General features: G+C 25.6%; 20 protein-coding genes across 20 annotated transcripts; 12 read left to right on the top strand and 8 right to left on the bottom strand.

Annotated features, from left to right (window-relative positions):
- Nucleotides 1–2,479: 2,479 nt before the first annotated feature.
- On the bottom strand, nt 2,480–9,878 carry OCT59_008311 (uncharacterized protein; the record flags this gene model as incomplete). The annotated part of the gene is made up of 24 exons (XM_066142360.1): nt 2,480–2,859; nt 3,205–3,355; nt 3,459–3,839; nt 3,906–4,295; nt 4,364–4,491; nt 4,711–4,738; nt 4,805–4,865; nt 5,160–5,200; nt 5,272–5,661; nt 5,726–5,798; nt 6,084–6,124; nt 6,196–6,312; nt 6,556–6,591; nt 6,663–7,037; nt 7,100–7,492; nt 7,562–7,936; nt 8,006–8,031; nt 8,335–8,407; nt 8,479–8,588; nt 8,772–8,868; nt 8,939–9,331; nt 9,407–9,467; nt 9,767–9,802; nt 9,874–9,878. The coding sequence occupies 24 exons, from the start codon at nt 9,876–9,878 to the stop codon at nt 2,480–2,482; spliced, it is 4,161 nt and encodes a 1,386-aa protein (XP_065999249.1).
- A 6,267-nt stretch (nt 9,879–16,145) lies between these two features.
- OCT59_008310 (uncharacterized protein) lies at nt 16,146–19,364 on the top strand (the record flags this gene model as incomplete). The annotated part of the gene is made up of 17 exons (XM_066142359.1): nt 16,146–16,329; nt 16,705–16,742; nt 16,825–16,846; nt 17,624–17,644; nt 17,729–17,740; nt 17,811–17,852; nt 17,931–17,969; nt 18,040–18,096; nt 18,165–18,266; nt 18,370–18,378; nt 18,449–18,508; nt 18,591–18,653; nt 18,736–18,798; nt 18,878–18,940; nt 19,025–19,084; nt 19,196–19,255; nt 19,336–19,364. The coding sequence occupies 17 exons, from the start codon at nt 16,146–16,148 to the stop codon at nt 19,362–19,364; spliced, it is 924 nt and encodes a 307-aa protein (XP_065999248.1).
- Nucleotides 19,365–31,626: 12,262 nt separating this feature from the next.
- OCT59_008309 (uncharacterized protein) lies at nt 31,627–32,769 on the top strand (the record flags this gene model as incomplete). Its single annotated transcript, XM_025327116.2, has 1 exon — nt 31,627–32,769. One exon carries the CDS (start codon nt 31,627–31,629, stop codon nt 32,002–32,004), a length of 378 nt encoding a protein of 125 aa, XP_025172876.1. The 3' UTR covers nt 32,005–32,769.
- A 1,381-nt stretch (nt 32,770–34,150) lies between these two features.
- OCT59_008308 (uncharacterized protein) lies at nt 34,151–35,518 on the bottom strand (the record flags this gene model as incomplete). The annotated part of the gene is made up of 1 exon (XM_066142358.1): nt 34,151–35,518. The coding sequence occupies one exon, from the start codon at nt 35,516–35,518 to the stop codon at nt 34,151–34,153; it is 1,368 nt and encodes a 455-aa protein (XP_065999247.1).
- Nucleotides 35,519–41,190: 5,672 nt separating this feature from the next.
- OCT59_008307 (uncharacterized protein) lies at nt 41,191–42,744 on the top strand (the record flags this gene model as incomplete). The annotated part of the gene is made up of 1 exon (XM_025332369.1): nt 41,191–42,744. The coding sequence occupies one exon, from the start codon at nt 41,191–41,193 to the stop codon at nt 42,742–42,744; it is 1,554 nt and encodes a 517-aa protein (XP_025172877.1).
- A 4,354-nt stretch (nt 42,745–47,098) lies between these two features.
- OCT59_008306 (uncharacterized protein) lies at nt 47,099–53,051 on the bottom strand (the record flags this gene model as incomplete). Its single annotated transcript, XM_066142357.1, has 14 exons — nt 47,099–47,403; nt 47,800–47,992; nt 48,079–48,453; nt 48,535–48,921; nt 48,993–49,370; nt 49,443–49,832; nt 49,904–50,287; nt 50,360–50,752; nt 50,826–51,212; nt 51,285–51,683; nt 51,755–51,856; nt 52,055–52,153; nt 52,226–52,627; nt 52,695–53,051. The coding sequence occupies 14 exons, from the start codon at nt 53,049–53,051 to the stop codon at nt 47,099–47,101; spliced, it is 4,551 nt and encodes a 1,516-aa protein (XP_065999246.1).
- Nucleotides 53,052–58,220: 5,169 nt separating this feature from the next.
- OCT59_008305 (uncharacterized protein) lies at nt 58,221–59,991 on the bottom strand. Its single transcript, XM_066142356.1, has one exon. The coding sequence runs from the start codon at nt 59,901–59,903 to the stop codon at nt 58,398–58,400; it is 1,506 nt and encodes a 501-aa protein (XP_065999245.1). The 5' UTR covers nt 59,904–59,991; the 3' UTR covers nt 58,221–58,397.
- Nucleotides 59,992–60,817: 826 nt separating this feature from the next.
- OCT59_008304 (uncharacterized protein) lies at nt 60,818–61,849 on the bottom strand (the record flags this gene model as incomplete). Its single annotated transcript, XM_066142355.1, has 3 exons — nt 60,818–61,136; nt 61,231–61,258; nt 61,636–61,849. 3 exons carry the CDS (start codon nt 61,847–61,849, stop codon nt 60,818–60,820), a joined length of 561 nt encoding a protein of 186 aa, XP_065999244.1.
- A 1,500-nt stretch (nt 61,850–63,349) lies between these two features.
- OCT59_008303 (uncharacterized protein) lies at nt 63,350–65,860 on the top strand (the record flags this gene model as incomplete). The annotated part of the gene is made up of 5 exons (XM_025311331.1): nt 63,350–63,743; nt 63,956–63,994; nt 64,079–64,324; nt 64,413–64,445; nt 64,542–65,860. The coding sequence occupies 5 exons, from the start codon at nt 63,350–63,352 to the stop codon at nt 65,858–65,860; spliced, it is 2,031 nt and encodes a 676-aa protein (XP_025172881.1).
- A 76-nt stretch (nt 65,861–65,936) lies between these two features.
- OCT59_008302 (uncharacterized protein) lies at nt 65,937–66,536 on the top strand (the record flags this gene model as incomplete). Its single annotated transcript, XM_025311332.1, has 1 exon — nt 65,937–66,536. The coding sequence occupies one exon, from the start codon at nt 65,937–65,939 to the stop codon at nt 66,534–66,536; it is 600 nt and encodes a 199-aa protein (XP_025172882.1).
- Nucleotides 66,537–71,622: 5,086 nt separating this feature from the next.
- On the top strand, nt 71,623–75,110 carry OCT59_008301 (uncharacterized protein; the record flags this gene model as incomplete). Its single annotated transcript, XM_066142354.1, has 9 exons — nt 71,623–71,844; nt 71,910–72,311; nt 72,383–72,772; nt 72,841–73,224; nt 73,300–73,653; nt 73,736–73,907; nt 73,974–74,134; nt 74,226–74,403; nt 74,728–75,110. The coding sequence occupies 9 exons, from the start codon at nt 71,623–71,625 to the stop codon at nt 75,108–75,110; spliced, it is 2,646 nt and encodes an 881-aa protein (XP_065999243.1).
- A 1,274-nt stretch (nt 75,111–76,384) lies between these two features.
- OCT59_008300 (uncharacterized protein) lies at nt 76,385–76,696 on the top strand (the record flags this gene model as incomplete). Its single annotated transcript, XM_025327118.1, has 1 exon — nt 76,385–76,696. One exon carries the CDS (start codon nt 76,385–76,387, stop codon nt 76,694–76,696), a length of 312 nt encoding a protein of 103 aa, XP_025172884.1.
- A 5,395-nt stretch (nt 76,697–82,091) lies between these two features.
- Nucleotides 82,092–86,962, top strand: OCT59_008299 (uncharacterized protein; the record flags this gene model as incomplete). The annotated part of the gene is made up of 13 exons (XM_066142353.1): nt 82,092–82,316; nt 82,386–82,566; nt 82,645–82,775; nt 82,852–83,247; nt 83,313–83,684; nt 83,747–84,136; nt 84,208–84,594; nt 84,665–85,042; nt 85,119–85,502; nt 85,585–85,983; nt 86,084–86,261; nt 86,385–86,510; nt 86,586–86,962. 13 exons carry the CDS (start codon nt 82,092–82,094, stop codon nt 86,960–86,962), a joined length of 3,924 nt encoding a protein of 1,307 aa, XP_065999242.1.
- A 5,673-nt stretch (nt 86,963–92,635) lies between these two features.
- Nucleotides 92,636–93,627, top strand: OCT59_008298 (uncharacterized protein; the record flags this gene model as incomplete). Its single annotated transcript, XM_066142352.1, has 2 exons — nt 92,636–93,037; nt 93,238–93,627. The coding sequence occupies 2 exons, from the start codon at nt 92,636–92,638 to the stop codon at nt 93,625–93,627; spliced, it is 792 nt and encodes a 263-aa protein (XP_065999241.1).
- A 7,941-nt stretch (nt 93,628–101,568) lies between these two features.
- Nucleotides 101,569–102,261, bottom strand: OCT59_008297 (uncharacterized protein; the record flags this gene model as incomplete). Its single annotated transcript, XM_066142351.1, has 1 exon — nt 101,569–102,261. The coding sequence occupies one exon, from the start codon at nt 102,259–102,261 to the stop codon at nt 101,569–101,571; it is 693 nt and encodes a 230-aa protein (XP_065999240.1).
- A 5,376-nt stretch (nt 102,262–107,637) lies between these two features.
- Nucleotides 107,638–109,155, bottom strand: OCT59_008296 (uncharacterized protein; the record flags this gene model as incomplete). Its single annotated transcript, XM_025332449.2, has 1 exon — nt 107,638–109,155. One exon carries the CDS (start codon nt 109,153–109,155, stop codon nt 107,638–107,640), a length of 1,518 nt encoding a protein of 505 aa, XP_025171751.1.
- Nucleotides 109,156–118,182: 9,027 nt separating this feature from the next.
- Nucleotides 118,183–122,983, top strand: OCT59_008295 (uncharacterized protein; the record flags this gene model as incomplete). Its single annotated transcript, XM_066142349.1, has 13 exons — nt 118,183–118,275; nt 118,356–118,751; nt 118,828–118,845; nt 119,035–119,229; nt 119,299–119,670; nt 119,737–120,141; nt 120,209–120,601; nt 120,674–121,051; nt 121,125–121,508; nt 121,595–121,993; nt 122,099–122,276; nt 122,400–122,525; nt 122,601–122,983. 13 exons carry the CDS (start codon nt 118,183–118,185, stop codon nt 122,981–122,983), a joined length of 3,720 nt encoding a protein of 1,239 aa, XP_065999239.1.
- A 6,385-nt stretch (nt 122,984–129,368) lies between these two features.
- On the top strand, nt 129,369–133,151 carry OCT59_008294 (uncharacterized protein; the record flags this gene model as incomplete). The annotated part of the gene is made up of 12 exons (XM_066142348.1): nt 129,369–129,396; nt 129,514–129,719; nt 129,794–130,177; nt 130,252–130,635; nt 130,706–131,071; nt 131,155–131,538; nt 131,613–131,886; nt 131,974–131,999; nt 132,074–132,457; nt 132,521–132,561; nt 132,844–132,919; nt 132,999–133,151. The coding sequence occupies 12 exons, from the start codon at nt 129,369–129,371 to the stop codon at nt 133,149–133,151; spliced, it is 2,706 nt and encodes a 901-aa protein (XP_065999238.1).
- A 415-nt stretch (nt 133,152–133,566) lies between these two features.
- OCT59_008293 (uncharacterized protein) lies at nt 133,567–133,884 on the top strand (the record flags this gene model as incomplete). Its single annotated transcript, XM_066142347.1, has 1 exon — nt 133,567–133,884. One exon carries the CDS (start codon nt 133,567–133,569, stop codon nt 133,882–133,884), a length of 318 nt encoding a protein of 105 aa, XP_065999237.1.
- A 6,042-nt stretch (nt 133,885–139,926) lies between these two features.
- Nucleotides 139,927–141,489, bottom strand: OCT59_008292 (uncharacterized protein; the record flags this gene model as incomplete). The annotated part of the gene is made up of 1 exon (XM_025327349.1): nt 139,927–141,489. One exon carries the CDS (start codon nt 141,487–141,489, stop codon nt 139,927–139,929), a length of 1,563 nt encoding a protein of 520 aa, XP_025171757.1.
- Nucleotides 141,490–143,185: the final 1,696 nt, after the last annotated feature.

Genomic DNA, 143,185 nt, shown 5'->3' with positions numbered 1-143,185 from the left:
AATGATTTGATGTTTGAGTGTAGAATGAAATTTGGATTAATCAATGAATTGTGAAAAAATAATTATCAATAAAAATTGATTAATTATTTTCGAAAAAACTTTAATATTATGAAAATATTACAAATATTTTTATTAATTATTATAAATTTTATAATCATTTCTTATGATTTTATATTAAGTCAATCTTAAACTTATAACCAACTTAGGAAAAATATTTGAACAATTAAATGTATTAGAATCTGTTCATTTCATTTATTATTCTTCTTTTGATACTCATTTTACTTGATAAATTATTAATTTAACTAAATCATTTGAATTAAAATCTTTATTCAAAAATCTGGTGATTATTTTAGAGAATTTCGGATATGGATTTGGTTATAATAATCTATTATTAAATTAAAAATTTCTTCAATTAATTAATTATAAATATTGGAAAATATGATTTTTATGAATTTATTAATTGAAAAATTCTTAATCATCTTAGTATCAACGTCGGTCAATTTTGATTTTTTTTTTAAAAAAATAATTTTGTAAATATATTTAATTATAACATTTTATTTCTTTATTTAATAATAAAAAAATTTGAAAAAAATTTGGGGAAAAGAAAAAGGATAAAGAAAGAAATCAGTTTAAGAAAAGGGAAATTTCCAAAAAAAAAGGAATCCGAAAAAAAAAAAATAAGTACCGAAAAAAATTCTGAAAAAAAGGACAATAATTCGGTCCAAAAAGAGTGAAAAATAAAAATTTCTTTAAAAAATAACAATATGGTCTTAAAAAAAAGATCGAAAAAAAATAATATAAAAAAAATCGGTTTTAAAAGACCGAAACAATAGGATTATTATAATTTTTCAGTTTGGGGGAAAAAAATTAAACCTAAACGGATAAAAAAAAGCTAAAAATATTTGAAAAAAAAAATTGGACAAAAAAATTAATAATCAAAAAAAAAAAATTCCCGATTACCCGATTAAGATAAAATTTCATTAATCGAAATTGGATTAGTTGATTGGGAAGGCGGACACGCTCGCCTAATAACTTTGAATATTGCAACCCATTTATGGATTTTCGAAATTACAAAACTCCACTGATCTTCTTTTTATACTTTTTTCTTCTTCTAATTTTTTCCATACTAGCGGTACTTTTTATCACCACATAGATTTCAGCTTGTCGTTAGACACTCACACTTTCTTCTATAGAGTATAGACATATTCCGTTTTATGCATAGTAACCTACTACTAGATATATTCTTTATTTTCTTGCCTACCTAGGCTCGGTCGGAGTCCTAGATAGTTCTTTTTATTTTTTCTTTCTTTTTCTAGTAAGGGTCCGCTCCAAGGTTCTTATGTTCGTTGGTTTGGGCTAAGTTCTATAATGTTTTCCGATATTTTTATTCGTTAGAATAGTGATGTCATTCTCATTGTAGTTCTCCTTACTATCCATAAAATAAATAAATAAGAAATTATTTTAAAAAAAATTCTGCATTGTCAAAGAACTGTATTAATATTTAAGTAATTATTGGTTTCAAGTTAATAATGGCTGTAAAAAAAATATATTATTACTGTAATAAAAAAAAATTGCTTACTTTTAAACTTTTATAATAAAATTGTTGACTACCATTTAATTTATGTAACAGTTATTCGTTAATTGAATATATTATTTAATAACATAATTTCAAACACAAACTTATCGCTAATAAACTTCTTACAAATAATAAAAAAATGATTTTTGAAAATTGTAAATATTGAATATGATTTTTGCAAATTGAGCAACTGGAAATGATGATATTGATAACTTAATACAGAAATGTCAAATGATTCAATATAGTCAAATGGATTCCGCATAGATATCATTATAAATATTTGACAACTGGAGGATATCATGTGGACTAGAACTTGGACTCGCACTTGTGTAACTTAAGTTAGTTCGAGTCAAACTCTTTTTAAAAGTATAAAAATGAAATACGAGCATTTTTTTTTTTAAAAAAAATATTTTTAATCTTTTTTTTTTCTTAAAAAAAAAATTAAGTCAGACATGTGGTTAATTTAATGATCATTGGATTATCCATTAGTTTCGTTAACATCATTTCCACTAGTTTATTTTATTTCTTAAAAATTTAAATAATAAGTGATAATATTATAATTCGAAATTAAATAATAACGAAATTAATATTTAAAAATATGATTAGTATGAAAAATAAAAAAATATAAAATCAATTTAAAAATCGTGATGCTTTATGCTAGTAATTATGTGGCGCAGGTCTAGATTCAGATTTCAGATACCATAAATACTGTACAGTCACGTCAGAAAGTAATATACAATAATTTGTATGATTAAAAATATCAGTTATGTGTACTAAGGCAATTTTAAAATAAGAAAAAGATATTAATAGTCAAGCCTGATTATTATGGCCTTTTATCGTTATATATCCCCTAAAAAAATATCAAGTGAATAATTTTAAGTTTTGTTTGGTTTTCATCTGGAACTAGATTGCTTGTTCTAAACATTGAGAATTATCATCATCCTCTGCTGGAAGATCTTCTGTAAAAGGATTAAGTAATCGAGATGTGTAAATAGCTTGTGGATGAGTAGTTATTTTGTAATTTTTAATGGTTGGAAGATTTGCCTTTCTATATTCTTCAGCTTTTTTGAATTGCATTTCAATTATTTCAATTTCTTCATTTACTATGGAAAAATCACCTCCATATGACTTGTGAAATGATGTGATTGATTCATTTACCTCAAAAATATCTGGTCTATCATTTGGTTTTAAGTCCCAACACTTTTTCATTAAATCAATATAACACCTTGGTGCTTCTGGTTCAGTTATTTCAGGTCTAACTCCTTTTTTACAAATATCTAATGCTAAATTATAATCATGTGCATGATTATCAAAAGGTTGTCTTCCAGTTGCCACAAAATACATTATCATACCAAAACTATAGATATCTGCTGATTGTGTATAAGGCTTCCTTCTTAATATTTCAGGAGCTACATAAGGCATGACTCCATAAATTTTAGTTTCATCTATATTACCAACTTCTCCACATAATCCCATATCTGAAATTGATATATAGTTACCAAAATTATCTCTACTTCTTAAAAATAAAATATTTCCTGTATGAAAATCACGATGAACTAAATTTTTTTGATGAATTTCTTTAAGACCACTAATAATATTAAGCAATGCAGATAATTTATCTTTCCAACCAAAATATTTATAATTTTCATTCATCCAATGATTAAAATTTCCATCTTTTGCATAATTAAGAACTATAATATGTTCTTTTGTATCTGGATCTTGAGATATTCCATATATATTAAGAATATTACTACTTTTATTTATTGAGTATTCTTTAACCTATTAAAATTAATTCATTCATAATAAATAATAATTACTACATTATGCTTAACATATTTAAAAAATTCTCTATTACAAAAAATTTTTTGAAGAAATTTCATACCTCATTTAAAAATTTCTTAGTAATATTTTGTGAATTATGTAAACGTTTTAAGGCAATTACTCTATTTGGATCTCTAATATATATTTTTTTATCTGCATCATATTCTAATGGACCATCCTTCCATCTTGCCGAATATACTGTAGAAAAGCCACCTTTACCTTTTTCCTTAATGTTACTAAACTGACTGTATTGTATCCATTCAAATACTATATCATCATAATCATTTATTTTTAATTGAATATCTTGAATAAAACAATCGACTTTTTTATCTCCACTTGCCCATGAGAGAACTAGAATATAATTATTTGTATTTGGATTTTGAGATATTCCATATATATCACAAATCGCTCTTTCAAATATTTTTGTTGAATATTTTTTGGTCTAGTATACAAATAAAGAATTAATATATTTTATTAAAAGATTAGTAAAATATTTGAAAATTTATACCTCATTTATTAGGAAATCAATAGAATTTTCTGGATTATGCAAATATTCTAAAACAACTTTTTTATTTGAATCTCTTGTATAATTACTATACTTTTTATTATAATGTAATGGGCCATCCTTCCATATTGCTGAATGTATTGAATTAGAACCATTTTTACTTAATTCACCAATTTCATTGAGTCGATTGTAAGGTATCCATTCAAATACAGTATCTTCATATGTATTCATTTTTAATTGTTTTTCTTGAATAAAATCATCAATTTCTTTATTCTCACTTACTAATATAAAATTTCTTAAAACCAATATATAACTATCTGTATTTGGATTCTGAGATATTCCATATATATCAAAGATTTCTTTACCAAATGTGTCTGTTAAATATTTTTTGGCCTAAAAATAGATGAGAAATTAATAAATTACAATAAAAAAAATATTAAGAGATTATGTAAATTTTATACCTCATTTATTACAAGTTCAATGATATTTTGTGAATCATGCAAACATCTTAAAACAACTTCTTTATTTGCATCTCTTGCATAATTATCATACTTTTTATTATAATGTAATGGACCATCTGTCCATATTGCTGAATATATTGAAATAGAACCATTTTTGTATATCTCATTAACTTTATTAAACTGATTGTATGGTACCCATTCAAATATTACATCAGACTGATTCAATAATTGCATTTCTTGAATGAAATCATCAATTTTTTCATTTCCACTTGTCCATGCAAGAACCAAAATATAATCATTTGTATCTGGATTTTGGGATATTCCATATATAACAAAATTATCTTTACTAAATGTATTTATCAAATATTTTTCAACCTAAAATAGATGTAAAATTAATATGATTATAATAAAATTATTAAAAAGGTTATATAAATTATATACCGCATTTATTACAAATTCAACAATATTTTTTGAGCCATGCAAACATCTTAAAGCAACTTTCCTATTTGAATCCCTTGTATAATTACTATACTTTTTATTATAATGTAATGGACCATCATTCCATAATGCTGAATACACAGTTATAGAACCATTTTTGCCTGTCATTCTAATTTCATTAAACTGATTGTATGGTATCCATTCAAATATTACATCTGAGTAATAATTAATTTTTAATTGTATATCTTGAATGAAATTATCAATTTTTTCATTTCTACTCATCCAATTTATTAAGTTTATAGAATAATTTTGGACTAAAATGTATTCATTTGTATTTGGATTCTGAGATATTCCATACAATATGTGAAATGACTCATTTTTTGTTGAATATTTATTAGCCTGAAAAATAAATAAATGAATAGTAAATACTATATTAAGTAAAATATTTAAATATTAAAGAAATATTATACCTCATTTATTAGAAAATCAATGGAATATTTTAAGCTATGTAAACATTTTAAAGAAACTTCTTTATTTGGATCTCTTGTATAATTACTATATTTTTCATTATAATGTAATGGACCATTATTCCATATTGCTGAATATACTGTTATAAAACAATTTTTGCCTGTTTCTTTAATTTCATCAAACTGATTATATGGTATCCATTCAAGCACTATATTAACATAGTTATAGTTATTTATTTCTAATTGCCTTTTTTGAATGAAATCATCAATTTTTTTATTTCCACTTGTCCACATATAATTATTTTGGACGAAAATATAATTTCCTGTATCTGGATTTTGAGATATTCCATATAATACTTGAAATGCTTTATATTTTATTGGATATTTTTTAGTCTAGATAAAGGAAATTGTAAATAATTAAAAAAAAAGCTTTTAAGTTCTTAAAGAAATTTCATACCTTATTTAATAAAGAATCAATAGATGCTTGTGAATTATGCAAACATTTTAAAGCAACTTTTATACATCGTTTTCTTACATAATGATTTTGTAAATACTTCATGTGAAATAATGGGCCATCCTCCCAAATTGCTGAATATACTGTTAAAGAATCATTTTTACCTGTCTCTTTAATTTCATTAAACTGATTATATGGTATCCATTCAAATACTGTTTCTTCATATTTATTAATTTTTAATTGCATTTCTTGAATGAAATTATCAATTTTTTCATTTCCACTGATCCAATTTGATAAGTTTATAGAATTATTTTGAACTAAAATATAATCTCCTGTATCAGGATTTTGGGATATTCCATACAATACTTGAAATGCTTTATAATTTGTTGGATATTTATTAGCCTAGTTATTATCAATAAAAAAGTTGTAAATACACTTAAAAAAGTAATTAAATATTTAAAGAAATGTCATACCTCATTTATTAAAGAATCAATGGATTTTTGTGAATTATGTAAACATTTTAAAGCAACTTTTTCATTTGAATCTCTTGTATAACTACTATAACTATACTCCTTGTATAATGGACCATCCTGCAATATTGCTGAATATACTGTTAAAGAATTATTTTTACCTGTCTCTTTAATTTCATTAAACTGATTATATGGTATCCATTCAAATACTGTTTCTTCATATTTATTAATTTTTAATTGCATTTCTTGAATGAAATTATCAATTTTTTCATTTCCACTGGTCCAATTTGATAAGTTTATAAAATTATTTTGAACTAAAATATAATCTCCAGTATCTGGATTTTGAGATATTCCATACAATACTTGAAATGCATCTTTATCCGTTGAATATCTTTTAGCCTAAATATAATAAAATAGAAGTAAATATATTAATTAAAAAAAGTATTTAAATATTTAAAGAAATTTCATACCTCATTTATTAAAGAGTTAATGGATTCTTGTGAATTATATAAACATTTTAAAGCAACTTTTTCATTTGAATCTCTTGTAAAACTACTATAACTATACTTCTTGTATAATGGACCATCCTTCCATATTGCTGAATATACTGTTATAAGGCCATTTTTACCTGTCTCTTTAATTTCATTAAACTTATTGTATGGTATCCATTCAGGTACTACATCATCATAGTTACTAATTTTTAATTGCCTTCCTTGAATAAAATCATCAATTTTTTCATTTCCACTTGTCCAGATAAGAACTAAAATATAATCTCCTGTATTAGGATTTTGAGATATTCCATACAATACTTGAAATGCTTTATATTTTGTTGGATATTTTTTAGCCTAGATAAAGGGAATTGTAAATAATTAAGAAAAAGTTTTTAAGTACTTAAAGAAATTTCTACCTCATTTAATAAAGAATCAATAGATGTTTGTGAATTATGCAAACATTTTAAAGCAACTTCTTTATTTGTATTTCTTGTATAATCATTCCATTTATTTTCCTTGTATAATGGACCATCCTTCCATATTGCTGAATATACTGTTATAAGACCATTTTTGTCTGTCTCTTTAATTTCATTAAACTGATTATATGGTATCCATTCAAATATTACATCTTCATATTTAATTTTTAATTGCATTTCTTGAATGAAATTATCAATTTTTTCATTTCCACTGATCGAATTTGCTAAGTTTATAGAATTATTTTGAACAAAAATATAATCTCCAGTATCTGGATTTTGAGATATTCCATACAATACTTGAAATGCATTTTTATCTGTTGAATATCTTTTAGCCTAAATGAAATAAGTAGATGTAAATATATTAATTAAAAAAGTATTTAAATATTTAAAGAATTTTCATACCTCATATATTAAAGAATCAATAGATTTTTGTGAATTATGTAAACATTTTAAATCAACTTCTCTGTTAGAATTTCTTATGTATTCACCATAATGATAATATATTGGACCATCTAACCAAATTGCTGAATATAATGTTATAAGGCCATTTTTTCCTAGCTCTTTAATTTCATTAAGCTTATTGTATGGTATCCATTCAAATACTATATCATTATAGCCATAATTATTTATTTTAAATTGCCTTTCTTGAATGAAATCATCAATTTTTTCATTTCCACTTGTCCAGTTAAGAGCCAATATATAATCTCCTGTATTAGGATTTTGAGACAATCCATATAATACTTGAAATGCTTTACGTTTTGTTGGATATTTTTTAGCCTAATTATCAATAAAAGAAATTGAAATACACTAATTAAAAAAAAAATTTTTTAAGAAACAATTTAATACCTTATTTATTAAAAAATCAATGGATTCTTGTGAATTATGTGAATTATGTAAATATTTTAAAGTAACATTTTTATTTGAATCTCTAGTATAATTTCCATACATATAATATATTGGACCATATACCCAAATTGCTGAGTATACTGTTATAAAGCCATTTTTTCCTATTTCTTTAATTTCATTAAACTTATTGTATGGTATCCATTCAAGCACTATATCATCATAATAGTTACTAATTTTTAATTGTCTTTCTTGAATGAAATTATCAATTTTTTCATTTCCACTGATCTGATTTGTCAAGTTTATACAACTATTTTGAACCAAAATATAACCTCCTGTATTAGGATTTTGAGATATTCCATATAATACTTGAAATGCTTTATGATCTGTTGGGTGTTTATTAGCCTAGTTATCAATAAAATAAAGTTGTAAATATACTTAAAAAAAGTTTTTAAATATTTAAAAAAATTTCATACCTCATTTATCAAAAAATCAATGGATTCTTGTACATTATGCAAATATTTTAAAGTAACATTTTTATTTAAATCTCTAGCATAATTTCCATACTTATAATATATTGGACCATCTATCCAAATTGCTGAATATACTGTTATAGAGTCATTTTTTGCTGTTTCTTTAATTTCATTAAACTTATTGTATGGTATCCATTCAAACACTATATCATTATAGTTGCTAATTATTAATTGTCTTTCTTGAATGAAATCATCAATTTTTTCATTTCCACTGATCTGGTTTGCCAAGTTTATACAACTATTTTGAACCAAAATATAATCTCCTGTATTAGGATTTTGAGATATTCCATACAATACTTGAAATGCTTTACATTTTATTGGATATTTTTTAGCCTAATTATCAATAAAAAAGTTGTAAATACAATTAAAAAAAAGTATTTAAATATTTAAAGAAATTTCATACCTTATTTATCAAAAAATCAACGCATTCTTGTGAATTATGTAGATATTTTAAAGTAACATTTTTATTTGAATCTTTAGTATAGTAGTTTTCATACTTATAATACATTGGACCATCTACCCAAATTGCTGAATATACTGTTATAATGCTATTTTTTCCTATCTCTTTAATTTCGTTAAATTTATTGTATGGTATCCATCCAAATACTGTATCTTCGTATTTATTAATTTTTAATTGCATTGCTTGAATGAAATCGTCAATTTTTCCATTTCCACTGATCTGATTTTCGAAGTTTATATAACTATTTTGAACCAAAATATAATCTCCTGTGTTAGGATTTTGAGATATTCCATATAATACTTGAAATGCTTTATTATTTGTTGGGTATTTATTAGCCTAGTTATCAATGAAAAAAGTTGTAAATACACTAATTAAAAAAAAAGTATTTAAATATTTAAAGAAATTTTATACCTCATTTATTAAAAAATCAATGGATTCTTGTGAATTATATAAACATTTTAAATCAACTTCTCTGTTAGAATTTCTTATGTATTTACCATAATGATAATATATTGGACCATTTAACCAAATTGCTGAATATACTGTTATAAAGCCATTTTTTCCTGTCTCTTTTATTTCATTAAACTGGCTGTATGGTATCCATTCAATTACTATATCATTGTAGCCATAATTATTTATTTTTAATTGCCTTTCTTGTATGAAATCATCAATATTTTCATTTCCACTGATCCAATTTGTTAAGTTTATAGAACTATTTTGAACAAGAATATAATCTCCTGTTTCAGGATTTTGGGATATTCCATACAATACTTGAAATGCATTATAATTTGTTGGGTATTTATTAACCTAGTTATCAATAAAAAAGTTGTAAATATATTAATTAGAAAAGAGGATTTAAATATAAATAAATTTCATACCTCATTTATTAAAGAATCAATGGATTCTTGTGAATTATATAAACATTTTAAAGCAACATTTTTATTTGATGAATCTCTTGTATAACTACTATAACTATACTCCCTGTATAATGGACCATCCTTCCATATTGCTGAATATACTGTTATAAGACCATTTTTACCTGTCTCTTTAATTTCATTAAAGTGATTGTATGGTATCCATTCAAGCATTATATCATTATAGTCATCATCATTTATCTTTAATTGCCTTTCTTGAATGAAATCATCAATTTTTTTATTTCCACTTGTCCAATTTGCAAAATTGTTTTTAAAATATTCAGAAAGTATATTTTGAGAAAACATTGTTTTCAAAAGCCAAAAATTTTTTCAAATAAGCATCTTTATTTATGTAACGTGCTGTGTAGCACTAAATTTTGCATAAATTACTTATATAAGCAATTACATAATGAATTATCGTGGATGTCGATCATGTCACAAAAATTTGTTCGAAGCAAATATTTTTTAAGCTAAATTTTTTATGGTTTTATGCAATTTTTTTTTTAATATTTAGGCAATAACTTTACAGAAACTTCAAGATCGTAGCGATGGCTTAATGCGCAGTAACTGCATATATGTAATTTCTTTACGATTACATAATGTGGTCACTATGTATTTATAACGCAGTTACTGCGCATTAAGCCATCGCTACGATCTTGAAGTTTCTGTAAAAGAAATAAACATATTGTTATTCAATATTTCAATTTTCAAAACTGTATAGATTTTTATTTAAGGAAATTCTTTAATCATGTACATGACTTATTATTAAAATTTTTATAAAATGGGAAAACGAGCGTGAATTACTGAATTTGATATTTAAACATAAAAAAAAGGATTGGTCTAATGTCTTGTGATTAGGGCTGCAGACATTTCTTATGAGTTACCTTAGGGCATACGTCACATCAAGATACAACATATGCTGAAAAAAAAGTTTTTCCATTGGTTATGATCAATCACCACAGTTATTTTCACACTTAATTTTGGCCAAAATTACAATTTGGTCAGAGTTAAGGATGAATATTAAATTTTTTTTTTCAAAAAAAAATAAACGTTTTTTATTTTTTGAGAAATTAAAAAAATTAAAAAATTTTAAGTTTCGCTAAACGTAAAACAATATAATATCCACTAGTTCATTTCGTTTTTTCAAAAAAAGCAATATTAAAATTCATAATTAAATGTTAACATTATTAATATTTACTCTAAAAATTTAATTATGAAAAATAAAAAATTAATAAACAGCTCCACTTATATAATCATACTGTTATAGTAAACTCGTGTAGTTTACTAATAAATCATGCAGATTCCAGATTACCATAAAATACTGTACAGAAAGTAATGCTTATTTTTATGGAACTTGTTCACTTATTTTATTCTTTTGTCATACAATAATTTGTATGATAAAAAACTGAAGCCAAAAATCGGTTAAATTAAATTAAACCAAGTAGAAAACATGTAGAAGCTATTTAATTGATTACCCAGATGTGTAATGCTTTCTCGAGAGCTGTAGGCTAATTTAAAGTTGTACGAATGGAAAAATAAAAATTTGAATAGTTCTGTTTTTAAGAAGTTTTTAAGAAGGCTGCTGCTTCAGCGTTATGAATATTTGATGCAATATGAGATCGAAACTAGTTAGATACAAATTTTTATTAATGTATAAACTGGTGAAAAAATATAAATACTTCTATTTTGACTTTAATTTCGAATCGGGCACTACTTTCCGATGTGACTGTAAGTCTTGCAAGAGAATGTCAATATGAAAAATTCGTCTTACAATATGCTAAAATTTTATTATTTATTATTGTTATGGTTAAACTAATTTGAGTATTTCAAAACTTCAAATTAATTAGAAATCATAAGAATTAGAAAATTTGAAGTTTTATAATTTGTAATTTTTTTATTAAATATTAATTTATTGTACAAAATTTACTCTTGACATTTTTTTTAAATTTTTAGTCGATTTACAATCACATTGAGTCCACTAGTGTTTACCTAAATACCTTAAAGCCTTTACAAAATTTTCTAAAATTGTAACATGTATTATCTTATGATTTCGATAGTACTATAACCCAGTAACCCTGGGTATATCTTGTTTTTTCCTCGGATAGCCGTTGATATTGAATAAAAAAAAAAAATTCATAGCTCTTTATTGAATAACTCTTTTAACCAAATTTATCCACAATTTTCATTTTTATTAAAGTGACAACTTAAAGACCAGCCATAATCATTAAAATTTTCTTATTAGATATTTATAGATATTGAATTAGAATGAAAATGGAAAAATATTATTTGTCAGTCTGAAAATGAGAACCAATTAGATAAATGAAAAAGTTAATAAAAAAAAAGTAAATAGAATAAATGAAATACTAATGCCTTTTAAAATTTTAGATAATTATAAAGGAAGAAAAATCTGAAAGAGATTTAATTAATTATAAAAATATTATAAAGGAAAAATAACTTAAGAGAAAAGTCTAAGGCAAAAATTAAAAAATGAAATGTACTGTATCTTACTGCCAATATATTTTCATGTCTTTGTTAGCTTTTCTTTTTTGTTATTAAAGGACCCAGAATATACTGTACATGTAGGGGTAATGCACCGCCATAATAGAGAAATTTTACAGGGTTAGTCGGTTAGGTATTGCGATCCAAGGATTTTTTAATCATGGTCATATTATTAAAATGTGGATTTTTAACAGGTTTTTTTTAATAAGGGTTTATTTAGCTGATCACATGCACATATATTTCATGAGATAAATAATTAAAAATAGAATATATATAACTATTCAACAAATCTTCTAACATACCCCTTGCTTCTAATGTTGTCTATCATATTGAGCCAATTAATATGTTAATTGAAGAAATATATTGAAATTATTAAATGAAAAGTAATATTATTGTATTTACTTTAGTCGGAATGGTGTTCATGTAAAAATATTTTACTATATCCTTTTTTTAAATTTGCATCAAATTTTGATCATGGCAAATCACATGATGATCAGAAATTAGAAAATTAATATGCGTTTTTTCCTGATTTCTGGAGGCAATTTTGTTTACTAAACTTATAGAATACCTCCGTGCACGGGACGCATTTATTTCACCGAAAATCGTCTCACCGACAATCAACTTACCGACAGTCATTTCACCGACAGGGTCGTTTCACCTACAGTTGTTTTACCGACGATCATTTCACCGAAAAGATCATTTCACCGACAGGATCATTTCACCGACAACTAAAAATATCAGTAAAAATTACAAAAAAAAATAGCATTATAAAACAATTTATTTATTTATTTTATTTTATTTTATGGATAGTAAGAAGAATTACAATGAAAATCACATCACTATTCTAACGAATAACTTCAGTTTGTCTAAACCATTATGGAGCGGACCCTTACTAGAAAAAAGAAAAAAGAAAAAAACTATTCAGGGCTCCGACCAAGCCTGAATAGACAAGGTTCAGGATAATCTAGTAGTAGGTTGTGACAACGATTTGTAAAAAACTACTATTCATAAAACAATCACGTAAATGATCCGCATTTTTCTTTCAACCCTAATGGTTGCCACCTGTAAATACTGTCAGAGGTGGAGTGGTTCACTATTCTAAATTGTTAAAAGGTTTAATGTAATCTAATATAAAAGGTATAAAATGACTTCTATGGATGGAATATAAAAAATATTACGTTAATAACGAAATATCTAAAAAAAAACAAACAAACATGATTAACCATTGTTAATCCTTATTGCTAGAACCAGACTCCCCATTTTTTACAATAAAAAACTATTGAATATTAAATTAATAATTGTGGCTATGTTATCGGTTATCGAATTACGGTAAAAGATTAAAATTCGGTAAAATGATTTTCGGTGATATGATTTTCGGTGAAATAACCCTGTCGGTGAAATGATCCTGTCGGTGAAATGATTTTCGGTGAAATGACTGTCGGTAAGTTGATTGTCGGTGAAATAATTTTCGGTGAAATATACCGAACCCCTGTGCACAGCTATTAATAAGTCTTTATATATTTTTTGGGACTTTGTTATTAAAAAGAATATTATTACTAATTTACTATTTAAATTTGAATTTTCAGAAAACTAATTTATAAATTAAATCTCTTATGTTGACCACAGATTTATCATCCAAGAAATTTCTTTTGACAATTATGTTTTGCCATGATGATACTGTTCAGAAGTGGTTTTATACTATGTATCAGTATCCAGGGAATTATTATTATCAAATATAATATATTTTGAGTGAAGTTTTTGATGTACTTTAGGTTACATCAACAATAATATATTGAATAATAAATTTATAATATATTTTTTAAAATATATAAGGTTTCGGAAATGAAGAATTCATAATACTGTTCAAACTTTTGATTAAAAAAATTTGAATTTGCATTATTAAATTTGACACTATTCTCTGGCTGAAGCGTCTGGTAAAAAAAAAACATTAATTTGTTCCTATAATTGTATCATAACATTATATGAATAGTGAGTACCAAAAAATATCAGAAAATCCAAGCAGCAATATTGCCATGAACAGAAAATGGCTAGTGGAAGAAATAATATATATGGCACCAGCTATTATTATAGTGATGGCAAACCAGGTCATTTGGCCATTTGCAATGACGCCTGAATTGGAGGTCTGCATTGACCCTATTTTATAACCTGGCTCAGCCTGCACTTGGAAATTAACCTAAAGTCCAGCGGACTTAATATATTAAAAATCCGACTAATTTCGGCCAGAATTAAGACGATTTTGGCTAGAATTACGAAAATCCGGGTTAACGAAAAATCAATAATATTTTTTTTTCTTTATTGATAAAAACTTATTGATTATTAGATATTTAAAGATACCATTACAAAATAAAACTGATTTTTGTTTCACGAATTATTAGCGTAATAAATTAATCGACCACTAATTCTTAACCAAGTAAATAAAAATTGAGTCACAGAATCCTGATTATTTTCTTCCGAGATTTAAAACTTCCATAAGCATCTTGATCTCAGGCCTGGATTATGCCGAAAATTATAATAACTTTGGCCAGAATTATGTAAAAATGTGATATTTTTAATAAAATTTGGGTATATACTTTTTTTAATAAAATTCGGATATTTTTTTTTTATCAGTAAACGCATTTCATTATTAGTAACTGTAAGTGAACATATTGCATGATAAAGAAGAAATACATAAATACATTAAATTTGGTATAACACTCCCTCTCTGCTTCCCAGGACTACACCTGAATGGGTACTAACGGCTTTTCCGTGCAATGGTACGCCCATACCTACCGCGACCCTTCATCGCTCCTAGAGACGTCATGATCACCAAATCTCTCAATACCAACATCTTCGTACAATAAAACGAAGTGGCAACACTAACAGATCTATCTAATGCAAATATGTTCTGGCTTAATTAAACTAATCTAAAAAATCTACACTGTTCTATTCTATATACCTTATCAAGCTGCCCAAAATTTTAATAACTACACCCTACCAGATTCACCCTGTGTCATCATCCTCGAAAAACACTTGTACCTCAAGTTTCCTCATGTCTAACAGTCCCAAACTACCTGCAGACAAGCCTAAGTGGATGTATGAATAATCCCGTCGTCAAAAACGCGAACCTGATCAACCGTTCCGAATTTTGGGGATGAGTCTTCAATATTTGTGAAGAAGCCTGCAATCGTTTTGTAAATTCGAAGTTGGGAACACGAGATCCAGACCTTCTCAAAAGAAACTATTTTCTTGTCTGCGGAACAATCAACTCAGCGGACAAATCCAATAACACCTTGATTAAAATAAATTAACGTATCACGTGGTATCCAGTTCTATTTATAACCTACGGTTTTCCCCATACGCAGATAATTTAATCACATGATTTTCTGCGCTTTTCCAAGATCGCAATTTTGTGTCACAAAAAATCACCTCATCTTCCACTGATCCAATTAATTCCCCACTCAGGTGATCATCAAAGTGACATAAATAGTAAGGTTATAACCTTTGATGATCACCTGAGTGAGGTGGATTTTTACCAGCAAATTCATAATCCCTTGATGTTAATATGGTTAGCTCTTGGATTTTTGATCAGATCATGAGCAATTTTTTTTTTTTAATATATAAAAGAATATTGTTCGTAATATTGATATCAATATCGAATTAGAGAATCCGTTTCAGAATTTTGTGAAACGATTTGATTTCACCCAAATTATTTAAAAGTTTTTTTTTTTGCACCTTTCATGTTTGCTATTCGTAAAAACTTAGTTTATGCAGCAATTCAAGAAGCTTTTAGTGAAGCGGATAAGAATCCTAATCTTAATTACGACTTAACCAATCAACAGAAATTATTAAATGGAATAATTTTTGCTGATAATTCTCTTACAAAAGATGAAAAAGCAGAAACAGCAAGAATAATAGACGAGAGTTATGACTCTTTTAAAATTATTAAGAACGAAGGCGAAAGAAGAATTTGTGAAAATTGTTTATGTGAATGTTTAGCCACATTTTATTGTGAAATATGTATTCGAAATTATTTAAAAGCATATTTTTCAAATTGGACATCTGAACATGATGATGTAGATAATTTAATACGTAATTGTCAAATGGAATCAGTTGCTCCAACTAGGATAATTGAATGGATACCATATAATAATTTTCAAAATATTAAGTACTTAACTAAAGGAGGAGTCTCTAAAATTTATACAGCAGAATGGACTGATGGGCCTTATGACAAATGGGATTCTAGAAATCAACAATTAAAAAGGTTTGGTAAGCTTAAAGTAATACTTAAAACGTTAGAAAATGTTGAAGGCGCAAACGTGAGTTGGTTTGATGAGGTAAAGTATATTATTTTTTAAGATATTATCGATCATTTAATTTTTATGTAAATTAAACTTTTTTTAATAAAATTCTTTACAGGCTAAATCACATTTAATAACAAGTAATAAATCTTTAGGCGTTGTTAAATGTTTCGGTTTAACTATCAATCCAAATAGAAAATATATGCTTGTATTACAGAAAATGGATGTTGACTTAAGAAGTTATTTACGCCATAACCATAATAAACTTACATGGAAAATGAGAATTAACATAATTTGTGATATAATAAAAGCATTTTACGAAATTCACAAAGGGAATACAATTCATAGGGATTTACATTCTGGGAATATATTATATTTACAAAGTGCAAATTTATGGTGCATTTCTGATTTTGGATTTTCAGGACCAGCTGATAAACCATTAACGAACGTATATGGAAATCTTCCTTATATAGCACCTGAGATTTTATTTCGAAAGGATTATTCTTTTGCATCTGATATTTATAGTATTGCAATGCTCATGTGGGAAATTTCATCCGGAAAACCACCATTTAATAATCATAAACATGGTTACGAACTTGCAATGAATATTATTAATGGAATGAGACCAAACATTGTACCAGATACTCCTTTAGAATATAAGCAGTTAATGGAACAATGTTGGGATGCTGATCCATCAGAAAGACCTGACATAGATCGTCTTTATAATAAAATATTTGAAATTAGAAATTTATATTATCAAGACGGTTCAAATGAACTATACAATGAGCCATTTCATAAGCACAATATTAATTTGTATCAATTTTTTCAGTCAAACAAAAGTAAAAGTTCCAAAACAAACTATGGAAGCCGATTGATTACAAGTAAATTTTATAACTTTGAACATTTACCATCATTAGAACCTAAAAATGCGACAGAAGGTACTAAATCATATTTTTTGTATGAATTATTATATTTAAAAGTTGTGAACTAATTTATAAATTTTTTTGATTCGACCAAAATAGAGGAACAAAGAGGTATATAATTTATTATAATATAATAAGTAGTGTTTATTATAATTACTGATACATGCATTTATATTGATAGCATTTCATAGTAAACCTTATGCTTTTAATCTTTCTGATAGTAGTAAGTATTAAAACAGTATTAAAACATTGTTTTTTTTTTATAATGTGATTTTTTTTATTAATTTTGATTGAATTTTAGATAAATCAAGTACATTGAAAATAAAGAAGTATTTTAAAGGTAATTAAAATTACTATTATATTATAATTTATATTATTCAAAAAGTAACCATTTTTAAAAACTCAATTAGATCTTAGTAAAAATTTGACGGATAAATTTAAAAGTCTAAGGATAAATTCCGAAAATGGTAAGACATCAATTGTAATTTTATCGAAAAAAATGAAAAATTGTTTATTTGCTTAAATTTAATTCTAGACGATAATCGAAATGAAAATGAATTATTACAACAAGCAAATAATAATATAAATACTAATCATTATAACATGAAATCTAATTCAATTGATTTATCTACAAGAAGTAAGATTTTATTCTAATACATATATTAAAGAATTAACTGTTAATTAATTTTATAATTATCATGCTTATTAATAATCATACTTTTTCAAACAAATGATAATAGTGGAAAAAGGTAGGCATTTATTAAAATATATGATATATTATGTTTTTTATAACTTATTAATTTATATCTTATTTTATAGACATTTTTGCGTATAATAGCAGTGAAACTATCATATTAAATAGTAGCAGAGAATATTCCAGTAAGTTTTCGTTTGAATGTTTATTAAAATATATTATATTTTATGTTATTTTATAACTTATTAATTATATCTTATTTTATAGACACTTGTGCGTATGATAGCAGTGTACTTATCGACATGTCAAATAGTATCAGAGAATTTTCCAGTAAGTTTTCGTTTTAATGTTTATTAAAATATATGATATATTATGTTATTTTATAACTTATTAATTATATCTTATTTTATAGACACTTGTGCGCATGATAGCAGTGTACTTATTGACATGTCAAATAGTAGCAGGGAATATTCCAGTAAGTTTTCGTTTGAATGTTTATTAAAATATATGATATAATATGTTATTTTCATAACTTATTAATATCTTATTTATAGACACTTGTGCGCATGATAGCAGTGTACTTATTGGCATAATAAATAGTAGCAGAGAATATTCCAGTAAGTTTTCGTTTGAATGTTTTTTATAAATACTGTATTACTACTGTACATGTAGTTTATGATTTATCCATTTAATTACTTTAGTTGGTAATATCTCGAGTAAAGATTTGGCAGAATCATCAAGAACGAACAGAATAACTACAGGTAAATTATTTTAACTAATATAAACTAATAATATCATCTCATTGGATAGTAAAAAAATAATCAAAAAGTATAGTATAATTTGATGATAGAATATTTTTCTTAATTTAAAAGAAAAAGACTATGTAGGTATAACTAATTCAGAAGATCAAGATGAGTTGGAAATTCCTGATGGTAAATATATCGAGAACTTATATTAAAAATTGATTTTTACTAATAGATTATTTATAATAATTTTTTTTTTTTTTCAATAGAAAAAAATTTAAACCGACGACTAGGATAGTAAATAGAGTCACATTCTTGTTCAAACACTTAGTAAAATACTAGAAACTCTAACAAATTAAGTTTGTCTTAATTTGAAATATTAACGTTGGAGTTCACATGATCGAAATTCCTACTTATATGAATAATTAACATATAAAATATTAATGATATAAATGTAAAAATATTAAGTAATAAATAAAAAATAAACTGAATAGTTAAGATAATAAATATAATTAAAATATAAATATAAGAAATAAAATATTTTTTCAATATCTCTAATATCTCTCATGGAATTTTTGATGAACGACTGAAAAGTTTTGTTCCGTGTATTAGTAATATATTTGTAACGCATGATAAATATCATAATAGCGCTTAATAGAATCCACGAAAATACAATCTATAGAAATTTGCATCCAGCAGGGAATATATTATATTTAAAATCTGAACCTAGGATTCTGTGATCATCACTAAAAAAAAATAGAATTTTGCGTCAAATATTTTAGGATTAGTATACTTATGAGAAATTTCTTCTCAGCCACCATTTATCAATTATGAAAATAATTAATATGATTTGCGACAAAAGTAGTTACTTTATCTCCTCTGTCATTATTCATGTCCTGCCTTATGTCAAACAAAACGACGCGACCACGCTATTAATATAATACATCGTACCACGAATCTAAAATTTTATCGTATACAAACAGAAAATAACAAGAACATTCCAATTCCAATGCATAAGCAAACGGGAAATAAATTGGGATTCTTTACTTTGCGATTCACGAAGATCTCTAGAGATGCTTGGACATTGAACAACTAATAAGATGACTGCACCCATATTCTCGTTAAACCAAAAAGTTCAATAAAACGGAAAAAGAGAATAAATCCTCCTCCGATCAACCCAAAGAAGAGAAAACCAATAGGACGAAGTCCCAAAAATCTCCGAGCAAATCTCGCTCACATGACAAATCCAATAAGAAACAGCTCGGATATTACACGTTCTTTGATTAAAACCTTCTGAAGCTCCTCGAGTAACTGGACGAGGATCAGATCCTAAATTAGCAGAATATATGAACATGTAACTCCTTTACTTACGTTGCTAGGGACTCATTAGTTTGGGTGAACGGATGTGATTTAAGGGATCGTTTAGTTTGTTTTGTAGAAAATGTCATTTGTTTTTGAATTTCTTTTTTGCAGTCTGCTTAGCCTATTGTACCACGCCTTTTATATTTCCCTCTTCCCTTTTCTTCGTTTTTTGGCGAATCAATTGCAATTTGTAATTTAGTTAGTGTGTCTAGAAGTTAGTTCCACTTAATTGGAATAATTGCGAATCTCTCCTGACACCCTAGTTTACGATAAGGGTACCTTACGACCTTACGTTAAGGATGCTCGTGATATAGTGATCTGCTCCTTTTTGAAATCAGCGAATAATATTAAAATATTTATTTTTAATTTAATTGTCACTCAACGATACAAAATTGATTAGTAGATCCGTCGCAAGTTCTTATATGAATGACGTTGATCGGCACATTTCAACTCCGATTTTGTCCTACATAAGTCATGCTTAATGAACAGGGCGGACATCTCATATTATCACGATATCGCCGATCATTTTGCCGATCATTTGTCCAATATTGTCACAAAAAAATACCGTTGAGTTTATTTTTTTTACAAATTCTACATAATAATGTATAAAATTTTGATTTTATTTACTTTATTTATATACTATTAATAAATTAATTCATAAAATAGTTCATGAAGATTTTACCAAATATTAGCCTTATATTAGTTAATCTTACAATAATTGCAACCATGTATTTAATGATAACTTCTTGTTTATCAAAAATTATTCATGTTTATTTTAGCCATGGATTCTTAAATACCTAAATAATATACTATAAAAGTTTCAAGTTTCGCCCTAACATCTGTGGCTTCGCCCGAAGCTTCAAAGTCAAATTAGCAGATGATCGGCATATGATTGGCTAATACTATAATTATTAAAAATTTCGGCTCAAAAGCTAACTTTATCTTTTTTTGCCACAATAATTTTATAGTATATTTTGGGTATCTCAAACTACCAAATAAAATAATTAGTACAATTTTTCTAGCAAGTATGATTTTGCTTGGAGCTTCAAAATAAACGTGATAATCAATATATATATGATCGGCAAATGATCGGCAAAATGATAATAAGCATGTCCGCCCTGTTTGCTTAATGTAACCATACTTTACCAATCAATAATGCAAAACGTGAATATGTCACACAAAAAAAAATTTTTTTTCGTTTGCTATAAAATTTAAAGAGTTTACTTTGGAGGAAGTCACATTCCAGCTCATATTTTAGGTAACTTTACACCAACTATTCGCGAATTTTGCAAATTTTACAAGGTTTTTTTGTATTATTATATAATATATGATATATTCTTGCTTAGATTAACAAAATAATGTTTTAAAAAAAAAATAAATAAATAAATTTTTTTTTTTTTTTGGCAATGTTTTAATTTTACCAGTTTTATAAAACTATACCTAAGTAATGTAACACCTTTTTTAGTGTATTTTTATGGCATTTATATTACAACAAAACGTTTTCAAACTTGTGCAAACACCATTCAGAAGCAATAGTATTTAATATAAAAATGTCCGACGAGATTAATTATAGATTGCCGATCATTTTGTATCTCTGAGTGGCGAATCGGCAATTAAGATAAGTAAAATATTCTTTTCCATTTTTTTTTTGTAAAAATTTTTATGCAATTTTTTTTTTTAATAAAAATATTGGTTTATGATATCATTAAATAACAAATTTACATTTTAGCGTAGTTGCAAATATAGTTAGTTACTGTATGTACATTATTTTTTATTATTTCGATAAAAATGGGATCCCACAGTATGAACAACTTATTGATCATATGGGTAAAATTTATGACCTTATAAACAAACATGAAAACGAAGAGTTATTAAGAAAGTCAGTGGATATAGTAGAATATACGAAAGAAACATTACCAGTTTTCAAGTTACAAAGAAAATTATTAGTAAATTATTATATTAGATGAACCATTTGACCACCCCAATCGGAAAAATAGGATCCTACCTTCACTACGCTTATTTTGACGAAATTTTTTTTTGAATGTAGAATATGATCATTTAAATTAGATATATTAAATTGTTTATTATTTTTAGTAGAGTTAATTTTCTTTTTTACTTTTTATATACAGCTGATTTTTAAGAAATTTATCATTCATTTCTTTTTTTTCTCTTTAATTAAAACTGTAACTTACCGAAGGAAGATCCGTAGTTCTTACCATCTTAACAATAATACTTCTATTTTTGGACATTCGTCACATGGCTTAAAAAAAAATGTATGACAAAATCTACAGTAACTGTTTCTAGAAATTCATGGTACACAAAATACGCAATCGACATAAAATTATTTAAATAAAGTTATGGCTTTCAAACTTAAAATTTATTGTTTTTTTTTATTATTTTTACATTAAAAAATCATGTCTTCAAATTTTTTGGCAGAATTATCTAATGACTATGAAAAACTTTTTGAAACAGAAATTGGATATGACGTTATTGTTTATGCCGGAGAAGGGCAAAATATGAAGGAAATTCATGCTCATTCAAATATTTTGTGTATTAGGTCTCAATATTTCCGTTCTGCATTTTCTAATGAATGGGCTGAGAAAAGAGATGGAAAATTTATTTTTAAAAAGCCAAATATTTCACCTCAATTATTTAATATTATTCTTAGGTAATAATTTTAATAATTTAGAAAAATTTAAATTGTGTGAATAAAAAAATTTATCATAACTTTTAAATATATTAGGTTCATTTATTGTGGAAATATTGAATTGAAAAATTTACAAGGTCCTGATGTATTAGAGTTGTTGATAGCTGTGGATGAACTAAATATCAATTCTTTAGTTTCCCACATTCAAGAATTTTTGATTGAACATAAAACTGAATTTTTACAACAAAATCCAACTGGAATTCTTGAAACAGTTTATCAACATGAAACATTTACGGACTTATGGAATTTTTGTCTTGAAAAAATTTGTGAAGAACATAAATTTATTAATTTAAAAGCTCCTTTATTAGAATTATTATTAAAAAGAGACGATTTAAATATGGATGAAATTGAAATTTGGGAGAATTTATTAAAATGGTGTTTTGCTCAACAAAATATAAAGAATGATCCAACAAAATGGAGTAAAGAAGATATTATAAGAGTTGAAAGAGAATTATACAGATTTATTCCTTTAATTCGATTTTATGATATTGAACCTACAGATTTCTTTTACAAAGTTTATTGTTATAAAGACATCTTACCACATGATTTAATTCATGATCTTTTAGAATTTCATATAGTTCCTAACATGAAATCTAAAGCTAATTTACCACCCTCAAGAAAACCAAATTTAAAGTATCATCTTGATTCAACCTTGATTGAATCAAAATATATTCCTATTCTTGCTTCATGGATTGATAGAGCACATTATAATATGGAAAATATTTCATGATTTTAAATTATTATACCGTTCAAATCGGGATGGAACTGACACTAATACTTTTCATAAAAATTGTGACAATAAGGGAGCTACTATTTGGGTAGCAAAAATTAAAAATTCTGCACAAATAATTGGAGGGTATAATCCACTTGATTGGAATGGTAATAATGCTGTTTGGAAAACTACAGGAGATAGCTTTATTTTTAATTTTACAGATGGAAAAAAGATTTCTACCGCAAAAGTAGGTTATGTTAGTAAACAAGATTATGCTGTTTATTGTTATAGTACTTATGGACCAACCATGGGAAATTTACACTGCAACCAGAATGTATGGACTAATTATGATGGGGACCGTTATCCTAATATAGGAATTCCAAGAAATTATTTTAAAATAGAAGATTATGAAGTGTTTCAAATAATTGAAAATAAAAATTTATTTTTATTGAATTTATTTGAAAAAAATTTATGATGACCACTAATAATAAAGATATTGCAATACATTCTATTTGTACATATTTAATTTACCAATGATTTGATCCCAAATCATTTCATAATAAATGTGATAAAATAAAATAGTGAATGCTAAAATTAGATGATTTAACCGTCCAAAGTCTAAATCGGGCTGATATGCAAAAATTAAAGGTTCATCACAATTAATTGAATAATTATATACTGTAAATACTGTACATTTATAGAAAAATATTTATTATTGAGAATTTGTATAATATAAAACTAGGGTGACGTCAGGAATCAAGTTGGCACGCCCTTTAATATTTTTTCAGTTATGTTATTTATTGTGAGTTGTGTATTTATGTTTTTGTTTGTAATAATGTAGAATATATTAAGAAAAAGAATCTGTTTATGGATTTTTTTCGCTTTATTATCAATTCTCTCATCCGCTTTTAAGTATCTACATTTTATATTAAATTTTTCAGCAACATTTCCCTTTCTAACAAATTCATTAACATTAAGTTTGATACTTTTAAATAAATCATCATTATCTTGTACTTGTCTTATAACGTAACCAATGAGAAAAACAGAGATTGAAATGATCACCTGCATTAGCTGTCATCTAATTTTATTTTTTTTATTTTTTAATTTTTAAAAAAAGAATTAATAATTATTTTCTTTTGTATTATTTTTTTTTTTTACATAAATAATAAATTAAAATTATCTCCAAACTATCATCATGAGGAGGTTCCTCATTGAGAGAAAATTTTCCTGTAAACTTAACTACATCACCAAATCAAATCAGGAATCCATTTTGGAACTGATGGATTTTTTGGAAAAAATTCATTGTTGTATTGTATTCTTTTCTCATGATACCAATAGTTTCTTTTATAATAAAATTATTACTTTCTTGTTCAACAATTGAATGAATTACACAAATTTTAAAGTGAGTTTTGCTGGTATAGTATTTATTTATTTCTTATTTATTTAATTTAATATGAAATAATTTATTTTATTTATTTTTTGATGTAAGGAATAGTTATTTTATTAATATATTTTTCTTAATCGATTTTTTTTTCCTTTTTTTCCTTTTTTTTTCGAAAAAAAGAGATATTTATTAAATATTTTCTTTTATATGAGCGTCATTAAATTAAAAATGAAATCAATATTTCTTCATAAATAGTTTCTTTATAATCAAATATTTTTTGATGTAATTATATTTATATCTTGTAAAAAAAATATATTTTTTTATAGATGTGCCAATTCTATATTATTTGTCCGAATTTTTTTAACTTTAAATGGGAAAATTTGATTACATAATGATTGACATTTGAAATCTTCCATGTTTTTTTTTAACTGATAATGGTAAAAGAATAGAACCTTTTTTTTTAAATTTTTTTAAAAAAAAGAAAAAAATAATTTATTTTATTTATTTGTGATGATATTTTCTTATGGTAATAAATTTTTTTTCGATAGCTTTCATAGTACTTTTTTTTTATCATAGTAAATAAACTAATATAAATAATTACGCTTATCATTGTTACGTACATGATTACGTACATGATGGTCATTTTTTTTGAAAAGAATCACTTTTTTTTTTATTTTTTTTTTAAAAAAAATATATATATATTAACCAGAGAAGCTAACTGCGGATCCAATACTTGAAGCTTGAAGCTTGAAAGTTTATGCTTAAGCCTACACTTAAGTATATGCTTCAAACTTCAAGCTTAATATAAAAATGCTGGAAAAGTTTATTAAGCTATATTTGGGCATCAAACTAACCATCATGGTTAGTACGATCAACAAATTTATTAAGACACATTACACAGGCTTTTCGGTCCAAGCTAACAATCACGTGATCACGTTTTATGAAGATAAAAATTATCATATATATATATTTTTAATATTAAATATACGGAATTGTTATACGGAATCTATAAAAACGTATACAAAAGAGCTACCTCACGCACTATATTTAGTAAATTTTACTATTATTACACTATTGAAATTTCCTCATGGCTATAGCGCAAATAGCCGCAAAATACAGTCACAAATTAATTTGAAATCGTTAAATATAATTGAAAATAGAGCCATAAATGTATTAATAAAACCTGGGTCATTGAGATCAATTATTTTTATTTAACTATATTAATTAAAATTCAATTGGATGTTTGTAAACCGCAAAATATTATTGGTCGCAAAATATGTCCGCAGCAGTAATAAATGTTTACCTGCACCCCTGCAGAACTTTGCTAGCCATAATTTTCCATTCATTACGGCAGTATTGTGAAAAACTTCGTATGATGTATTGCCGCACAATAGAGATAATTATACATTAACCATTGTAGTCTGTATTGATTCACTTTTAATCACTTTAGTAAAGCAACATGATTATCACCAAACTATTTTAGGTGAGATTCTCTCAATTTTAATAATGGTTCACATTCAATAATCAAAAATTAGGAAAAAACTTAAATTGTCTTCGGCAGTAATATTGACGTCAAGAAATAAATAAAGAAATATGATAGGGCGACTTTTAACTTGTACTTATTCTTTTTTTTAATTTTTACGTAATCGATCTGCATTTAATTAAATATTTAAGATGTATAGTGATCATGTGTAGCACGTGCATATATTTAACTAATCATTTAACTATGTAGATTACTATATTAATTCGTATTACGTGGATTACTACATCATCGTAATTCGCCGATTATTTTGATTTTTGGGTTAATTCTTCATGAATCTCCAAGTATCCAAGTATCCGTAGTGATTTTATAAATTAAAACTTCACTTAAATAGTTACATATATACAATATTTAAAACTTTTAATAAGAGTAAAAATTTATATATAGTGTCAACCGCTGGAATTCCACAGGTGATCCCCAGGTGAAACATAAAAAACGAACATGTGAAAAAGGGGGAAAATTTATTTATTTATTTATTTATTTATTTATTTTTTTGGCGAAAAATTGAATATACATTTCCAAGAACTAACATTGATGATTTTTTAGTGTAATTAAATTATTCTAGTAAAATTTGTACTTTACTTTAAATGTTCTAAATTTTTGTATTTCTTAAAAAATTTTCACTTTTTTTGTTTTTATTGTGATTATTTTAAAATATTATTGTGGCCTCACGTCATGAAAATACGGGAAAACCCGGTTAAACAAGATATATATAAATATCCAAGAATTTTCCTTGATCAATTTTCAAGAAATATTTTAGTTATAAATAAGCATTTTTTAAAAATGCGACAAAAAATTTCAACTATAATTACTATTGGTGCAGGTCTAGGAGGGCTTCCCCTTTATCATACTTTAATAAAAAACAAAGATAAAAAAGAATTTAACATAAAAATTTTTAAACGAGAATCTGATGAACAAGGTACGGTATAATATTTGATTTTGGAAACCTAAAATACAGTACATCATGTTAACTAACTGTTTTTGTTTCAAATAAGATCGGTGGCTGTTACTATCGAATTGCTTTGAAGTCACGTGATAGTAACAGGAATACTTTCACGAATAGTGTAGAATATACTCGCAATTTAAGGTGTTTGGGTACAGATTAAAAATGTATATTTTATTTATATTAATAAATATAATAAATACGAAAAATAAAGACTGATTAAAACACATCTTAACAAAAAATAAAAAATATTTCTCACCATCGGCGATCTGCAATATTACAATTACAAGAAAACTAACTAAAACTATTTAATAAATCAAACCAAAAATTCCGTCCCTTTTCAGCGAGTCTTTATATATTAATCCTTTGATGGGTATAATTTATACTTGGTGTAAGCATACTAAGTATAAGTTATATTGCCGATCATTGTGATTAGGTCAGCTGTATGCCGAAATTCAGCCGAATTTCGTATATATACAAGAATCCAGGTCCCACATTTCTAAAAAAATATCAGTCAATTCACATTTTGGTCTTAATTTTCTAATCATCCTTTTAGAATGTTCAATTAATGATACATTGATACAGGACAACTATATGTGGTTCAACGTTATCTAATTTAGTGGAGTAACGATGCTCTATAACGTGGTTCATAATTTTGTTCTTGTTCTTGTTCGATCTGAATTAAACGATAAATAATCCATATAGCATCTTTAAAATATTGCGTTTCCACAAAGTTTAATCAACCTAGTCATAAGATTTTTAGGCGCTGCTACATCTGCATCAAATTGAGTTACTCCATAATCAAAGATTTGTAATTCAGGTATTTTTTGTTTTCAAACTAAAAATGAAGAAAATAAATTATTTTAAATCAGAATAAAACATATACATTAAATTTACCTGGAGAATTAATTCCACATGAACCAACTAAAATGTCACAAAATTCTCTCGTTCCATCCTCAAAAAAATACCCAAGCACCTTCCATAGTTACTTCGTATCCAATACATTCTTTTCCCCACTGAACTGGAACATTTCCTGATAGAAAATCCCTAAGTTTATCGCGATAAGCTATAAAAACTTTAGGATTACTTGTTACTTTATAAACATTCTCTACTTGTTTATATGAAGGTTTTAACAGAAGAAGGTCCGTATATGTGTTAAAGGTAGATATGCGCTTCTCCAGTTTTGGTTATTTCGGATTTATGTTTAAGAATAATTCTATGAAGATTTTAAGTGCTTTAACGAACTTTTTTGATCGCGATCATTTATTTCGATAAGTATGTTCTTTTTACACGACTTGATATGTTAATTGAATTACTACTATTATCTTTTCTTGTTCCATTGTTGCTATGGGTGGGACTTTCTGTAGAAGCCTCAATAAATGGAGTGAAAATTCTTTTTTTTTTTTTTGTATTAATTTACGTACTATTTATTATTGGATTATTAATTTAGTGATTTTTAATTATTGCAACGTTAAATAAAAATTATCAATTAAGTTTTTGATCATCACCATGTTACCGTGTTACTTTGTACAGTATGTGCCGATCTGCAGAATGCATATAATATATAAAGAACTCACCAAAGTTATCGTATTAGATTTTGCTGCAGAATGATCTCATGCATATATTGTGTCATTGTTTCTTATACTAAAAAGGACTTTCGTTGTAATACTTTTTTGTTATTCATAATAATTTAATTGAGAAATAAAAATAATAAATACAAGAAAAACAATAAGAAAAAATAGTAAGAAAAAAACATGATTAAGTACTAAGAAAATAACAAAATATAATTACAAATTATTTGAAAATTTCAGTTTCCGCAACCATATTTGCAATCAAGAAATTGATAATATTTGTATCCAAAGACACCACATAAATTCGCACAACAGTGGGTTTATCAAAGTTTTTCGATTGACTTCTGAAGGAAAAATAGAGGTAGATTCAGTAGCATCGAAACAATGTTTCAAGGTGAATCATGACAGTGATAGATTGAGTAATTCAAGATCATAGTAGTCTAGTCGAATTAAGATTTTTAAATTTTATTTATTAATATTCCGTTAAATTTTGTGCGGAAAGGAATACATACATTATTTATATAAAGTAAAAATTCGTCATTTAATGACAAATATAATTACCTTTAAAAGAATTCCTAGACGTAGAATCATATGTTCTTAATGACAAGAAATTAACCAATTTTTACCAATAAAACAAGACTCTGATATCATATGATATGACATTTTCGTCAAAATACGTAGAAAATAATAATAAATAACGTTCTACTTTTAACTGATTGAGATCTATTCGTCACATAAATGTAATATTCAAAATGATTATTAATATAGAGTTGTTGATTAATATAATAATCGCAAAACAATACCCGACAACCATTATTTAATGACGAAATTGGAAAATATGGTATAGTGATTTTTCAAAGTAAGTTTCGCCCAAGTGATACACTTTATATAGAGATACAACATACCTTGTTTCTATCGTTATAAATGTTAAATAATCATATTATAAAAATTGGTTTTGAAAGAGAAAAACCTAAAAACAATTATGTAGATAAATCTATAAAGCGTATGAATTTTTTGGTTGTATATTATTTATACGTAACGCATGGTCTTTATAATAAAATCACTTCATCTTCATTTACAAGGATTTTATCAAAGTCTTCTAATTCATTTGCACCAAATTTAACATCTTTATTTAGTAATTAAAAAGGTGACGAAATAAAATGAATAAAATTCGAAAATTGATTGTAAAAAAGAAAATAAGTAAAGTAGTCGTTAAAACATATAAGTTTAAATTAAGAAACTTTAAAAAAAAAACTAACAACTTTATTTTTAAAAATATGTTCAGCAAATTATAAATAACAACATTTTAATTTTAAAATATGTTCAGTAAAATTATAAATAACAACATGTTGATGACTAACTATATTCGGAACAGTTACAAAATGAATATATATATATATTTATTATTCATGATACCAAACGCGTAATAAATTCATTAAAAGGGACATTAAAGGAAATTCATATAAACTTGTATCTAAAATTATAGCCGATACAAGATCTAATCGGTAATATTCAATCGTATTTACTAAAAAAGCATATCTCATCTGACAAAATGATTGATTATGATTATCATTCTTGGCTTTCAGCTTTCATAAATCAATAAAATAATAACCGAAACAGATCAATTGAAGCTGATTACGCGTAATTCACAATCATTTGTTGAGTCAATAAATTCTTATTCTAATTGCTTGATTCCGTATCAGTTAGAAACAAATAGGAGGTGTGGCGTTCTTTCGGATTTAATCGCGTATCGTGTTTCAACTTTCTGCCTCATGACTTGAAATCAGCCTTCATCTGTAACTATTATAAACAAAGAAAATATTTTTGTTTTGCCACCTAAGTTTGTATTGGAAAATGAAACAAAAAGAAAAATCTTTTTTTTAAGGCTTAAACTATATATTAATTTATATTACGATTTTTTATAAGTAAGAATAATATTATACTGTATTACAATCACATCTAACGTTCATCAATGCAGGAGAATTCACGGAAACAATGATTTTTGTTCAATACAAAGGTCAACCCTCAAAAAAGAATTGTTTGTATAATTTGATATAAACTAAACTATTTTTGTCACATAACCACATAACAGTTTCAATTAACTTCAAACATATTTTTGGACAAATTATTACAATTGCCATTTTGGTTAATAAGGCCGATCAATACGGCCACGTGACTTAAATCAAATCCGCTTTCATTTCTTCAAGATACGATGTAGTTGTCTTTGTTTTTCCAATGCCCCAAGAAAATATTTAAAGAGATGACATCCTTTTCATTTGGACAAAAAAAAAAAATCAAATAAAAATAAAAAATCTTCATTCGTTTCTTTAAAATTTCAAAAATGTCATCAAAAAACTCAAGAACAGGCGGAGCTCCTTATATTCAAAAAATTAAACTATGCAACAACAATAACAAAAAAACTAGGAGAAAGCCTTTGAAATTATGCTCTGATTGTAAAGAGACAAAAGCTTGTGTTAGCTTAATTTCAAGTAAAGTAAATCGAATTGAAGAAATCATTAATAATTATCATAAAAATCCAAAAAAAAAGATCGAACAAATTTCTAAATTTAATACTAAATTTACTTTAAATAACGTACCCTGTGAGTTGGAATATGATTTATCAAATTTCACGTTAGAAAATTTGCAAAAATTGGCAATTTTCACGACTCAAAATTACGGTAATAATAATAGTTATAATGTTTCCAAACATTCCTATTAAAAAATCACCTTTTATTTATAAAAATCGATTTTAGAATTGTTTGTAACACAACGCCGACAAACACTCCTTATAGAGTTGATTAGTTGTATATTCCTAAATAAGTTTTTAAACCACCCAATAATATTCCTCATCCCTTTTTAATCAATTATTCTAAATAAGTTACAATTTTCAAAAAATTCTTATGATTTATAGTATTTGAGGAAGTTTATAAGAAATTTGTACTATGTTATAACAAACAATAATTTAAATTTTATTATATATTGTTAACCAAAAATTAATTATGACAACTATGGTAAAATTCAATCTTAATTTTGGCATCGTACCAATTAAACTTTTTTTTTTTGTGTACTTTACTTTTTTCAGATTAAGATTTTGCATAAGTTTCGGATGTCGGATGATAAATTTCTTAATCTTAGTTCGTGTGATTTTTGTTAGGACAAGTAGGTACCTTGGTCCTTGGGTCACAAATTTTGTGTAACGTTCATTTTAGATATTCTTTCACGTTTCACGCAAAAATGTTATTAAAAAGTATTCTTCCTTACAAAAAATACACACCAAAAATATACTTAACACTGTATTTCAAACTAAATATTCAGTAAAGTTTAAATTTTGCAAAATAAGAAAAGCATCGAAAGGTTTATTATAATGATTTTTATTTCTTTTTTATATAAATCATAATTTATTAAATTTTTCAATGTAGACAAAAAGCTAAAGTTCTACCATTACAAGAACAATTAATAAACGTTCTAAAATCAAGTTTTCTTTAAAAATAAAAGGTAAAAAAGAAATGTTAAAAAAGAAAAATATTTGATAATAAGTCAAAAAACAAATAACAACTAATACTAAATAAAAAGTTAAAGTGTCAAAACCAAAAAAATTCCCCAAACAAAATACTCCAAAAGGAACGTACAAAATAAAAATAAATTAAAAGATTAATACTTGATAAGTAAAAATATACAACACTATGAAAAAACTTACAAAAGACATTTTAAAATAAAAGGCCAGAAAAAAAAGTAACTTACCTTATTCTTAAAGAGAAAATATTAAATAAAAGTGTCTAAACGTTACTAAAAAGGTAAAATAATTCTAAAGGAAAAGAGAAAAAGAGAGAAGTTTTTTTTTACCAAAAAAGAAATGCTTTTGTGTACAATAAACATTGCGCCAAAGGATAAGTACCCGGAACACACATTATGCACGTGCACATTGTGCACATTGTAAATAAATATATTGGGTTAACAAATAAATAAGTAAGGAGATGATCAACCGTCGATCATTACATTTGTTAAACATGATGATCAACAAACGTTAGAATAAAAATTTATTATTTAACTCCTAATTAAACAGGAATTTTTTCAATGGCTAATGAGAAAATAACATTATACTCGTTTTGACAACGTAAAATCATTCAAATTGAATTACAGAAAACTAAAAAATTACAAAAATTATACATAAATAATATAATTCATTTAAAAATTAATATCTAAGCTTCCTATGATCCAATTTAAATGATTTTTAATTTTCAAGAGAGAACAAACAAAGCTCTTTCTAATAACACTAAAATTGCCTCAATCCAATGTGCTTATCTATAGTTATAACCATTTAAAGATACGTAATCTCATCATTATATACATACGAAATAGATTTTTAATAATTTTCTATATTGTATAAAGCATATTACTTTCACTTTCTAGCAGTGTACCTTGAAATGACCTTTATTTTTATTTATTTTATTACTAAAAGAGTAGTACTCCCAAAACTATTACAAAATAAGAGTAAAACATCATTTACATGATGGTACAAATAGGCTAGTATAGAATTTTGGAAATTAATCCCCTACGGGACCCCACCCTTCGAACAATACTATTCAAACTACTAGAACTACGCTAATACTTCGAATGGGGAAAAGAAAAAAATAAAACCTAAAGACCCATCCGTAACGAGAGAACCTAAAAACAATTCAAACTAAAAAATAAGAATCCGTATTTTTCTTTCGACCAAGGTCGCCACTTGTAAATACTGTAAGAAGTGGAATGTTTCACACTATTTTAAGTTGTTTTTTGTTAAAATATATATAAAAAAAAATTAAGTGAAATAAAATGTAGATTAAACTACTTGATAAGGGTATTTAACTCCTAATGTATAAAAATTACATATGAATAAAAAATTTTTCTGAATTAGTTGACAGTCCAGCTACTGTGGAGTTGTCTAATGTATCAGTAGAAGGACGAGAACGTTTGTTAGGATGTAATAAATTGTTGGAAATTGTATTAGTAAATCGAGTTGAGTCGTGTTTGTTGGGTCGATGTTCTAAAATTTTAGTATCATCTGATAAGTCGTCTTGACGAGTAAGACAATTAAATGTAAATTGTTTCAAAAATTTAGATAAATTTCTGTTAAGATTACGCTGTTTTCTTTCATTATTGATATGATCGGGGTGATTCTTGTCTTCAATATGACGGCGTATATATTCATCATAGCAATTCTGTACGGTTGTAAGTAAAAGTGGATCTCGTAAACGTGATCCTAAATGTTTACGACTTGTACCATAATAAGCGGCCCTTGCATTATTATTTTGTTCTCGTAAATTCCATTCGGCTAGAGCTTCAGCCTGGAGTTTGCGATCTTGTTCATCAAAACGTTGTTGTCTTCTGATTCTCTTTTCTAAATTGTACATATAAGTGAACCACTGTCTAGAGCCAGGTGGAATATAAGTATCACCTTCTTCAGTCAAAATGTAAATAGGTTCTTTTGGGATAATATCTCGGTATTTTAACGGGATAAACATGTTAGGAATAGGATTATATTCTTCAACCCAAGGAATCAAATCATCGAATGATAATGAAGTAGAAGGAATGTGAATACGAGCTCCAAGATGATTCACATTCGCCTTGATTGTATTAGCGTGTTGGGAATTGTTTATATAAAAAGGTATAAAAAATTGGTAGTTGTCAGCATTCGGAGCAATGTTGTCCTTTTTGTATAATAAATGTTTGATTGGTTTGTTGATATACTGTGATTTAACGAATAGGAATCGGTATTTTCTTCCCATAGCCAAATAATCTGAGTGTTGAGCGGTACGTCCAGAAGGTAATTTCATCTTACTGAATATGCGACGACAAGCGCGATTAAAACGAATTTCTTGTTTTTTCTGTGTACGAAGATTAGGACTTGGAATCTTTTCAAAGTTGGATAGTCTTTTTCTGTACATGTGTTTGTTGTGAAATTTTAGGACCGATAAATTGTCCCGAGCATGGTAAGAAGAAATAAAGGATATGCCCATTCTTTTAGAGAAAATATGTTTTGGTCGTCCAGCTAACCATCTAAAATACAACAGGTTAGCATGTGAAGTTTTACTATTAGTAAAATCAGGCGTGATATCTTTATCATTGTGTTCAGATTTGGGTTTAATATTATGAAAAATCTTTTCTTTAAAAAATTGTGGTTGGTGATTGATGCAAGCACGTCTATCACGTGACATAATAAAAGGAGCGGGAATTCTACATTTGCCTAACATAGGAAAGGTATCGGGAGTTGATTGATTATGAAAACAGGGTATAAAAATTCCAAAATAAAATCTATATTTTTTGTAACTAAAATTAAAAAAAGTTCGAGTGTGAATATTTCTGGACGTTATGAACGAACCACGTGATTCTATAATATTGATTCGGTCCAATAATCTATTACGAATCATATTGAAATATTTTTGTACGTCGGGGTATAACTCTTTGTGAAGAAAAAAAGTGTGTGAGCATAACACTAATTTGGTATTTGTTATTTGGAAATGAACTCGTGTTTTTATAATTAATAGGTTTTGTGTTCATCTGATAATCATTTGTGTGTATTGTTAATTGAATATTATTGGTGTTCGAATTATGATCAGCAAGCTCAAAAAAGAAACTTCTTGATCGACGTATTTCATATATCTTGTTGTAACCTGATCGATTTGGTTTGGTCACATGGAATTTTTTCAGGGATACCTGCAAAGGAGTTTTCGAAAAATTTTTTTCCAAAGAAAAATTTTTGGAAGACATTTTAAGGGATATATAATAATAAAAGATAGTAAAAATTTTATATTTTGAATATTAAAATATAAAGGTTCAAGTATATAATGTAGCAACAGTAAAAAATAAAAAAAACTCTTATATAACTACTGGGGTGTATATTACGTAAAGGGGGTATATATGACGTTGTCTCTTGACTGTATAATTCTATTAAAAGTAAAACTTTTACCATATGTATATACTAAAAGATATGGAGTGACTTGTGTATATTCGCGAGTTGTTGTAAGTTAAAAGAAAATGTAATAGCTAGCGAAAATAAAATAATAAAAAAAACGTCTAGTTCGTAATAATAAAAGTAATTCTACTGCGCCATTTTAACAAAAATTGGGTAGAGCGGAAAGAGTTTTTTTTCTTGAAATGACCTTTAAATGACCTGATTACGTCATGATTTCACTATGAAATATATCACGTGATCATATATGAAAAAAGTGAAATGACCTCGAAATTTGCCAACACTGCTTTCTAGTGCATTAGGAATAATTGTTCTGCTATTTTTTGTGTTCTATAACAAAATACTTTCGCTAATTAAGTGTTATAGTATTACTTACTGTTTCCGAAAAAACCAATTAAAGTTGCAAAAACTAGTTTCAAGGCGTGCTAATCCACTAGCAATTGATTTAAATACGAAATTTTCATGTGCGTCATTATTAGTGCTCCTAACGGAACGGGTCGACCCGAGTCATGTGACCCGACCTGACTTAAAAGCTCGGGTCGGTTTTATGACCCGGTTGACCCGAGTTATTGAACAAATACTAATTAATTATAATAAATGAATGATAACAAAGCTTCATAATATTACAAATGTATTAAATCTATTATAATTTCATTAAGATTTCATTATAATGCCGAAAAAATGGTGGTCGCTCATTTTTTTTCCTTTGAAAATTCGGGTTTAGACCCGGGATATCCTGTCGAACTATACTCGGGTCGGGTTTAGAGTCAAGACTTTTTCACTTTGATCGGGTCGGGTATATCTTCAAAACCCGACCCGACTTGACCCGTTAGGAGCACTATATGATACTCTAGATATTCATCACTAATTTATGGAAGTAGCGGAATGAAATCTGTTATATTCATTATAATGGTGGCTATGTTCTAATTATCCGATTAGAAATAATTTTAAATATGCTGGCATTAATCTTCTACCTACAAGAAGTGGTCATTGCAATGTGGTAATTACAATTCACAATTTACCGAAGTTGATCATTAGTACATAATATGTTTAATAATAGCAGCTATTTATTGCTAATTTAACAAAAATATAGGATTTGATTTGCAATAATTAGATTAATTCGTGATCCACAAGTCAGTAACTGCAAACGATCTGCAGAAAACGGGAATCTGGCGTGGCGTCAAATATAAGTAAAAAATTATGTGAAGAAATTTATTTTAATATTATGTATTAAAATATATTAGAGTCGAATGGGTTTACATGAAGAGCATTACTTAGGGAATAAAACCGGGTATCAGAAAAAGATTATTAATGATCGACATGCATCATTCACGGATCACGAATTAATAAATCCTTCGACAGAAAGTCAGGAAAGTTTATCATTTTTTTCATTAAACTTGTTAGTCATTTCTTATTTTATCCATGGACGCAAAAAAATTTTTGTTGCTTATCATAAAAAATTTGGGGTTTCCTACAAAAAGTCGTTTATAAAGTATATTACTTTTCGAGTTAAAAATGAACCGAAAAAAAGCTAGCGTGGACTACGGTATAGATTTTGGAGGTAACTTATAGCAAATGACGAGCAAGTAAAGGCACTTATTTAGATGGAAAATAGTCTTTGGATGTTTTGTTTTAGACGGTCTCTTTCCCTTTTTTCTGGAATTTTTCATTCGTTCTGGTATGACGCAGCAAAAATTTTTTAGCACGTTCTTCTGGAGAATTTTGGGAAGGAGAAACACCAATAGAATGTGGAGTTGATGAATTCCTAGAACCCAGAAATATATATAAAAGGGTCAGGTTTGAGTTTGCGTATTTTGAACTGAAAATCTTTCCTTTTTTAGATAATTTTTGATAATACCAGTCAGAATTTTATTTCCTATTATAGTAACCGACTGACATTATCATAATTCTGGCCCTGAAAAAATGCGTACAGCTCATAGTAAAAAATTTCTTTCATCACCTGACCCTATATATATTTTTCTGGGTCCTGAATTCCTTGTGGAACATAAAAAAAGTTTTTCCTCGGATTTTATTTTGTGCAACTTGAAAATGGATTGACGATATAAAGGAGCATTCAGGTCAAGTTTATTGGATTTATGGATTCAGGAATCAGAATGCGCAGTTTTTTTTGATTTTGAAATCAGTTTGGGCTAAGGAAAATTTTGGGCTACTTACTTATCACTGCAAAACAAAAAAAGAAATAAAATAAAATCTAAGATATTGTATGGTGGGTAGTGGGTTTGGTTCTTTGTCGATCTCGAGAGGTTTGAGGCCCGGACTTTGTCGGGGAACGAGAGGAGACTCTTAGAATCGTGCTATGATTGTACTCTTGTTAATGGAAGATCAAGAAAAGCATTGTGAGATACTGTACGTTATTTGTTAGTGCTCTTTATTTAGTTACTGCAAATTTATCGGGGTAAGTTTAGATAATATAGATAGTTTTAGTTTAGCTCAGGGTGATTGATTTCAGCTTAGAATTAGCATTTCAGCCAAAAAAATCAAAAAATTTTAAGCAAAAAATATTACTTCTATGGTATCCGATCTATTTAATTATCTAAATTTAAAAGTAGATAAACCGAAAATAATTTCTCAATAAAAAATGATCAAATTGAAATGTCCCAGCAAAAAATTTGACTTGGGATTTCTCACTATAAATTGATAAAAATTCGTTATGTAATTAATTATCAAATAAAGAAATTATGTACGTGACGTTTAGCAAATTTTCGTTAAAAAAAGACTAAAATAATTTATAATTCAAAAGAAATTAATAATATGTGAAACAAAGAAATTATCAATAATTTTTTCGAAATTTTTTTTTTTTTAATCCTGTAGGCGACTAGAAAAAAAAGCTGATTTTATTCAAAAAAATCATTTTTCAATAAAAAATAAATTATAAATATGGTGCAAGTAAACTATACTCGACAATCACGTGATGATGTTTCAATTTTCTGGCACAAGTTTAATATCACGTGATCAGACATTATCCAATAAAAAACGAGAATTTTTATATGTTACACTGTTTCGTACATAATATTTTATGTCAAAACGAAAAATTTATTCATTAAAACTCTTCATATTTGAATTACATGGTATTGTAATATATAATGACATTTTTTCCTAGGTATCTTACTAACTTGTTGTCATTTTGTTTTACGTGGCATCAGTAAAGCCAGATCGAAATTTTCTCATTCACATGTGATGATTTTCTCATGAATCAGAAGGTTTTCTCATTGTTAAAGGAATTTTCTCATGATCAAATGAATGTGATAATTCGGGCCAGCATTGAAAATATCATAATTTCGGCCTGAATTATAAAAATTTTTGACCAATAAGATAGGGCACATGTGATTCAATTTGTTTCAAATTTAGGCTGATCATATAAAAATCGGTTAGTTTTAAATGCCTATAACTTTTTATACAGATCTTTTTTCAAAAATCTGACCAGTAATTTGATAGTACTTGTCTTGAAGAATAAAACTACCAGTTTATTTTCTTTAAAATTTATTTTTTAAAATTTTATAAGATTTTTTAGTACTACAATTTTATTGTTGAGTATAGTTTACTTGCACTTATTTCTTTTGTTTAATCAGCAGTGATATCTTTTATTCTAAAAGTTAATTCTGTACCTAAATGGATTCCTATATTTGAAGCTGAAGCCTGAAGATTTACAAAAAAATGAACAACCTTCTCATGAAAACAAAAAGAAAGTCATAATGATTTTTAAAGATAATATATAAATATAGCATATTTTTTATTACAATCTCATTTTATTATTAATTAGAAAATTATTTAAAAGTATTATTATTAAAATTAATTATTATTTAAATAAATATTGTCAATTAAAAATTAGGAACGCCCACGTATAGTGTATAATCTAAGTAAGTTAACTATAAAATTTTCTCATGAAATTAAATATGACCAGCTGTTAAATCGAGGTGACATATATTATTATATATTTATCAATGGTTTAAAATATATTATGACCTTAATACAATAATGCATCTAGAATAAGGAACAATAAATTATTTTGTAATATAACGAGTGTTTCTTAGGATTACTAATGTTTTTTTTAAAAAAAGATATATCTTTTTTGGTTTAGTCAAATTGAAATAATAAAAGTAATATACCAATAACAAAATTTAACATTACTTAGTAAAATCTATGCGAACTGAAGTAAAATTGCATTTTGATAATTCCCGGACGATCTGTGTGCAAGAATAAAATGTATAAGATTTAGGAAACAATGTATTATGTTATATGTAACATATATATGCGAAAAATGTATGCTTTATCGATTAATGATAAGATTTATACAATAGAAATGAAATAAACGATAGAATAAATATAAAATAAGAATATATGTCGATAATAAAACGCAAATCAATATTGCTGCCCCAACCGGCGATTTGCAATATGTCTAAAGGAACTATCGAATTATCAAACTAATTCTAAATCCATTCGCTCTTCTTCTTGACCGATCGCTGGCGATATTTATAACTATCTAAATTTGATATAAGTTATATATTATATAAGTTGGATAAGATATAAGTTATATTTACAGAAAAATATAACTTAATCGGTATATCGGACAATTAGAATGGCCGACCAATGTATAATTTCCACGTGACCGACGATCTTTGTAATAATATTTCATACTATTAAATTCTTTCGGTTTCAATAAATAAATTTTCGAGTATGAATTTATTAAAACTCCAAATAAGTATATATAGAATTAAAGGGATGCTTTAAAAATATGGAAAGTATCAGTACTTGGATGTTGCTGGTAATTATAATTTCCGTGATCATCATCGTGATTCGAATTGTAACACCTTTTTTTACGCCTCATTATTGAGCATGTTACACCACATGGATTGTGCGACAATACCGGAAATTACCATTTATAAAGTGATACACTAACAATATCTCTTTATTTCTCTTCGCTTACAACTGAATATGTCATATTCAAAAATATTTTCAGATTTACCTGAATTAACATATGATGTTATAAAATATTTTAAGAATGATTTTTCAACTTTATATTCGTGTATATTAGTTAATAGATTATGGTGTCGTTTAGCGATTCCATTATTATGGGAAAATCCATTTTTAATTTCTAACGAAAATTATAACTTTATTGGAATTTATTTACGTAATTTAAATGGTGATTTAAAAGCACAATTAAATGAATATAAAATTGATGATAAATTATTTCCTTCAAATACACTTTTTAATTATCCCATATTTTTAAAATACTTGTATACAGGGAAAATTATTTCTTCTATTGAAGAATGGTCTAAAGATATTGAACTCGAAAATAGATCAATACCTGAATTTAAGAGATTAATTTACATCTCATTATTTAAAATTTTTATTGAAAATGAAGTAAATATATATACTTTTGATATTAAGGCCAATTTTCCCTATATTGATGACATGCTTGAATTAATTTTACAAAACCCAGATTTCCTTCATAATATTAGAAATTTAAAACTCTGTTGTATTAATTTCTATACTGATAATCGTATGTCTCAAATGATCAATTTATGTCAAAATCTTAAAAAAATTTCATTAGCTTATAATAATAGTTTTCCTTTATACCAAACATCATTGTTGTCAAATGATTATAATCATTCGTCAAATACTTTAAATACAATCATCTTATTTCGCCTCAATTTTAAAGTTATAACCAATTTAGATAACATATTTGAACAATTAAATGTTTTAGAATCCGTTCATATCATTTATTGTATTTTAGGTACTGATTTTATTCAACAAATAATTAACTTAACTAAACCATTTAAGTTAAAATCTTTATTCTTATATAGTAGTGAATTACAAATTGTTGAATCATTACAATTATTATTACAAAAATATGGTGATTATTTAGAAAATTTTGCATGTAGATTTGGTTCTAATTCGTTATCTGAGGAGCAACAATTACTTGAATTTATTATAAAATATTGTAAAAATATTAAATTTCTTGATTTAACTGTAATTAATAATATTCAGATTATTTATTCGTTATTCAATTTAATTGAGAATGTGAAACAAAATCTTAATCATCTTTCTATCAATATCTTTGACAATTTTGGTTTTTCAAATACTACTGAACTTAGTTCAATTACATTACAAAATTTAGGTCAATTACTTCCTCTTAAATTAGAATATTTAAGTTTAACTCTTACTATTAAATATAAAAATGATTTTGAAATGTTCTTAAAAAATTCTCAGGATACTTTTATTAAAAAATTGTTAATCAAAGATAGGAGAATTAAAGATGATGAGGAATGTCGTGATACTCATGATTTTTTTTTATCCTATATAAAAGAATATATTATGAAAAAGAAAAGAATCAAATATTTGGCTATTATCAATTTTACTACTGATTTGTTTTCATTTAAAGATGAAGTGAAGGAATTTGAGTTATACAATATTAAAATTCAAAAATATCGTGATTTGGTTGTTAAATATAAATTAAAATTTGTAGAAGAATTTGAAGATTTTTAATAATAAGGGTTTAACATAAATTTTTTGGGAAAATTTTATAAATTTTATAAATAAACTTAAATTTTACTTATACTTAATCTTTAACAGTTGTTTGATAATGTATATAATTATCAAAAATTTAAAGAATGTTAATATGAAATTGTTGTTTTTAATTTTACTTATACCTATGTGACGCTATGAATTTTTTGAAATGTTTTATATAACAATTTTATATATATATTTTTTATAAATACTTCAGCGCCCATTGATAATAGAGTGTTGTGTAATAAGGTATTTGACGACTCCACTTCACCAGTTAAAAGGAGCTGGAAATATTCGACTTCTAGGATAAAGTGGGGCAGAGTATTACGGAGACACTGAGGAAGATTACTTTGACTGCCATGGAGATAGAGGATCTCGATAAAAAACATCTTTCATCATATTGGAATTCTTATATCTGGGATCTTTTGGCAGGTCATATAATTATTAACGTCATACTAGAAGTTTAAAAGAAGAAAATTTGTATGAACTTTCTTAAAGTTTAATTTAAAGTACGATTATTACAATAAAAGAAGAAATTCATGCAAATTTTTAATTAATTTATTAAATTTTCATTAATTATTTCTAAAAAAAGTTTAAATCAAATTAGTATTATTTAATCACTCAATTATTTCAAAGAAAATAACCCTTATTTTGCAACACCTTTGAATCAAAGAATTTCGTATTATCTCCATAACTTATAATAATAGTATTCAATGTCCCCCATACCTTTTAATAATAAGGAATGAACGAAAATTTCTCACCACATGTCACCCACATATTGTTTTAGTATATATTGCTTAAGATTTTTCAGATATTATAACAAGTTTATATAATATAGGTTAGCTCCTTCATTAATTTTTCAAAGCAAATAAATATAGTAAATCCATTCTAACTATTTCTCCATGATTGAATAATAATCAAAACAAGTTTAAATATTATTATAAGTTTTTTTTATATAGAATTTAAAAAAAAATATTCTCATCATATATCAATAGTTTTTATTCTAAGTTAGATCTTAGGCGGCTGTTATTTGTACCCCTCCTTACAAAAACCATATGTTTGATAATTCACCTCAAGCTAAATATTTCTAATTGCTCTTTAATTGACAAGTGTGAGAATTATGTCCAGACTGATGGAATAGAGTGCATTTTCTCTTTGATCCACCAATTCAAATCCAGAAAGATCTCTTCTGGTTGAGCTAGTTTGTCACTTAAATCTTTTTTTTAATGAATAGCGCGACCGTTTAACGTGATTGTAGATCGTCCAATCACATGGTTCACTACAGAGTACGTCAGTACGAATAACAGCCGTATATTATTATATTATGAAATTTATCAATATTTGAAAACAAATTTTGTCACAAAAAAAAAGCTAATATCCATATAATAATTATTTAATTTAAAAAGACTTGTTTAAAATGTTTGTGATATAGATAATAGATTTTCCCATTTTAATCTCATTGATCTTTCATTGAATCAATGAATAATCAATATATATTAATAAGCATGTTAATTTTATTTAAACAAACATGAAACTCCTTTCTTACAAATTTGACATACTCAGTCTTTATTTAAAAAATTAAAAGTCAAAGTCATTAATAATAAAAATTGTTGTAAAACAGATTCAAAATATATTAGACAAGATGATGGAAGTTGGTAAATGGGATTCTGAATCTATAAAAGTAGCTTTAAAAATTAAATAAATCACAATATTTCAACTGATTATTTAATTGAGATATATTTACTCTTATTTGTTGTTAATTAATGTTTAAAATAAAAAGATTTATTACTACAACTTGATGACTTTTAAATTTTTATAGATTAAAATGGTTTGAAATATTTATTTTAATGATAGTAGTGCTTGTTAAAATCTCACTAAATAAATTAAAAAATTTATGTTGATTAATTATTTGGAATGTGTCCTTTTAATGATTTTTTTTTTGTTGCAAATATTATATAATATGGCACATGATCTTGGAAATTCGCATAAATTGGATATTTTCATATAAGGTTTTCATAGTAAAAATATATTAAAGTATAATAAGATTTCTTATATTTCGGATTTGGATTATCATTTATCAGGGCAGGCCATCAAATGAACGCCTCAGCATCATCTTCACATTTATCACAAACTAGTACTCAAAACTTACATTCTCTCCTTTCAACACTTGCGTAGCCTTCACACCATTTTCAAAATTCAATTTTTTGCCAATATATATGCTACCTTATACATTCTGTGGAAAATTGTTATATCCTGCAAAAGCAAAATGGATTCCATATGATGAAAATTATACATACTATCCACTTTTTATTTCATAAACAAACCTAAATTATCATGTTATTAGTTATTATATAAGTATAACAAAGCAATTAGGGGTTCTTTAAAAAAGTGTTAATTTGACTATGCATTTACGTTTATGTTACAACTAATTACTATATTTTGAAGGCCGCCGCTAGGCAGCCATAGCTGTACAGTTCTTTATTTCATAATGAAAATCACAATAAAGATTTATATGAATATCATTAAGCTTGACAATAATCTATACGACATTATATATAATTTTTGGTTCTAATTACCGTATTTATAACTACTTTGTTAACATCTTTTTAAATTGCCTTTGTTCGTATAATCCATAATTCTGGGTATCTGGATTTTTTTGTTAAATCCATACAACTAAATAATTGGGTTCGAACTACTACCACTACATTTATAATAATAATTCCACTATAAATATTAAGTACAAATTATAATTAAAATTAAAAAAAAATAAATTAAAACTTATTAATATCATTGAACATATTTCATTTAAAACTTTTGTATAAATTTTCCATTCAAGACATTCAGTTAATTATAATTTAAGAACAGCTTCTTTTTATTTATAAATAGTTTTGTATAATAATATTGAATTCCCTTCTATCAAGATATTAAGAATTTAAGAATTTTAAAAAATCCATTATAAAGATGGAATTTCTTTAAACATGAAAAAGTAGCCTAAAATATCATTTCCATCCATTCAGTAGTACACTTTCGTTTCTTTAATAAATTTAAATAGTAAGTGTTAATATTAATTTCAAAATTAAATATTATTAATACTTTAATATGCTAAAATTTAATTATGGAAAATAAAAAATTAATAAAAAATTTAATCAGATCGTCCTGCTGTAATAACTCGTAATTGTAGTTTGCTAGTATATTATATGGCGCAGATTTGAATTCATATTTCAGATACTATATTGTACGTCTTGCAAGAGAAATATCAATAATACTGACGGAAAATCCGTCTTAAAATATGTGAAAATGTTATTATTATCCATACTTTTTTTTTTTTAAAAAAAAAATAGTATTGCTAAAAATCACCGCTAGTGATTGTTGTCTTACCAGAATTAGGGTAGGATTTTGGGCTGAATTAAAAATGGCACGAAGCTCCGCCCACTAATATTTGCTAGTGCTGGTACGGTGATGATCACCACACAGTGATTTTTTAGCATTTTCTTGGGAAAATATGAAATTTGTAATTTGAAATTTATGTAAATAATAATTAAATATCAAATTAACTTATTATAAAGATTATTGGGTCTGTTCCTAAAATTTAACTTGTATCCAAATTTTTATCTAAAACCTTTTTACAAAATTATTCTAAAATTGAGCATGTATTATTTTGATACTATCCCACCTATATCCGTGTTCTTTTTATTATATCTAAATCCTTATTATACTAAATATAAACTAGAAATAACACAGTTTGTTGATTATACTTACAATAAAAGCTCAGTTTTTTCCTAAATTCAGTTTACATGAAACATTTTAATATTGTGAAATATAGTGTTAATATTTTTATGATTGTAAGGAATGAAAAGTTTTATTTTGCTGAATATATCAACAATTTCACACATCCTATAAAAAAAGAATGTCTGGAAATTGTCATCAGAAATGTCCAGAAAATGTCCAGAAGTCTGGAAAATTGCAATATTCCGGATGCTAAGATATTGTGAATTTCCGGAAAACGTCTAAGCCTAGTACCCAGAAAGTGTCCGAAATATTGACATTTTTCACTTCCAGACATTTCAATGCTAATTTCTGAACATTATTTTTTTATAGGAACATTGAAGAATTATTTCATTAAAGTGTTAATGTTACAAGCATATGTATATTACATCAGAAAAAACAATAGAATTAATATGTCCAATTACAAACTAATTTATTCATGTAAAAAAAATTACATATCCATACACAGTGTTGGACTAAACTATATAATTGTAAATTCTTATAAAATAGCAGTTATACATACAGTATATATCAAATGTTAAACAAAATTTTATTATCCTACTATGCTTCATTGTATATCATTTCTAATTGGGAGTGCACAATAATCCAAAGATTGAGAATTATAATCATCCTCATTTTTTGGAAGTTCTTTTGTAATATGATTAAGTAATCGAGATGTATAAATAGCTTGTGGATGGGTAACTGTTTGGTAGTTTTCAGTGGGTGAAAAATTTGTTTTTCTATATTCTTCTGTTTCCTCAAATTGTATTTTAATTTCTTCATTCCCAAAAATAACTAAATCCTCCACATATAACCCATAAAATGATTTGATTAATTTATCTAACTCAAAAACATCTGGTCTATTATTTTTGTCTAAATCCCAACACTTTTTCATTAAATCAAAATAACATCTTGGTACTTCTGATTTATTTATTTCAGGTCTAACTCCTTTGCAAATATCTAATGCCAAATCATAATCATGTGCACGATTGCCAAAAGGTTGTTTTCCAGTTGCTACAAAATACATTATCATTCCAAAACTATAGATATCTGCTGCTTGAGTATAAGGTTTTCCTCTTAATACTTCAGGAGCCACATAAGACATAACTCCATAAATTTTTGTTTCATCTATATTATCAACTTCTCCAGATAATCCCATATCTGAAATTAATACACAATTACTAAAATGATTTATGAAATTCAAAAATAATATATTTCCTGTATGAAAATCACGATGAACTAAATTTCTTTGATGAATTTCTTTAAGACCATTAATAATATCGATTAATGCAGATAGTTTATCCTTCCAATTAAAATATTCATAGTTTTTATTTATCCAATGATTAAAATTGCCTTCTTTTGCATATTGGAGAACCATAATATATTCTTTTGTATCTGGATTTTGAGATATTCCATATACATTAAGAATATTACTACTTTTATTTATTGAGTACTCTTTAACCTATTAAAATACATTGATATCAAAAAATAATTATTACATTGTGCTTAAAATAATATTATAGTGATTCTTTTAAAAAAGTTTCATACCTCATTTAAAAATTTGTCTGTAATACTTTGGGAATTATGCAAACATTTCAAAGCAATTACTTTATTTGGATTTCTATTATAGATTTTTTTATCTACATCATACTCTAATGGACCATCCCTCCATTCTGCTGAATATACTGTAGAAAAACCACCTTTACCTATTTCCTTAATATCATTAAACTGACTGTATAGTATCCATTCAAATACTACATCATTATAGTCATTTATTTGTAATTGCCTTTCTTGGATGAAATCATCAATTTTTTCATTTCCACTTGTCCAGATAAGAACAAAAATATAATTTCCTGTATCTGGATTTTGAGATATTCCATACAATATTTGAAATGCTTCATGTTTTGTTGGATATTTTTTAGCCTAAACATAAATAAAAGAAATTGTAAATACAGTATATTAATTAGAAAATAAAAGTATTAAATATTTGAAGAAACTTCATACCTCATTTATTAAAGAATCGATGGATTCTTGTGAATTATGTAAACATTTTAAAGCAACTTCTTTATTTGAATCTCTTGTATAATTGTTCAACTGGTCCTTTTTGTATAATGGACCATCCTTCCAGATTGCTGTATATACTGTTATAAGAGCATTTTTGCCTGTCTCTTTAATTTCATTAAACTGGTTGTATGGTATCCATTCAAGCACTACATCATTATAGTCATTTATTTTTAATTGCCTTTCTTGAATGAAATCATCAATTTTTTCATTTCCACTAATCCAATTTGTCAAGTGTCTTTGAACAAAAATATAATCTCCTGTATCTGGATTTTGAGATATTCCATACAGTACTTGAAATGCTTTATACTTTGTTGGATATTTTCTAGCCTAATTATAAATTAAAGAGATTGTAAATATATTAATTAAAAAGTATTTAAATATTTGAAGAAATTTTATACCTCATTTATTAAAGAATCAATTGATTCTTGTGAATTATGTAAAAATATTAAAGCAACTTCTTTATTTGAATCTCTTGTATAATTATTGTTCAACTGGCCCTTCTTGTATAATGGACCATCCTTCCAGATTGCTGAATATACTGTTATAAGAGCATTTTTGCCTGTCTCTTTAATTTCATTAAACTGGTTGTATGGTATCCATTCAAGCACTATATTATTATAATCATTTATTTTTAATTGCCTTTCTTGAATGAAATTATCAATTTTTTCATTTCCACTTATCCGGGTAAGAACAAAAATATAATCTCCTGTATCTGGATTTTGAGATATTCCATATAATACTTGAAATGCATTATTATTTGTTAGATATTTTTTAGCCTAAATATAAATAAAAGAGATTGTAAATATATTAACTAAAAAGTATTTAAAATATTTGAAGAAATTTCATACCTCATTTATTAAAAAATCAATGGATTCTTGTGAATTATGTAAACATTTTAAAGCAACTTCTTTATTTGAATTTCTTGTATAATTTTCATCCTGCCAATGCTTCTTATATAATGGACCATCCTTCCATATTGCTAAATACACTGTTATAAGACCATCTTTGCCTGTTTCTTTAATTTCATTAAACTGATTGTATGGTATCCATTCAAGCACCATATCATCATAGTTATCAATTTTTAATTGCATTTCTTGAATGAAATCATCAATTTTTTCATATCCACTAATCCAATTTGTCAAGTTTCTTTGAACAAGAATATAATCTCCTGTATTTGGATTTTGAGATATTCCATATAATGCTTGAAATGCATTATGATTTATTGAATATTTTTTAGCCTAAATATAAATAAAAGAGATTGTAAATATATTAATTAAAAAGTACTTAAATATTTGAAAAATTTTCATACCTCATTTATTAAAGAATCAATGGATTCTTGTGTATTATATAAACATTTTAAAGCAACTTCTTTATTTGAATCTCTTGTATAATTGTTCAACTGGCCCTTCTTGTATAATGGACCATCCTTCCATATTGCTGAATATACTGTTATAAGAGCATTTTTGCCTGTCTCTTTAATTTCATTAAACTGATTGTATGGTATCCATTCAAGCACTACATCATCATAATTACTAATTTTTAATTTCCTTTTTTGAATGAAATTATCAATTTTTTCATTTTCACATTTCCATATATAATTATTTTGAACCAAAATATAATCTCCAGTATCTGGATTTTGAGATATTCCATACAATACTTGAAATGAATTATGATTTGTTAGATATTTTTTAGCCTAGATATAAATAAAAGAGATTGTAAATATATTAATTAAAAAAGTATTTAAGTATTTGAAGAAATTTTATACCTCATATATTAAAGAATCAATGGATTCTTGTAAATTATATAAATATTTTAAAGCAACTTTTGTATTTGAATCTCTTGTATATTCATTATTATACTGACAATACAATGGACCATCCCCCCATATTGCTGAATATACCATTAAAATATCATTTTTGCCTGTCTCTTTAATTTCATTAAATTGGTTGTATGGTATCCATTCAAGTACTATATCATTATAGTCATTTATTTTTAATTGCCTTCCTTGAATAAAGTCATCAATTTTTTTATTTCCGCTGATCCATTTTACTAAATTTATAGAATTATTTTGAACTAAAATGTAACCTCCTGTATCTGGATTTTGGGATATTCCATACAATACTTGAAATGCTCTAATTTTTGTTGGATATTTTCTAGCCTAATTATAAATTAAAGAGATTGTAAATATATTAATTAATAAAAATAGTTGAATATTTAAAGAAATTTCATACCTCATTTATTAGAGAATCAATAGATTCTTGTGAATTATATAAACATTTTAAAGCAATTTCTTTATTTGAATCTCTTGTATAATTATTACTCTGGTTATATTTTTTATATAATGGGCCATCCTTCCATATTGCTGAGTATACTGTTATAAAACCATTTTTGCTTGTCTCTTTAATTTCATTAAACTGGTTGTATGGTATCCATTCAAACACTATATCATCATAGTTATTTATTTTTAATTGCCTTCCTTGAATGAAGTCATCAATTTTTTCATTTTCACTTGTCCATATATAATTATTTTGAACCAAAACATAATCTCCTGTATTTGGATTTCGGGATATTCCATACAATACTTGAAATGCATTATGATTTATTGAATATTTTTTAGCCTAGATATAAATAAAAGAGATTGTAAATATATTAATTAAAAAAGTATTTAAATATTTGAAGAAATTTCATACCTCATTTATTAAAGAATCAATGGATTCTTGTGAATTATGTAAACATTTTAAAACAACTTCTTTAGTTGAATCTCTTGTATAATTTTCATCTTGCCAATACTTCTTATATAATGGACCATCCTTCCATATTGCTGAATATATTGTTATAAGACCATTTTTGCCTAACTCTTTAATTTCATTAAACTGGTTGTATGGTATCCATTCAAGCATTATATCATTATAGCCATTTATTTTTAATTGTCTTCCTTGAATGAAGACATCAATTTTTTCATTTCCACTAATCCAATTTACTAAATTTATAGAATTATTTTGAACTAAAATATAATTTCCTGTATCTGGATTTTGTGATATTCCATACAATAATTGAAATGCTCTAATTCTTGTTGGATATTTTTTAGCCTAAATATAAATAAAAGAGATTGTAAATATATAATTAAAAAAGTATTTAAATATTTGAAGAAATTTCATACCTCATTTATTAAAGAATCAATGGATTCTTGTGTATTATGTAAACATTTTAAAGCAACTTCTTTATTTGAATTTCTTGTATAATTTTCATTCCGCCAATGCTTCTTATATAATGGACCATCCTTCCATATTGCTGAATATACTGTTATAAGTTCATTTTTGCTGAACTCTTTAATTTCATTAAACTGGTTATATGGTATCCATTCAAGTACTATATCATTATAGTCATTTATTTTTAATTGCCTTTTTTGGATGAAATCATCAATTTTTTCATTCCCACTAATCCAATTTGTCAATTTTACTATATAATTTTGAACAAAAATATAATCTCCCGTATCTGGATTTTGAGATATTCCATACAACACTTGAAATGCTCTATAGTTTGTTGAATATTTTTTAGCCTAAATATAAATAAAAGAGATTGTAAATATATTAATCAAAAAAAATATTTAAATATTTAAAGATTTTCATACCTCATTTATTAAAGAATCAATGGATTCTTGTGAATTATGTAAACATTTTAAAGCAACTTCTTTAGTTGAATCTCTTGTATAATTTTCATCCCGCCAATGCTTCTTATATAATGGACCATCCTTCCATATTGCTGAATATACTGTTATAAGACCATTTTTGCTTGTCTCTTTAATTTCATTAAACTGATTGTATGATATCCATTCAAGCACTATAGTATCATCATAGCCATTTATTTTTAATTGCCTTTCTTGAATGAAATCATCAATTTTTTCATTTCCACTAATCCAATTTGTCAAGTTTATGGTATAGCTTTGAACAAAAATAAAATTTCCTGTATCTGGATTTTGAGATATTCCATACAATACTTGAATTGCTCTATGGTTTGTTGAATATTTTTTAGCCTAAATATAAATAAAAGAGATGTAAATATATTAGAATAAACATTTAAATAATTAAAGATTTTCATACCTCATTTATTAAAGAATCAATGGATTCTTGTGAATTATGAAAACATTTTAAAGCAACTTTTTTATTTGAATCTCTAGTATAATTTTCATCCTGTTCAATATAGCGTAATGGACCATCCTTCCATATTGCTGAATATACTGTTATAAGACCATTTTTGCCTGTCTCTTTAACTTCATTAAACTGATTGTATGGTATCCATTCAAGCACTATATCATTATAATCATAGACATTTATTTTTAATTGCCTTTCTTTAATGAAACTATTGATTTTTTCATTTCCGCTAGTCCAATTTGTAAAATTGGTTTCTAAATATTCCAGAATATTATCTTCTGTTAAAGGTATATTTTGAGGAAACATTGTTTTCAAAAGCTCAAAAATTTTTTCAAAAAAAATCTTTATTTATAATAAACTATGTAAGAATGTAACGTACAAGTAATAGGTAACACAACAGTTGGCACAAATTACTTATGTGAGCATTGCGTAATGAAGCTTCTTGATTGAGTTGGTTCGATGTCGATCATAGTCGATCATAGTCACAATTATTTGAAAAAAAAATTTTTCTTATTAAATTTTTTTCATAACTTTATGCAAATTCTTTTTAATATTAATAACAAAAGTACGCTTTTGCATCATTTATTGTATAATATGTGTTTGTGATTTAAAAAAAAAACCTCTTTTAACCTTGAAATCACACTGAATCATATTTGAAATATAAAATAGCAAAGCCACTGCATTAAAAACCACACTAACTGGAGTATTCTCCGACTTCTTTTACTCCAGTTGAGTCAATACATTATATTTATATGAGAATATTCACTCTATATAATTAAAAAATGGTGTTTGTGTGACTAACGTTTAGATTAGCCTGTATAAATTAATTTTGAATTGTTGATCCGTATGCTTTATAGTTAAGACCTGCCTTGACTAATCCAATATTCCGGTTAATGAAATTTAATCTGAATTTTTTATTTTTTTACCAGTTTTTTCAATCTAAATTTTTCCGGTTCCCCCTTTTCTTAAACCGATCTTTTACAAATGGTTCTTACTTTTTTTCAAATTTCCTCGTTTCTCTTTCGAAGCATCCTTTTCTTTTCCTTTTTTTTCTTTTTTTAAAAATGTTTCGTTTTTTTCCTCCTTTTTTTTTGTTTTTTTTTTCATTCTTTTCCCGGATTCAGTTTTTTTTTTCAAAACCGAAAAATTATTATTATTTTTTTTATTTTTTTTTTAAATAATCTTTTAAGACTTTTATTGGTCTTTTTTTTTAAACCATATTAATAATTTTTTTTCGGTCTTATTGGATCGAATTATTGTCCTTTTTTTTCAGAATTTTTTCGGTACTTATTTTTTTTTTAAAACCAATTTTTTTCTTTATCCTTTTTCTTTTCCCCAAATTTTTTTTTTCTTTTTTTTCGAATTTTTTTTTTCGGTTTCTTTTTTCAATCCGATTATTCTCTTTGTTCCTCCCCCACAATTTTTTTTTTCGTTTCTGGTTGGCTTTTTTTCCAATCCGAAAAATTTTTTCCCCTTTTCCTTTTTCGGTTTGGCTTTTTTTCCCTCTGTATCATGATAATAATTACAAGCAAATCTTCTGCAAATTAGTCAATATCGGCTTTAAATGTAATTTCAATGATCTATGTGCTATATCTCATTTTATTAGTTCTATTTTACAATCCATCTATCCTTTTTGTTATTTAATTATATTTAATACCCTTTATAACTTATCTGTTATAAGAACAAGTTGCACAATTTTATCATCCGAGTTGATATTTTTTCTTAGGTTAAAAGATGTCCTTGAAGTCTTGAACTTCTATCCATTTATGCATCAATTAACTGTTAATACCTTTTTTAGCTCTAAAACTTTTTATATTTATATTATAAATAATTTTTATTTATAGCTTTATCTTATTTAACATTTATCGTTTTAGTTTCAGCCAGTTATTACGATTGTTAAAAGTCACAATAAGTTTAAATGATAAAACCTACGTTTTAAAATTAAAATTAACTTTTGTATACAATATGTAATACAAAATTGTCTTCATTACAGAATAATAATAAAATAGAGAATTTTAAATAAAAATTTCTCTATATTGTAAAGTTAAATTTTTATATCATTAAAAAAAGCAATATATAAATCAATATATAAATAAGGTAACAAAGATCGTTTATTATTGGCTTTACTTGCCAGAATTACATAATTCCACCTGGAATTATTCAGAAAAGGAAGGATCTACACGTTATTTTGGCTTTTATTGTTTTACAATGTAAGACCTAAGCCCGTGATAAATCACGTTTGTCACCTTAAGCTTAACAAAATAATACTTTATTAATAATATAAATAAATACAATAATATGCTTGGTTTAAACAATACTAAATAATAATTAAATTAAATATTTATCTAAATAAATTCCTATATTCATAACCTGAACTTCCACAATGTCATTATTTGCGTCTATTTATATGAATTCAAAAATAGTATCTTAACGAAACTTCTGCGCCTTTTATCTCTATGTTTTGTTGCAAAACCAAAAATTCCTATTTCATATAATACCTTACTCAATCGAACTGCAACTATCGGTACTTGCTATTTTTCATATTTTTTGAACATTTTGAATTTTCTTTCATTTTTGACCTTCAAAGCCATTTCCTTAAATGTAAATACCCTATTCATAGACTCTTTCGTCATGATCTCACCTGTTTCCTAATCACCTGATAATCATCTAGTTTTACGTCATCTCGGACGTTACATTTATACAATTTTAAAATACTAAAAATTTATACACTAATTCTAAATGTAATATTACGCCTCATAATTAATAAATTTACTAGGTATATTACGGCATTACAACAACTTACAACCAATTTAAAGCTATAAAAGTTAATTTTTCTTAATCTGCCTCATGAGTTTATAAATATTAAAATAATTATGATTAACTCAATTTTGTTACATTAATTTACCAAGTATTTTAACTTATAATGATAAAATAAATAAAAAAATCGACATAAGAAAAGAACAATAATTACAATAATTTCAAGATTTCGAGATAATCATATTTAGGACTTTACTATTTTACTATTACATATCTTTTGTTAATTGATAATTAAGAAAACTATAAAATCTGTTACAATTAACTTCATAGAAGATCATTGATCAAATTTTTTTTTATTAACAGACAGATGAATTGTACTACTTACCTGTAAAAAAATAATATGATACAATGTACCTTTGATTTCAAATCAATAAAAATTTTTTTCAATGTTTTTATTAAATAATTAAGAAATATGACTTATTTTACGTTGGAAATCGTGAAGTTAATCAAATTTACAGTGAAAAAAATATATATATTAAATAGAGAGAAGTTTCTTTTTCTTTCGTTTCTACCATTAAATTCTTTTTATATATTACATGTATAATTGTCATTCAAAAGTCAATACTTGACCAAAAATGTAGTGTTTTTATTATAAATAAAATATCCTATACACATTTTTTATTGGATGGGAACGAAACTTCTACACAAAACGTACCTTTCAGTATAAAAAACGTATCTACTTTTTTTATAGGGATTGCTATTTTCGAATTAGTATCAATTATAAAAAAATAGTGCGATATATAAGAAATAATGCGATATAAAATTAAAAGTGTTTTAACTTTTATTAAGTTGCATATCCCAGAGTACTTAAATATTTTTTTTCAGTATTTTCGCTCAAATGATTTCTAAGCGATCAGCGATTTTCTTTTTTTTGGCTTGGTAAAAAAAAATACAAAAAGTTTTGTAATAGAGCACAAACCTGTATTATTACAGTACAAAGCACGCCATTCACGAAATATAAAGTTAGCTTCAGAAACTGGTAATGTCAGGTTTGCTTCTTTGAACTGTAATAAAATAATAAATATTATTTATTTTTATATTTATTTTTATACCTTCACTAAAAATATGAATTTATATACTCACCACGAGTAAGTTAGAGGCTGCACGATTTCAAAGATCATTCTGTAATAATAATTACATAAAATTATTAATTCTTAAGTAAATAGTTGTTTGCGCTTTTCATAACTAAGTTCACAAATATCAATAGTGTGATTAGTACTTTGTGACATCTTTTCTTTTCTTTGATAATAAATATTTTAAAAATTTCTTTTAAAAGTTGAGTGTTTAATTAGATAAAGTTTGAGTTGTGTTGTATTTATAATAAATAAACAAAGTTTATATATTTATAAACTTTTGAAAAGTACATGATAATTGAAAGTATAAATAGTTTAATATTTATAATATAAAAGTATATGAAAGTTTAATAATTGATATGCGAAACTTAATATTTATAATAAAAAGTCAATATTTAATACTACTATTGTATTGTATAGGCATTAATTTTTTTAATAATATATTTTTTTAAATAAAACTTTAGTTATGAATTATAGTTCGTTACGGCGTTGCATTACATAAAAAAAACTGGGATCCCAGACCCCCAGCAGGCGTCACTGACTGTTATCCCTAGTGAATTTTTTATTTGCTTTTTTATTTTATTATATTATTTTTTTGATCTATTCATATTTTTTCCGTTTTTCTTCCGTTTTTTATCATGGTTAATTATCAGCAAATTATCAGTTAATTTTAGAAATTCTGATAGTCCATTTTAATTCCGTATTTATATTGCTGAAATTACTGAAAGAATCCGGATTGCTATTCAACCGGTTACTATTCCGAAAAAATTCACTGAACCCAAACAAAATCACAGAGTTATAACGGAAATATTCTTGGAGTGTCATTTACCAGACACAGAAAGGTTGATCAAAACTTTTCAAGCACATAATGGTAAAACCATAATATTCTTTGATAATTTAAATGGCTTAATAGAAAAGAGGAGCGAAAGGAAATTCAAAGATACTAATAATTTTAATAGAGGATAATACAAATGTCAACAACAGGATAATGTAATTACTGTTTCAACGTACAACTTAATATTTTTACTCCGCACAGGATTATTATGTTTGATAAAAAATATGAATATAATGAATTTAATTATATCTGTACCATGATCCATTAGACCCTGTAAGTCCTGCAAACTTTCAAAAATTACCGAATCCTCCTGGGTATTAGCACTAATTTATGAAAAATCTTTGAATACAAGGATTGTTACAAAATTAAATTTAAGCACTTATATTAATTTATCATGTGATATATTGTGAAGCATTTTTATTGGTTATGGATTTTCCACTCAGGTGACCCGTCCGAGATATGATCATATGAGAACTAATTTTTTTTTTGTGTCGCCTTATTATTCCTATTTTCTAATTTTAGGAACTATTTAGAAGTTAGAACTTCCTTCATGACTAAGACAACTTGTTTTTATAAAAAATAAATCTGAGATTCGAAGTTCAATTATGAAAAAATGGAATTAACCAAATAAGAAAAAATCAGTGATTTCCCGCGATATCTTTGCCGTAATTTTAAAGAAATAGTTTATTTTAATAAATTTTATTTAAAATTTTTTTTACAAAGAAACACCTTTAATAATTGTTAATATAAAATGTATTTTTCTGATATTGTAATATTTATACTTTAATATATATAACAATAATAATAAATTAATACAAATATAAAATCATGTTATGGTCATATGTAACAATTGTAACATTATGACTTATAACACATACTACTACAGTACTAATATTTATACTACAATGCAGCTACAATCATTGTACATTAAAAGCAAATTTCCGTAATATATTCAGTTAAATCTACATAAGGTAAATATTTAAAATCTTTGATTACTCCATCTCTTTTATATTTATTGGTAAGTTCCTTATAAATATAATTCTCTCCTAAATTTTCAGTAGTAAATAGTGTAATTGCATGTCTACCATTCCATTTTTCCAAGAATTCCTTCAAGATTTCTGAAGAAAATTTAAATTTATAACAGAACCTAATTTCTTTAAAATTATTTGGTGATGATCTAATTAACATTTTTAATAATTCTTTCCCATTTTTCAAATAATCTTCATAAGTATCTTCTTCATTATCAAAAATTATAATTAATAATAATGATTTCAAATTTTTACAAATTTTTAATAATTTTTCAAGTTCAACGAAATGCTCCTCTGATGGTGAGAATGCAATTGACAAGTATTCAATTAAAGGACAATTTTCATAAATTTTACGAATAAAATTGATGAGAGAACCCTCATTAAAGTTAAAAGGTTCATATTTAATATTATTAGGATCGAACAAAACTTTCTTGAGACGCCTTCCACTATTTTCAATTATACTGGAAATTACATTTATCTTATTCCGCTCTATATTAAGAACTTCAAGTTCATGTAATTTCAATTTTTCTAATTGTTTTTCATCAAAAGAAATATAATCATCAATTATTAATACTTTTAATTTATCAAACTTTGGAAGCATATCTTGAAATAATGTATGCTCATAATTACACAGATAAAAAAAAACTATTTTTAAATAATTGAGGCTTTCTGCTTTTTTTTCTAGTGCAAGAAGAAGTTCTTCGTATGGATCATAATCATAATCCGTATAATCATCATCAAAATTATCAACCCATTCAAAATGCTTTAATTTCTTCTGAACTTCAATCAACTTAATAATACCATGATTAGGTTTTGGGTTCATACTAACAATTAAAAGCCTTTGTATATATTTACAGAATTGTGATAATCCATAAAAATATGAAGAATCAATTATTGTATCACATCGTAATTCACAAAGTGACTCAAGACGAACCATGGCTTCTGGAATATAAAATATTTGGTGTTTAATTGACATCATATCAAAATATTTCAATTCTGGACATTTTTTCATAAAGAGATAATAAAATTTTTGTTGCATAAAAAATTGATTATAAGCCAAAGGTGATCCAATAGAAATTATATCATTTATAATATCTACATTGATACTTCTACAGAAGGATAAATAATCAAATAAGAGTGATTGGTTTGAACATGAAGGTAATTGAATTCTTTGATTTGTAATGAATTCTTTTATATCATCGATTAAATAGTGAGAAATAATGATAAATAAAGAGCTTTTAATTCTATAATTAATACTATTGTAACACCAAGGATTCCTCCATAAAATCGGTATCACAGTTTCACACCAAAGTCTATTGACCAGTAGACATGAAAAGAGGGACTTTGAATTTTTTTGTAATTCTTCAAATATTAAGAAAAGGATATCTTTATTGAGTTTGGACATTCTTTATTCAAAAAAAATAATAATAATAAAATGACTTAAAATAATTTTTTATAAATGAAACTTAAAAATATTTTTAAAATTTTTTCCAACAAAAAAAAAGAAATAAAAGAAATAAAACTACTTAAAAGGATACCGAAATCCGAAATCCGATCAATTTGCCAATTTAGATATTCATACAGCCACAAACTTGACCAAATGACACAAGTAATGTTACACAATAACGTGAATAAATAAACAAAAATTGCGCCATTGCCTATAACAGAAAGTATTTTTCTTTTTTTAAAAAAAAAAAAGTTGTTGTTTAACAAAAATAGTCAAAAGTCGGAATTAATACCAAATCCTCCATTTGGTAAGTTTTATATCCGTATCGTGATAAACACAGAAATTTACTACGCCAGTAAGACACGTGCTGCCGGCGAACAGCGAATAAATATGATTCTTTGAAAAAGAAAATTAGCAATGTGATAATATTTTTCACAACTCAGTACAATATTACTGCTTTGCAGTATATATTTATTTGACTAATTAATTGATGAAATTTATTGTGAAGGTAGGTTAAATTTTTTAATGTTCTTTGGATTCTTGTTTTAACTATAACCGGGGGTGATGATCACCGGTGACTGAAATTATTATAATCGACCAGCATTAAAAAATATAGTGCCGGTAAAAATTGATAATTCTGGCCAACGGTGATGATCACCCCCGGTGATTTGAAGTAAAAACCTCTTATTAATAATTTAATATCGAAAATTTTTTTATTCAATTACTAATATATTAGGCGTAAATATAATAATATATTTATTTTATTATTATATAATTATATACCATAATTAAAGAAATTTTATGATTGATTACAATAATTTTCTATTACTAGTGAATCAAGTTGTTTATAAATAATACTTACTATTTTTTTTTTATATCATTGTTTTGTTTAACAATATCTCTCGTATCTCTTTTAATAATTTCTGATCATTCTCATGTTTTTCTTGTAATTCTTTTAGTAATTTTTGATCAGTTTCATTTTTTTCTTGCATCTCTTTCAATAATTTCTGATCGGCCTCTTGTTTTTCTTGTATTTCTTTTAATAATTTTTGATCGGTTTTATAATTTTGAATATTAAGTTTTTTTAATAGATCTTCTCTCATTTCTGAAAATACATCAGCATCCCATTGACCATCACTAATTAATTTTTTGATTTCTTCACGTGTCTTATCAACATTTGCATAATAATATCTATAAAATTTTATAAGCATTAGTACTTTATATATGGATATTTTCTTTCAAAAAAAAAAAAGAAAAAAAAGTAAAAAGTTAAAAATTAACATACATTACTTCTGGAATTCTTTCCAACGTCTCTGATGTGGTAATAAATAAAATAATTAAATTTCAGCTAAAATCTATAAAAAAAAAATAATAATTTATTAATAATAATTAAAAGAAAATATACTAATATAATGATTATATATTATACCTCTGCTTTTTGTATTAAATATGAGACTCTATCATTATCCTTATCAATCGCAATATTAAGTAATCCAATAAATAAATTCATAAGATATACAACAATTAAAAGTGAGAATAAAACACTCAATATTACAATTGATGGATTATTCATATATGACCAATTGGATAATGAACTTGAATCACCTAAATAATTAATTAAATATTTATAGTGATAAATAAATTTAAATAAATTATTATAAAAAATAAAATATAAATAAAAAAAATATACCTGTTAAAAATTTATACATTGCAAAAAGTGCAGATTGATAACTTATAAACATGTTTGTATTTTCATTTGGTAATTGAATAATATATGGATTAGAATCTATAGTTCCATCATCAAGTACTTTACCATAAGTAGGAACTATGTTCCATGGATTATTAGGATCATTATTGATCACACGATTATCAAATGAAAAATTAGTATCTATTGGTGATAACATAATATAAAATGCATGTGCAAAACTAATTATAATAATAAACAATACTACTATAAATGAAATAATTTGTTTTGCAACACTAATTATAATTGCAAAATATACACCAAAAGATTCAAACACTCTAAAAAATAAAAGAAATTTTATATCCAAAAATAGACATGAAAAAGAAAGTAATTTAACATGTTTGTCATCCGTTTGAAGCCAGTGAGCAGCACTAAAAATTGGAAGCACACATGCAAGTATATCTATAATATAATTAATCATATGTTAAACTGTTGTAAAGTATAAATCAAATAACTAAAAGAAACATTAATACATACTAAATATATTCCAAAAATTACGGATCCACTTAATAGGATTATAAATAATTTGTCGAATTTCAAAACTGAGATGAATTAATCCAAGTATAATAGAAGCAATCAAAAGTTGGACCTGAACATCTTTGTCAATATATTGTTGAGGAATTGTTACAGCAGTAGTAAAACATCCAAGTAAAGCCATAAATGTGGCCCAAATTATCAAGTAATAATATTTTCCAAAGGTATTCCATTTAAAATTAATTATTGCTTCTCCATTCCATGTTTTATATATATCACCACTAATTGTTTTAACAAATGGACTAGATTGAGGCATAATTATTTCTAAAAGCCAATCATAATCTTTTGGATAATTAACAAATTTAATATAAGGAATCATAAAAGTAATTGTTGGTGTTGGTGTAATTTTAACTCCTGAACTTGCTATATTAAATAATTTAAAATCATTAATACAATATATATATTCAACTTACTACTTATTAATCGAGTCTAAAATTTGTTCTCGATCATTATGTGTTCCCAAACAATTAAAACATCATCAATGGAAGCTTTTATTACATAAATTAAATATATAAATCATTCAACGTAAAAAAACACTTTGTGGATCACATATTGGATCACATACTACAATATATTATCCACAATACCGTTTTACAATAAATATTGCGGAAAAGTTATTCTCTTTTTAGTTAACTCCTAAGTTATGAATAACAATAATCCTTCTTTCCGCTTCCTCCAAAAAAGTAGACTACCTCTATTATTCAAATTCTTTTTACAACTTAACTTCGTTTTTTTAACATTTATCTGGTAAAGTTAAATCAGATCCAGTTTCGTCCACATACCAATTTTTTTCTATGTATAAAGACACTAGTTACAAGCTTTACGCATAATCATGAGATCGTGACCAGGGGTCACAGTTGCCTTATTTCGAACTCGTATAACATGTAGTACATATAACGGTCAGAATTACGCAAGGTTTAGCCAACATTGCACTCTAAATCAAGTCATCACTTTATAATCACTGATGAAATCAGTAATCAGATTTTTTCATGCAAACCATATTAGCTTAGAAACTACTGATAAATTGATACTTTCAGAGTATATTTACCTTCAAATACGCTATCAAACTTCTTTCTTCAAACTTTTTTTCTTATTTTAAACTTACTCCTTTTATCTATATCTCCTAATGGATCGGTCGTTTAATTGCTTACTTGTAAACAATAGAAATGTAAAAACAATTTCTATTTTCAAAGACTCTGATGAAAGAAAGTACATATTGTATGATGAACAAAATGATCTAAAAATCTACTTAAACCAACTCAACGTTGCACTTTTAAGAAACCATATCAGGGGAATGTACAAAATTCAAGAATACATGAAACTTTGGAAAGTTAATGTCCATAATGTTGATATCGAAAAAATTTCTACTGAAGATGACATTGTCGAACTTGGCGGAATAGAAATGGATCCTCTTAAACTGGTTGAAAAATATTTTGAAAATGAACTTAATGATCAAAATTTTATAAAGGAAAACATAAGAAATATCCAAATCATCGCCATCTATGATATCGCTGGTAACGGTAAGTGCCTCTCAATGTTTTACCTCTCGAACAAGAAATTAACTGTTGAAAAAAATACATTTATTCAATTTTTTCATTGTTATAAAATAATGTGCTTCCTGCCAATTCTGCGCTGTATTATATTCTTTTTCATATCTTCGTAGTCCCCATCTTTCCGTTACTTCTTATTTAAATTGTCTATTGACTTTTTTTGGCACTTTCTCCTTTTTTAGACTTTCCAAACCCAAACAAAAAGGTGAATTTCGAAGAAGGTAATCAATTGTTTTGGCCCATATACGAATTTTATTACGAAATGTCTTAATACTCTTTAATCACATTCTATCTAACTAAAAAAGATAAGAGAATGTTGGTTCGTTATGATCATTATGGTACAGTCTTATTTGAGCGAGAAGAACTGGAAGAAAATGGAATTCATTATCTAGATGATCTAAAAGAATTAATCAAAGATAGGTTTAATACCCTCAGAAAATATTCCCATGGGATGTTCTCCCTTCGCAAAAGAAATGAAATGAAAACCTTGGATCCCACTATTTCTATTGATAATCTATATAATATGGAATTAGATGTTATTATAATTATTGGTATGTGTACCATGGCTGGATTCGAATATTTCAAAATCTAAATACAATTCTGACATTTTATTTACTTGCGCACTTTCTTCTTTTTTAGACTTTCCAAACAAAAAGGTGAAGCTCGAAGAAGGTAATCAATTGTTTTAAACAAACTGTTAGGTGTTCTGCGTTTATAAATCATTATTTTTTTTCTCATTACACTGTATATATTATTATTTTTTTACAGATGATTATGAATGGGAAAGAATTAAAAAAGCATTCCAAACTGAATACCAGGGCACTGTTCTGGAAGGCTTTTACGCTCGGCTAAATCAATTTCATGAAACTTGGTTGTCAGATGGAAGGTACGCCCCTTATTTAGCAATCACACAAAGCTCCGGTTCCGGTAAAACGCGGCTTGTGGCGGAATTGAGAACCAAGGGGATCTATGTCTTGTACATCTGCAAACGTAGTGAGTATAGTTCTGGATACCCCAAATCAACACCTTATGCTCAACAAGTTCTGGATACAATTCGGGATAATAAATTTAGGGCTCTTTTGTGTGGCGCAATCGAAAAAATTAAAGACAAAGGATGGAATACAGAGCAGTTTTGGAATATTCAAATTAGCGGTGATCGCGAATGTGAAGAATTCTGGAATACTGTTTTGAGATCGTTAGTGAAAAGTGAATCTTCTCTACCAAAATACAATAACCAAGAATTTGTTAAGAAATTATTTCCCGGAATAGATATCCCTGTAGTTTGTTGTATTGACGAGGCACATGAATTGATTACGCGGAGAAAGGATGGTGATACCTACTTTGTTCTATGGAGACAACAAATTCGGCATATTCCATGGATAGGATTCTTTAATATTCTTCTCAGCACAAATAGGAAGATTGACAATTTCCTTCCTCCAACGATAATAGATACCGTCTCTGCCAGAACAACTAATTTCAAAATATTTCCTGCGTATTTAGATGTCAGTACCACGGACGTGTTAGCATTACTTGCTGAAAACGTTGGTAAAGAAAACTTTGATAAAAATTACGATCTTGAAAGGGTTGCATATCTAGGAACTCCCCTTTGGGGCTCTCTTGCTAAAGCCGGAGTTGGAGTCGATGAACTTATTCAACTAGCTTTGTGCAAGATCCGCAACTTTAGCAATAAGAAGGATGATTATATTGCTAACTTTGCATGTATATCTTGCACCCTGGCTCTTGAAGTTCCTCCTCGAATTGCAGAAGTAGACGATCTGATAGCATCCCATATGGCTACTGCTATAGGGATTTCACCTGATCGTACAAGTATTCTTTGCACATATCCTTCTGATGCTATCCTTGCATCTGGAGCTCTAAAAGGAATCATTAATGTTGGTTGGAAAAACTGCTTGGACACATTGGTGGAACTGCTCAATCGTGGGGTAGTAGAAGTGGGAGAAAGAAGAGAACTTGTCAATCGCATCCTATTTTCGATGAGATATGGAGATGTAAATGTTTGGACCAGAAGTTACATATTTGGAGAAAGTTCCCTTAAGATCATTTTTAGAAAAAATGAATGGCCATGATGTGCTTCTTGACGAATTGGAAATAAATGATGCAGAAGTTGGATTTAATCATTGGATATCTTTGCTGGCTACCAATATGGATTGTGTGAAATCTGGAGGGAATAAATTCCTAATGGAGGATCTTGTCATAGAAGCTTATCACCGCCATGCTGCCATCAAGATGCCATTTGGGTTCGAAAATATCGATCATGTCATTCCCTTTAAATACTCTTCTGGTTATGGCGTCATATCAATTCAAAACAAGAATGCAAAACAATCAACCTATAAATCGGCAGACAATTTCCTATTAATAAATCCAGTAAGTGTTTTTGGTAAATCGCACGAAGATTATAAGATTCTAGGTATCTATACCGATTTTCAAAAGGGAGAAACCCCAGAAAAAGCAACATCAGAACTGATAAGCGTAGATTTTATATATACACGATCAAAATTTCCTGGAGAAGAAGCAAAAATTATGTATATTCGAGGCGTTGAAGCGTTTGAATTTGATGATGAAATTAATGAACGACTATCTAAAGTACTTTATGCACGCCCTTGGCCATTAGATAGATATTGGAGCACCTTTGGTGAGAATGAATTGGATGGGGAAAATGCAATAAGATCTTTTTTACCTATTATATTTGAACAGGAAGAGGGTCAGTCTTTGATTGATAAATGGGAGATGTGCCATGATTAGTGATTTATTACTGATTAATGGGAAAATAAGGAAGAGGAGAAAAGATGGAAGAGAAATGATGGTAAAAATACTCAATGTGTATATTTTTTAAAAAATTGCATTGCGTATAATGTAAACTTTATGGCTTACACATTAGCTTTTTATTACTATAGTATGAAAATGTAATTATATATACAGTAGTAGTGCAAATGCAAAATGTAAATAAAAAATTTAAAATTCAAACAAAATAATGAAATAATATATATACATATGGGATGTAATAATTACTATGAATATAAAAAGCAGTAAGTTTTTTTAATTCATTTGTCTCATTTGTAATAAGTTAATCTGCAGCAAAATATTTTCGAGACTCGGTTGATTTATTTCATTAAATATTAAAAATATAATATCTACACACACAAGATATAGATATTGAAAATTAACAAATTTAAATTTTTAAATTTATCATAGTCTTAGAATAGATCGGTTAGTTATAGAGGGTAATATATTTTTATATTATTTTCTAGGTGTTCGTATAATTTATATGTAGATTTTTCATACCATAATTAATAAACGCGTTACTAATTAAAAAATATATATATATATATAATATTTACCAAGATGTGAAGGTTAACGCATCTATTAAGGATATGTTACATAACATCGAGAACAATAGATAAGTCTCGCTTTAAACAGTACGTACAACAAATCACTGCATTATATTTGTTATTGATTATTACTCCCGTTAGTAATGTCATAAGCATATTAATTATCAATAAATTTTTATTACTACGATAAAATGATCTTAACTCTTATGTGTTACTTCGTCAATGACGTGGAATCCACCTGTAGTATAGTAATTTTTTATATTTTACATTTGTAATGGTATGTTTGAAGTGTCCGAAACGGAATATATAACGTTTTCCCAAATTCTACTCATGGTAACAATTTCCTCTTGAAATTATTGTCGCAGTGTATACGCATTTCACAATATATCACAAAAGTCTCAAAATTTTGTGATAAACACAAATTTTAACACATAATTTCGCAAAATGCTAATCTTTATATATGTGCATAATTTCACTCATAATTTTCACATAAATTTCGCATAATTTCCATAATTGCGGATTACGTCACTTACCATCAAATTTAAGGACGTAGCTCATGTCCTAAACTAATCATCGGCCTAAATTATCGGCCCATTTTTAATAATGCCTTAAGACGTACCAGTGATAATTTCATTATATAGTAATTTTGAAGCACAAAAAAAACACACTTATCACAATCATCGTCTGGTCTAAAGCGGCAGAGTCACGTGATCTTAATAAAATGTTCGTCACCCCGCATCACACCTCTACTATAAATTATTCAGAGGATTTAGAATTTTCACGCAATTATTTGTCACATTCGTAATTTCTTAATGCCATAATTCCGGCCAAATCTGCCCCCATTATATGAAGATAGAATAACATTATAGCCTTTGTGTAACACGATATACGTTTCAGTGCAAGATTAGTATATGTTAAAACCTCACTTAAAATATACTTGTCTTTTAAAGTACTTACTAGATGTACACTTTTAAAGAGTCACATCATAATACTACACAACCCTACAATAAATTACCGGATTTCATGAAATTTACTGTAAAATTGATGATTTTCAGGCTGCATAAAGGTTTATGAATTTTTAATAAAATTCAGCCAGAATTTTTTTTTTTTAAAAAGCAAATCAATTAAAATTTTTTAGTATTAAAACAAAAAAGAAAAAAATTTTTAAAATATAAAAAAATTTTCTCATTGAGATGATTACAATAAATAAATCGCTTAAACAGTTGGCTAATGACAGGAATTAATTAAGGAATAATATGAAAAATTTGATCATCTAAACATAAAAAATTTGCGTATATATGATTTTAAGCAAGTATATTTGTAATATAAAGAAATTTTTCTTCAAAGCTTACTACGACATTATTAGAACTAAAGTTTATTAAATGTATTCTTTTTATTACTTTACAATAAATACAAAAATTCTGTCCTTTAAATTCTATGTTCACATTATTGAGAATTTTACATATTTTACGTTGAATTTTTTTTTTTGATGAATCCCACATATTATTAAGTACATTTGTACTTAAAGTGATTTGATAAAATTCTTCCAACTCCAATCCACATAAAGAACAAATATAATGAAAAATATCATATACTGTAGGTTATTGATATTTCGTTTAAAGCCAATATTGACGAATATATAGATCATGTGGACAATGATACCATAAAATTCAAGATATTCAAAATATTTTAGTCATTGATGTACAGATTTGTGATTACTAGTCCGAAGTGATCACTAGCCCGAAGTGTAACGAAGATCGTACGCTTGAGGACGTCATTTCTGGATGTTCGTGTAATTCTATGTTTCTTAGATGTCAGATTCCATAATTTATCCACCACTTTGGTTTCCTAGTAAGTTGTAATATAAAAAATAAATATTATTGACATGTTTTCATGATAACGTAAGCAGATTATGCAAGACCCTTTTCTATTATAAAAATAAAATGACCAGGAGACACTTACGTTAATTGTTGTAATATTAATAATTTATTTATTTAACAAAATGTTAAAATTTATCAATTTTAATATAACTACAACATCGGAATTTCACTTTCACGTGACAATATCGGAAAAATCGGCACTTTCCATTTTCCTTTTTTAGTGTTTTTAACCTATTTATTTATCACTGCAAATGCTCCATTTTTGTTTATAATACCACGATTTTATTATTTATATAAATTTTCAATATGTACAAAGCTGATAAAGGATTTGAACATACTTTTTTTAATCTAAATTCTAATTATATTCATTTTAGTCTTTCAATTTAGTAGTGTCCAACAAATGTGAATTAGATAAATCAGCAAAATAGACTATAAAATTTAACGATAATTTGGTGGCCAAACAAAATCTGTGAAAATATAAAGCTAAACTTAATTTTATTTTTTGTGCTACATAATCAACATTGATTCAACCATTTTGAATTGTATAAAAAAATTTCCAAGAAGCTTACGTAATACTTACGTAAGTCATTTAACAAATTATGTACTACATAAAAATTTTTTTTTTAGAAATTTTTAGAATTTTCTGAAAAAATCTTTGGGATTTTTATACAATGTTTTCTCCAAACATACTTGTAACAAAAGATAATATTCAGAAATGTTTAGAAACTGACTTTATAAATTGGACCAGTGGAAATGAAAAAATTGATAATTTCATTCAGGAAATGCAACTAAAAATAAATCGCTATGATGACATTATAATCGAATGGATACCATACAATCAGTTTAATAAAATTAAAGAAACATGCAAAAATAGTTCTATAACAGTATATTCAGCAATATGGATGGATGGTCCATTATATTATAATTATAACTATACTAATAGTTATACAAGAAATCCAAATAAAGAAGTTGCTTTAAAATATTTATGTAACTTACAATATTCTATTGATTTTCTAATAAATGAGGTATAATATTCCTTTAATAATTTAAGTATTTTGATTCAATTATTTACTATTCATTTATTTATATTTCAGGCTAAAAAATATTCAACAAAAAATGAGGCATTTCATATATTGTACGGAATATCCCAGGATCCAGTTACAAATAACTATATTTTAATTCAAAATAATTCCATTAACATAACAAAATGGATTAGTAGAAATGAAAAAATTGATAATTTCATTCAAGAAATGCAATTATCAGGTATTAAATTTGAATGGATACCATACAATCAGTTTAATGAAATTAAAGAGACAGGAAAAAATAGTTCCATTACAGTATATTCAGCAATATGGATGGATGGTCCACTATATTATGATAATTTGAAAGAAGAATACACAAGATATTCAAATGAAAAAGTTGCTTTAAAATGTTTATGTAACTCACAATATTCCATTGATTTTCCAATAAATGAGGTAGTTTTTTTTAATAATATAAATGCTTTAATATATACTGTATATTTACTATTTCATTTTTCTTTATTTCAGGCTAAAAAATATTTGACAAACAATAGGGGATGTCATAAATTATTTGGAATATCTCAGGATTCAATTACAAATAACTATATTTTAGTTCAAAATAATTACATAAACATAACAAATTGGATCAGTGGGAATGAAAAAATTGATGATTTCATTCAAGAAATGCAATTAAAAATTGAACATTATAATTCAAATGCAATATTTGAATGGATACCATACAATCAGTTTAATGAAATTAAAGAGACAGGTAAAATTAGTTCTATAATGGTATATTCAGCAATATGGAAGGATGGTCCATTGCAATATATGTATGATAATTATGCAAGAGATCCAAATAAAGAAGTTGCTTTAAAATCCTTTTGTAACTTGCAATATTCCGTTGACTTTCTAATAAAAGAGGTATATTACTTCTTTAATGAATAAATATTTTTTTCTAATTTAGAATATTCATTATTTCTTTTGTTATTTTCAGGCTAAAAAATATTTAACAGTCAGTTATAGATTTCACATATTATATGGAATATCTCAGAATCCAGTTACAAAAGACTATATTTTAGTTCAAAATAATTTCATAAATATAACAAATTGGATCAGTAGAAATGAAAAAATTGATACTTTCATTCAAGAAATGCAATTTAAAAATAAGCGTCACTCAGATGCAATATTTGAATGGATATCATACAATCAGTTTAATGAAATTCAAGAGATTAGCAAATATGGTTCTATAACAGTATATTCAGCAATATGGAAGGATGGCCCATTACTTTATAATTATAAGCATTATAATTATGCAAGAGATCCAAATAAGGAAGTTGCTTTAAAATATTTACATAACTCAAAAAATAATATTGATTTTGTAATAAATAAGGTATAAAATTTTATAATTTTTTCAATACTTTCTTATTATATTAATTTTCATTTATTTTAGGTTAAAAAATATCTAGAAAATATTTGTAATAAAGGAATTTTTACTATATATGGAATATCCCAAAATCCAGATACAAATGATTATATCTTGGTTTTAAGCAATTTTTTCTGGGAAAATGAAAATGAAAAAATTGATAATTTCATTCAAGAAATGCAATCATTTTATAAAAGAGATGTAATATTTGAATGGATACCATACAGTCAGATTTATGAAATTAAAGAGATAGGCAAAAATGGTTCTATAACAGTATATTCAGCAATATGGAAGGATGGTCCACTACTTTATAGTAATTATGCAAGAGATCCAAATAAGGAAGTTGTTTTAGAATATTTACATAATTCACATAATAATATTGAATTTGTAATAAGTGAGGTATATAATTTATATAATATCTTTAATAATTTTTTGTTATAATATTAATTTCTTATTTATTTTAGGTTGAAAAATATTTAATAAATACTTATGATGATTATAAAGATATTTACATTATATATGGAATATCCCAAAATCCAGATACAAATGATTATATTTTTGTTTTAAGCAATTTTATCTGGAAAAATGGAAATAAAAAAATTGACGATTTCATTAAAAAAATGCAATTAAAAATGAAATTATATAAAACTTATTTATTTGAATGGATACCATACAATCAGCTCAATGAAATTGAAGAAACGGGTAAAAATGAATCTATAACAGTATATTCAGCAATATGGAAGGATGGTCCATTATATTATAATTATGATCATAAAAATTTTATAAGAAATTCATTAATAAATAAAAAAGTTGCTTTAAAATCTTTACATGACTCACAAAATACTATTGAATTTGTAATTAACAAGGTATATATAAATTTATATAATCTCTTTAAATACTTTTTAATTATAATATATTAATTCCTCATCTATTTAAGGCTAAAAAATATTCTTATGGTTATGAAGATATTTCTAGTGTTATATATGGAATGACCCAAAATCCAGATACAAATGATTATATTTTGGTTCTAAACAATTATATCTGGGAAAGTGGAAATGAAAAAATTGATGATCTTATTTATGAAATGCAATCATTAAGAATAGATATAAATGAAAATACAGTATTTGAATGGATACCATACAATCAACTTAATGAAATTGAAGTAATAGATAAAAGTAGTTCTATTTCAATATATTCAGCAATATGGAAGGATGGTCCATTATATTATAATAAAGATTGTAGAAATTATACAAGAGATTCAAATTTAGAAGTTGCTTTAAGATGTTTGCATAACTCACAAAATACTATTAGAATTGTAAGAAATGAGGTATAATATTTATATAAATATTCCTTTTACTTTTTTAATGCATTATATTAATCTCTTATCTATTGTAGGTTAAAAAATATTTAAGAGATGAATTTAGTAAAAAAATTTTTGATATATATGGAATATCTCAAAATCCAAATACAAATGATTATGTTTTAGTTTTAAATAATTTCATATTAGTAAGTGGAAATGAAAAAATTGATAATTTCATTCAAGAAATGCATTTTTCAGATCAAACGAATTTAATATTTGAATGGATACCTTACAATCGACTTAATGAAATTAAAGAAATAAGTAAAAATGGTTGTATAACAGTATATTCAGCAACTTGGAAGGATGGTCCATTGTATTATGATTATTTGAAAGAAGAATATACAAGAGATTCAAATGAAAAAGTTGCTTTAAAATATTTGTTTATTTCAGAAGACCCTATTGATTTCCTAATAAATGAGGTATAAATTTCCACAATTATTTGTATTAATTTTTAATAAATATATTAATTTCTTTTATTTATTATATATTACTAGGCTAAAAAATATTTAGTAACTTGTGATATATATGGAATATCTCAAGATTTAAATACAAATAATTATATTTTAGTTCTTACATGGGCAAGTGGAAATGAAAAAATTGATGATTTCATTCGAGAAATGAATACATATGAAGATACAGTAATTGAATGGATACCATATGATCAACTTAATGAAATTAAAGAAATTGGCAAAAATAGTTCTATTTCAATATATTCTGCAATATGGAAGGATGGTCCATTGTATTATGATGACCAAAATAGTAATGATTATACAAGGGATCCAAGCAAAGAAGTTTCTTTAAAATATTTACAAAACACACAGAATTCCGTTGAATCCCTAATAAAAGAGGTATACCGTTTTTCTTAAATATTTTAAATACTTTTTTAATTTAATAAATTAACTATGATTATCTTTTTTATTTATATTTCAGGCTAAAAAATATTTAACAAAAAATGGAGCATTTATGTTATTGTATGGAATATCTCAAAATCCAAATACAAATGATTATATTTTAATCAAGAATAATTACTTAAATATAGCAAATTGGATTAGTAGGAATGAAAAAATTGATGATTTCATTCAAGAAATGCAATTAAAGATAGGTAGCTATGAAGATATAGTATTTGAATGGATACCATACAATCAGTTTAATAATATCAACGAAATAGGTAAAGGTGGTTTTGCTATAGTATATTCTGCAAATTGGAAAGATGGTCCATTAGAATATGTTGCTGATGAAAAAACATATAAAAGGAATGATCCAAATAAAGTAATTGCCTTAAAATGTTTACATAATTCACAAAATATTACCAACAAATTTTTAAATGAGGTACGAAATTTTTTGAAAAATTATTTGTAATGATGAATTTAATTTAGTAAGTAATATATTATCTTTTATTTCAATCAATTTATTTTAATAGGCTAAAGAATATTCAATGACTAAGGGAAGTAATATCACTAATATATATGGAATATCTCAAAATCCGGATACAGAAGATTATATTTTGGTTCTTGGTTATGCAAAGGATGGAAATTTTAATAATTGGATGAATGAAAATTATGAATATTTCATCTGGCAAAATAAAGTGTCTGTATTACGTAAGATTATTAATGGTCTTACAGAAATCCATCAAAAACAAATAGTTCATCGTGATTTTCATTCTGGAAATATATTATTTTTAAGTAGTATAGATGATTTTAGCAATTGTATATTAATTTCGGATATGGGATTATGTGGAGAAGTTGGTAATGTAGATGAAAAAAATATTTATGGAGTTATGCCTTATGTAGCTCCTGAAGTACTAAGAGGAAAAGCCTTTACTCAAGCAGCAGATATCTATAGTTTTGGTATGATAATGTATTTTATTGCAACTGGAAGACAACCTTTTTACAATCGTGCACATGATAAATTTCTTGCATTAGATATTTGTAATGGAAATAGACCTGAATTAAATGAGCCAGAAGCACCAAAATGTTATATTGATTTAATGAAAAGGTGTTGGGATTCAAATCCTAACAATAGACCAAGTATTATTGAAATGAATGAATTAATTTTATCATTTTATAAATCTTATGGAGGGGATATTTTTATAGTAGAAAATGAAGAAATTGAAATACAATTTAAGGAAGCAGAGGAATACAGAAAAGCAAATGCAAATCCTTCATCCATTAAAGATTATCAAGCAGCTACTCATCCACAGGCTATTTATATATCTCGATTACTTAACCCTTTTACAAAGGACCTTCCAAAATATAATGATGATGATGATGATTATAACTCTGAATGTTTAGATTGCAAAATTTAATTTAGTTTATATGAGGTACATTACAATTAATTGAGAATGTTATACATTACATTTATAAAAGTGATTTATAATATAATGTTTTATGTTATCATTTACTCAAACTGTTTATATAGATTATTTAGTGCTGTAAATTGTTAATGTAAATTTTATTTTTATAAATAAAATTGAGAAAATTAAATAAATAATTTTGACAATCAAGATAATAACCTATTTAATTCATATACCAAAAATGCTTTGAAGCTATTAAAGCTATAAAAAAAGGGGGAAGTAAATATGCTATATGATCGATAACAAACAATTTTTTTCTTTTTGAGAGATGCATAATTTATTATTTATATACATGTTGCATTAGACTACTATTTTTTTTTAAATCATCCCAATAATGATACTGTCAGTTTGATGGGACTCTTCATGCAATTTTATAATAAACTCCTGCTACTATCCAATAGTAATATGAAATAACCACCAACAAAAATAGCGAATAACTGGTAATTATCAAATTTTAATAAATTTGTATTTATAACTTTCTAGTTTACACGTAATATTGACAAATTCAAGTTCTAGTAATCTTTTCTCTTCTACCCAAACATTCGCCAAATTTTCTTTGTAAAGTATACCTTCGCTCATTTCATTTAGAGCGTGATCTGTTACATTCATATAGACATATTAGTATCACGAACAATTAGAAAATTTCAAGAAATTTTTGTATATTATATTCATAAGAAATTAAGCAAAAATCACGAGGATTGGACGTCAACTGATTTCTTTTCCTTGTACCAAATTTCAATTTCTATCAATTTTTCGTGGATTTATTGATACTTTTCGAGCAAAGAGAGGTATTTACAAATGTTTTTTAAGGGAATTGAGAAAAAAACAAATAAATTATATTTTTTAATGGTAAGCATTGGTCATGACCAAGAATAAAAAACATATATAGTTTTAATAGATCAACAAAATGAATTGCATAATTTTCTGAAACAATAAAGTAAAAACATGTAAGACTAATCCTTTAGCTGTACTTGCTAATCAAACAGCAGCCTGCAAGGCAAATACAAATCTCGTTACGAAAGAAGGAAATTGTTGAACGGAGAAAGGTGCTAGTACTGAAGAAAAAAACGATTGTCGATTTTTCAGAACTACCCCAAGAGCACCCCAAAAAATTCTGCGTAAATCATGTGATCATCACATATCACATGATTGAAAGATTAAAGAGTTACGTAATTTACAAATAAATTAAACTTTTATTACTAAAGTTTCGCTTTTCCACTTTCAATATGGATATTGTAACTACTATTAATTTACAAAAATGTAAAAAATGTCAAAAAAATTTACCTCTAGAAGCTTTCATTAATGAAAATACTCAGCAAATTAAAACTTGTAATATATGTCGTCATAAAGCTACTTTGCAATATAAACAATCTAATCAATCTAACACAGAGGTAGGACTTTTAACTCTAGAAGAAATGTCAAAACAACTATTTGAAAGAATTTTAGAAATCAACACTAATGAATATTTAGAAAATGATTTAACTAGTAGAATAGATTTTAATTGCAATGTTTCAAAAATTTATTCGACCACGTCTTGATTTGGTAATTTATATTCTTCTTATTCGTTTAATTCCACATCATCAACAACAATATAATAAATATTTATGTGGTTGGGAAAAACTTTCATGGTGAAAAGATTTAAAAGGGAATGGAATAATTTGCAAAAAAAGAAATTAATAATAAGTATGAAAGACAGATTACAAATTCACGCACTTGGAAAGATCATAATAAACAGAAGTGATTTATTTTGTAGATAGGCAGTGAATTAATAAATTTATGAAATATTTTCTTTTTTAAAAGTAATAGAGTAATAAAGTTTTTCTTTAAAAGTTTCATAATAAAATACTTTAATTTTTTTGAATATCAGAATTTTTTTTATATAAATTTTAATCTCAATCATGTGATATGTGATGATCACATGATTTACGCAGAATTTTTTGGGGTAGTTATTTTTCATTTGACCATAATCATAAATTTACACGTGATATTATGAAAGTTACATCATCTGATTCCTGAATATTTCTATAAAACCTGATTGTAGTAAAAAATTTCTATAATAGATTATGATAATAAGTTTCTCAACTTTGAATTTAATTAGTATCCTTAATAATGAATGCGAAAAGTTAATGGAAATACGAAAATTATATTAGCGGTATTTGCTACTACCTTTTATTGAAAAAATTATTTTTTTAAAAAAGAAATAAATAATAATATTTATATACACATATTTTTTGTTGGGTTACGAATGGTGAAACGTAACCAGAAACCAGATTCTTTTTTTACTAATTAGATTATAATAAATAAATTGATTAAACAGTTAGCTAGTGACAGGAGTTAATTAAGAAATAAAAAGTTTAATTCATCCAAATATTAAAAAAAATTTATTTATTTATAATTTTAAGTATATCTGTAATATAAAGAAATTTTTCTTCAAAGCTTGCTAAGACAATATTAGAGCATAAAGTTCCTTAGTTATAATCATTTTTATTTCATTACAACAAATACAAAATTCTGTCCTACAATAAAATTTAAATTCTATATTCACTAAATTATTGAGAATTTTACATCCTTTACATTGGATTTTTTTTTCTTTTTTGAATGAATCTCTCTTATTATTTAGTATATTTGTTCTTAAACTAATTTGACAAAATTCTTTCAACTCTAATCCATGTAAAGAACCAATATAATGAAAATTATATACTGTAGGTTATTGATATTACATTTGAAGCCGATATTGGCGAATATATAGATCATGTGGGCAATGATACCATAAAATTCAAAATATTCAGAATTTTTAGTCATTGATGTACAGATTTATAATTACTAGTCCGAAGGGCCTACGCTTGATGACGTCATTTCCAGATGTTCGTGTAATTCCAAATCATGCAAGACCCTTTTCTATTATTTAAAAAAAATCCTCTTACGTTAGTAGTTGTAGCATTAAGAATTTATGTATTTAACAAGTGTGTTTTTTTTTTGACTTTGTCTATTTTAGTTTTTTGACCAATCAGTAAGACTAATGTCGAAATATCATATTTTCTGTTTTTTAATATGGCTGCAACAAAATTTTCTCGGCGTAATTTCACCTTCATGTGACAATATAGGAAAAGTCGTCAGTGACCCATTTTTTGATGTGTTTATCCTGTTTATTTATCACTCAATGGTCAAAAATCACGTGACACCAATTTTTTAATGATACCGCAAGGTAGTTTCAAATGCTCCATTTTTTTTATATTCAGTATCACGCTTTTATTATTTTCAATATGTAATCATAAATACACTTACATAGTCTAAGCAAGTAAATGTTTAACAAATGGGAACTACTTACTAATAATTAATAGTCAAAAAAAATTTATTTATATAAATCACAAGTCAACATACATTATTTTTGTGTAATTATAATTTTTATTAAATAAACTTTGTTTATTAATTTTGTTAAGGAAAAAAAAATATAAATATAAAAAAAGTGACATCATCGCAGCAATCACGCCGATCCAAGACCTTCAAAACCTGAAGTTTGTTAAAAAAAATTCAAGAAAAAAATTATTAATGAATTAAAAAAAATATTCCGAATTGAAAAATATGTCTACCATAAATCCACAATGGTAAAAGCATTCATTGCATCCTAAAAAAATGAAAAGAAAATTGAAAAAATATTTAGTAAAAATTAAATAGAAAAAAATTCCCAAATGAAGAAGAAATTCTGAATGGTGCTTGCTGTATCACAGTAAACCAATCCAAGACTTCAGAACCTAAAAGAAAAATTTAAAAAAAAAATCAAAGGAAATAAGCATTAGTAAATTAAAAAAAAGAATGTAAATTGATGCTTACCAGGGTACGGCAGTGGTAAGTATATCATCTGATTTGTGAGTTCCCAGCCCTAAAAGATGAAAAGAAAAATAAAATAAATAAAAACAAACTTTTTGCTTCGATACTTTCCAATTAAAAGTCCAAGAAATGAATTATACCTACAAAGTAAATGAAAAAAAAAGATTAAAAGTTGTAATACAAATAAACTTTAAATAAATAAAAAGTCACTTAAATCTTACCTACCAAAAGTCCAAAGAAGTTAATTAAAGCTGCTAACTAAAAAAAACTTAGATAAATACAATTCTTCAAAAGAAGTTTTGAAACTTACATGCCCAAAGTCTAAGGAATTAAAATAAAGTCAAAGGAATCAATACCAATATCTATAGATAGAAAAAAAAGAAAAGAAGGATTTCTAAAAAAAATGATTTTGAAGCGTAACACTTTGAAATCATATGACTTGTTATATGTGGCAACCGATTATATTACTGTAAAATCAATATTTATTATGGTAATTAAAATGATTAAAATTTTGGTCAATGTTATAATGTTATATCAATTACTAAGTAGACCAATTTTTAAAAATATCAAAATTTTGTTTTTAATTTTTACAAGAGAATGATTATTAATTTTTCATCATCTAATTTATTGTTTTGTCATAATAAGATCACAAATTAAATTTATCGATCAAATTTTTTTATAACGTAATTCTATGATCTTATTTTTGATTTTTTTTAAAAAAAATAAAAAAATACCTTTTAATGTAATGGGTGGGCCTTGGTTTTAAATTTAGTATTAAGAAACGAACAGAACGAACGAAATTTTAATGTTAATGTTAACGTTAACAATAAAATTTGTTCTCATCAGATTTCCGCCAATCATCATTTAGTCATGCTTACATAATATATTTTTCCATTATCTCGAAATTGACTTTTCCTTTTTTAATGCATTGTACCACTCTAACGGCCATCTAATTTTAAGTGTTTTCAACAATTACCTTGTGAAGCTTTCTGATTGTAGGTTTGTAAAAAATTGGAAGCTAATTAAAGCGGAATAAAACTCAATTTGCTGTAAATTTGATTAATTTATTACTAATATGTAAATAAGTCCTCAATATACATTCATTATTGCAATCTCTCGATGGACAAAAACTTATCTAGAACCATGGTTAAATTTGATTTTTAATTTTAATGCTTTAAAAGTGAAAGTTTAGAACGTGAAAATATACAAAATAATAGGTCATCAGAATTTTATGAAAGTAGATATTCCAGCTGGAATAATCTTGAAATTACAGCACTTGAAAGAAGTGCTTTTATAATTGTTCCCAAAGCACGAATAACTTAAAGAATAGCCAATAACCTCTTTCCAATCTAACGTCTATTAAATAATGACATACATTTACCCAAATAGTTTATAAATTAAAAAAAAAAATTTTAATTTTATTTAACAATTGTAAAATAATAATTTTTTTGAGGATAAAGGTAGCAGTTATGTAGTGGTAGTGGTGGCGAACTCTTGATTTACATGGTTAATTGTAAGATAAACATATAGAATTCTAACTAAAATATATATTAATAAATACTCTAACAAGTAACAATATAATCAATTGTAACACAAAAAAATAACAAAAGGTGATTAGTATCAAATTTAGTTAAAGTAAAACAACCTAAATAGCTTTAAATACATGACTTTGTTTTATTCCAATTATATTAATAAATGAATATTTAAATTGAGAAATAAAGGTATTAAGATAATAAAAATGTGTTTTATTATTATTTTCATTATTAGCATAGAGAAATATATGGTCTTTATTGATAATGTACGGAAATCATTTGACATCACTTGAATAATTAATTTAAACTATATTTCAGATTGTAAAATTTTATAAATTTAAAAAGAAATTGTTTCGGGAGAGTCTTTATGAAAATTAAGGTTTACCACGCTGATCTGATTTCCACATTTGAAGGTTATACCAGGCAACCACTTTTCTGACACTGACACTCTTTGTCCGATAACTATTGCCTGACATGACGGACATTTTCTTGACAAACATCTATCAAAAATGATTTAAAAAGTGATTTACCAAAAAAAATAACGAAATTAATGAAAAAAAAATTATTTAGTTTATATTAACTCTATTTAATATCATCTTTTGTTAAAGTATCAAAAGACGTTATCTCCAAGGACAAGAAGATGTATGCATCTAATAATTAAATCAGCAACAGTAAGTATATAAACTATAAATAATGATGTGTAATTCTTGTGTTAATTAGATAAATTTTCGTAAAATGGACAATATAATATTTTGATGGCCAAACAAAATCAGCATGATAGTAGCATGACCCTGTGATAATATACAAAGCTAAACTTAATTTTATTTTTTGTGCTACATGATCAACATCGATCCAACCATTTTTAATTGTATAAAAAAATTTCTAAGAAGCTTACGTGATAAGTACGTAAGCTATTTGACAAATTTTGTACTACATAAATTTTTTTTTTTAAAAAAAAATTTTATTCAAGAAAATTTTGGGCTTTTGATACAATGTTTTCTCCAAACATACCTGTAACAAAAGATAATATTCAGAAATGTTTAGAAACTGACTTTATAAATTGGTCCAGCGGAAATGATAAAATTGATAATTTCATTCAGGAAATGCAACTAAAAATAAATCACCATGAAGACATTATAATCGAATGGATACCATACAATCAGTTTAATAAAATTAAAGAAACATGCAAAAATAGTTCTATAACAGTATATTCAGCAATATGGATGGATGGTCCATTATATTATAATTATAACTATACTAATAGTTATACAAGAAATCCAAATGAAGAAGTTGCTTTAAAATATTTTTGTACCTTACAATATTCTATTGATTTTCTAATAAATGAGGTATAATATTTCTTATTAATAATTAAATTTTTAATTTGATATATTTACCATGTCATTTGTCTATATTTCAGGCTAAAAAATATTCAACAAAAAATAAGGCATTTCATATATTGTACGGAATATCCCAGGATCCAGTTACAGATAACTATATTTTAATTCAAAATAATTCCATTAACGTAACAAATTGTATCAGTAAAAATGAAAAAATTGATAATTTCATTCAAGAAATGCAATTATCAGGTATTAAATTCGAATGGATACCATACAATCAGTTTAACGAAATCAAAGAGACAGGCATAAATGGTTCCATTACAGTAAATTCAGCAATATGGATGGATGGTCCATTATATTATGATTATTTGAAGGAAGAATATACAAGAAATTCAAATAAAAAAGTTGCTTTAAAATGTTTATGTAACTCACAATATTCCATTGATTTTCTAATAAATGAGGTAGATTTCTTTAATAATCTAAATATTTTTTAATTTACATATTTATTATTTCATTTTTCTTTATTTCAGGCTAAAAAATATTTAACAAACAAAGGTGAATTTCATAAGTTGTTTGGAATATCTCAGGATTCAATTACAAATAACTATATTTTAGTTCAAAACAATTCCATAAACATAACAAATTGGATCAGTGGAAATGAAAAAATTGATGATTTCATTCAAGAAATGCAATTAAAAATTGATACTGATGGTATTAGTATAATCGAATGGATACCATATAATAAGTTTAATGAAATTAAAGAAACATGCAAAAATGGTTCTATAACAGTATATTCAGCAATATGGAAGGATGGTCCATTGCAATATAATTATAGTAAATGCGTAAGAGATCCAAATAAGGAAGTTGCTTTAAAATGTTTTTGTAACTTTCAATATTCCATTGACTTTCTAATAAAAGAGGTATATTACTTCTTTAATGTATAACTATTTTTTTTTCTAATTTAGTATATTCATTATTTCTTTTGTTTATTTTCAGGCTAAAAAATATTCAACAAAAAATAAGGCATTTCATATATTATATGGAATATCCCAGAATCCAGTTACAAATGACTATATTTTAGTTCAAAATAATTCCATAAACATAACAAATTGGATCAGTAGAAATGAAAAAATTGATACTTTCATTCAAGAAATGCAATTTAAAAATAAGAATTACCTAAATGTAGTATTTGAATGGATATCATACAATCAGTTTAATGGAATTAAAGAGACAGGCAAAAATGGATCTATAACAGTATATTCAGCAATATGGAAGGATGGTCCATTATATTATAGTAGAGATTATTGTAATTATATAAGAGCTCCAAATAAAAAAATTGCTTTAAAATATCTACATAACTCAAAAAATACTATTGATTTTGTAATAAATAAGGTATAAAATTTATGTGATTTCTTCAATACTTTTTATTATAATATATTAATTTTCATTTATTTTAGGTTGAAAAATACCTAGCAAATATTTGTAATAAAGCTATTTTCACTATATATGGAATATCCCAAAATCCAGATACAAATGATTATATTTTGGTTCTAAGCAATTTTTTCTGGGAAAATGGAAACAAAGAAATTGATAATTTTATTCAAGAAATGCAATCATTTTATACACCAAATGTAATATTTGAATGGATACCATACAATCAGATTTATGAAATTAAAGAGACAGGCAAAAATGGTTCTATAACAGTATATTCAGCAATATGGAAGGATGGTCCACTACTTTATAGTAATTATGAAAGAGATCCAAATAAGAAAGTTGTTTTAAAATATTTACATAATTCACATAGTACTATTGAATTTGTAATGAATGAGGTATATAATTATATAATATCTTTAATACTTTTTACTATAATATTAATTTCTTATTAATTTAGGCTAATAAATATTCTTATAAATATGAAGATATTTATATTATATATGGAATATCCCAAAATCCAGATACAAATGATTATATTTTTGTTTTAAGCAATATTATCTGGGAAAGTGGAAATAAAAAAATTGATGATTTCATTAAAAAAATGCAATTAGAAATGAAATTATATAAAACTTATTTATTTGAATGGATACCATACAATCAGCTCAATGAAATTGAAGAAACAGGTAAAAATGAATCTATAACAGTATATTCAGCAATATGGAAGGATGGTCCATTATATTATAATTATGATCATAAAAATTTTATAAGAGATTCATTAATAAATAAAAAAGTTGCTTTAAAATCTTTACATGACTCACAAAATACTATTGAATTTGTAATTAACAAGGTATATATAAATTTATATAATCTCTTTAAATACTTTTTAATTATAATATATTAATTCCTCATCTATTTAAGGCTGAAGAATATTCTTATGGTTATGAAGATATTTCTGTTATATATGGAATATCCCAAAATCCAGATACAAATGATTATATTTTGGTTCTAAACAATTATATCTGGGAAAGTGGAAATGAAAAAATTGATGATCTTATTTATGAAATGCAATCATTAAGAATAGATATAAATGAAAATACAGTATTTGAATGGATACCATACAATCAACTTAATGAAATTGAAGTAATAGATAAAAGTAGTTCTATTTCAATATATTCAGCAATATGGAAGGATGGTCCATTATATTATAATAAAGATTGTAGAAATTATACAAGAGATTCAAATTTAGAAGTTGCTTTAAGATGTTTGCATGGTTCACAAAATACTATTGAAATTGTAAGAAATGAGGTATATAATTTATACAGATATTTTTAGTAATTTTTTTATGCATTATATTAATTTCTCATATATTATATAGGCTGAAAAATATTTAATAAATAAATTTAGTAAAGAAATATTTGATATATATGGAATATCTCAAAATCTAAATACAAATGATTATATTTTAGTTTTAAATAATTTTATGTCAGTGAGCGAAAATAAAAAAATTGATAATTTCATTCAAGAAATAAATTATAATACAAATATGATATTTGAATGGATACCTTATAATCGACTTAATGAAATTAAAAAAGTAAGTGAAAATGATTTGATAACAGTATATTCGGCAATATGGAAGGATGGTCCAATATATTATAATAATTTGAAAGATAAATATACAAGGTATTCAAATGAAAAAGTTGCTTTAAAATATTTGCATAGTTCAGAGAACTCCATTGATTTCCTAAAAAATGAGGTATAATTTTTTACAATTATTTATTATTTTTTAATAAAATACTAAATTAATTTCTTTATTTATGATATATTACTAGGCTGAAAAATATTTAGCAACAAAATTTGAAAGAGTAATTTGTGACATATACGGAATATCTCAAAATTTGAATACTAATGATTATATTTTAGTTATTGCATGGGCAAGTGGAAATGAAAATATTGATGATTTCATTAAAGAAATGCAATTAAAAATGAGTACATATAAAGATTCAGTATTTGAATGGGTACCATACGATCAACTTAATGAAATTAATGAAATTGGCAAAAATACTTCTATTTCAATATATTCAGCAATATGGAAGGATGGTCCATTATATTATGATGACCAAAATAGCATTGATTATACAAGGGATCCAAACAAAGAAGTCTCTTTAAAATATTTACAAAACACACAGAATTCCGTTGAATCCCTAATAAAAGAGGTATAACGTTTTTCTTAAATATTTTTAAATGCTTTTTAATTTAATAAATTAACTATGATGATCTTTTTTATTTATATTTCAGGCTAAAAAATATTTAACAAAAAATGGAGCATTTATGTTATTGTATGGAATATCTCAAAATCCAAATACAAATGATTATATTTTAATCAAGAATAATTACTTAAATTTAGCAAATTGGATCAGTGGAAATGAAAAAATTGATGATTTTATTCAAGAAATGCAATTAAAGATAGATAGCTATGAAGATATAGTATTTGAATGGATACCATACAATCAGTTTAATAATATTAACGAAATAGGTAAAGGTGGTTTTGCTATAGTATATTCTGCAAATTGGAAAGATGGTCCATTAGAATATGTTGCTGATGAAAAAACATATAAAAGGAATGATCCAAATAAAGTAATTGCCTTAAAATGTTTACATAATTCACAAAATATTAACAACAAATTTTTAAATGAGGTATGAAATTTTTTGAAAAATTATTTGCAATGAATTTTTTTTTGAATTTAATTTAGTAAGTAATATATTATCTTTTATTTTAATCAATTTATTTTAATAGGCTAAAGAATATTCAATAACTAAGGGAAGTAATATCACTAATATATATGGAATATCTCAAAATCCGGATACAGAAGATTTTATTTTGGTTCTTGATTATGCAAAGGATGGAAATTTTAATAATTGGATGAATGAAAATTATGAATATTTCATCTGGCAAAATAAAGTGTCTGTATTACGTAAGATTATTAATGGTCTTACTGAAATCCATCAAAAACAAATAGTTCATCGTGATTTTCATTCTGGAAATATATTATTTTTAAGTAGTATAGATGATTTTAGTAATTTTATATTAATTTCAGATATGGGATTATGTGGAGAAGTTGGTAATGTAGACGAAAAAAATATTTATGGAGTTATGCCTTATGTAGCTCCTGAAGTATTAAGAGGAAAGGCCTTTACTCAAGCAGCAGATATCTATAGTTTTGGTATGATAATGTATTTTATTGCAACTGGAAGACAACCTTTTTACAATCGTGCACATGATAAATTTCTTGCATTAGATATTTGTAATGGAAATAGACCTGAATTAAATGAGCCAGAAGCACCAAAATGTTATATTGATTTGATGAAAAGGTGCTTAGATTCAAATCCTAACAATAGACCAAGTATTATTGAAATAAATGAATCAATTTTATCATTTCATAAGTCTTATGGAGGGGATATTTTCATAGTAGAAAATGAAGAAATTGAAATACAATTTAAGGAAGCAGAGGAATACAGAAAAGCAAATGCAAATCCATCATCCATTAAAGATTATCAAGCAGCTACTCATCTACAGGCTATTTATATATCTCGATTACTTAACCCTTTTACAAAGGATCTTCCAATGTATAATGATGATGAATATATCTCTGAATGCTTAGATTGCAAAATTTAGATAAATTTAAATTGGTACATTACAAATAATTAAGAAAGTTATAAAATTACATTTACAATAATTTACAATATATGTTTTAAATTATTTAACACTCAATACTGATTATATAGATTATTTAGTATTGTAAATTATAATAAATGTAAAAACTTATTTATCAATATATACAGATCACGATACAAAGTTGTTAGCAATCAGATGATCTAAATTTCATAGTGTTGTTTATTGTGATTGGCCGTTGTAATAATAAGTTGTATTCCAAAAAAGGAAGGAAGTAGGTCCTAATTTGGTTAGCAAATATGGCAAAACAGGGTCCGTTTTTATATAAAATATATATAAACATAATTGAAATTTCGGTTCATTGCAATGAATTTCAATTTCAATTTCAATTTCAATATATCAATTGATTGTTTTTTGGACAGCAGTTGTTTAAATAAATTTCGTGAATTGAAGTTGATCATCATTTACGTCACAGTAAGTAAAAATAATCTAAAATTGGATTTACATGTTATAAAAATTGAAACTTGTATATAATAACTATAAATAAATTAGTTATAATGAAGGTACTTTTTTTATTAATAAAATTGTATTTTTTTATTTGTTTGTTAATTAAATTAAAAATTGTGATTTTTCCCATAAATTACACATTTTTTTAATTAACCCAAAGATAAGATTTTCTGGTAATTTTTATCTTTAAGGGGAAAAAATTTTAGTCGATCATCCCATTTTGACCAGATTTTCGCCAAAATTTTCCCATTCCATTTTTAAAAATCACCACATGCACAGTTGCCGTGGATACGAAAAAAATTGCCTTTTTGGTAAAAAAGTCTCCAGTTAATCTTTATATTATTATGTACTTGTACATGTACATGAACATGAACATGAACATGAACATGAACATGTACTGTACAGTACATGACTACATGTACATGTACAGAGAAAGTGAACATTCACTATGGAAACTTTTTGCGCTGAGTTTAACTGTGCTGCTCAAAAAGAATGTTAACTTGACAGATCATGAAATAGTATGTTGATCATTTTTTATTAAAATGTGAAAAAAAAAATTTTTTTTTTTAATCAAAAACGTCAAAAATTTGACGTTTTTGTGATTGAAAAATCAAAAAAAAATTGATTTTTTTTTAATCAAAACGTCAGACTTGACGTTTTTGTGATTGAAAAATCAAAAATAATTGATTTTTTTTAATCAAAAACGTCAAAATAATTGATTTTTTTAATCAACTTGACGTTTCTGTGATTAAAAAATCAAAAAAAAATGATTTTTTTAATCAAAAACGTCAGACTTGACGTTTCTGTGATTAAAAAATCAAAAAAAAATGATTTTTTTAATCAAAAACGTCAGACTTGACGTTTCTGTGATTAAAAAATCAAAAAAAAATGATTTTTTTAATCAAAAACGTCAGACTTGACGTTTCTGTGATTAAAAAATCAAAAAAAAATGATTTTTTTAATCAAAAACGTCAGACTTGACGTTTCTGTGATTAAAAAATCAAAAAAAAATGATTTTTTTAATCAAAAACGTCAGACTTGACGTTTCTGTGATTAAAAAATCAAAAAAAAATGATTTTTTTAATCAAAAACGTCAGACTTGACGTTTCTGTGATTAAAAAATCAAAAAAAATGATTTTTTTAATCAAAAACGTCAGACTTGACGTTTCTGTGATTAAAAAATCAAAAAAAATGATTTTTTTAATCAAAAACGTCAGACTTGACGTTTCTGTGATTAAAAAATCAAAAAAAAATGATTTTTTTAATCAAAAACGTCAGACTTGACGTTTCTGTGATTAAAAAATCAAAAAAAAATGATTTTTTTAATCAAAAACGTCAGACTTGACGTTTCTGTGATTAAAAAATCAAAAAAAAATGATTTTTTTAATCAAAAACGTCAGACTTGACGTTTCTGTGATTAAAAAATAATAAAAAAATGATTTTTTTAATCAAAAATGTCAGACTTGACGTTTCTGTTATTAAAAAATCAAAAAAAAAATGATTTTTTTAATCAAAAATGTCAGACTTGACGTTTCTGTGATTAAAAAATAAAAAAAAAACTGATTTTTTTAATTAAAAACGTCAGACTTGACGTTTTTGTGATTAAAAAATCAAAAAAAATGATTTTTTTTAATCAAAAGTCTGATGATTTTGTAATTAAAATCAAGAAAATTTGATTTTTATTAGCTAAAAACGTAAGACTTGACGTTTTTGTTATTAAAAATCAAGGAAAAATGATTTTTATTATCTGAAAACGTCAGACTTGCCGTTTTTGTTATTAAAAATCAAGGAAAATGATTTTTATTAGCTAAAAACGTCAGACTTGACGTTTTTGTTATTAAAAATCAAGAAAATTTGATTTTTATTAGCTAAAAACGTCAGACTTGACGTTTTTGTTATTAAAAATCAAGAAAATTTGATTTTTATTAGCTAAAAACGTCAGACTTGACGTTTTTGTTATTAAAAATCAAGAAAATTTGATTTTTATTAGCTAAAAACGTCAGACTTGACGTTTTTGTTATTAAAAATCAAGAAAATTTGATTTTTATTAGCTAAAAACGTCAGACTTGACGTTTTTGTTATTAAAAATCAAGAAAATTTGATTTTTATTAGCTAAAAACGTCAGATTGATTTTTATTAGCTAAAAACGTCAGATTGATTTTTATTAGCTAAAAACGTCAGACTTGACGTTTTTGTTATTAAAAATCAAGGGAAAATGATTTTTATTAGCTGAAAACGTCAGACTTGACGTTTTTGTTATTAAAAATCAAGGAAAAATGATTTTTATTAGCTGAAAACGTCAGACTTGACGTTTTTGTTATTAAAAATCAAGGAAATTTGATTTTTATTAGCTGAAAACGTCAGACTTGACGTTTTTGTTATTAAAAATCAAGGAAATTTGATTTTTATTAGCTGAAAACATCATACTTGACGTTTTTGTTATTAAAAATCAAGGAAATTTGATTTTTATTAGCTAAAAACATCATACTTGACGTTTTTGTTAGCTAAAAATCAAAAAAAAATAGTGTACTTTTGTAAAAGTATACTAATAAATTAATAAAAGATTTTTTTATAACAATAGATTGTGTTTAGTGAGATTTATAAAAAAATTTAATGAGATATTTTTTTAATAATAGTTTGGTATAAAAAAATTTTCTAGGATTTTTTTTTTTAATAATATAATGGTATAGTACAATAGATAGATATAATAAAATTTTCTGGGATTTATTTTAATAACAATAGGTATGATAAAATTTTTGGTGATTTTTTTTTTAATATTAAACAATAGATTGGTATCATAGTACAATAGATTTATTTAATAAGTTTTTTGTGATTTTTTTAATAACAATAAATTGGTAATAACAATTATTAACTTATTAAGTTAATAATTGTTTTTTAGTAAAATTTTTTCCAGTAATACTAATAACTACTAATAGGTAATAGATAACTTAATAAACTTTTATAAAATAGATTAAGATATATAAAAAAAATTTGAGATTTTTTTAACAATAGATTGGTACAATGAATAGATATAAAAAAATTTTCTGAATTTTTTTTTTTAATAATAGATTGATATAAATATATTTTCTGAACTTTTTTTTAACAATAGAGTCATTAGATCAATATAAAAAATTTTTTGATAACAACAGATTGGTATGTTATAACTTATAATGGATAGATATAAAGAATTTTCTAAGGTTTTTTATTAATACAATAGATCAGTTTCTGGAATTTTTTATGACAAATTAATTGGTATAGTACAAAAGATACTAGGTATAAAATTTCTTGGGATTTATTTTAATAACAATAGGTATGATAAAATTTTTGGTGACTTTTTTTTAATAACAATAGATTGGTAATAGACAATTATTACTGCGACTAGTAATTATTGAAAACCAATCTGATTTGCCAATTCATTATCAGTTCAGTTTTTAATGTTTTTGCAACATTTTTTATTGTCTATTACCAATCTATTGTTATTAAAAAAAAACACAAAAAATTTTATTAAATCAATACATTGTACTATACCATCCATTGTACTATGATACCAATCTATTATTGTTATTAAAAAAAAAATAATCACCAAAAATTTAGCATACCTATTGTTATTAATATAAATCTCAGAAAATTTTATTATATCTATCTATTGTACTATACCATTAAAAAAATCTTGGAAAATTTTTTTATTAACCTTATTAAATGTTATCTATTGTTTTATTTATACTACTTATCAGTAATATTAGTGTTACTGTGAACTATAAAAAAAATCTTACTAAAAACAATTATTAACTTCAGTTAATAAGTTAATTGTCTATTACCAATATATTGTTATTAAAAAAAAATCATAGAAAATTTTTTTATAAATCTCACTAACACAATCTATTGTTATAAAAAAATCTTTTATAAATTTATTAGTATACTTTCAAAAATAAACTCACTCACTATATCCAAAAGTACACTAGTTAATAATAAAAAAAAAATAAATAAATTTACAAATTGAAAATCGAAAGATGATCATCATTTACATCACAATGAAAATAATCTACAATTAAATTCACATGTTAATATTAGTTAAAAGAACTAAAGCCCGCAATTAATGACTATAAATAAATTAGTTATAATGAAGCTACCTTTTTTTATTAATAAAATTGTATTTTTTTATTTGTTTTTTTAATTAATAATAAAAAAAATAAATTTACAAATTGAAAATTGAAAGATGATCATCATTTACGTTACAATGAAATAATTTACAATTAAATTCACATGTTAATATTAGTTAAAAGAACTAAAGCCGCAATTAATAACTATAAATAAATTAGTTACAATGAAACCACCCTTTTTTTATAGCTATAATTATAAAAGTGTGGTTTTTTTCAACAGATTATTACACTTTTTTAATAATAAAAAATAAATAAATTTACAAATTGAAAAATTGAAAGATGATCATCATTTACGTTACAATGAAAATAAACTAAAATTGAATTCACAGGTTAGAAAATTTAAAGCCGCATATAGTAACTATAAACAAATTAGTTCTAATAAAATTACCCTTTTTTTTTATCATTTATTTAATTAATAAAGTAATATTTAACAGTTAATGAGATTATGTTATTTCAATCATAAACTATTATATAAATTAATAAATGATATAAATTGTAATAAATTTTTGATAAAATCAATTTTTTTTTAATGTAAATAAATAATAAAATCGCAATTTTTCAATGAAAACTACTTTTTTTTAAATTTAAATAAATGTAATAAAATCATCATAATTTTGCAATAAATTGTAATAAAATCGTAATTTTTTCAATAAAATCGTAATTTTTTCAATAAAATTGCATTTTTTTTAATAAATTTGATAAAAATCAAAATTTTTCATATATTAATAAATAATAAAATCGTAATTTTTTCAATGAACCACTTTTTTAAGTTTTAAAATGTATCATAATTTTGTAATAAATTGTAATAAAATCACATTTTTTTAATAATCATAAATCATAAATAATAATAAATAATTGTAATATTATTACTTTTTTTAAAAAATAAAATATATTATAAATATATTAAAGTCATGATTTTTTTTATAAATATAAGTAATTCATTTACTTTTTTTTACTTTTATTCATTTTTCATTTTAATAATAATCAGATTCAAAAAAAATTTCGAAATATGATTGCAAACATTACAACCATCGTGTATATACTCTCTGTGACTGATGAAACTATTAATAATGGTGTCTTGCAGAAAGGCATGGCTATTTCCCGAATTGATAATGAAGATGCATTTCAAATATATAAATTTTACAATTATATGACCTTAATAAATAACACAGACCTTGATTCAGATGATGGATCTGAAGTAACTTCGCCACTTAAGGCAGAAAATGTATACTTAATTACAGGAAAATTTTCAACAACTCAAGATAGTTCAATAAACGTCTCTATTACAACTAATGTACAACTCCTTATCGATAAGGAAGATATTCCTATAATAAAACCAACTGTACATCTTCTTGGAAAGACTTTGGGGTATGCAGAATTAACAGAAAGTGGATATACTTTACAAATACAAGTAAAGCCATATTTATATATCTAAGGATCAATTTACTCCATTTACTGTAAATTTAACTCACCCACCAAATGGGCGATTTAAGAACGCGTTAACAAAAGCCAGAAAAAATTCAACAGTTCATACAACAGGAGTATTTTTTTTTGCAAAAGATCAATTATACTGTGAAATTTTGGAATTTCAGTTTGTATCAGCAAAAATAGAATCAGATAACAGTATTGTATGTAGTTCCATGGAAATCAAAATCTGATTCACGTAATGAAGGATCTTCAAAATCTGTTATAGAACAAAGAATTTCTCTCATACAACAGAATTCAACAACACAACCATCATTGTCAATGACACCAACTAAAAATAAACGTAAAACAAATATGACTAAAATAGCAGATATTTCAAGATCTTTGCTATTACAAAATCAACAAAGTGATGAAATTCATGATAGTGAAACTTCTATTACAAATGAAGAAAATGAAGAAAAAATTAATGAAAAGATTGAAGAAAATGAAGAGAGAAATGAAAATATTAAAAAAAAAAATAATACACCAAAAATTTCAAATTCAACAAGAGGTAGAAAAAAACAAAAAACTAAATAATGTTTATGAACTAATGTAACCCAGTAATAATCTTTTCTTTAATTTTTTTTATTATTTGTTCTTTATATTTTATATGTAATAAGTGCTATATTTATTTTTTTTAATGAAATAAAAAACGTATTTTATTTTTTATGTCAAAGAAAAGTGGTTTAAAAAAAAATTTGAAGTCTACGTAAAATTTAATTGCTGATCATGTTACACATGTCATAGATCACCTGACAAATACGAACTGTCTTTAAAATTCATTTTTATTATCTGGTATTTTTTATATCTTATATGTAATAAACATTATATTTATTTATTTTTTATTAAAAAAAAAAATTGAAGTTATTGTAAAATTTAATTGTTGATCCTTAATAATAATATTACAAATATATGTTATAGATCACTGATCATATATATACGAACTATTAAAACTTTCATAATAATTTGATTACTAATGATTTTTTTAATAATTTATTACTAACATTAAATCAATAAAACTGAATCAGATGTCCTAAATGGGATCAAATTCAAACAATGAATTTAAATAGAGATGCATTCAAAGTAGATCCAAATGTGATTAAAGAATATTCTCGCTTGGAACAAGTAGCATCACAACTGCTTCCTATTTCATAAATAAACCTAGATTATCATGTTATCAGTTATCATATAAGTATAATAAAGCAATTAGGGGTTCTTTAAAAAAAGTGTTTATTTGACTATGCATTTATGCTCATGTTACACCTAATTTTATTTTGAAGGCCGCCGCCAGGCGGCCATAGTGGTACAGTTCTAGTTTTTATAAATAAAATTGAGAAATTAAATAATTAACATTATATTACTAAATCTTAGAGACACCATTTTAAGATTGTTGTTTATTATTTTTTTTTTTGACATAATAATTGACATCAAAGCAAGAGTGTATATATAATTCCATAAGTATATTGCATGACCCACTATAATATACTAGTAGGTAATGCAAACCATTATAAGTCCAAAGCTCAAATTGTAGATGCCATAATAAAAATTCTTGTTTTGATTTTCGATCAATCCAGATTTGACACAAGCAAAACACATGATGATCTACAAATTTCACATAACTCGTAAATGTCTTTCACTTCATTTGGGACAGCTACATTTACTGTATGAAAAACATGGAATGATGAAATCAAATTTTTACAGGAAATATCTGATCTGATAACAGTTTTTATAGGACCAGAAATATATATATACACATGCGTCACCATCATAGTGGAATTAGACGGAGTAAAGTTTTGATTTGCGTACAATTTTAGAATTTTTCATCTATAGTTAGGTCATCAAGATTGCATATTTTTTATCAAAATTTTTATATGTAAAAAATTAGTTTGCGTATTTTTGGCCTAAATTTGGCTAATCTTATACATAAAATATATTTACTGTACGTACTTATTTAATTAACTGCATTGTAATATTTAGTATTAATTGAAAGAATTTTCTAAGGGTTAAAAAGTGAAATTTTAGAAAAATATTATTAAAAAAATGGTAAATTCTATTTTTTCGCATTAGTATTTGGTTTTATAAATAATATAGAAGTCATGATAAAATAATTAATAACTTAATATCTGAAATTTTATTTGCATATTTTTGCAGGATTTTCAATATCAGGTGTCAATTATATGTACTACTCATATAAAAAGTCTCTGCATACAGCTTATAGTAAAAAAATTTTTCACCACCTTACCCCTATATATATATTATTTCTGGGTCCTATTTTTATGCCTATGGTGTGAGAATTGCATGATTTAGATTTCTACTGACCATTTCAACGATGTATAAATATTAATCATTGAATCAGATCAGATGGAATTTTATACAAAAGAACGCTCCATATATAATTTTTTTGCCATAATTAGATATACTCAAATATAACGGTAATTAGGATAAGTTTTTTTTTTTATTTTTTTTACAATGACTAGAGCTTTCCTTGAATGGATAAAATCCTAGGATTTATCCGGATTATCCTATTATTCAAATTTATATCCGGTTAATTTTATACGGATATCCAGATTTAAGAAATTATGAATGAATAATTCTATAGATTATCCAGATTATCCAGATTATCCTGAAAAATGATTAATATGTATAATCTGATTGACTGATTTGATAGTCATGCACAAATCGGCAATCGTATATAAATATTTGGTATTTTGTACTACTTTTAAAAAAACATTTTTTTTTTTATTCAAAGAATTTATAGAACAAAGAATATTTTAAAGTTTAATCTAAATATGTCAACTGAAAGAACTTTAGAAACACATGTACAATCTGAAGATAACTATATTGATATAATTGATATAGAAAATCATACACCCGTAACATCACCTTTAGATAATACTAATATAGAAAAATATACAAAAAATGCGTTTGATAAACTTCTTAATAAAGAAGAACATGATTTAGATTTTCAAGCTAAAAATAAGGGAGGATCAAAACTTCGCAGTTGGGTATATAATTGGGTGAGCAAAAAAATCATCCATCAAATCCAAATAAATTTATTTTTGAATGTAATCAAAAATTAGATAACGGTGAAAACTGTACTTCAAAAATTGAAACTTCCAGTCCTACTGGTAATATTATTAGCCACCTTAATCGAAAACACAAAATTTATGAACATTCTAAACCTTCAGCAACTATTACACCATCTTTAAAACAAGTAAAAATTGATCGTTATACTATTTCATCAGATTCACATCCACAAATGACACCAGATCGGCAAAAATATTTGGAAACTCTTCTTTTTGAATGGCTCATTCTGGATTTTCAACCTTTTTACCTTTTAAAATCTCCTTCTTTTCGTCGATTTATTAATGCTTTAAGTGAAAATTTTGAACTTCCAAGTGATAAAGAATTTCGAAAAAGAATATTTGAAGCGTATGAATTTTCAAAAAATAAGCTTAAGCAGTATATCCATGAAAATGCAGCTTCAGTTTCACTTACTTGTGACCTTTGGACTTCACGTAGTAAGCAGGGCTTTCTTGGAGTTATATGTCACTTTATTACACCTGATTTTGAAATGAGAGAAATTACTTTAGCTATTCAATATATGTCCTATCCACATACCGGAGAAGCTATTCAACATGCATTAGAGAAAATTATTACTCAATGGGAATTGCAAAATAAGGTTTTTTTTTGTACTACAGATAACGCATCTAACATGAAAAAGTGTCTTAATCAAATAGTTTAGTTACATAGATTATCATGCACTGCACACACAATCCAATTGGTAGTTAGGAAGGGATTACTTACTGCTGAAATTCTAATTGCACGTGCAAAAAGATTAATTAATTTTTTTACTTCACCAAAGCAAAATGAGCGTCTTTTAAATGTGCAAAAAAAAATTTCAGATGATGTTGAAGAAGGGAGTGATTTACATGGAATTTTTTATAGGGCAATAACTGATGTTGAAAAATGTTGGTCAAGTACATATATAGCATGGGAAAGGTTAATTGCTTTAAAACCTTATATTGATATTGTTATTTCATCATTAAATGCATGCAAAGACAATAATGCTAAAGAGGACGTGAAAAGGTTAAATAAAGTTAACCTTACTAATGATGAATAGGAAATTATAAGAGATTTGCTTGAAATTTTAGGTCCCTTTGCTAAGTTAACAGAAAGATTGGAAGGGACAAAATATGCTACAATGAGTTATATATATCCAGGTATCATTAAACTCAAAACTATGTTTAGTCTAACAATAAACTCTAATTTAGATTTGGAAACAAATGATGATGCGTTTGAAAACCATTAATTTGAAGAAGTTGATGAAGATGATGAACCCGATGCCAGATGAAAAATCAAAATAAATACTCCTACTAATACCTTCGGGCTTTTGGATGGTATTAAATCAAATCTTTATAAGGCACTTGAAAATTATTTTGAGGTAATTGAAAAGGAAGCACTTATTGCGGCACTTTTAGATCCACGTAAAAAAAAAACAGCATTTGCAAACAATGAACAAAAGGTATTAGCAAAAGCTAATCTTCACGAAATTTATGAATTAGCAAAGAATACTAATATTCAACTAGAGGAATGTGAGCCAAAACCAAAAAAAAGAAAAACTTCAACATGAGTTTATAAAAGAAGCTTGTTCTCAGATGATGAATCTCATGATCTTCAGACTGAAGATAATGAAGTTGAACGATATTTAGTAATAGCACAAATCAAAAACGATCAAGATCCTTTAAAATGGTGGGACGTAAATAAGAGTCAATTTCCGGTCTTAGCACAATTGGCATGAAAGTATTTATCTATCCAAGCAACATCAGGGTAAGCGAAAGGGTCTTTAGCGATGCTGGATTGATAATGTCCTCAAAAAGGACAAGTATGAAGGCGGATTTATTTGAAGCTTTAATTTTTTTGAAAAGAAACGGCAATTTAGTTGGAGTAGGTGAAATGTTTAATAATAATAATAATAATAATATGTGACAATTTTACTAGAGTTTATTTCACTATATGTACTCGTATTAATTAATTAGAATTTATATTTGCTCCACCACTCCTTACATGTTTGCTTTTGCCAAATTATTTTACTAAATAAAGAATTATTGTGATCGTTCTATAAATGAAAAATAAATTTTTTATTATTTTATTACAATGATAAATTATTAATAAAGCACCTCAAAAATAAATTACAAGTTCAGGACGCACCCTATACATGAAATTTCTATCTAATATGCATGATTATTTGTTTTCAAAATACTCTTGAACTCGTTGTTTCTTCATCGCCGGCTCCTTCTCAACATCTATCCTATCCTTCAATAACCCAAAAATAACTTCTATCACTCGCTTCACATTTTTACACAATTCTTTTTCATCCTCCGAATTCTCTTTTAAAGCAGACTTGGTAAATCGGATATTAAGAGATTTTTACTTGTACAATATATTCCGTCTGAAGCGTAAAGGATGAAATACCAATCCGTAGCTGTTGTAACGATTCCATAGATATAATCGAAGTCATCTCCGAATGCATCATCCGCGATTCTGAGCAAAGCTAATGACCACTTGATATAATATCCCTTCTGTGATGCAAATAAGTTCCTCAAGTGCCTTGATTGTATAATCGACTCGACCAGTATTTTCTTCACCAACAATTTCTAACTGGGGAGCCAAAGTAATCTCTTTTTTTGTTATTCTCTTGACAATATATAGCGAAGACCTGATACTTCATGGGAAATATTTCAAGATATCTTACTCAATTTGTACAAAGTTGTAAGTGTAAAAATGAAATTCAATTGGTTTGGTATATTATCAATTTATTTTTCCAACTCAATTTAATTATAGGGATTAGTAAGAAAACGGCAAACTCATGATGAAAGATACATGTATCAAGCTGAAGAATGACCAAAATATATTCACACCGCATGGCTTCATTGCTATCGGCAAGAATAGTCCCCATATTTCCCAACCTGCGTTTTATTTCCCTTATACATTATTTCAATTCCTCATCATCGTCTTCGAGTGTATATGTTTCTAGAAAGTGGAACATTAAAATTAGTCCATCAACTCACATAATAGTTTGTAAATAATAAACTGAGAAGATAGGACTTACTTGGTGGAAATTGACGGATTGCACCTATCCCATTACCATCAATCCCATACTTTGCTAATACCTCTTTTAAGTCTTTCTGAGTCTTATACGAGGAAAATGAGCGCTTCTTTCTTTTTACACTCCTTAATGAAGTCTGCAAGCCTCGATGCAGGTCCCAGTTTCATTCCATGTTGCTCAAGTTTTTCTTCGGTTAACTTGAGAAAGTCACGCCCATTAACTTTTTCTTCACGAATAACTTTCAAGTCATCAAGCTCCAAGTCCTCTTCTCTCTGTAAAAATTCCATAAGAGCATCTGTTTTATATTTTTTGATTTCGTCTGCTAATGTGAGTGACACATTTCCAGTTTGAAGGCTTCTGACAATCTGACAACGAAAAAAAAATAAAAAAAAATGGTATTACGTACTTACGTAATTACGTTTCGATTATATCCTAGGATAATTCGGATTATCCTAGGATGATTACTCGGATTACCCGTTATCCTAATTTGACAGAATATCCAGATCTTCAAATTTCCCAATGGGTTATCCTAAATTATTCATAGGATAATCCGGTGAAAAGCTCTAACAACAACAAACACATATTTATTAATTATAACACTCCTGTAATAAGTATTTCGCGCACTAGTACAAATACAAGTAGCTAATAATCTCAATACATCCATTGAAATTGAACAGGATAAACCTGTTCGCTCTTTCTATGTTGAGGCACCTCTTATTCCTGATCAACACCTTTAACTGCTACATCAACCTATCTAGAACTATCTATATATATGGGTATATTAAACTATTCTGAGCTACACTACCTACACTACATTTTCTTTTTACCATTTTTCTTTTTTTGGCCCATCCTGCTTCCAGGCTTACCAGCCCAGGGCTTTCTTTCTTTTTTGATTTTAACTTCTCTCAAACCATCTTCTGACTCTTCATATTCTACGTTGCTACATAGGACCCCGAATAATACTAATATAACTCACAAATGATCGGCATGCATTTACTATTAACTCTACGCAACTTTTTTTTCATAGTAACGCTACGCAAATCCAAATCTTAGTTCAAAAAAATTTTTGTTACTAATATAATTCATTTCACATTTTTTCTATTAAAATATTAATAAAATCATGCCAACCTCACCATTTTATATTAAAATAGTGTGTTTCGCACTTTTTTCTATTAAAATATTAATAAAATGGTGCGAAAATCACCATTTATTTGTTAAAATGGTGCGTTTCGCACTTTTTCTATTAAAATATTAATAATATCATGCGAAACTCACCATTTATTTGTTAAAATAGTGCGTTTCGCACTTTTTTATAATAAAATATTAATAAAATGGTGCGAAACTCTCCATTTATTTGTCAAAATGGTGCGTTTCGCACTTTTTTATATTAAAATATTAATAAAATGGTGCGAAACTCTCCATTTATTTGTCAAAATGCTACGTTTCGCACTTTTTTATATTAAAATATTAATAAAATGGCAGAAACTCTCCATTTATTTGTCAAAATGGTGCGTTTCGCACTTTTTTATAATAAAATATTAATAAAATGGTGCGAAACTCTCCATTTATTTGTCAAAATGGTGCGTTTCGCACTTTTTTATATTAAAATATTAATAAAATGGTGCGAAACTCTCCATTTATTTGTCAAAATGGTGCGTTTCGCACTTTTTTATATTAAAATATTAATAAAATGTGCGAAACTCCCGATTTTTTTGTTAAAATGGTGTTTCGCACTTTTCTATTAAATTATTAATAAAATGGTGCATTTCGCACTTTTTCTATTAAAATATTAATAAAATGGTACGTTTCGCACTTTTTTATATTAAAATATTAATTAAATGGTGCGAAACTCACCAATTATTTATTAAAATTGTGCGTTTCGCACTTTTTTCTATTAAAATGTTAATAAAATGGTGCGAAATTCACCATTTTTTGTTAAAGTAGTGCATTTCGCACTTTTTTTTATTAAAAAATATTAAAATAATGCGAAATGCATTACTTTTTGTTACTATATACAATTAATTACCAAAATCCGTAATATTGCAAATTTCATAAATATATTACGGACCCATCCTTAATGGTTTTGCGCAACTTAATTTTTATCAATATTATACAATTGATCAACATATAATGCAATATATTTATAAACTCTACGCAAACGTGATATGTGAGTTATCCCAAAATTGACCGATCTACGCAAACTCAATTTATGGGTTTAAAAAGTAATTTCATATAAACTCTACGCAAACCCGTTTGTGAGTTATATCAGTATTATTCGGGGTCCTCGCTACATGTTCCTTGTTTCTTCTTCATACACTTTTTGATTGCTTTTATTACGTCTTCATCATCTGCCGATGACAAAAACCTGGCTAAAAATAATTCTCTTCCTCCAATATAATGAATGGATTATTATTTGAAAGCATGAATGGGTATTCACTCTTCTTTTTTTCCAGCCTTTTAGTACAATCAGCATTGACTTTGTTGTATTCAGGTAACTCCACAGGCGTAACTATCTTCTCACTATTCTTTGTACTTACCGATTGATTTTTCGCATCTTTGACAACTTTTTCTGCTAAATCACTTTTAGCTCCCTTTTTCTTTTTGTCATTGACTCTTGTTTTCTTGGCCATCCTATCTGCTGCTGTTGGATCTATCATTATTGCATCATTAATTGACGTCTTTTCATGCTCTACCAAAATCTCTTCTCTATATTCCTTTATTATCTTTACAACATTAACTGGGGAAGTGTAGTCTTTTAATGGAGCTGAAACTGTTTCGACTTGTGGTTCATCCAGCAAGTTTTTCCTAAATTTATTAACAGTATCGACCACCTCTTCCGTGGTTACTTCTTTGACAGCTGCTGGTGTTACAATTGTTGAATCTTGTTTTTTCTTATCTGGAACCGTACTCACGAGAGCTCTGGCTGGTACCTCCCTTTGAGGCCTCATCACCGAATTATCTTGACACTTCCCATGAATAGTCCAGACTTGGTCCGTATTTCCGTCCAAAGCAATTGCGTCGTCCAACTGAGCTTTATCTTTAAAGTATGCTAACAAGACCATCTTATTTCAAAAATGCACTATTTTTCTATACTCAAAGGTATAATTATTTCTTGCTATGTCTTGGTAGTAACTCATCTGAATTACTTTATAAGCCTCCACTTGCACTTTTTTTTATGTCTTTAACTGTCTTATCACCTTTGAACCAACAAACATTAATGACTTTTTTATTTTTTTCGTTGCTTCCAATTAAAACTTTTTTCTTCCACGTTTCTTTCGAGAAGAATGTCTCATAATCTTCCAATAATGATATATCTGCTCTTACCGATTGGTATTTATAATGTTTTTTATTCTGATCCTATGCACTGTTCCTAATTGTTTGATTGCAACAACCACTTCTGTTTCACATACCTTGATGGTATATTGTAAAATAATATGTCACGTAATATTGTACTCTGGTCCCTTGATTTTATATGGACTGGCGCCTGATCAACTTTTGTTGTGAGTACAATTTCCTTTACTAAATTTTTTTCATGTTTTTTATTTTTTGGCATTTTTCTTTGTTCAGAGACGTTTTTGATTGGTGTTTTTAACTCGCTTTCTATTTCTTTATCTAGTTGTGTGTGAGTGTGTCATGTGTTGGATTTTTTTGCTGCACCTGCCTCAGCCATGAACAAAGATGAGTATTTTCTTTTCCAATTCTTTTAATGTCATTATCATGTTCTCTATATGCGAACCTCAGTATACTCCTGGCTATTATTTCTACTTATTCACCTTTTATGCCAGTAATATCACTTATTTCCACTAGTAACCTATATGTTTTTAGCGTTCTGAAGAATATTTTGTCAAATGTATTTTCTAAAGTGTCCTTTTTTCCCTTTTTTGAAGTTTTTGCCTACAAAAGACCTGACGTCTTTTAAAAGTTGTTCCTCAAACTCCTCTTGACCTTGGTATGACTCCATATTTATTAGGTGTTTTATAAGAAAAAGTAAAAAAATATTTTTTGTTTTTATTTTAATTTTTCTTACTGCGGATTTCTAATAATTTTTAGTCCTACGGGAAAGAGTTTTTTTTTTTCTAATTAGGATAAGTTGCTTGCATGCTTATATTGATGTATTAATATGTTTCATTAACTCAATTTTTTTTTGAGAATATTTTTTGATTCACAAACAACATTTTTTAATATAGCATATATCAATTATTCTGATTTCAATTATGTACTTCAAATTATAAAAATCAATTTAATGTATTATTTAAAGGTTAGTATAGAATTGAATGATTTAGCATATTAGAACAAGTTAAATTTGCAATTTTCTACAAGTACATCATTTATCTGGGTGATAAGGTGTTGTAAATAAATGTTTTATTTTAAAATTTTCCATTACTTGCTCAATTATTTGATTTTTAAAATGCATTCCTTGATCAGATAATATTTTTTGCTTAGGCATCCATATTGACAAATAATTTCTTCATAAATAAATGGAGAAGCTTGTTCTATGGTAGACTGCTATGGTTTACAGTGTCATAACCTAAAAAAACTTTTAATGCACCATAGATTTAATATAGATAATAATTTTATTTATGAAATAGTAATTGAGATAATGCACTATGTAAATGTTAAAGTTAAAATTTTTACCACCTTTTAGTCTTAATTTCACCTAATAATTTTACTTCTAGTCTTTCATATCCCCCTTCCCCTTCTTCTGCTGCTCTAAAAATATTTAAAAATTTTAAATTATTGTTATTGATTCCACTATAATTTAAAATTATTTGTAAAATTTCTGGTCTAATTATAAAATTTTAATGGTTATAACTTAAAGCTAATCTTATTGACATCTCACTTATATCATAATTAAAGTACCAATCCTTTTAACAATTGATCTTATTTTTTAAATTTTTGGAATAGGGAATATTAATAAATTAATGTTTTGAAAGCTGAAGATATTTTTATTTCTAACGTAATAAGGGAAAGACAATATATTGAAATATATTCTATCAGACTGTCATAGGGATCACTATATATATAATTTAACCATATATTGATAAATACTACTGTCATCGACAAAATGAGAAAATGTATTTCATCAGAACCAATACCTGAACTGGTCATGACTTCAATAAAAGAGTATGCAAATACAGAGACTGTTGTAGAAGTGGTCAGGGAATTTAGAACATCAAAAAAACTGAACCATCAAATAATCAAATAGTAGACGAGAAAGAAACCTCAAGCACAAAAATGATTGAACCAGAAAATGTTTTCTTGTACAAAGAAGTTAATGCTGCATGCTCAGCTAGTACATCACAACAAATAAGAGAAGAGGTTAAAAATCTACTGTGGAAATACAAGAAGGTAAGAAAAGAGTGTTAGAAGCAGAAGAAGAAATAAAATGATTATGGTCAAGCAGTTCAGGCATGGTACAATGATTAAAGTGAGTCAAGGAAGTGTTAGGTTTCTAGATGTTAAAGAAAGTAAATCAATATGGGATGAATTTAGAAACAAAGATAAAGAGTAGATTGTTAGACAATATGTTCAGTAGTGATTAGAGTAGTTTAGTTGTACAGTAGTGTAGATGTACAGTGGTGTGCAAAAAAAATGACAATTTTTAAAATTGTGATAGTCATACAACTATTACACCAATTAAAACTAGGGATGATTATGGTTCAGTGAACCACGGTTTAAACTGAATCAACTTGACTCATGGTTCAGTTCGCTCGTACCCTGAACTGAACTGCTAAACCACGGTTCAGTTTAAGTTGAACTGAACTGAACTGAACTGAGAATTGTATTTAATGATTATGTAATATCACTATCTCTTTAAAAGGCAAATCATTAAAATTAATTATTAATTTAACAGCAATTAACATTTAAAAGTTTTTACATTTATATATACAAAATTAAAAATTTTCACATTTGTATACAAAATTAAAATTCTTGTATTTAATATACTAATAAAAATAAAGAACTGAAAAATTTATATGATCAGCAAGACTTAAATTATAAATTTTAGTTTATTATATGATCCATAACATGAATATTCAATAGTGTCTTGTTAAAATTGCTCAAATTAAACCTTTAAAATGAACTGGTTCAGTTCAGTTCACTGAACTGAACTTTTGAACTGAACCATGGCTCAGTTCACTCAAGATGTGAGCCGAACTGAACCAGGCCAGTTCAGTTCAGATCATCTCTAATTAAAACATACAATATATCATTTTATAGCCAAGAAGCAGTAGATTTATTTAAGAAAAATTATTATAATATTTATTTATCCTTTTTCTCAATAATCTGACATGTTGTGATATTAAATTTACAAGATCAATTACAAGGATATTTGGTAATTTTTTTTTAACTCTTCATTTAAAAAACTTTTAAATTCACTAAGGTTTTTTAACTCATACAAATCCACATTCCTTTTAATAATTACCCAGTGGTTTTCAATAAGTTTTAGATCTGAATTATTAAAGACCAATCCATAACCTCTAAACTTAAAAAAAATTGGAAATTAAATGTAAAAAATGCTTAAAAATGCTTTAGCAAGATAGCATTTTAGTTATTTTATTAGTAATTTGGCTATTTTATTAAGTAATTTTTTGAAAATAATATTTTAGTGATAGTTTTATGTGAAAACTTTATTAATAAGTATATTTAAGTAGCACTGTGAATTTCCTGTCTCCAGAAATGTAATCTTATTCAATATTAAGTTTTTTGTCTGGATGAGATCACTTTAAAGTTCAATAAACTAAAATTTTTATTAAAGTATAGGAAAAGCTTCACTTGAAAATAATATCTTAATTATAAGGCTTTCATTTCATATTTATCATAGGATAGAAAACAAGTCCTCCAGTTTCCCTATTTTATTTATTTATACCTTGTAATGCGTGCAAAGGTTATTATTTTAATTAATTTAAAGTATAGTAGTTATTTATTTTTATATATGTACTTCATGAAGTTCCCATACAAAGCTCTTCAAAACACTTGCAATAAATACCCTTTTTGGGTCACATATGTTTAAGGAAATACTTTGGGTGAAATTTTAAATCATTAATCATTACTCATTAACCATTAATCATTATTGAGTAGAGTAGCGCCCAGCAAACTTTGTTTTTATTTATAGTTAATTAAAAAAATTAAAAAAATTTGTAATGTAAGATGAAAAATTTTTTTAACAAATGAATTTAAGACGTAAAAAAAAATTTTTAATTAAATCCAAAAAAAGGTAACCAATAAGCCCCCAGTAACTAATTTAAAAAAATCTCAGCCACAGTAAAATTGTTTATTATTTAGGAAATATTGAGGCTTAATAATATATGTTTAAGGAATAATTTGGTAAAAATCCTAATTAATAATAATAATAAATAAATAATTGTATTAAAATGAATTTGTTAATTTTGAAAAAAAAATAATAAATTTTTTTTTACACACATGAATTTATTTAATTGATAAGCCCCCAATGGCTAATTTATCAATATCATTATAATTTTTTGTTACCTTAGGAATATTGAGGCTTAATCCCCTCCTTAGACCGCAATTATTACAATATCTGTTCATTGAAATGGTGTAATGTATATAAATATGGATGAGATAATTTCTTTTCTTATTTATTTACCCTTATTTCAAAATGATATACATGTTGTAAATATGGAAAATAAAAAAAAATTTTTATCTTCCCACATGAAGTGAAACAAAATAAAATTTTTTCAAAATGTGCTGATTTTTATGTAGCACGTGTTTTGTATACTTTTGATTTTCAATTGTTACATTTTTTTTTTTTAATCGTATTTGTTTTCTTTCATTGATTTTGATTAATAGTTAGCCACATAAAATTTGTCACCTAAAATAATATGGATTTTTTTAGCTTATTGTATTTTTTTTTAAATAATAAATAAAACAATACATGATTTTTTTTCACTCATTATTCTAACACCATTTTACGATAATCTTGTGTAAAAAAAAAAAATCATCCTTTGAGATTTCTAAAATTTATAAAATTTAATTTAAATTAAAATATAATATGCTCCGATCCTTGATCATTGATCCTGTGATATTATTAATTAATATTTAATACATTCAAAATTTGCTCCCATTAGTCCCATGTTCTGTGGTGAGTATTGGAACAAAAAAAATATTGGCTAGTCACATTACAATTAGTGATATGAACTTTCATTCCTTCAAGAGTCATGAAAAAAAAAGGCTTGTCAAGCTGACAAATACACAAATACACAAAAGTCTAAAATAGTTTATTTTATATGGTGGACTAGATGTCTGTGTCCAGGATGATTAAAAAGTTATACGTAGTAAACAAATGTCTGAAAAACCAGTGGACTAGGTTCATTTCTAAAAATGATTTATAAATTCGCGCCACATCATACCATTATTAAAGTAAATATGTAAAGCAACTTTATTGTCATTTTATTACTAATCAAATATTCTTTAACTAATCAATATTCTTTCATAAAGTTACAAATATTAATATCTAAATCAATATGTCTTTGAACTTTAATATTACGTAACTCCAATTCCCTCACTTTGTCTTTCAAATCAAACAATTCTTTCTTATGATCCTTAATAGCTAAATACTTGACTCTCATAATACAATAGTCCTTTATGCAATGTAAAATATCATCATCACCACATTGTAGTATTAACAATTTATTAATAAAACTATATTGAGAATTTTCTAAGAATAATCTAAAATCCCTTTTTTCAATGTTTAAATTCAAACTTATGTAATCTAATTTAGAAGGGAGAATTTGTCCTAGATTTTTTAATATGATTGAACTAGTAATTGGTGAATATGTTTTGATTGAAAGATAATTGAGACTTTTTTTAATATTTTCAATTAAATTGATTTTTTGATAAGTAGAATTCTTATTTTCATATTCAGTAAAATAAAGAAAATTGATATTATTACAATAGTTTAATAATTGTGATATATCATGATTATAATAAAATTCCCCGCCGAAATTTTCTAAATAATCACCAGATTTTAGTAATAATTGTTGTAATGATTCAAATTGTGGTACATCATTTAAAATTAAAGATTTTAATTTAAATGGTTTAGTTAAATTAATAATTTGTTGAATAAAATTACTATTCAAAAATGAACAATAAATAATATGAACAGATTCTAAAACATTTAATTGTTCAAATATTTTATCAAGATTGTTCATTAAATTTAATTCAATTTGATATAAAACGATTGTATTTAAAGTATTTGAACAATTATAATCTTTTGATAATAATAATGATTGATAAAAAGATAAATAATTGATACTTAAGTCAAATAAGAAAATTTTTTTAAGATTTTGATGTGAATGAATTATTTGCAATAATTGATTATAAATTACCGTATTTTTTTCATATTTGTAGATATGAAGTTTCAAATTTCTAATGTTTTGAATAAAATTTTGATTTTGTAAAATTAACTCAAGATTATTTTCAAGATATGTATCACAATAACTACCTGAAGCCTCAATTTCAAGAGTATTTAAATTTACTTCATTTTCAATAAAAATTTTAAATAATGACATATGAAATAATCTCTTAAAATTTTTTTCAGAATCATATAATATATTTTCGGGTTTTAAATTATCAATAGCAATACTTAACCATATTTCAACAAATAAAAAAAAATTAAGTGTATTCAAATATTTTAAAAACTTGAGATAATCAAACAGCAACATATTCTTTGAAGGTAATGAATTATTAATAATTTTATATTCATATAATTTCATTTTAAAATCATCATTAAAATTATTCAAGTAAATTTCAATAATTTTATGATTATTGCTATGAATCGTAAATGGTTCTTCCCATAATAATGGAATTGCTAAACGACACCATAATCTGTTTACTAAAATACATGAATATAAAGTTGAAAAATCTTTCTGAAAATATTTTATAACATCATATGTTAATTCAGGTAAATCTCCTGAAAATATTTTTGAACATGACATATTTGCAATTGCAAGTGAAAAGTTAGATTTTCGGAGAAATGATTCCAATATTGTCGCACAATTCATACAATTAATGTTTGCTAATTATGTGTAACATGCTTCAAAAATTAGGCGTAACTTTAACATAACGCTAGCCGGATTATATGATCGGCATATAAATCTTGCTTTTTTAAATTTTTGTTTAACGTCACAGTCGTAAGGGTACACAGAATTTATTTATATAGATGATCTAAACATTACAGTTACACAATTTTTTTTAAATTTTCAAAAAATTAGGAATTGAAATGGAATCGCTAAATGATACATAATCTACTGACTAAAATGCATCATGTATGTAATGTTAAAAATCATTCTGAAAGATTTTAAAATTTTATGATTCACAAGTTAATTCGGACAAAATCTTCTGAAAATATTTTTGAGTATGATATTGTAATAAGTGAAAAGAGAAAATATTTGTATCACATTTATTATTTTCTAAATGATGATCTCTTACAGTTATAAGTCTGTAACGACTGATAATACATATGATTTCTTGAAGCAGAATAGTACTAAAAGCAATACTTGTTGCTCTGTTAATAACCTTGATTTGTGCTAAACTGCTAATATCAGCCAATAATTCAAAAATAATCAGATTACAGCAAGAATTACAGTATTACCAGATTCTATGTCAGAAATTTTAAAAGTGTCCGAAATTACTTTTCAAGCAATTTTGAACGCTACAGCACAATTTGACCTTGCGTTTACGTAAGTTTGTTTTTTGAGAGGCCACGACTTCTTTACCATCTCATAAGCACGTCCAAGGAAAATCAAAGACTGTCGACAGTGCTTCAAAATTCAAATCCTTTGTATATTCCACGAATTCGTATGACCACTGAAAAAATTTTTTGAGGTTTTTTTTTAATCTAAAAACTCTCTGGAGACATCTGATCACTGTCATTTCCTAGTAATATTATTTTTTATTCATTCTTTCAAATCTTGCTGAGGATCCAAAAATTTATAATTCTTACGAAAATTCCATCTTTGTAATTTCACAATTTGTTGCATCAATATAAGGATTTAAAAATTCTTCTAACCTGCAAATAAAAATTTTATTACATTTAATGTGTTAATTAAACGACCCATTTTAAATAGAAACTATTGTCTTCACTTCCAAATTTATTTTCTCGTTATGGATTTGTCTAACTTTGCGATTGTAAATTTTTAACCATTCTTTTTGAAAATTCTGTCTTTTTTTGAAAGATGTCCCTTTTTAAAATTTGTGCTGTGTATCTATTAACATTTGGCTAATCATTGGTATCTATTTTTCATTAGAAACTTACAAACATTTTATAATACGTTAAAAAAAAAATGATAAAATTTGGTCCTTATATATATTATATATATACAGTATATACAAAAAAGTTTGCCAGAAGAAAATCCGTAAAATTTTTGAAAAATAAGGAATTCACGGTACTATTTTCACTGATAATAAATAATAAATAATGAAATAAATGAATTATAATGAATAAATTCTTACATCATTTGCATTAAAATCATGAGATGGTTCCGTTTTCTAATGTGTAAGAGGGTAGAATTCTACAGCTAACTCATGAAGCCTATAAAAATTTTAGTGATAGTAATAAATAATAATGAATGGGATATGAAATCCAGATAATTTGTCTGAAATCAGTAGTTCCTCGTAAACATTATTAATGTTACTTTGACGATCGATTATAATGTTAACGTTCGAAAGAAAGTCCAAAATTTTAAAACGTAAATCACACATCTTTCAAGGATAAGTCGTGCCTTGATAGTCTAATTATACAAGGTAATAAATAAGTTATTAGAGTATTCTTGTTTTCTTTAATAGAATAAATCACCCTAAAAAATAATGATTTACTGTATATGGCTAAGCTGAATTAGGCGAATTAGGTGTGCTACTAATATCAGATTAATTAACGAGTATGTGTAATTCGGACGGAATATTCTTTAAAAATAATTTCTCAAATCTATCGTTTTAACTATCAATCCTGTGCGATCGTCATTCCATTGGCCTTTGACAACTTTAGCACAGATGGAAAGTTATAATAAACGTTGCTTAATCTGTAGTAAGTATCAGCATTCAAATGATTTCAAAGATAGGCTCGCGAAGTTATCTTGATACCAATCCATAAATGGCAAACTTACTCATCCAATATTTATTTGATCATGGTGTTTGTTTTTCACATCTTTCGCATAGTATTTATATACGACTAAAATTGAATAATGACGATCTGCCGCAGTAAAAATTGTCATTTTTTTTGCACACCACTGTAGAAAACAATAACTTGCTAACAGTTTAAATAGGAAAAAGCATATTTTATATACAGTTACAAGAGAAGGCGGGTAAACAGGAAGGATTTATCCAAACTGAATGTGTACTTTTATTTTATTTTATTTTATGTTCTGTGTCATCTCATAAATAAAGTATCGCTTTTACCCATAAAAAAAAAAATGAGTACTGTAATAATGTTAATGTTTCCAAAAGTTTGAAACAAATTTTAATTTTTTAAGTTTAAACGAAGGAAATTTAAAATCTCATAACAGGACCCGATATATATATAATGGCCAAAAAAAATTTATTATGGCTGTACGCATTTTTCAGGGCCGGAATTATGAGAATTTCGGCTAGTTACTAAAAATGGCAATAAATTTTTGGCCGGGATTACCTTTTAGAAGAAAAGATCGTTGCACACAAACTCAAAACTTTGCTTTTTATGTTCTCTTATAACAATTCAATGGCTTCATATCTTTACAACAGGCAAAACCCGAATAATTGAATAATTTATAAAATCATTAAAAAAACTGTTGTAAAAGTTAGTACTCTTAGAATTTCAAAAATATTCTAATATTAATTCACTAATTGAATTTTAGTTATATTAGAATCAGAGAACGGACTTTGTATTTAGTTTATCGTCCTATTCATTTATCCTAGATGTACGGCAACTCATATTCTCAAATTGTTTAGGAATTATTATTTTTTATAAATTATCTAAAAGAATTGATTTATGACTTACAGTATATTTAAAACGTTATAATATACTGTACAATTTGAAATGTCGAACTTCAAGTTGTGCTGTTGTAGAATATGATATGAACTTTCGGATTTTCCATAAGTATTGATTTAATAAGGGGGACATTCATGTGCTGATGTGCATAACATTTAAATTACTATGGCGCTATTCAGGTTTGAGGGTTTGAGATACGTAGTAAAGTTAAATTGTAGGTTCCAAAATTGAGCTTCATTTTCAGAATTATTATCCTGAGAGACGTAATTGTAAAGTTTGTTTATAAGTATCTTTCCACAACTAGAATAACTGGTTGAACGCAGTCACGTGCATACTGCGGCCCTTCAGTTGTGACGGACTTTAAGGGTTTTCATTTTCCCTAGTACATACCGTAATATTCATTATTTATATACTGTAAGTATTTATTAAATTGTACTTTTAAGATTGGATTTTTATCATTATTTTCGCTCACATAAGTGTATAAATAAACTACTTTACCGAAACCTTATAATTTCAAATGATATCTAGATATCAATAAGATTTCGTTTAAAATTTTGGGTTTCAGTAAATCATTTAATTTTTATTTAGATAAGCGAAGGACATTATACTTTTGAGTTAGAATGAAAATTTGATGGTCACATGATTGTTTCCAATTACATTTATCAATTTTATCATGTCTGATTATAAAAATATTTTAAAGTGCCGTGATTTCATGAGGTTGAATTTTAAATTATTAATTTTCAATCATTCAATTTCTAACCTTCTTGATTTACAATCTTGGAAATTTTCTATTTAAATAATTTTCATTTTCTAGAAATATTAATAATTAAAATTCAATGAAAATAAAATTGAGTATGAATTTAAAAGAAGGAAAGAGATTTCCTGGAATCTATTTTAGGTTCCAGCAGTAGAATGCCAACTCTAATGAATTATTTTATCAAGTAATAAATGTGAGAAATATTAATCAATGGACTGGTTAAAGAATGAACGTTTAAAATTAATATTAATGAAATCAGCAAATTTAATATGATTACGAAAAACAAAAATACTAACAATTCCTGAAGAGAAAACTACAATATTAAAAATGAATTTCATTAAAAAGGAACTAACTATTTGACACTATATACAGATCACACTATATAGTTAACGATATCAGGTGATCTTCATTTTAATAGTGATAGTCCTTGTAATTGGTTGTTATGCTAATCGTGCTATCCTGGAAAGGAAAGAAAATTTTACTAATTTGGTTAGCTCTTATGCACTAAGTATAGGGTACGTTTTTATATTATTGATATTGATATTGATATTGATATTGATATTGTATTGAATTGATATTGAATTGATATTGATATTGATATTGAGTTGATATTGAGTTCAATATTACGAACAATGGTCGTTTATATAAAAAAAAAATTAATCATGATCTGCAGCATGATCCGAATTGGTTGATCAAAAATCAAGAGCTAACCATATATTGACATCAAGGAATTATGAATTATCAATTTGGCTGGCCAAAAATCTGGGAGCTAACTACATATTAACATCAAGGAAATATTTATTATTCGTACAGTATACATTGTTCAGGAGGCTAATTTTTGGGATTAATTATAATAGGAATTGAAGGAAATTAAATATATAAAGCGAATAACATTCTTAAATGAACCTGATCAAATATAAAAAAAATATGTCTGAATTTTATTAAAATATACATATATCCAAATTATATAAAAAATATATATATCCAAAAATATATATATATCTGAATTTTAATATATATACCCGAATTTATTAAAAAAAAATATATACCCGAATTTATTTAATTTATTCATTAAAAAACATTATACGAGTTTATTTATTAAAAAAAGCATTATACAAATTTAGTAATTATTAAAAAATATTATACAAATTTAATTATTAAAATATATATTACATGAATTGATTTATTAAGAAAAATTATATATCCGAATTTATTAAATTTATTTATTAAAAAAATATTTATTAGTAAAAAATTATAATTAAAAATATAATACAAACTTAATTATTAAAAACATTATATGAATTTAATTATTAAAGAAAAATTATATGAATTTTCTTATTAAAATATATATTACATGAATTAATTTATTAAAAACATAATATGTGGACATAGAATCGTCCAAATTTGATTTGAAATATCCTACAATATTAAGTTTTAATCATGTGAAATAAATTTTATTGAATTATTTTATTTTGGTTAGAACTTAGAAAGTAGAAACGAAAAAATTTTTTTAAAAAAGAAATAAATTTTATTGAATTATTTTATTTTGGTTAGAAAGTAGAAACGAAAAAAATTTTTTAAAAAAAATTGTTTTTTATAAATTCTTCTTTTAAGGCCAATTACAAGATTATTAAATTAAAACGTAAAAAACAAATTAAAATATTTTAGATGAAAAAAAAATAAAATAAATTATTTATTTATTTCAAATTATATCTTATCAATACTTTTGTTTCTGCAAATAAGTGTTAAAATTTATGGTATATATCATACTCTTAGAAGGGGCCGGTTACTGGCCCTAGGGTATGACTCTAGTTATGTAATTAAAATTATGCATATTATTTTTCTTCTTTTATATCCTCTATACATTTCCTCCAAATAAATCTTCATTTTCTTCTCTTTTATTTATATTATTATTATTATCTGATTCTTTATTAACTTAGCTGACCACTATCTAACTCTCAGTTCTTTTTTAAAGTTAATTCCAAGGGTACTGTACTCCCTTTGGTAACATTGACATTTCGAATCCTCACTACTTGTTTCTTCAAACATTTTTTTAGCGCTTTCTTCGAATTTTGCTCATTTTGCTACTGTTTTTCACCTCGTGCAATTTTTCTCATTATAATAAATCTAAAATTCTGTCTAACAATTTCTTTTTTAAATGAATCCTACTTATTATTAAGTTCGAAGTGACACGAAAATCCTTCCAACTATAATCCACAAAAATGAAAATATCATATACTGTGAAGGATTATAGAAATTATGTTTATTAAAGGTAGTATTGATGAATTCCATAATAACGTAAACGGATTATGCAAAACCTTTCTATTATTAAAAAAAAAAACTGGCTAGGACACTTGAATTTTCTTACGTTAATAGTTGTATTGATAAGAATCTAAGGGTAGAATGTATATCTATATATGTCAGGTGGTTATTTTTATTTGCCGGTTATTTATTTATTTAATATACGGGTTGTTTACATAGCAAAATATTAATAACCAAGATTTCATACTCGCGTATGAAGTATTTTCCAACCCTTTTATGAAGAACAAATTTTTTTAAAATTAAAAAAATAAAAGTTTAGAACCATGGCTTTCTATTCGTATAAATTTTGGCCTTTTATGTTAAGTTTATACTATACAGAAAATGATGCTACTCAATTTTGCACATCAATTACTATTCAAAGTCCAGTAAAAATTTCCGTTTTAATATAGTTGAAATCATAAATGATCAGTAATCATAAGACATTCGACTAAATTTTTAAATTTACTTTCACGTGACGTATATAAAATAATCATTTTTACTGGTCATCGATTATTTGCATAATTTCGGCCAAAAGTCACGTGAAAGCGATTTTTTAGGGTGGGTTTTGACCAATTAAATGCTTCATTTTCTTTTATTATTTTTATAAAATTTTCAATATGTACATGAATTTACAAAGTTGATAAGGGTTCGAATACATATATTTTAACTTAAATCCTAATTATATTTGGTTTAATCCTTTCACTAGATCTCAATTTTAAAGTAGTAATCCAAGAGTATTAATTAGATAATTTCATAAAATAAATCATATTGTCTCACGGTTCCTAGTTAAAATTTGTGATTTTTTTCTTGATATTCTCACGGTGGTGTTTATTTAAAAAGATGGGCTATCAAGATTGGAATAAAAAGTCTATCATTATTAGTATATCAAAGGGCTTTATGGTACGGATACCGTGAGATAAATCAGTTATTTCACGGAGTCACTGGAATATCATGATTTTCACGACTGCGCCGTGAAAATCATTGATATTGTAAGACCTAAGCCTGTGAAGCCTGTGATAAATCACGTTGCCACCTTAGTCTTAACAAAATAATACTTTATTAGTAATATAAATAAATACAATAATACGCTTGGTTTAATATAACTAAATATATCTAATAAAAATAAATCACAAAAATTCGTATCCTCCTTTTTACTAAGTCAAAAATCACTCCTTTTTATATCTCATAATTGACCCTTTCTAAAAGGTAAAACTCCCCTGTCATTTTCATATTCTTACTTTTCTGTCACTTTCCCATTTCTGTCACTTTCTCATTTTTTACACCTCTGTTAATTTCGTATTTTTACAACTTTGTCTTTTCCCCTAAATAAAACCTCTTTCACAAATCCCATGTTTTCTAGTTTAACGTCATCTCGGACGTTACATTTGTAACATCCTACAATTTTAAATCACTACAAAATTTTATACACTAATTATAAATATAATACTGCGAGGACCCCGAGCAATATATGTATAGGTAACAATATTGTTTGCTTAGTCACATGCTATTTTAGCCACAGTTAGAGGTTAGATTTGCGTAAAATTGATACTTTTTGCTAATGTCATATTTTTCATTTGCTTATTTTCACAGAATTTTTGAAAAGTCATATATTATAATTGCTTATTTTTTGGTGTTATTTAATAATGCATTATATACCATTAATATAAGCGATGGTATTATACTAATATGCAAAAGTTAATAGGAGATGGAAAAAATTACTAAGACGGATATTTTAGCTAAGATGATATTACTATTGAAAAAAGTGAAATTGTAATAATAAATGCGAGAAAATTTGATCAAATAATTTTTGTAAAATATAATATTATAAAGTCATATGGTTAGATTGCTTATTTTTGGGCAATTTGTGAAGTCACATGTTGAGTTTGCTTATTTACCATAATAAAAATCTTGCATAGAGCTATTATAAAAATTTTGACCTTTCTTGTTACCTATATATATTGCTCGGGGTCCTATACTGCACCCACAATTAATAAATTTACTAGGTTACAATTTTAATGGTCGAACAAAATCTCCATAATAGTAGTATGATCCGATTGATCCGCGATAATATACTAAGCTATAAAATTTAACTTAATTTTCTCGTGCTACATGATCGACATTTTGAAAAATATTACTAAGAAGCTTACATAATTCTTATGTAAGTTATTTATTACGTTAAATTTTCTTTTTTTTGGAAATTTTTATTCGAAAATATTTTTTGAAAACAATGTTTTCTGAAAACAAACCAGTAACAAAAAATAATATACTGAAATGTCTAGATAACCATTTTACAGAATGGACCAGTGGAAATGAAAAAATTGATGATTTCATTCAAGAAATGCAATCAAAAATAAATGATCATAGTGATATTATATTTGAATGGATACCATATAATCAGTTTAATGAAATTAAAGAAACAGGTAACAATAGTTCTATAACAGTATATTCAGCAATATGGAAGGATGGTCCATTATATCGTAATTATGACTATACTAATAGTTATACAAGAAATCCAAATAAAGAAGTTGCTTTAAAATATTTTTGTAACTTACAACATTCTATTGATTTTCTAATAAATGAGGTATAATATTTCTTTCTTAATAATTAAGTATTTTTAATTTGATATATTTACCATGTTATTTGTCTATATTTCAGGCTAAAAAATATTCAACAAACAATAAGGCATTTCATATATTGTATGGAATATCCCAGGATTCATCTACAAATAACTATATTTTAGTTCAAAATAATTCCATTAACATAACAAATTGGATCAGTGGAAATGAAAAAATTGATAATTTCATTCAAGAAATGCAATTATCAAGTGCAATATTAGAATGGATACCATACAATCAGTTTAATAAAATTAAAAAGACAGGTGAAAATGATTCTATAACAGTATATTCAGCAATTTGGAAGGGTGGTCCATTACAATACAATTATATGTATAATAATTATACAAGAGATCCAAATAAGGAAATTGCTTTAAAATGTTTACGTAATTCACAATATTCCATTGATTTTCTAATAATTGAGGTATAATATTATTTTAATAATCTAAGTATTTTTTTAAATTTAATATACTTACTAGTTCATTTGCCTTTATTTTATTTCAGGCTAATAAATATTTAACAAACAATGAGGGATTTCACAAATTATATGGAATATCCCAGAATCCAGATACAAATGATTATATTTTAGTTCAAAATAATTCCATAAACGTAACAAATTGTATCAGTATAAATGAAAAAATTGATAATTTTATTCAAGAAATGCAATTAAAAATGGATAAATATATTGATACAGTATTTGAATGGATACCATACAATCAGTTTAATGAAATTAAAGAGACATGCAAAAATGATTCTATAACAGTATATTCAGCAATATGGAAGGATGGTCCATTGCAATATAATAATGAATATAATAGTTTTACAAGAGATTCAAATAAAAAAGTTGCTTTAAAATGTTTTTGTCACTTACAATATTCCATTGATTTTCTAATGAATGAGGTATAATATTTCTTTAATATTTAAATAATTTTTTTTCTAACTTAGTATATTCATTATTTCTTTTGCTTATTTATAGGCTAAAAAATATTCAAGAGTATTTCACATACTATATGGAATATCTCAGAATACAATTACAAATAACTACATTTTAGTTCAAAATAATTTCATAAATATAACAAATTGGATCAGTGGAAGTGAAAAAATTGATAATTTCATTCAAGAAACGCAATTTAAAATTATACATTACCCAAATGTAGTATTTGAATGGATACCATACAATCAGTTTGATGAAATTAAAGAGATAGGCAAAAATGGTTCTATAACAGTATATTCAGCAATTTGGATGGATGGTCCATTATGTTATAATTATAAATATTTTGTTAGTTATTCTACAAGTTATACAAGAAATCCGAATAAAGAAGTTACTTTTAAATATTTACATAACTCACAAAGTGCTATTGATTTTGTAATAAATAAGGTATAAAATTTATATGCTTTCTTTAATACTTTTTATTATAATATATTATTAATTTCTCATTTATTTTAGGCTGAGAATTATTTAACAAATATTTATGACGGAAGTATTTTTGTTTTATATGGAATATCTCAAAATCCAGATACAAATGATTATATTTTGGTTTTAAGCAATTTTTTCTGGGAAAATGGAAATAAAAAAATTGATAATTTTATTCAAAAAATGCAATCATTATATAAGTCAAATGTATTATTTGAATGGATACCATACAACCAGATTTATGAATTTAAAGAGATAGGCAAAAATGATTCTATAACAGCATATTCAGCAATATGGAAGGATGGTCCATTACTTTATAGTAATTATGGAAGAAATCCAAATAAGGAAGTTGTTTTAAAATGTTTACATAATTCACATAGTACTATTGATTTTGTAATAAGTGAGGTATATAATTTATATAATATCTTTAATACTTTTTTTATTATAATATTAATTTATTATTTATTTTAGGCTGAAAAATATTTAATAAATACTTATGGTTATAAAGATATTTACATTATATATGGAATATCCCAAAATCCAGATACAAATGATTATATTTTTGTTCTAAGCAATTTTATCTGGGAAAGTGGATATAAAAAAATTGATGATTTCATTCAAAAAATGCAATTAAAAATGAAAGAATCATCATATAAAGATAATCTATTTGAATGGATACCATACAATCAGCTTAATGAAATTAAAGAGATAGGTAAAAATGGTTCTATAACAATATATTCAGCAATATGGAAGGATGGTCCATTATATTATAATAAAGATAAAGAGTATAGTAATTACTCAAGAGTTTCAAATAAAGCAGTTGCTTTAAAATATCTATATAACTCACAAAATACTATTGAATTTGTTATAAATAAGGTATTAAATTTGTATAATCTCTTTAATACTTTTTTATTAAAATATATTAATTCTTCATCTATTTTAGGTTGTAGAATATTCAAAAAGTACTTTTGGTATAAGGGATTTTGTTATATATGGAATATCTCAAAATCCAGAAACAAATGATTATATTTTGGTTCTAAATAATTATATCTGGGAAAGTGGAAATGAAAAAATTGATGAATTCATTCAAGAAATGCATATAAAAATGATGGGTGCATATGAAAATACAGTATTTGAATGGATACCATACAATCAACTTAATGAAATTAAAGAAATAGACAAAAGTAGTTTTATTTCAATATATTCAGCAATATGGAAGGATGGTCCATTATATCGTAATAAGAATTGTAGAAATTATACAAGAGATTCAAATTTAGAAGTTGCTTTAAGATGTTTGCATGGCTCACAGAATACTATTGAAATTGTAAGAAATGAGGTATATAATTTATACAGATATTTTTTGTAATTTTTTTATGCATTATATTAATTTCTCATATATTATATATAGGCTGAAAAATATTTAATAAATGAATTTAGTAAAGAAATTTTTGATATATATGGAATATCTCAAAATCCAAATACAAATGATTATGTTTTAGTTTTAAATAATTTTATGTCAGTGAGTGAAAATAAAAAAATTGATAATTTCATTCAAGAAATAAATTTTAACACAAATATAATATTTGAATGGATACCTTATAATCGACTTAATGAAATTAAAAAAGTAAGTGAAAATGATTTGATAACAGTATATTCGGCAATATGGAAGGATGGTCCAATATATTATAATAATTTGAAAGATAAATATACAAGATATTCAAATGAAAAAGTTGCTTTAAAATATTTGCATAGTTCAGAGAATTCCATTGATTTCCTAATAAATGAGGTATAATTTTTTACAAATATTTATTATTTTTTAATAAAATATATTAATTTCTTTATTTATGATATATTACTAGGCTGAAAAATATTTTGCAACAAAATTTGAAAGAGAAATTTGTGACATATACGGAATATCTCAAAATTTGAATACAAATGATTATATTTTAGTTATTGCATGGGCAAGTGGAAATGAAAAAATTGATGATTTCATTAAAGAAATGCAATTAAAAATGAGTACAAATAAAGATTCAGTTTTTGAATGGGTACCATACGATCAACTTAATGAAATTAAAGAAATTGGCAAAAATACTTCTATTTCAATATATTCAGCAATATGGAAGGATGGTCCATTATATTATGATGACCAAAATAGCATTGATTATACAAGGGATCCAAACAAAGAAGTTTCTTTAAAATATTTACAAAACACACAGAATTCCGTTGAATCCCTAATAAAAGAGGTATAACGTTTTTCTTAAATATTTTTAAATGCTTTTTTAATTTAATAAATTGCTAACTATGATGATCTTTTTTATTTATATTTCAGGCTAAAAAATATTTAACAAAAAATGGAGCATTTATGTTATTGTATGGAATATCTCAAAATCCAAATACAAATGATTATATTTTAATCAAGAATAATTACTTAAATTTAGCAAATTGGATCAGTGGAAATGAAAAAATTGATGATTTTGTTCAAGAAATGCAATTAAAGTTAGATAGCTATGAAGATATAGTATTTGAATGGATACCATACAATCAGTTTAATAATATTAATGAAATAGGTAAAGGTGGTTTTGCTATAGTATATTCTGCAAATTGGAAAGATGGTCCATTAGAATATTTTGCTGATGAAAAGACATATAAAAGGAATGATCCAAATAGAGTAATTGCCTTAAAATGTTTACATAATTCACAAAATATTACCAACAAATTTTTAAATGAGGTATGAAATTTTTTAAAAGATTATTTGTAATAAATTATTTTTTTCTGTGAACTTAATTTAGTAAGTAATATATTATCTTTTATTTCAATCAATTTATTTTAATAGGCTAAAGAATATTCAATAACTAAGGGAAGTAATATCACTAATATATATGGAATATCTCAAAATCCTGATACAAAAGATTATATTTTGATTCTTGATTATGCAAAGGATGGAAATTTTAATAATTGGATGAATGAAAATTATGAATATTTCATCTGGCAAAATAAATTGTCTGTATTATGTAAGATTATTAATGGTCTTACTGAAATCCATCAAAAACAAATAGTTCATCGTGATTTTCATTCAGGAAATATATTATTTTTAAGTAGTATAGATGATTTTAGCAATTGTATATTAATTTCAGATATGGGATTATGTGGTGAAGTTGGTTATGTAGACGAAAAAAATATTTATGGAGTTATGCCTTATGTAGCTCCTGAAGTATTAAGAGGAAAGGCCTTTACTCAAGCAGCAGATATCTATAGTTTTGGTATGATAATGTATTTTATTGCAACTGGAAGACAACCTTTTTACAATCGTGCACATGATGAATTTCTTGCATTAGATATTTGTAATGGAAATAGACCTGAATTAAATGAGCCAGAAGCACCAAAATGTTATATTGATTTAATGAAAAAGTGTTTGGACTCAAATCCTAACAATAGACCAAGTATTATTGAAATAAATGAATTAATTTTATCATTTCGTAAGTCTTATGGAGGGGATATTTTCATAGTAGAAAATGAAGAAATTGAAACACAATTTAAGGAAGCAGAGGAATACAGAAAAGCAAGTGCAAATCTTTCATCCATTAAAGATTATAAAGCAGCTACTCATCCACAGGCTATTTATATATCTCGATTACTTTACCCTTTTACAAAGGACCTTCCAAACTATAATGATAATGATGATGATTATAACTCTGAATGCTTAGATTGCAAAATTTAATTAAATTCATATGAGGTATACTACAGGTTATAAATTGCATTTGCAATGATTTACAATATACTATGTTTTAATTATTTACTCAATATTGATTATATGGATTATTTAGTATTTAAAATAGTAAACGTAAACTTTATTTTTTATAAATAAAACTGAGCAAATTGAATAATTAACATCTTATTATATCGTTTATTTAATTATTTTTTTTTTGTCATAATAATTAAAATCAAAGCAAGAAAAAAAGAAGTAAGCAAACTCCATAAATATACTGCATGATCGATGATAAATAATTTTTTCTTTTTGAAAGATGCATAAATCATTATTAATGTACAGTCACGTCCGAAAGTGACGCCCGATTTAAAATTAATGCCAAAAATGGCAAAACTTTATTGATTTTCATTAAAATTCACATAAAAAATAATTACTAAAAATGGTTAATAATGTGTTGGCCCTCCCCTTGCTTCTAGTACTGCATTTATTCTTTGTGGCATTGAAGCAACAACCTCTTCAAAAATGGAGCAATCCAAATTTTCCCATTCTTCACTTAGTGCAACTTTAAGTTCATCCACAGTTCTTGGAAAGACTTTACAACTCTGGATATTGTCCTTTAACTGCTTCCAGATGTTTTCTATTGGATTTAGATCGGGAAAATTTGCCGGCCAATCAATAACCACAATTTTATTCTTCTTCAACCAATCCTTGGTTATTTTCGCGGTATGTATGGGTGCATTATCCTGTTGAAAAATTGCAGCCCTTCCTGTTAACTCATGAACTGTATGCTGAAATGGATACAGATATGAATTTAGGATTCTAATGTAAGTATTTGAATTGATTTTTTCATTTCCTTCTTTATTTTCATCACAAAAAATTAATGGCCCTTTTATCCCTCCTGCAAAACATCCCCAAACCATGACTGATTTTCGACCACTTTTAAAGATAGGTGTCAAGCATTCAGTGTTAAACCTTTCCCCTGTGTGTCTCCAAACTCTTATTTGTCGTGACTGCTTGCCAATCTCAACACTTGATTCATCTGAGAAAATAACTTGTGCCCAATCATAAGCTGTTTTTTCTTTATATTTTTCACACCAACTAATACGAGCTAATGCATGCTTTTCTGAGATAAAGGGTTTTTTTGCAGCAACATGGGAATAAATTCCAACACTATGTAATGCTCTTTTAGCAGTTGTAAGGCTGCAATTTAAATCTAATGTATTAATGACTTCATGTAAAGGTTCGCGTCGATCTTGTGTAACTTTGTTTATGAGTGCATTTTTCTCATTATTATTGAGAGCAGGTGGACGCCCCGATCTAGGTAAATTTTCAGTTTTCCCTGTCTTCTTGTATCTGTCAATAATTCTTCTTATTGTGGTGGGGTCACGACCAATTTTTCTTGCTATTTGTGCAGGGTTAAAATTCTCCATATATGCTAGTATTTTTCCTTTATCTTGAGAAGTTAACTCAGTTCTATGTGACATTATTTTTTTAACTTTGCAACGCGTTTATTAGGTTATGAAATTGTGAGAAAAACATTTAAAAATAAAAAAAGGGGTATAAATAATGTAAATTTTGTGTATCGTAACACCGTACAAAATCGGGCGTCACTTTCGGACCCGACTGTACTTGCCGAATTAGACTATTAGTTTTTTAAAATCATCCAATAATGATATTATCAGTTTGATGGATCATTCCTGCAACTTTTATAATAAATTCCCACTACTATCCAATAATTTTATTATGCCAATACTACACAAGTATTTATGAGACAACTGACCATAATAACAATTACGTAAATCTGCATGAGCTTATGAGAACAATGATAATATAGTTATTGAGTATGATATATACCTCTGATGGTGTATAGTATAGTGTAAAAAAACTATACTGTATAGATAAAAGCTATACTGTATAAAATAAAAAACTATACTGTATGGATAAAAAATTATACTGTATGGATAAAAAATTATACTGTATGGATAAAAAATTATACTGCATAGATAAAAAATATACTGTATAGAATTTTGTCAACTATACTATACAACAATGGAGTTATATATCATACTCAATATCGTTTAACCGGAGAACAACTGATAATCGTTATTACATTATAATACGTAAACTATTATTTTAGCACAGAGCTCAAATATCAAGCGAAATCTTGTTTTGATTTTGATCAATCGAATCAGATTAGACGCAGCATGAATCCACATGATTATTTAGTCATTTATGAAAAAACATGAAATATAAAACAAACAAAATCAACTTGTTACAGGAAATTGAAAATTGTATACTTTTAGCAATATAGATTTCTATTGATCGTTTGAAAGTACTATGGTAAAATTTTAATCATTGAACTAGATCAAATGGAATTTTTACGCTATGTATGTAATATGTATTAACATAAATTTGTTTGCCATAATTTGATATACTAAAATGTAATGGCAATTAGGATAAGTGCTTGCATATTTTATCAACATATAGAATTATAGATATGTTTCATTATCTTTGTAATTTTTTTTCTAATCAGATAAGATTTGGTCAATCGGTTAAGGGTTTTTTTTTTGTCCGATTCTAAATAATTATGCCAATTTTCTAAACAAAAAGTCTTAAAATGTAATTCACTATGAAAAAATTATGAATCCTAAAAGAAATTTCTCAGATTTTTTAGACATTTTCATTCTTCAAACCACTTTTAATTAAAATTATGCGTATTATTATTCTTTTTTTTAGGTTCTCTATACATTTCTTTCAAATGTATTTTTTCTTTTATTTGTATTATTATGATACTTTATTAAGTACCCTGAAGGCTATATTCTTCATAAGAAATTTTATATTTAGAGTACAAAGAAAACCATCTTATTATCGTTTTCTTATAATATTTTTCTTATACTGGTAAAATACTTGGTAATTTAAAGTTCATCATTTTTATTACTAGTTGATGCGAATAAGTTGAATGAAATTTAAAAATAAAAAAAAGAAAATAAGATCATATAGTTGAGAATTGTAATAAAAGATGAATATTACTAGTTTATAACGGATTAAATAATGTAAAGGCTGAACTATATATATTAACATGAAATATTCTTACATTTATTACATATTTTAAAAAATTTATTATTTTTTCTAAAGTTTAAGTAGATTTTGAGCGAATTATTTTATTTATATTATTTTTTCTGCCTATATTTCTTGTCATATCCCTTCTTTTACACACTTGTTTAGTTTCAATTTTAATTAAGACAAGCATTTTAATAAAAGTAATTACTACATTGAATATTTAAAATAAGATATCATTGCCAAGTCTTAAAAAAAAAAATTGTTACCAACTGATCAACTGATCACCAATGATAAGGTGCAGCAATACAGATCAGGAGGAAAGAATGAATAGGAAGATAAAAGAAAGAAAGAGGAAAGAGTGAAAGAGTGAAAATAACAAAGGAAATAGTGAAATAGAAAAAATGATGTAAAGAGTTAATACAAAATTTCTTACATAAAATCATGCTTTTGATTTAAAAATATTTCCTTATAAATATTTAATTTCATTGATTACCTTATGCAATTTTTATTATAGATAACTACTATTTTAATATTTAAATAATTATCGAATAAATTAAAAAAAATTATCCTTTTTCCTCTCTTTTTTCTTCTAATGTATTTATCAAATATAATAAAGGTATTCTACAAAAAAAAAAAAAATGAATGAATGAATACTATATAAACTGAAGTTATACAGAGAAACATGTGTGTGATCCTTGATGATCCTCATATCCCATAAATAAAGTTTAATTTACAACGTGCATAGGTAATGGAATTTATAGGTAGGGTAATATATTTAACAGAAGATACACAGATAAGAAAGTTTTTTCTTAATAAACCAAAGATTATTTTATTTCACTTTTTTGTAGCTTTCTCCCATATTTCATTATTTGTAAACTGGTTGTAACAGGTAACCTGAACAAAGCTCGCCACCTCTACATGGTGTTCAGAAGAAACAGTTATAAGTTACTATATCTGACTAAGAGCAAGTATACTGTAGCTGATATTAATTTATTTTATTTAATTTCTGTAATTAAAAGAAATGATTATGAAAATGTTGAAAATAAAATGTAATTATAAATGAAAAAAAATTTTTTTAATATAAGTATAAAAAGTTTCAGAGCGTTAAAAAAAATTTAAGAGTTAATTGGTATATGGGTCATTTGTTGAATGACCCAATTGACACGTGAAGTCATTTGATGTCATTTAGGTCGCTTGCCATCGACGCCCCCTAAGGAAATGCACAATATATAAAGAATAGCAGTGCGCGTGTAAAAGCGGGAGAAAACGAAAATACAGATTTTAAATAGAGTCACATAAAAAAGAATTCATATCAAAAGTTACAGTAAAAATAGATGGATGAAAGGTGGCTTTAGAAAATAATGAATCAATTTACATATATGGGATAAGGTACTACGAAAATAATTTAATTTTCTACAGTTAATATAAATATATATTAGCCGCAACGAAAGCGCAACGTGATCTGGACCTGGCTCAGGCGTAGATCATTGTGGAATTTCAGGGGATTTTCTGTGACTAAACCGGGTCTGGATGATCGGCAATCAGGAATTCGGCGGCTAACTACACCATTATATAAAAAATAAATATACACTACTTGGAAAAAAGTAGGCGGACGTCATATTTTATTAATTACTCCAAGATGTACATAATAATTTGGGCTGAAATTTTATCACGTGATAGTTTATGGTATAAATAAACAATGACGTAATTGTTATTTCATTTATAGACAACCATCAAATGTGATCGACAAATTAGGATTTTGTACTACTTCGCACCATGTATGATTTAACGGAAGCTGAACGCAACCAGATTATTGGTCTATTTAAAGGTGGCGCCACCAGACAAAAAATTATTAAAATGCTTGGCTTTTCTAGAACAGCAGTTTACCGAACTATTCAAATCTTTTGTGAAGGAAAAAGTCTTGAAACTCAGCCACGAAGTGGTCGTCCTAAACTTTTAAATTGCCAACACCAAAAAACATTAAAAAAAATTGTCAAAACAAATAATCGTCAATCAGCTGAACAAATAAAAAATAATTTTCAAGAGAAAACAGGACTACAAGTTACTACCAAGACTATAAGGAAAAATTTGCATGAACTTAATATTTTTTCACGTATTCCAGCATTCAAACCTCTTCTTAATGATAAATAAAGAGAAAATCGTTTAAACTGGTGTATTGAAAGGAAAGACTGGTCTGTTAGAAAATGGAAGTCAGTTATTTGGAGCGATGAAAGCCGCTTTACTATATTTAAAAATGATGGTCCAGGTCGTGTTTGGAGAACCCCCGGAACAAGGTTTAATGTTAAAAACATGGTTCCTTCAATAAAACACGGTGGTGGAGGTGTAATGATGTGGGGTTGTTTCTCAGGAAAGGGGTTAGGGCCGCTAATAAAAATTAATGGTAAAATGAACCATCGTGACTATATACAAATACTCGAATCACATTTACTTCCATTTATTAATAATAATTATAATGGATGAGGTTATTTATTCCAAGATGATAACGCCCCTGTCCACACCGCTAAAAATGTTAAAAAATGGATAGAAACAAAAAAGGTTAAAATTTTAGAAAATTGGCCGAGTCAGTCACCTGACTTAAATCCTATCGAGCACCTATGGTCAGAGCTGGAAAGGCGCATTAGAAAACGTCCCAATCCTGCAAAAAATGTGAGAGAATTGGAGTGTGCTTTACATGAAGAATGGAATCAAATTCCTAATAATACGTTAATTAATTTAATTGAAAGTATGCCACGCAGGGTTGAGGCGTGTATTAAGAATAATGGATGGCCAACTAAATATTAGTTTTGTATATGGTTTAACTAATAAAATTTAAAATTTTGACCCCACTTATTATGTACGTTTTTGAGTAATTAATAAATATGGTGTCCGCCTACTTTTTTCCAAGTAGTGTAAATATTTAAATATTTAAATTTAGAAAGAAAAAAATCAATTAATATTTCATGCATTGATTCAGCCAGAGAAAACTCCAGTTAGTGTTGTATTATTGTGATTCCAATGTAATAACTTTATTTCAATGTCATTCAAGTATGATTTCAAATCTTTTTTTTAATTCACAAACACATATTATACATGGTGCAAAGCGTGTATTTATTATCTAAATTATAAAAGAATTTGTATAAAGCTATAAAAACTTTAACTAGAAAAATTTTGCTTTGAATAATTTTTGTGACATGATTGACATCTAAAATACTAGATTTATGATGTAATGCTTACATAAGTCATCATTTGCACAAATTTTTGTATTACCTGTTACTACATAGTTTATTAATAAATACGATTTTTATTATTTGAAAAAAATTTCGTGCTTTTAAAAACTATGTTTTCTCAAAATATACCTTTGACAAGTGATAATATTTTAAAATATTTAGAAACCAATTTTACAAATTGGACCAGTGGAAATGAAAAAATTGATAATTTCATTCAAGAAAGGCAATTAAAAATTAATAACTATGATGATATAGTGCTTGAATGGATACCATACAATCAGTTTAATGAAATTAGAGAGGAAGGCAAAAATGGCACTATTACAGTATATTCAGCAATATGGAAGGATGGTCCATTACGTTATGAATATCAGGAAGGTGAATATAAAAGAAATTCAAGTAAAAAAGTTGCTTTAAAATGCTTATATAATTCACAAGAGTCCATTAATTCTTTAATAAATGAGGTATGAACTTCTTCAAATATGCAAATGCTTTTTTTTTAATTAATACAATCACAATCTCATTTATTTATATCTAGGCTAGAAATTACCCAACAAACCATCAAGCAATCCAAACACTGTATGGAATATCTCAAAATCCAGATACAGGAGATTATATTATTGTTCAAAATAATTATATATGGACAAGTGGAAATGAAAAAATTGATGATTACATTCAAGAAAGGCAATTAAGAATAAATGACCATAATGATATAGTACTTGAATGGATACCATACAATCAGTTTAATGAAATTGAGAAGACAGGCAAAAATGGCCTTACAACAGTATATTCAGCAATATGGAAGGATGGTCCATTATACTATAAATATCAGGAAGGTGAATATAAAAGAAATTCAAATAAAAAAGTTGCTTTAAAATATTTACATAATTCACAAGAATCCATTAATTCTTTAATAAATGAGGTATGAACTTCTTCAAATATATAAATGCTTTTTTTTTAATTAATACAATAACAATTTCATTTATTTATATCTAGGCTAGAAATTACCCAACAAACCATCAAGCAATCCAAACACTGTATGGAATATCTCAAAATCCAGATACAGGAGATTATATTATTGTTCAAAATAATTATATATGGATAAGTGGAAATGAAAAAATTGATGATTACATTCAAGAAAGGCAATTAAGAATAAATGACCATAATGATATAGTACTTGAATGGATACCATACAATCAGTTTAATAAAATCGAAAAGACAGGCAAAAATGGCCTTATAACAGTATATTCAGCAATATGGAAGGATGGTCCATTATACTATAAATATCAGGAAGGTGAATATAAAAGAAATTCAAATAAAAAAGTTGCTTTAAAATATTTACATAATTTACAAGAATCTATTGATTTTTTAATAAATGAGGTATGAAATTTTTAAAAATTTAAATACTTTTTTAATTAATATATTTACAATTTCTTTTATTTACATTTAGACTAAAAAGTATCCAACAAAGCATAAAGCATTTTATGGAATATCTCAAAATCCAGATACAGGAGATTATATTTTAGTTTTTATCTGGACAAGTGGAAATGAAAAAATTGATAATTTCATCCAAGAAAGGCAATTAAGTTTAAATGACCATAATGATATAGTACTTGAATGGATACCATACAATCGTTTTAATGAAATTAAGAAAATAGGCAAAAATGGCCTTATAACAGTATATTCAGCAATATGGAATGATGGTCCATTATGTTATAAATATCAGGAAGATGAATATAAAAGAGATTCAAATAAAATAGTAACTTTAAAATGCTTATATAATTCACAAGAATCCACTAATTTTTTAATAAATGAGGTATAAAATTTCTTTAAATATTTAAATATTTTTTTTTAATTAATATATTTAATATATTTACAATTTTATTTATTTATAATTAGGCTAAAAAATATCCAACAAAATATAAAGCATTTCAAGCATTATATGGAATATCTCAAGATCCTGATACAGGAGATTATATTTTTATTCAAAATAATTATATATGGACTAGTGGAAATGAAAAAATTGATGACTTCATTTACAAAAGGCAATTAACAATTAATAACTATAATGATATAGTACTTGAATGGATACCATACAATCAGTTTAATGAAATTAAAGAGACAGGCAAAAATGGCCTTATTACAGTATATTCAGCAATATGGAAGGATGGTCCATTATACTATAAAAATCAGGAAGGTGAATATAAAAGAAATTCAAATAAAAAAGTTGCTTTAAAATATTTACATAATTCACAAGAATCTATTGATTTTTTAATAAATGAGGTATGAAATTTCTTCAAATATTTAAATACTTTTTTTAATTACTAATATATTTACAATCTCACTCTTTTATTTAGGCTAAAAAATATCCAGTAAAGCATGAAGCATTTCAATTATTGTATGGAATATCTCAGAATCCAGATACAGAAAACTACATTTTAGTTCAAAATAATTATATATGGATTAGTGAAAATGAAAATATTGATGATTTCATTCAGAAAAGACAATTAAATATTAATAAATATGAGGATAGTATAGTACTTGAATGGATACCATACAATCAGTTTAATGAAATTAAGAAAATAGGCAAAAATGGCCTTATAACAGTATATTCGGCAATATGGAAGGATGGTCCATGACGTTATGAATATCAGGAAGGTGAATATAAAAGAGATTCAAATAAAAAAATTGCTTTAAAATATTTACATAATTCACAAGAATCCATTGATTCTTTAATAAATGAGGTATGGAATTTCTTCAAGTATTTAAATACTTATTTTTTAATTAATATACTTACAACCTTTTTTATTTATATTAGGCTAAAAAATTTCTGACAAAACATAAAGCATTTCAAATATTGTATGGACTATCTCAAAATCCAAATACAGGAGATTATATTTTTGTTCAAAATAATTATATATTGATTAGTGAAAATAAAAAAATTGATGATTTCATTCAAAAAAAGCAATTAGAAATTAATAATTATGATGATACGGTACTTGAATGGATACCATACAATCAGTTTAATGAAATTAAGGAAATAGGCAAAAATGGCCTTATGACAGTATATTCAGCAATATGGAAAGATGGTCTATTATGTTATAATGAAAATTATAAATATTATACTAGGGATTCAAATAAAAAAGTTGCTTTAAAATGCTTATATAAATCACAAGAATCCATTGATTTTTTAATAAATGAGGTATAAAATTTCTAAATATTTAAGTATTTTTGTTAATTAATATATTTACAGTCTTATATTTAGGCTAAAGAATATCCAATAAAACATAAAGCATTTCAAGTATTGTATGGAATATCTCAAAATCCAGATACAGGAAATTATATTTTTGTTCAAAATGGTTCTATAAACTTAGCAAATTGGACAAGTGGAAATGAAAAAATTGATGATTTCATTCAAAAAATGCAATTAAAAATAAATGATTATAATGATATAATATTTGAATGGATACCATACAGCCAGTTTAATGAAATTAAAGAAGTAGGTAAAGGTGGCTTTTCTACAGTATATTCAGCAAGATGGAAGGATGGTCTATTAGAATATGATACAGCTAAAAATATTTATAATAGGAATCCAAACAAAGTAATTGCCTTGAAATGTTTGCATAATTCCCAAAACAGTATTACCGATGAGTTTTTAAATGAGGTATGGACTTCTTTAAAAAAATATAAGAATAGGTTTCTTAATTTTAATAATTATTTTTTGCTATTAATTTATTTAATAGGTTAAAGAATACTCAATAAATAAAGGAAGTAATGTTCTTAATATATATGGAATATCTCAAAATCCAGATACAAAAGAATGTATTATAGTTCTCCAATATGCAAAAGAAGGCAATTTTAATCATTGGATAAATGAAAATTATAAAACTTTTTAATTGGAAAGATAAAATATCTGTATTATTTAATATTATTAATGGCTTTAAAGAAATTCATCAAAAAAATATAGTTCATCGTGATTTTCATTCAGGAAATATTTTATTTTTAAGAAGTATAAATTATTTTAGTAATTATATATCAATTTCAGATATGGGATTATGTGGAAAAGTTGGTAATATAGATGAAACAAAAATTTATGGAGTTATGCCTTATGTGGCTCCTGAAGTATTAAGAGGAAAGGGTTATACTCAAGCAGCAGATATCTACAGTTTTAGTATGATGATGTATTTTGTAGCAACTGGAAGACAACCTTTTGGCAATCGTGCACATGATTATGATTTAGCATTGGATATTTGCAAAGGAGTTAGACCCGAAATAAATGAGCTAGAAGTACCAAAATGTTACATTAATTTAATGAAAAAGTGTTGGGATTTAAATCCAAGCAATAGACCAAATATTATTAAAATAGGTGAATTGATTTCATCATTTTATAAACCATATTGGAATGATTTCTTTATAGAAGATGACTTAGATATGCAATTCAAAAAAGCTGAAGAATATAGAAAAGCAAATCTTATATCCATTGAAGATTACCAAACAGTTACCCATCCACAAGCTATTTATACATCTCGATTACTTAATCCTTTTACAAAAGATCTTCTAAAATGTGATGACGATTATATTAATTCTCAAAGTTTGGATAGTTGTGCAATTCCAATTAGTTTCAAATGATATATACAATAAAGGCTATAGTATAGTATAATAAAATTTTGTATATATCTGTATACTGTTATTTTATAGGAATTTGCAATTAATACAATTAATATGTAGTTTTGTCCAACACTGTTTATGTATATGTAATATTTTTTTACATGAATAAAATCAGTTTGTAATTGGACATATTAAATATACTATTTTTCCGATGTATCATAATAAACAAATGCTTGTAGCATTAACACTTTAACGAAGCAATTTCTCAATGTGTAAATTTGTTAAATTTGTTAATATATTCTCCCTCCATTCTTTATATTCATAAAATTGTTGAACAATTATAGCACAATATTTCAAAATATTAAAATATTTTATGTAAAATGAGTGATTATATAATTGTTCAGTACGGTACGTCAGTACAGTTTTGAAAACCTGTACGGTAGAGGTCTGCAAACAGCATAGCGAACATCTCTATTTTATCACAAATTTGCCGATGAAGTATACAATAATCCAAATTTTCATTCAAAAGAACAAGATGAACTGGAAATTCCTGATGGTAAGTTCTTAAATAAATAAGATTTCTTTATAAAGCCAATAATTTGTTATTTTTTAACTTTAGATGGATTTTAAATAATCATTTAACAAAGTGTTTAAATAACCAAGATAAAAAAATAAATAAATAAATAAATGATAATAATTTGAAATATAAAAAAAAAACAAAGACTAGAGTAGTAAATTTTTTACACAAAATTCTTAGTTTGTAATTAAAATAATTTTAATAAATTTATACAAATTATTAAATGTATTTACTACCGTACATTGATTGTAAATTTATGTCATTAACATTATGAAATCATGACAGATTATTCCATTCGTTATACATGAATTTATTAAAACAAGTTGAAAGAATAATCTTGTTAGGACTAAAAAATTCTCAGTTAATTTTTATATATATTGTAAATAATAACTAGGGATACTTTAACTAATATCCATACTATTACTAGCCCTAAACTAAAAATAGATAACATCTCCAAGGCACTAGTAGTCCTAAAAACCAAATTGACTTAGTAGTAATCATAGCCCGATCCTGTAGAATTTAAATTTTAATATTATTAACCATTATTTACCAAGAACCACAAACATAATGAAACTACAACAAAAGAAAACTTGCAATCCAGGTTGATCATCTCAATATTTTTTTATTTTTTATTTTTATTAGGCAGGAATGTAGAAGCAATATAATTAAAATAATTTCAAAGAACATACATAAACTTCGTATTCCCTTTCCCTCTTGTACTTCCCTTTCCCTCTCGCATTCTCCTCTCATATTCTCTTCTCGTATTCTCCTCTCGTGTTCCCCTTTCCCTTTCGTATTCCCCTTCCCTTTCGTTCTCCCCTTCTCTTTCGCTCTCTCTTTCGTTCTCCCCCTTCCCCCGATCAATGTTGCCGCACCTCAACGTGGTGATCAGGTGAATACAAGTTTTTTAAAAGACTTGGCTAAGTCAGCAACAAAGAGTAATTACATATTACATAAGCCATAAATCTATTTAATAAAGCATGCCGCAAGTTTTAATTTTGAAATAGCCGTTGATATTAACTCACTTTCCGGAGATCCAAAGGCTATTGCAAATATTATCAGTGGAAGTATGTATATATATAAGTTATTTTTCAACAAGTTCTGTAATCAATAAACTAATTAATTAATATTTATTAGTTATACAGTAATAGGTATTATCAACATAAAAAAGAAATTATGAGTTTTTGTATATATGTATGTGCGGTACTATAAAAACACCTCGAAAAAACCCTAACCTTTAATAAACAACGTTATACTGATCTTCATATAATTCCGAATGATTTTTCAACTCTTAATTAGATAAAAAATTATATTTCACAAAATCTGGACTTGTTTCCACAAGCAATTTATACACAATTAGTTAGGTAAGGAATACCCGTGTTTATACGGCAAAAATAAGTACATCTATACAACATCGGAGATTATATCATACTCAATAATTGTATACCTTAGATAGCTTTTTATCCAAATACAATTAGAATTAGTTAGGTCTGATAGGGTAAAATAGTACAAAGGAAGAGTAAAGTATTTATTTATTATTTTTGTAATGTGCCTTTTAGTGATAAATATCACTCTGTTATAGGGTTTTCATGTGATTTGCACAGATGGCTCACGTGTCTTGTATTTTGGGATCACTATAATTTATATATCCTAATAAAGGCGCATTACAGTTTAAAAAAAAAAAATATCATACTCAATAACTACATTATCAGCAAAAACGATCAAGAAACATCCTTTGGGCAAAGGAGTTGAATGAAACTTTAATCAAATCAAGACCATGGTTGATGAAATAAATCAATACATTAAAATGCCGATGTAACTTGGAAGTATCATACTCACAACATTCGTTATTTGAAATAAATAATGTAACTAGTTCGATTTAAATTTGTTAGCATAACATTTTAAAGCTTTTCAACAATATATGTTAGGATGGACCATTTCAAATGAAATTTTCCTTAATAAGAATGCTATAAAATATAATGTCATTTACTATACTTAATTACTGTTGCATTATTCTTTAAAGAATGTTAAATAACAAAAGAAAACAATAAATTTTGAATTTATAAGTTAGATTCTTTTATTTTTTTTTTATTTTATTATTTTAATATATTTTAGCTTTATTTCTTTTTGCCCAAATTAAATTTGGATTTAAAAAATATTTATATCGCAAAAGTAATAAAGTTTGTAACTTTATTGTTTAAGTTTTAATATGTATAGTGAAAAAATGGGTAAGTTAAATATTTGCAAAAAAGTTACAGTATATTGATATTTTCGTGTTAACGTTAATTTTTTTTTTTTTTACCCTGTATCGGCTACATGTTTTATATCATGGCCAATCATATTTTGTTTATCTAGTAATCGATCAGCCACGTGCCACAGGGGAGAAGCAAAATTTGGGTTTAATCCAATCAGCTAATTCAATACTAGATTGGTTTTTGACCAAAATCTATTTTTTCCCGGTCTTTAGATAATTTGGTCTCATGCTAGCTTTAGTAGAGGCCAATTTTTGCCAGTTCAGCATAAAAATTTCAGATGCAGATCTTTTTTTCTATAATGTCAGGACCGAATAAGATTTTTTTTTTTTTTTTTTTTTTTAAAAAAAAAACTGTAGTGCATCTTTTATTAGGATTTAGTACATAAAGTATCCTTATTAACGAGATACGTAGAGCCGAACGTGCTAAACACGTCAACCCTATAACAGAGTAATTTCTGACTATTTAACTAAAAGACACATTACTAATAAAATATAAATAAAAACAATACCTAAATGAAATACCCTATACTAGACCTAACTAATAGACTAAACTAAACTAAGAATTACGTAGGAGAAAAAAGAGAAATATGTAATAATGCTAGGTCTACATCGTGTAGCTGAAAAGATGGGTCCCAACGGTCCCACACCTAAACAAATTTATCCCATCGTTTCCTCCTTCATTCCTACAAAAATAAAAAGTTAGTACGAACTAATCTAAAATAAGATAAGAAAGCTACAACTATGGTTTTCAAATGTATTTGTTATCGGAAAAAATTTTTTAACGTTAATCACGTGACTTCGATTTATAATTGTAATCTTCTATCTAATATTTTCTTTTCCTCGTTTCACTTCTTCTTATTCTTATTCTTCTTCTTCTTGTCCTTATTGTTCGTTGCTGACTTGTTGGTTACCGGCTCTGTGTTTCCATTCTCCTTTTTTGTCGCTTCTTCGTCCATTTCTTCTTCGCTCTTGACACTCGTGTCCTCGTTGATTTCAACTAATACTGACTTACGTTCTGGAGCTGATGGTGATTCTAAGATCGGCCTTTTATCTCCTGTTTCTTTTTCGTCTTGGTATCGGTTTACGTCTTCGAGTCTTTTTGTGAAGCCATCGTTCAAAGAAGTATAATGTGGACCGAATAAGATCGAAAGCTGAGCATCTTTATATCAGTAGGAAGAACAGTCACACTACCAGAACTCGAAAGTACTTGTTTCTTTCGTTTTTTCTTGCGGAAGGAGGCGATACTCAACAGGGACTTCAATACTTTTTCCATTCCAATATATAGCGTTTGCAGATGCAAATATTAAATCAATATATGAATAATAAAAATCATATTTTTTTTAAATTTACTATTTTTTTTATTTTTTTGAGATTCAATATCTTATGGGTAAATCTGACAACTTTGTACTGTAGTTATCTTGGCGATGTTATCATAGATAAGGAAGATAGAACGTGTCATGAACTTCAAGTATTGTGAATTTGCAAGTCCCGGGAAATTTTGCACGAGTCTGTAGATCATACATTTTCCCTATTAAAAATTCAAAAAAGAAAAAAAGATTTTTATCTATTAAAAAAAAAATTCCAAAATAATTAAAAGAATTTCTATATCAACTTTCTCCTATTAAAAAAAAATCTCAATGATTTTTTAATTACTGTATTTATTTAATATACATTATTTTTTTTTCTCTAAAAAAGTGGATATTATCAAAGTGTGATATGATTAAAAAACCCAGACGCCATACGGTACACCGTATGATTTTATCAATCTTAAAGTTGGCAAGAAAATTAAAATTTAATTATTTTGGCATTTCGATTGGTCAAAGTGGTTAAAATTGTTAATTTTGTTGATTTTTATCAATACAACCATAGGGTCTTGTAGTTTACGTTGTTATCCCTATAAAAAATTTTATCCGTTATTTCTGTAAAAATGAGCATTTCGCAAATCTATTCACGGAAGTATAAATAATTCGATAAATTCCGTGATATAAGGTTAATTAATTCCGGAAATAAGGTGGAGATGACTCATTTCTTGGACAACTTGCAGCTCTTTTCGAGTGTACGCACATCTGGATATACCTGTCGTTCATTTGGTCCGTTAAGAAGGTATGTAGGGGGCTGTTCGGGTGAAAGAATCATTTTTTTTATTACACGAATATTTGGGTCCCATCTTATGTCGCCTGAGCCTTAAGATACTTCTGCTTCAACTTTCTTTATGACAACAAAGTTTTACACTAAAATTAATTGCATTAAGCTAGAAATAAGTGAATTAAAACAGCTTGAAAAAATTCTCTCCTGTTATTTATTTTTAAATATGATTAACAAGCAAGAGAATTATTTATTATATATGCGAAAAAAAAAGATAAGAAAAGTTAATATGGATTTATTTCATAATATGAAGGTGCAGATGAATATATTATAGAAGAATTATAATATCCTGATCAAAAGAAAAATAATCTATAGTTTATTAATTTAATGTTATCATCATTTTCCCTGAACTCAAAAAGGAGAAAATCCACTTTTACGTTCAAAAAATAATTATCTCCATAATAACATTTTTTTTTGCATTATAAATTGTATTCTTGATAAATTCAATAAATTCATCAATATCATAATTCCAACTGGTCCATCCTTCAAGAGGAATACATTTTTTCCATAATGTGTAATATTCTTTAATATTTCGTTTTATGTGCTTGTAAAAATAAAATAATGCTTATATAATATAATCCATCTTTTAAATAATAAATTTTAGAAGAAATTCTATTACTAATGTTTTTACATTTTATTTTTCATAACGAATGGAGTTATGGAGTAGTAAAATTTATTAAGTTTAGTGACTGTAGATCATCAATCACATGAAATTTTGACTATTTTAAAACTTGGTCCTATTATTATTCAGTCATGGATTTACTCTATTAAAATCAAAATTAATGAAAGATAATAATATTATATAAACTTTTACTAATTATGGAGATAATACGATCGACCTCTCTCAATATTTAATTTTCTTTATTCCATATATTCATAAAAAATATTTTTTTATTATTATTCTTATTCTTTTAGTTAACTTTTATAATCAATATATATAGACAATTTAAAAATAAGATGTAAAAAAATTATCAAAATTTATCGTATATTATTGCTTGCAAAATAAAAACGCAAAAAACAAAAAAAATAACTAGACGTTTAATTAATTTAACCTATCCAAATGTTAATTTTATATAATATTAAAACCCTACAATTGTTCTATAAATTTTAATTTACTAAAATTACACAAATCTCGATATTTTTGAATTTTAATATTATATAATTCAAATTCCTTCACTTCATCTTTAAATGAAAACAATTCTATTTTAGAAGGGAAATTAATGATAGCCAAATATTTGACTCTTTTCTTTTTCATAATATATTCTTTTATATAAGATAAAATAAAATCATAAATATCACGACCTTCCTCATCATCTTTAATTCTCTTATTCTTAATTAACAATTTTTTAATAAAAGTATTCTGAGAATTTTTTAAGAACATTTCAAAATCATTTTTATATTTAATATTAAGAACTAAACTTAAATATTCTAATTTAAGAGGAAGTAATTGACCTAAATTTTGTAATACAATTGAACTAAGTTCAATAGAATTTGAATAATTATTATTGCTAAAGATATTGATATAAAGATGATTAAGATTTTGTTTTACATTCTCAGTTAAATTTAATAACGAATAAATAATCTGAATATTATTAATAATTGCAGTTAAATATAGAAATTTAATATTTTTACAATATTTAATAATTAATTCAAGTAATTGTTGCTCCTCAGATAACGAATTAGAACCAGATGAAAATCCAAAATTTTCTAAATAATCACCATGCTTTTGTATTAATAATAGTAATGATTCATCAATTTGTAATTCATTACTATTTAAGAATAAAGATTTTAACTTAAATGGTTTAGTTGAGTTAATTATTTGTTGAATAAAATCAGTACCTAAAATACAATAAATGATATGAACAGATTTTAAAACATTTAATTGTTCAAATATGTTGTCTAAATTGGTTATAATTTTAAAATTGATGTTATACAAGACGATTGTATTTAAAGTATTTGATGAATGATTATAATCTTTTGATAACAATGATGTTTGATATATAAGAAAACTATTATTAAAAGCTAATGAAATTTTTTTAAGATTTTGACATAAATTAATTATTTGATATGTAAGATTTTTAGTATGATTAAGTAAGTCATCATAACAATTGAATTTTAAATTTCTAATATTATGAAGGAAATTTGGGTTTTGCAAAATTAATTCAAGCATATCATCTATATAGGAAAAATTGACCTCAATATCAAAAGTATGTATATTTACTTCATTTTCAATAAATATTTTAAATAATGACATGTGAATTAATCTCTTAAATTCAAAAATTGATCTATTTTCGAGTTCAACATCTTTAGACCATTCTTCAATAGAAGAAATGATTTTCTCTATATACAAATATTTTAAATAAATGGGATAATTAAAAAGTGTATTTGAAGGAAATAATTTATCATCAATTTTATATTCATTTAATTGTGCTTTTAAATCATCACTTAAATTATGTAAATAAATTCCAATAAAGTTATAATTTTCGTTAGGAATTAAAAATGGATTTTCCCATAATAATGGAATCGCTAAACGACACCATAATCTATTAACTAATATACACGAATGTAAAGTTGAAAAATCATTCTTAAAATATTTTATAATATCATATACTAATTCAGGTAAATCTGAAAATATTTTTGAATATGACATATTTGTAAGCGAAGAGAAGAAATAAGGAGGTATTATTAGTGTATTGCTTACATTAATGTAATTTCCGGTATTGTCGCACAATCCATGTGGTGTAACATGCTCAATAATAGGGCGCAAAAAGGTATTATGTAATTATGTATCACGATGATGATCACAGCAATATAGCAATATAGCAATATTCAAATATCCATATTTTTAAATCATCCTTTTTAATTCTATCTATACTTATTTGACGTTTCATACTCAAAAATTTTAAAATAACCCTTTTTAAAAGAATTCAAAAGTATGAAATAGAATACGCTATGATCACAGGTTCATACGCAGATCTTCATCAGTCATAATTATAAATTTTTTTATCGGTATATTACTTTTATTATTTCAATTTAACTAAACCAAAAAAGATATAAATTTAAAAAAAATTAGTAATCCTCATTCTAGATGCATTAAGGTCATAATATATATTTAACATTCATTGTTAAATGTATAATACAATCTAACAGCTGGTCATATTTACAAAAATTGAAATAGAGTTCAAAGTAACAAAGAGATTTTGACTGTCTTTTTAAATTATTTAGAGATCATGTGCTCGACAATTGTTTATTAAAAAAAGATATACTGTACCAATCTTTCTAAAAAAAAAATCAATTATGCTGATTTTTAATATTAAAATGGATTTTTTAAAAAAAATAGTATGATTTTTTTATTCAATAAAGAATTTTTAATGATACTTTTTCTCATTTTAAATAATAATTAATTTTAATTTTAAAATAATTTTTAAATTAATAATGTTATTGTTATTAAATGAGATTGTAATAAAAAACATACTATATTTATATATTATCTTTTTTATATTTGGAATTAAATTATTATTAATTTTACCATTATATCAAAGAAATTCAGTATAACACAAAAATCATTTTATTGTAAAACAAATGATGACTATTTAATTAATTAATATTATTTAAAAAATATGATTACATATTAAATTACTAGTCGGTAGCCAATTGCATTTATGTAAATTATGGATACAGAAAGTAAATGATTTATTATTGTTTTTGGTAGAGAAGCTGATTTTATTCAAAAAATCATTTGTCAGTAAAAAATAAATCATAAATACCACTATTATTTCTTTTGTCCATTCAGTGATATCTTTTATTCCAAAAGATAATTCTGTACTCAAATGGGTTCCTATGCTTGAAGCTGAAAATTTACAAAAAATTTGTCATTTATTAGTTTTTAGTTTTAATAGCTATTTTTTTATTTTTTAAAAAATGATATGTATATATTTTTTTTTTTTGAAAGAAAAATCGCCTACAGGATTAAAAATAAAAAATTTCGAATTTTTCCTTTGTAAAAAATTATTGATGATTTCTTTGTTTGATACTACAATCAATTATAAAATATACTATTAATTTTTATCAATTTATAGTGAAAAATTCCAGGTCAATTTTTGTTGGGACATTTCAACCTGGCCATTTTTTATTAAGATACTTCTAAATTTAGAATATTTTTTGAGTAAAATTTTTTACTATAAATCTATTATCTGTTATAGTAATAATATTCATGCGTTTTGTAACGATTAACATTAATATATAAGATTGTTAGAGCACTACAAAAAAGAAAGGCTTTCAATATTCAATATCTGACATCTTTTATTAAATAAATTATTCCGAAATAAAATCAGTAATTCTACAAT

The sequence above is a fragment of the Rhizophagus irregularis genome, chromosome 16 (genome assembly GCF_026210795.1).
Source record: "Rhizophagus irregularis chromosome 16, complete sequence".
Classification (NCBI taxonomy): domain Eukaryota; kingdom Fungi; phylum Glomeromycota; class Glomeromycetes; order Glomerales; family Glomeraceae; genus Rhizophagus; species Rhizophagus irregularis.
This window is presented reverse-complemented; position numbering and strand designations above follow the sequence as displayed.

What these genes read in the sequence shown, in the direction of transcription:
- OCT59_008305 (XM_066142356.1), bottom strand. Translation starts at nt 59,903, where the DNA reads ATGTCCAAACTCAATAAAGATATCCTTTTCTTAATATTTGAAGAATTA.